The 144,179-nt window shown below is 42.3% G+C and overlaps 2 protein-coding genes and 1 long non-coding RNA gene across 12 annotated transcripts; 1 reads left to right on the top strand and 2 right to left on the bottom strand.

The window, feature by feature from the left end:
- Nucleotides 1-34,020: 34,020 nt before the first annotated feature.
- LOC139080505 (uncharacterized) lies at nt 34,021-52,158 on the bottom strand. The gene is made up of 4 exons (XR_011535062.1): nt 48,872-52,158; nt 47,317-47,418; nt 44,916-46,195; nt 34,021-34,190 (listed from the first exon to the last, which is right to left on the bottom strand). It is a non-coding gene; the product is annotated as an uncharacterized lncRNA (long non-coding RNA).
- A 3,152-nt stretch (nt 52,159-55,310) lies between these two features.
- On the bottom strand, nt 55,311-65,932 carry LOC103550659 (uncharacterized). Its single transcript, XM_070600830.1, has 4 exons — nt 65,891-65,932; nt 65,234-65,700; nt 62,574-63,821; nt 55,311-59,286 (listed from the first exon to the last, which is right to left on the bottom strand). The coding sequence occupies exons 1-3, from the start codon at nt 65,930-65,932 to the stop codon at nt 63,716-63,718; spliced, it is 615 nt and encodes a 204-aa protein (XP_070456931.1). The 3' UTR covers nt 55,311-59,286; nt 62,574-63,715.
- LOC139080504 (uncharacterized) lies at nt 65,693-143,779 on the top strand. 10 transcript variants are annotated; one of them, XR_011535055.1, is made up of 4 exons: nt 65,693-66,900; nt 98,797-98,897; nt 141,210-141,297; nt 141,868-142,197. XR_011535055.1 is itself a non-coding variant. In XM_070601342.1 (2 exons), the coding sequence occupies exons 1-2, from the start codon at nt 66,139-66,141 to the stop codon at nt 98,836-98,838; spliced, it is 804 nt and encodes a 267-aa protein (XP_070457443.1). In that variant the 5' UTR covers nt 65,693-66,138; the 3' UTR covers nt 98,839-98,920. The 10 variants fall into 10 exon arrangements, 2 of the variants coding, with proteins under 2 accessions (XP_070457443.1, XP_070457444.1); XR_011535054.1 differs by having other exon boundaries at nt 141,210-143,779; XR_011535056.1 differs by lacking the exons at nt 141,210-141,297; nt 141,868-142,197 and adding an exon at nt 124,433-125,758.
- Nucleotides 143,780-144,179: the final 400 nt, after the last annotated feature.

Below are 144,179 nucleotides of genomic sequence, written 5' to 3'. Positions count from 1 at the left end.
GCTAGGACATGAATGATGGATGCAGAGTGGGATGGACACATGACTTCACGACAGCTTAGACTTTTCAGAACTTATTAACTTTCAGAGTCAACCTAGACAGGGAAAGAGAATAGAAAGTTCGTATGATCTGCATCACAATCCATTGCTTTGCTGCCCTTGAATGTCTTTACTTTTTCTAGTAAAGAAATTTTTGCATTGCCTTGTTTGGCACTGGAACACTGGTCTTGCTCACAATCCTGCTATGAAGTTCTTAGTTCCAGTGTCTATCTCTGTTCAAATCTTGGTTCTATATTTTGCTTTAGTGTTTTACATTTTCTTATTCAACTTCGGGTCTAAACTGTTGAGTTCACTTTCTGCCTAATACAGTTGTAATACTTTCTACATTAAATGCTGACAGTTTCCAAAATACAAACACCAAACTTATGAATGTCCCTTACACAAAAAAGCCTGCCCCTTCTTGCTTCTGGGTGGCATCATCGGAACCGTTGGAGGGAATTCTCTCATCTCTGTGAAGTTTTGGCAGTGGGAGGAGAGTTCCTCACACCCAGCTGTCTGAGTGGGGACTAATTTCCCATAGAAACCACCACACATGGTGGTCTAGCTCCCAGACCAGCCACAAAAGCCCATTTAATCCATAATGTAGGTGAAAAATACAACTGATAAAAGATGCTGTTGCTAATATGTAATATTTCATTTTCATTAGGGATTAGATTTGCACAGCCACATTTATTACAATGTTTCTATGGGAAAATGTTTGCTCCAGGTTCCAAAAACTGATTTACAAACAAACTCTTGGAAGAAAAATCCAGTCTAAATTTAGAACTTCCTAGATTAGTTCTAGTTTTCAGCACATATTTTTCCTTTTGTTTGCACAAGTCATCTGGGGACGGCTTTACTGAAGCTGCCTCTGCAGGCAGCCCGGAGCCACGAGGCGGGCACCTGTGTGACCTGACGGAAGCCACCCAGGTGTACAGGGGCCAAGGAAAAGGGGCCTCTGGAGACAGAGTAGGGAGTTTTGGTTTCAACTTGGACTGAATTTTCCAGAATACTATTAAAATGCTGTCATCACTCTGTCTGTGTAGAATGAACATCAGATAGATTTTGTAAGTAATTTCTCCCTTTATGCCTTCTCACTCATCCGATTTGTTGTGAATATGAGTCTTCCTTGAAAAAAAGCTAAATAATACAAAACCCAAACTTTCAAATTGGTACATCAGCAAGAGGTTCTTCATGCTAAGAATTAACACACAGTAAGAATTGTAAGAACATGTAATTAACACACATTTGATTTACCCAGAACTCTTGGCTCCTGCAGCCTTCCCTCAGCAGCTGGGTTGACCATAGGAGAACATGGTTTGGGGGCCTTTCTTCTGGTGTGTTCACCTGAAGGACGGAGCTGTTTCCTGAGTCTAATTAACCAAACCTGAAAAGGCTTCCTTGTGAATGTTGCTCTCAGGACACAAGCCTGGCTTCCAGGCCAGGTGCTCTGGGGGCACTTGCTCCCTATGCCAAGTCACTACAATGGTTGAGGAGTGCCTTACACTGACACTGAGGCTCTTTTGTTCACAAGCTTTGTAAGTGGCATTTTATTTAAGCAATAATGACTAGTAGAGAGGGCATTTCCTAATACTTAATGACCAACTAGAGGAATTGTGGGCCTGAGGCAATGCATATAATATGCTATTAAACTCTGAAGCTTAAAAATGTAAAGAAAAAATAATTACCTTCTTATGCACGTTACCATGGATACTGAATGTTGTTTATCGTTTTATTCTTTTCCTAGAGGTTAAAGTCCAGTCGAGCAACAAATGGGAAGGAAGCACTTCAGTCTCGATTTCCACTCACTTTATGATGTTTGACATTACCTAGTTAGTGTACATTTCTTTAAGAAGGTACACGTCACCTCCAAAATAGGATATGTAACATGTGATATGGATTGCCATAATAAGTATTCATATTTTATTGAACAGTTTGGCAATCAGTATTTAAAATCAGCTAACTTTGTAATCACGTTCTGTTTCCCCAGAATGGCAGTCGCTTTCATACTATTCTTTTTCTACCCAAAGAATGAGCCATTTTTCAGTCTTCAAATTGCATGCACATATTTTATGCATTAGTCCCAGAAACATTTTTTCAGTTGGATCTATTATTACAGTGCATAACTCAGAGATTACCATTTAAGAAAAGGAGAAAATATTCAGAGAAGTACCTAATATTCCATAATTTGCATGGTAGCTATTTGTTCTATACTTTTTAAAATCTTGGAACACTTTTTCTTTTCTAACTCTTAGAGAATGATAGTTAAATCAATTTCACAACACTGCAGTAGTGCTGGCCCAAATTAATACAACTAAGTCCTCATTATCTGTTGTAGGGATAAAAGAACTCTCAGGGAAATTTTGAGACTTAATTTCATCTATAACTCCAAAGTTTCTCCCATAAATACTTTTTCCACAGTTGTTAGCAAGATTTATCTGTTTTATTTTTCTTCATTCTATCATCACCAAAGAGTAATATAACAAGTCTTTATCAAATACTTTGATACAGAAATACCATTCATCCATTCATTTATCCATTCATTTATTTATATATCTACTAGGTATTTTTAAAGTGCACTGAGCTCTACCATGAGCCAGACCGTAGAAGCATGCAAAGCTACCCCCCGGAAGAAGTCTGTCTGCTAAGGAGTCAGGCGTGTACATAACTACGGTACTTCGCTGGAGGTGCCGAGCTAGAGGTATGATGAGATGTGTTGGGAGCACGAAGAAACGTGACAGCAACTCTCCCGGGGATTCAGGATGGCTTCCCAGAGGAGGTGACATTGACTTTAGATGTGAACTGTAAAGCACTCTACACAATTATATAGTTATTACAATTATTTTGTTTCCTTAACTCTTCTTCTATAGGAACACAAAGATGGATAAATTCCTGAATATATAAGGCATTTGGGAGTCAAATGAAAAAATTTGATAGTGGTTAGAAAGTCCAGATTGCTCCCCAAATATTCATATCTATAACAGCACCAGTTTACATAGAGAACTATGTCACAACAAGAGGATGCTAGGAGTCCCTGGGAAAAGGAGGTGGACACCTCCCACTGTTGATTTCCACAGTGAATGCAGTCCAGCAAGCACTGTATTTCCTGTCTTTATAAAAACACATGAGGAGAATTCCGACTCCTTTCTCTGAACAATTTTTATCTACGGCGGCCAAATCACACTCAGTGCCAGGGTGATTTATCTGGGTCCTTAGAATCACACTGTATAAGCTAGAAGCATAAATTCTGAGTAGGAGGGAAATAAAGGGATCAGAAGAGAATTCATTAGGGAGGGCTGTCTAGACCCCTTGAGTTTGAGCAAGACCTTTGGGGATGCAATGAATATATATTAACAGAGAAAGGCCAGCACGGACGGAAGAGGCCAGATAGCACCCAGCCCGTCCTTGGGGGCTACAGAAAGCAGATTAGCTTCCCTGTAACAGAAGGGCTGGCTGGCTGGGGAGTAAGGAGAACTTAGATGAGAAAGATAAGGACAGGAACGGAGCAGATGGCAAATGGCGCCGTCATTAGCTTGAGGAGTGTAGATGGATTGGCAAATTCCTACTGGGCTCAGGACTCTGCACAGACGTCATCTCTGCATCACTCTCCCTGAGCTCCGCCCCTCACCTCATAGCAATTAAAAATCTTCTGCTGAATGATTTGTTTACACATCAATCTCTCCACTTTCCCTGCATCCCCACCTCTGACCTCCTGCAATGCAATTACTCTGTCCTAGTGGGTACTCAGAGCCTAGCACAGCACCTGTCGGTGAATGCTGGTTGAACCTGGGGCAGCATTCATTTATTCAGCAAAGGGCAACGGAGGGTTGCCTCCAGACCAGCACTGTCCTAGCAGCCAAGGAAGCAGTGGTGAAAAAGAAAGACCACGTCCCCAGGCATATGGAGCTTACGTGCAGTAGGCATCAGGAGCCGTTCCAGAATCTCCTGCAGAGCATACCTGAAGAAGGTGAGGAAGATTCTTTTGGATCTGAGTATGGCGAGGAGCCTGCAACTCAAGTCAGAGGCTTCAGCTGGAGGCCGCTGCCTTATTCCACATGTGAGCAGAGGAGGAACTGAATCTGGCATGATGAGAGGGAGAAGCCCAAGGCGTAGATGGCCCATCACACCGCTAATCAGAGCTGACAAGAGCCATATCGCCAACCCTGCAAATGTTTACTATTATTTTAAACAGCAGCCTTTTCAATGGAAAAGTCCAGGGGAAAGTGCAAACGTGTTTAAAAGGAAAAGTACTATTGCAAGTATTCTGACATCAAAATGCATATTGCTGAGGCAAACAGGAGGGCTGGGCTCAATGTTCTCGTAGACCAACTCCCCTGGCGCTGGCTAAATCAATTGTGAGGGCAGCCTGAGGGAGCCGACCTAACCTAATTGAGAAGCAGCTCCGACTCGGCTCTCACAGAGCCCTGGCTTCCGCCCTAGGCTGCATCACTCGCCTCACTGCTTTGTTCTCCTCTTCTCGGTGCTGCGTCCACCCTCCACGCCCAGCCTCGCAGGGCAGCCCTCGCTACAGCAGATGCAGGGTGCTCAGGGGGCCAACCTTCAAAGCTGGGGAGAATCAGGGGCGTTGTTCTCACAGTCCTTTTAACCAGAGACTATTAGAGCTGACAGGATCATCCAAACCATGAAGAGCAGAGCTGGGGATGGTAGGAAGGTGGGGAGGAGAAAGGGGAGGTGTGACGCACCTGGGACCGCGCAATGACAACATCACATGAATTCGCCCATTTGCCTCTTCCAGGAAAAGATCTGAGAAGTTTGACATCAAGGGGAAAAGACAGTTCACTTGCCTCAGAAGGATCATATAAAAAGGGAAAAAAGTTCTCAATTCTTTACTCAAGTCAAAAGAGGCAGCGTGCATACCCAACTTCTATTGTATCCTTGGTCAGAAGAGGTTGCCTGGGAACATGCCACTCGGGCTCACTATATGATGAGCACCATGAAACGATTGTGTGTGCATATCTTTATACTTGTCCCCTTAATGATACTCGGTACATCGGCTCTACAGAGGCACGCGCAGTCGAGCGCGGAGACCTCCCTGTCAGTGCAGTAGAGTGCAAGATTGTGCAAACTCGTCGAGGAGGCGCTCTGAACTACATCCTCAGGTCAGTAACTTTCGGTCATGAAAGATCTCAGAGGAAACAGCTTGTTCTTTTCCCAAAGGCTCCCAAGATGGAACTTTCTTGCTGATGAGACAAGCCCTGAACTTGAAGTGGCAAGGAAGAAAAACCCACTTTGCTGATTTGTCCAGGCACTCAGATGGAAGTGGGCACGTGAGCAGACAGATGGCAGCTGGAACACACCGACTCCACTTTCCTGATCTGTCCCGAGCCCCTCCCAAACTGCCACGGAGTTTATACAGCTGCTATGGGGTGGATTTGAAGTCATAATTCAAGACAAGATTCATAAAGTCTGATAAAAATGAGACATGTTTTTAAGTTTCTACAATTGGCCTTGGAATGCAAACCTCAGCATATATCTGAATTATTAAACATCTGCTTTATCAGTATGGTTCAGTTTCAAGAACTGATTGGGCTGGAAAACAAGCTATGCATGCAAAGAAGGCACAAAACCTTAGGATTCTGGAAATGAATATATGAATCCACAAATTCTCCTGAAGTTTCTGACCATGTATCAAAACTCTGAGGAACACTGGCCTCTACTAGCTCTGTGAAAATTCATTCTCTTTTACGAAATGGCTAAAATTCAAATCTAGAATTGAAATCAGGGTTGGGAATCTGGCATCTGAAGTGAGATGTGCCCAGACTGAATGTATTTAGGAATTCTCAAAAAGTGTTCACTTTGCTACATATATTTGATCAAAATCAACTGACAACTAGCAAGAGGCTCATAATTATAGTTTGGTATTAAGAAAATTGACTACTTTTTATAACCAACATTTTTTATTCATAGACCTCACCAGCCTATGAATAAAAATTATCTCATCTGGTAACAACCCAAGTTTTACTGGCTGTTGTAGGCCATGTTCCCAGTGAAGTCGTTCAGTGATCTCATTTATTGGGATCATTACTTGTGAAGGGAGAGGGGAAACGCAGGATTAGACAGAGGGAGAAGCTGGGATATGATGCAGTCATCAGCCACCCCATATGGAGCACTGGAGCAGGGGTAGCCTTTTTAGAGGTGTCCTAAATCAGGGCAAGAGCGTAATTCAGTGCAAGTTGTCCCTGGAAGGAGGTGTGATCTTCAGGGCACCAGGCAGTTTTCTTTAGATAAAGCAAACTCCACAGGCTGAGAGCTGAGGGCCGTCTTCTGTCAGCACTCCCAGCAGCTGGGCAGTAAGACCTTCATTCCTGAATAGGAATCCTCCTGAGTAGGAATCTGGACGATTTAGCAAAGAAGCCACTACAGTCCACCCCTTGCAACACTTGGATCCTCTTCTTCTTATAGTTTCCGAGAAAAGGTCCTCCAAGATACCAGTGAGCCTCTGTTCCTAGTGGGGACTTACGAGAGGAAGGGTAGTGGGGCAAATCGTAAATCCTGAAGCTACAGCTGGTTTCAGGGTGACAACGGATACTCATCTTCTCCCTCCTCTGTTATCCACTGAAGATTTCCCTCACTCTCAACCTGCAGCTCTGCTGATCTCGGTGGGTTTCCTGGTGGTGAGACTAGACCCTCATGCCTGAGAGATCGGAGCCCCTGGCCATTATGTCCCTCTCAGGCTGTAGTCTATTTTTCTTCCAAAGTTGGAGAAGGGAGGACCAACAGGTGCCTAAGTAGACCGTCTAGATTCTACACATATTCCTCCCTTCGCTGTGTAGAATGAGAGCCCTCTCTGTTCCTGACGATCAGGTTGTTATCCCTTTCAAGACAGCAACTCCTCTGCTTGCCTGTTGGCCCCTTGGTGCAAGGAGCTAGAAGTGCCCAAGGATCAGCCATGCTTATAGTTCAGTGGGGGTGTGGCTGTGTCCCCTGTCAGAAGCACTCCCCCTCTAGAAGCTGGGACCTCAAAACCCACAGAACTCAGTGTTGTGAGGATAGGAAGGTAAAATTCTTCAAGTAGGTGACTGGGAGTGATGGGTGGCGGGATCGCTCCTGTTTCTAATTCCTGCTTCCTAGACTTACGTATTCTACTCATTGTGAACACAGCGCCATATAAAAGTGTTTGATTTAAGGTGTACCCTGCCTCCTGGAGAACGGTGGTCCAGCCTCACAAAGTATCACCTTTGAGCTAGTGTATCAGCTAAGCTTTCAACAGGTCCATCTAGGCCATGCTCTGTCTGTCTAGCAGCTTCTGGGTGGTTTAGCATGAGATGGAACCAGTGGAGTCCATGGTCACGTGCACATTCCAACAACTCCTTTGCTGAACAAGTGTATTCCTTGGTCTGACGTGATGTTATATGGGATCCCATGACAGTGCATTTAACACTATGTAAAGCCCTTGGATAATGGTGCTAGCCAAGGCCCTACAGACAAGAAATGAAAGCCAAATCCAGAATATGTGTCCATGCATCTTAAAATGAACTACTGTTTCTTCAAGGTGGAAGATGTCCAATGAAGTCTGTTTGCAGAGTGTCTGGTTGGTCTCCTTGAGGGATGGTGCTATACCGGGGACTCAGTATCACTCTCTCTGCTGGAATGTTAGCGACTTGGCAGTAGCAGCAGCTGGAAAAGCTTTGGTAAGCGGGAGCCCATGCTCGTGGACCCATGCATAGCCTCCATATTCGCCTCCATGGCTCTTCCCTTCATGTGCCTGTAGTCCCAACGCTGCAGTGGCTGATGACAGAGGCTGGTTGCCATCAACTGGTTAGTCATTTTATCTACGTGTATTCTTTGTGCCTCCCTCTTGTGGCTGCTAACATGTGACACAAAGATCTTCACAGTGTGCGCCCTCTCACAGGTCCATGCACGTGTCTACTCCAGAATTTCTTGTTGCCAATCTGCCAGTTTTTTTCCTTCTAGGCCCCTGCCCATTCAGTGAAGCCATTTGATACTGCCTGTGAGTGCAATCTTAGGCCACTTCTCTTTGAACACCAAGTGGATGACCAGGGACACCACCTGAAGCTTTCCCTCACCATTGTTTTTCAAGACCACCCTTGAACAGGGCTGTAATGCAGTCACTGTCCATTTTCAGCTTGCACCCACATGCACACCAGCCCATCCATGAAGCAAGCTTGAGCTCCTTCATGTTCAATCAGCTGGTCACAAGGATCCTCCGTGTGGCCATAGGTGTGAGCTGAGGGGGAGGTGCTGGTGCAGTAACAGCCGGTGATGTGGAGCGCTGGTGCAGCTTGAGTGTGTCCTCTGGTCCTGCTTGTGCTTAATCCCAGAGGTGCTAATCCAGTCCTATGATGCATTGCTCCTTGGCCCATCCCGTGGTGTGATGTGCTGGTTCTGACAGAACCCAGTCATGATGGGCCGCTTTGGTCACACGGTCAGTTGGTGTCCCATGGTTAGGTGCTCTGTCTTCATTAGGTCTCTACAGCACACCAGAGCTATTGTTAAAACATTGTAGATGCAGACGGCATAGCCTCGCCCCGGGATCCTGGCTGTCTGCATTGTGCTTTTCCCATTGGGATTTGCCAAAAACTCTACATGGCATCTTTTCCCACCACCCATACCTCTAATGCCGAACGGCCTCTTGGCTCACACGGGCCAAGTGGTAGGGCTGCTTGCACGGCATCCCAGGCCTGATGCAGAGCCCTGCCTTTTTCCTGGTCCTTTCTCAAAGCTGTTAAACTTAGAATGGTGCTCTGGTTGAAGCAGTATTCCCAGGTAGGGGATATGCTGTTTGCAGAACTCAAATGCCCTCAGCATGTTCTGCGCTTCTGTCTTTGTGATGGGAGGTGCAAGATGCAAAACTTGTCTTTTCCTTTGGATGTGACGCCCCGGCATGCCCCCGACCACTGCACCTGTGAAAACTGTACCAATGTGGCAGGTCCCTAGAAAGCAGCAGACAAGAATCCAGAGGCTTATTAGTGATTAAACGAGTTCAATAAACCGCCTTCTAAAGAAGACAATAAAGTGTTTTCACTGCTATTTTTTAAAGTCATAATTTTTTTTATCATTTAAAAAAGTTTTGTCATGTGGTAAGAGTATTGCGTGTGACTTTGGGACATCTGGGCCCTAAGATTTTTTTGTAAAGGCCTAGTCATACCAATCTTTGCTTATTACACCCCTCAGTCAGATCCATAAATAGAGCAAGATAAAATGAACAAACAAAACCTTGGGAGGAAGTTAAAAATACATATTGGAAAAATTAAACAGAGCCAGGTTAAAGTTAGTAGACAAAAGCACAGGGCCAAAGTTGCTTACCAGTTGCCAAATGTGGATTGCAAACCTCCTTCTGGGTCCTGCTGTGGCTAAAGCAAAGGCAACCATGATTCCTCACCCTAAGGCCCACCATAACCCCATCAACTTTTTCACAAACATAATAACTGGATGGAGACTCACACGGTGAAAAGACAGCTGAGATGAGGGGTGTGGAGATAGCTTAGACATTACAACTCCATTTGGTAAAAAATAATGTCAGAATGACTTGGACTTAGCCTGGGTCTCCCAGATGGCTGATCTTGAGACAAAGGCTTGAGTGCAAACACTTGACTGGGGAGTGTGATCCAGCGAGTGGGAGTAAGGACAAGAAGAATGAAGCAGAGAAGGATGGAAAACCAATAGGTTTCAGAATGAGTTATGAGGTTGGCCACAGCTCCTGGCGAAAGGTTGCTGGCTCCTTCTGGGCTGCCTGAGGAGATGTATGAAAGACAGCTCAGGAGTATCCATCTGGGGGAAGAAAGGAAAGCATTCAACCACGACTGCTTATGCTTCCTTGTGTAACCAAACTCAATCGGTTCGTCTCTTGGTGAATACGGAGCCAAAAAGCACAAGCAAGACTGAAGTGGGTGAAGAAAAGGTTTATTGCTTGCACAAGCAACGGCAAATCCCAAAGCAGTGTCCCCCAAACTTAGCGCCAGTGGAGACTTTATACTCCAGAATGCTGAGGATGTGTCACAAGTGTGTAACAATTGGGCCCAATAAGGGCACATGTGCGGGCCATTACATAACGAGTTGACTGTAACGTGCCTTTATACAACGAGGTCAAGGACCATGTCATTACATAAGGGGTCCATGGTAACTTTTGGACACTTGGAGCTGGAGCAATTTGCAGGGGTCTTGCTGCAACCATGTAAGTTTCACTGTAGGATGGCAACATCTGCAAAAACGGGGACATCAACCTATGAAAAACTGCACATTTAGTTTCTCCTTGTCTGAAAAACATTTGACAGACCACATTAGTTATGGCTCAGATTCTCACAACCCTTTCCTTGCCTGGTTCCCAGTCACAACTCATCAAAGGTTTGCCCCCAAAACTTACTCCCCTGCATTTCAGAGTTAGTTAATGCCCGGGCCCCATGTGGCTTAGAGAAGCCCCAGGGCAGACTCTGGAAGCTCCAGCAGAGGTGTAAGGCATGGGCATGAGGCAAGGCCCTGTCAGGTTGCACCTACAGGATGCTGCTCAGAGCCTGCATCAATGGCTGGAATAATGCACAGGGGATGCCCAAAGGCAAGAAGTGGTACCCAAGAGGTGCCTGATGCATACTCCAGGGCTAAAACTGGATGTTGCTTTTAAAGCATCTTCTTAGAATCTTTTGATCTTTAGCAAGTTGCTGATCCCTAAGTAGCGACCCCCGATGAGAGTTAAGTGATGTCAGGATATTCTGGTGGAGCACCGTCCTGGGCATCCAGATGCCACCCACGAACAGGGCTAACATCTAAAAAGCATGTCCTTTGCTTCCTGTTTCAAACTATGAAGCTTTCACGAATATATCAAAGACTATATCTGAAAACAGATTTACTCCAAACATCTAGTGTAGCAAACTCTGCCCAAGTTCGTGTCCTAAGCAGTAAATAAACAGTCAAAGGAGTAAAACTGTTGATATTATACATATGGGTAAGAAATTATTTCTACTCTCATCTTCAGAGTACCCTGAATTTTGTTTTAGACTGCGTGGTTTAAGTGCAATTTTTAGAATGTGAATTTTCACACTGTTGTCTAACATACAGCCCCTGAAAAATTTTCTTTGAGAATCCAGGATTGACTTTTTTCATGGTCAAATGAAGCTGCAACAAACAAGGCAAGATCCTATTTCCTTTTTCGTGGGTCTCTACTGTTTAAAATAATAATGGTCTTCTGGGTCAGAATCCTACTGCTGAGGAACTTAGCACATGGCTACTAAATCAGTCCTGGAAAATTGTAGGCAAAAGTTTTGAATCTTGACATGCAGCTGCTCCACTCCCCTGTTGGAGAAGAAAGTGTAACGAAATCACAACTTAAATGCAGTTAGAAGAAGAGCTCAACAAATGGAATCCTTCTAGCTGGAAAAGCAGGGATGAAGGCACAGAAAGCCGCACTTGAGCTCAGAGGGGAGAGGCAGAGAAAATATGTCCTCGGGCCACAGCCCTCTGTGACCCTGATCCTCCACTAGTACGAGACGACTTAGCTAAATTAACCTGTCAGAGCTTGGATATTTAATTTTTAATTAATCAATTATTAGCATTTAAATAAAATTTATACCCGTCATGAGAATTCCAAACACATACTAGAGCTTTTAAAATCTTACCACCACCATAAGTTAGATACTATTATCTCTATTCACAAATAAAGGCTCAGAGAGGCTGAGGGCTGCCCCCAAAAGCACACAGCTAAGAAGGTACAATGAAGAAGGAGCAGGAGGTCAAGGGGGTTGGGGGAATCCTTGCAGCTGCATGGGCGAAGGCCATTCTCCTGGCCAGCCTCTACCGGCCCTCCCACTCAGCTTAGACATCCTTCGCTCCCTGGAGGCTGGGTTTAGGGGCCCTCCATTGTTGTCAATAGGCTTTTCCACCCAGAGCCCTGGTTGGCTGTCTCCGTGTCCCCAGCACCCCTCACAGAGCCACTACATCCTGAGAGCCAGGAGTCTGGTTTCCTCACATCCTGGTCCATTGCCCGGTATCTGGCACAGGGGCACTCAATAAAATGTTAGTGAGAGGAAGAAAGGGAGGCAGGGAGGGAAGAAGGAAAAGAAGGAACAGAGTGACTAATACCTGGCTGTATGCACAGATCATTTCCCCACAACGTCTTGTTCTTTGACATACAAAAGAGAGAAGAGTGACTCTCAGTGCTCACAAGCACCCCCACGCGCACGTTAGAGACTCCCCACATTCGTGTTAGGTGGCAGAGAGACAAGGCTGAACAAGATGCAGTGTCTGCGTTCACGGAGCTTAGGGTCTAGAAATGCAAATCTTGATCCAGCCCTGAGGGCCTAGCAGTTAAAGCTGCGGGGCGCTCCAGGGGCAGCCGGCTGGGTTCAGGCTGCGGGACTAACCCTCCTCGCTCAGTAGCCATGCTGTGGCCGCGCTCACAGAGAACTTACAACTATACACAGCTCTGTACTGGGGCTTTGGGGGGAAAAAGGAAGAAAAAAAGGAGGAAGATTGGAAACAGATGTTAGGGCGAATCTTCCCCTGCAAAAAAAAAAAAAAATGATTTTTTTAGAAAGAAATGCAAATCTTTCATCCTTTTGCCCAAATATGAAGCAGAAAAGACAAGACGAGTTTTGATGTCAACTCTCCAGGCAGGATTTTGGCCTTGCCCACTGACTAAAAGTGCCACCCCGAGCCCTGCACGCGCAAAGGCAGAGCTGGATTCTTCACTCTAGTTGCCATCAACTTTCTTTCCCATTCCCTTGCGATTCCCCGTAAGGGTTCGAGAGCCAAAACTCCGTCTGCCCGAGGAGAGGGGCCGGGGGCGGCAGCGCCCTGCAGACAGACAGAGCGGGCCGCCTGGCCAGCGCAGCCGTGGACACCGGCGCCCCTCGGCGGTCCCTCCCCTCCCCCCGGCACGACGGCGCCCGGGAGTGACCGGCCACACTGCCACCCCCGCCCGCCTGCCGGACTCAGCTGTCTCCCCGGCACCCGGAGTGGGGGTGGCGGCGCGTCTGCTCGGCCCCCCGCCCCTCCCCTGGAGCCAGAGGGTAGCGTTCAGCAAGGGGCTCGGGTGAAATTAGAACCAGTGTTCTAAATTAAGGGGAGCAGATGTCCCTGTTTTGCTCGGGAGGCCTGGGTGGCCTGCTGTTCAGACAGAAATCGCGGAGGCACTGACCTTCGGGGCGGCTGTCAATCTCCGCGTGCAGATGGCCGGCCCGAAGCCCTGCCGGCCTCTCTGCATTGGAAATGCGGCAGCAGGGGGATCGGGCAGCTTGAGAGAAAAGTCTGCGGGGTGGGAGGGGTGGGCAGGCCCGGGGGAGACAGAGGGCAGGAGAAAAAGGCCTGCTCCGCGCACAATGGAGCCCCCGCGGCGGCCCCTCGGAGGACAATGCAGTCCCCCGGGACCCGCGGTGGGCTGCTCCGGGCGGGCCGCCCGCGCTCCAGCTGCCTCTTCAGAACAAGGCCGTGCAAATGTGCCCACTTGATTCTAAATCCTCTTAGGCGCTCTCCATGTGAACGAGGAGAGGGGTGGCCTCACAATCCTTTACAATCGGAGGCCTGGGAACCCCGGTACCCGGCAAAATGTCTGCACCACGCATGCAAATAGAGTTGATCACTTGGAGAACCAGGCGGGAGGTCTTTCTGCCGGAGTCGGTGGGCGGAACCCACCACCTGCGTGCGTCGGCACTCCTGTCTGGCTTTTCGATGCCATGCGGGATCCTGAACGTTTTTGAGGGTGTTTCTCTTGGAAGAGGCTTCCCATTAAATGTTCAGAAAAGCCAGCTGAGCCGCACGAAGTCATTAGTCACCCAGGTATTTATACTGTTTTTCCTATTTCCTTTCTCTGTTGGCCTCTGTGGTCAGCAGTATAAAATTCCTAGGCGCTCCCCCTAAACACCAGCTTCCTGTTTATGCTCTCAGTGGCTTTAATGTTTAGCTGTTAAAAGCAGTTGACCAAGCCTCTATTTGAAACAATCAGCAGAGGTTTGCAGGTGACTAGGGAAAAAAACCCCCAAAAACCCCACCCCAAACGGGTAGGTCAAAGGTCCAGGTTCATTTTTAATCGCTTATGTCAAAATCACAGGGGAAAAGTTAAAATTAAAGTGTAACTTAATGCCTAAGATCTTGGTTCAGTTTCATGTGGCCCCTGTGTCTACGTGAACCTATAAAATCCGATAGGCTGGTCTCAGGTATGAACATTTTCATTTCCAGCAGTTAAAGGCCTTCTTTTCAATGTGGCATGACATTCTTTTTTTATAGAAGGTTCAGGTTCACACGTAAGCACAACCTGTGTGCTCCTGTGTGTGCCTGACACCTCACTGTGGCTGTTCTTCCTCAAGCAAAACCTTCCATCTGTGTAGCTGCCTGAATTGCAGCCTCCCTGAGCTGGAAAAGGACTCTGGGGGGCACCTCATTCAGCCCTTTCTCATCCAGAATTCCCTGTACAACTCCCAGGGAGTGGATAGCTATTCTCTGATAGAAGCCCTTTAGAATTCCCCACCTCAGAAGATAGCATCTTTCCTCGACAATCTTATTGTTTAATAAAAGTTTTCTATATATAAAACTGGAATCTGTCTCCACTTGTGGAGCCATGCACAACAGATCTAATTTCTCTTCCACATGATGCCACCCTTCAAATATGTGGAGACAGCTCGCACATCCCCTGGAGTCTTCTCCCAGCTACACATCTGCAGATCCTTCAGCGGTTTCTCCCACTGGTCTGAGTCTCCCACACCAGCTGGAGTTGCCTAGAGATGCTCCAGCTATTCGAAGTCTCTTTGAAACTGAAGATGGTGCTTCAGTTCATGCTGAAATGCAGCTTAGGAGGCAGCACCAGAGGAGATGGCTTACAACCAACAGGGGGAATCTGGCCGACCATGTCCGAGTGGTTCAGACAAAAAGAAACTTTGATTTTCCATTTTACTCGTTGTCTACTCTGGGTCAGCAATACCAGACTCAGTCGTGAAGCGGAGGAAGGGAGGAAAAAGCCATATTGTGTGCTAGCCCACCCGAGGTCACACAGCCAATAAGGAGGAGAGTGAGGTCTCTAACCTGTGACTTGCTCTTCACATTGTATAAAGCTGCTGCCATGGGGTCCCTTCGTTAAAACTGAGGTCCTGGATTTATTCTCCAGCATATTCTGTGACATCCAGCTTTAATTCCGGGCCAGTTTGTATACATCATATTTCTACAGCTACAAAAACTTTTGAAACAAAAGTTAAGAACATTGAGGGGGGGGCGGCGGGAGTTCTTTCTGGAAGCAAATGAAACAGAAATTCCAAGTTAAAGCCAAAAGTCATCCCAAGCATGCTTTTATCCAATGGCATTACTCACAGCGAAGTGTTCCATGACCCTGAATTTCCTGCCTGGGCTGAGGGCGGGCCAGGCCCTTGATGCTATTTAAATTGTTCTGTGTATTTCGGCTGTATCACAAGCAATGCCATTGCCGCTTTACTCACGCCTGCTCTCCAATGTCAGTTAGTCAAGAAAGAGGGAAGAATGTTCCCCGTGCACACACTGTCATTTTTTTCCAGTGTTGCTCAGCCTGCCAGAACGAAAATAAAACCACAGAGAGAAGATTTAGATCAGGCTCTTGCTCGCCCTGCTGCTATTTTACGGTTTTAGGAGGGGCTGGACGTCACACACTTGAAACTGTCATCTGCACGTTCCTTCTTAGAATAAAGCAGCATTGGCATGTGCCCCTGCTAAATTATTTTCTACCCCAAGATGTTGGAACCTCTCTCTCTCCAGGAAAATACTCTACAGAAGGCACGCTGGATTAACGGAGTTAGTTCTGGGAAAGGCTTTTACAGCCTACAGTGAACTCTCACGTGCTGACATCCGGCCAGGTGGACGTGTGTGTTAGCGGGGATGTTGCTTAGATGTTCAGACTTTCCTCATTTGTTTGCTATTATAAATAGTGCTTGAGGGACCTTTTTCTTACTGCCCTATCTAAAGTCCCCCCAGAAATGACGATCACATTAATCCATTTATTTTCTTTGTAGTGTGTACCCAACCTAATGCTCTGCTGCTTACGTGTTTTTTACTGTCAGGTCTGCCTTCTTCAGATCGCGACTAGTGTATAAGACAAGTAACCTGGTCTGTCTTGTTTGCAACCCAGCACAGCGTAGGTCCTCAGGAAATATTTTTTGAATGAGTACATGCTTTGTGCATGTACATTGTTGCTCTTGTACAATTCTTCCCTTAAAATAAATTCTTTGAGTAGTCAAACTCCTAGAGAAAGAAAACAGAACAGAGTTGCCAGGAGCCCTGGGGGTGGGCGGGGGAGGGGAATTGGGAGTCAGTGTTTAACAGGTGCAGAGTTCCGACTGGGGAAGACTAGAAAGTTCTGCAGATGGCTGGGGGTGATGGTTGCACGACAGTGGGAATGTACTTAATGCCCCTGAACTGTACACTTAAAAATAAAAATAGGTAAATTCTTTGAATTGGAATTCTTGGGCTAAGTGTTAAGCGTGTGTAATTTAAATTAGGGTATATATTACCGAACTTCCCTCCAGAAGACATGCCAATTTTCATTCCAACTACCAGGGCGTGAGAATACCCACTTCCGAACACACTGCCAGCACTGTTTTCTCAGTCTCTTTATTCTTTGTATTTGATAGGCAAACACGCACACTTTAATTATTGTTTTATTTGTGTAACTGTACTTATTATTAAAGATCGAGTTTATTTTCAAGTATTTTGTATTTCTTCTTTTGTGAACAGCTGTGTGTATCCTTTCCCATTTTTATTGGGCTATTTATTTCCTTTTGCCGATGCGTAGGAGCTCTGTGTATAGTAAAGATAATAACTCCTGGTCTGTTATATAGTTTGCAAATAATATTTTCCCAGTTTCTTTCTCTTTTAAATGTTATTTGTGATTTTTTGCTATATGAAATTTAAAATTATATGCTCTATCCATATAATCTTGGGGTGAAAAAACTCTTCCCCCTTCCAAGATTATAAAGATATTCTTCTATGCTTTTATCCACTACATTTGTGGCTTTGTTTTTCATGTTTAAATATTTCTGTATGTTGATAGTAAGGGATAAGGTGAAGCTCCAGCTGAATTTTCTTTTACCTAATCAGTTATTTTATCATCACTTATTGTATAATCCATGATTTTGCTCAGTGATTTGAAATGGTATCTTTTTGCTGTAGTGAATAAGCATATTCTTAGGTCTATTTCATTGGTCTGTCTATTCCAGCATCTAGACCATGCTACGTTTTTTTCCTTTTTCTCCCCAAAGCCCCCCAGTACACAGTTGTATATTTTTAGCTGTGGTCCTTCCGGTTGTGCCATGTGGGACACCATCCCAGCATGGCCCGATGAGCGGTGCCATGTCCATGCCCAGGATCCGAAGTGGCGAAACCCTGGGCCGCCAAAGCGGAGCGCATGGACTTAACCACTCGGCCACGGGGCTGGCCCCTAGACCATGCTATTTTATACAGTAAGTTACCAATGTATTTAATTGTGCCTGTTGCCATAAATCCTAGGCTAGTGACTAACCTCTATGTTTGGGAATTAATTGGTTATTGGGAAAATTTTAAATTATGTGTAATTGTAAATTGGGAAGGTATAGCCAGATAGAGAATCTCCTCTCCGAGGAATCAGCAAGGAAGGGAGAGCGTGCTGGCCACAGACTCCTAGAAGGACCCGTGATGGGAGGAGACGGTTGGGCTGGGCTGCCTGGCATGGTGTCAGGGTCTGCCCTCACCACCAACTCCTGTTCCCCAGCTGGATTAACTTCATTCCCCTCGTGGTGGACAGAAAGCTGCTGGGCTTTGCCCTTGATGTCAAATCCTGTCTCTGCCACTTGTTAGGTTGGTGGTCATGGGTAAGTCACTTAAGCAATCTGCTCATTCCAAGGCTGATAACAGTTACCTGACATGATTGTTATAAAAATTAAACTGTACATTTAAACACACTCTGGAAACGGTAACATCCAAATGTTTATTATCATTGTTATTATCATCATTGCTCCTACTGCTGTAGAGGGGGATGGTTTCCTTCCCGTGTCTTCATGCTTCTGCCTGTGCGCCTGCATCTGGCCTTGTTTCTTCCTTGGGAGACGTCCTTCTCCTCCAAGTAAGAGCTGCTAACGCAGTGGGGAGACGCGGAGGCCGCCACCATTGCCGATGCGTGATCGCCAGTATGATGCGGTGTGCACTGGGGCAGTCTCCCTCCTGCTGGCCTTGGCGGTCAGCTGAGGGCGTGCTCTCAGAGCTTTGTCTCCCTGCAGACATTGCTAGTCCTCTCATTTTAATTCTTTTTTGGCGGGGGAGGGTCTTCATGGTGGATCAGTAGTTCTGTCTGGCCTTAAATCTAAACCTCAGGCTCCCATCCGGTTCAGCCAGTGAGCACGGTGTTGGGGGCAATTGAGAAATAACAATAAAGTGGTATTTTTGGTTGTCGTCCTGCCATAGTTCCTGTGTGCCATCACACACTTTCCCCATGTGTTACTACCACAGTCAAACCTCATGGGGGGAGGACCAGCTGACAGAGAACTGGGGCCTTCCTAGTTCTCCAGCAATCATAGCATCCTGGCCATCATGCCCTCACATCTCTGACCTCTAACCTCTGACAATGACCAGCCCCTAGTGCCAGTCAACTATTCCCATGAGAAGGATACTCTGCTCAGTACATATAGTAGGAGTTCCATCAATCTTAGTTATTATTACTGTTAGCTCTGACCCCACATCAGGCAGATAGGTGGTGCCTTCTGTGAAGTGGCATACCACATTGCCTGGATCTCCCTCTCTGTAACTTTGGCCTTTTGCTGATTCCTTGCACTCTTCATTGCTTTCCCTTCAGCTGTGCTGTGCTGCCAGGCCTGGGAATGCAGACCGGGCTATCTCTGGACCATCTGTTCTCTGGATCTAGCCCACCCTTCCACCCAGCCCTGCCTCTCCTTCTCGGGTTTGCCTGTGCTTCATTTCTCAGGGTGATGTTTCAGCAGGCAGCTTGCCAGAGTAGATTAAAGAAACCCTAATGAGTGTTCGAGGCGTCCCGGGCCAGAGCAGGAGAGGACGGGAGAGCTGCAAGGCTAGCAGGGAGCTCTGTGCAGGACAGGCATGCTGCAGACCGAGGCCGAGAGGCACTCACAATCCTGCGGCCTGCTCTTCTTACAGGAAGCTGGGGCAGGATTGTCATGCTGTCTCCGTTCATTCGTGTTTGTTGATCGCCTGTGCCACACACTGAGAATCAGAGGTGGTCGAGACCGTCATGATTCCTAGCCACGCAGAACTTACAGTCCAACTGGGGAGACAGACCAACACCATTAAAGAGCGAAAAAAACAACCCAGTATGGCAAGTGCTGTCCAGGCACAGCAGGTGCTAGGGCAGGACTAAGGGCTGGCCTGGCGGCCACTTCAGATCAGGAGGCAGGAAGCCCTCTCAGAATCCAATTCAACTTTCAACGTGAACTTCTTTCTCATCCCATGACTATTTGGAAAGCTTCCCACCAGCTCTCCCTACATTCGCGTGTTTTCTAGTGACAGAAGGAAAAAACAATCACAAGGTGAGGAGCTAGAGAAACCTGAAAACCTAGCATGGTTCCCAGTCATATTTCCCTCCTTGTTTGCCCTTTGACACCTTTTACGTGATTGCTTTTAGGCCTGGATTAGTTTTTTTCTGGCCCCAGGCCCATGCTAATTTGCATGGCTTTCTATATACCCACGGGTCAGATCCACGAAGACAGCAGGCCAGCCTGAATTCACAAACACAGTCACATCCATCAAGTGGCCCAGAGCTCGGTCTCCTCCCTGTAGAAGAATGGAGGATAATGAGAAATCCTACCGCGACCCGAAATCGTGACTCACCAGGGTTGCCCTGTGGTCAAGCTTATGGGTAAACCACTCCATCATCCTTATGTTCTACTTGTCAAACACTTGTGGGATTCCATTTTGGGCTTTAGACATGTAATTATGGTCCCCATTGTTTCCAAAGCCAGAATTAAGCCTCAGATTATATAATTAATTGTGAGTTAGGAGTGCCTTCTTTCATTTTACACTCCATCTATGATGTTAATACAAATCCTTGTTTCGCTCAGTAACACCAAATATTTCGAGCCACACTAGTCGATAAAACACGCATTCCTTGTCCTATTTGGCTGTTGTTATGAATGGGTAACTGGAGGGCCGACTTACAAATGTAGTTAAAGTCCATTATGGAAAACTCTGTTCTTTCCCTGTATTCGTTGACTTAGTCAAGAATTCTTTCAGGGACCAGAAGTGTTTGCTCATTTGTTTACGTATTCATTCATTCAACCAGTCAACAAATATTACTTTGGACCTGCTATGTGAGAGGAACTATGCTAAGAGTGAGGTGAAAAGACTTGGTCTCTGGCCTCAAAATCGCCCAGCCGAGATGGTGCCCACCTTGGGTTGGGGAGTCCCCACAGGTGGTCGTATCCAAGTCATGGGGACGGCAGTCTAAAGTCACAGATGCCCGCCCGCCGCCCACTGCTGCCCCGGCCCCAAACTCAACTGAGATTCTGATTCGGCAGGTTCTGAGGGAGGCCCTGGCATGTGGATTTTGAAAAAACTCCTAGGGCAATTCTAATTACACCCTTAGGTTATGAGCCACTGGTCTAGTGAACTTCCCAGAACTCTGTAGAACTCAGCTCCTTTTTTGTGGGGCAGCATGGCCATGAGCCCCTTTTTACCCAAGCCAGAGACTCACCCAAAGGCTGACAGGGCCTGATGTGGGCCAGCAGTAACACTGGGCTTATGGCCACAGGAACCTACCCGTCCCTAAGGAGCTGTTCCCAGTTGTGGGGTCAGGCCTGCGCTGGCCACCTATTCCCATGCCAGCTCTGCACAGGTGCGTCTCTGCCATACCTCAGAAAGGGCACGGCCCCGCCTGCCACCACCTCTCCAGCTTGCTCTCCAAACAAGCCACTGCCCAGCTGTCTTCCTCCGCCTGCTCCCCCATCCAGGAGTAAGGGTGCCTAAGCTCTGGCAATCTATACAAAGGAACATCGCTGAAATATCATTGTTGAGTGATTGGCAATAAAGTTTGTCTCATGAAAAGGCCATTGCCAGTTTGTGAATTCCGGTTCTTTTTAAAAAAATTTCTATTGTCTGATTATTTTGGATATGATAGTCTGCTTGAAGATAGCCAATATTGGTGACAAGTCAGAGAAGATATATTCAATGTTTTACCGTTGTGTTTTAATTTTGCACATATAATGTCTGGCCCAACCAATCCAGGTTTTGGTGCTTTAAGTCTCTTGAATTGATAAATAGTCAATTCATAAGGTCTTACTTTAACTAGTAAGCTTTACAAATATATGTAAATCCAGGAACGTGAATTAGCTAGTCTTGTCTTTCTAGTTGTGGCTATTTTCTGGTTCTCGACTTTCAATTATCACGTTTTTGTTGCATGTCATTTGTTCGTTCACTCATTCAGCTTTGACTGAACACCTGTGACCTTCAGTCACCTCATCTCCCACACGTCACTGCCAGGCCCCCCCCCCCCCACCTCACACACCTTCTGTCTGGCACACCTGCAGTATAGACTCAGTGCATGTGGTCCCCGTCCCTCGACTTTCCCCAGTCAGCTGAGGGCCACAGCCCCTGCATCAGTTGTTCCCAGGTGATGAAGGCTATGGTGGCATTTGACCTGTGTCTTGAAGGACACAGAACAGATAAGCAAGGACAGTTCTGACCACAGGTGCCAAGCCCTGGAGACCAGTGAGTGGTGTGGTCAGGGGCAAGCGGGCCTGAGTGACAGGGAGGAGATGGTGGGAGGACCAGCTGGAGAGCAGCTCTCTGCCTAAGCATGGCCCGAGTGCTCTGTGAGGAGCTGTTCCTGAGTGTGACATTCCTGCCACTCTGCCTCGGCAATGTGACCAGATTCCCAGGTCACATGTCCTCAGCCAGCCTCCACGGCTCGCAGCTAAGGTGGAAGAGAAAACTCAAACCTTTGTTCTTGAGAGACGGGGAGGGAGTTGGTTTAGGCTGTTTATTTCTCTTCCTTTTGACGTTAAAGCAAACCACATTTAACTGCTGCCTGGACCCCTGCTCAGGTGTGCAGCAGACTCGGTGGCCCGATGCTGTCATCCCTGGCGTGGCTCAGCCCAAAGGAAATTTAGGTCTGAGCCCTCAGAAAGGTCTGCACACACATCTAAAAACAGGTGAGCAGAGAAGCACAGACTCAGGGAGAAACGCTCTCACGGCCCCAGGAAAGCCAGCTGTATCAAGTTCAGGCCTCCTCCCTGCCAAGCCACAGGGTCGGCAGAGCCTTCCCCTCCTGGCCTCTGGAGCTGGGAACGGGAGGAGGAAGTGGAGCGGCAGGATGTGGTGGCAGGGCTGTGCGCCGCCTGCAGGGCTGGGGCTCAGAGCGAAACCCTCCCCAGGACTCTGAACCGCGCTAACCAGATTGAAAAGACACAACAGCACACACACAAAGCCGAACAACTCTTCGCTCCAGTCCCCTTTGGTGGAAGCTGGGATTTGGGACAGTTCTCCTGGGGAGTGGCCAGCTCACAGTTTTCAGAGGCTTCTGAGTATGTACAACAATCAACAAGACCACAAAAAACACAGTATTTACCCTGATGAAGGCACGCGCACCTCAGGTTTACAGTCATGAATGATGAACAGAAGCCAGAGCAACAACTGATTGGCCGTGCTTTGTAAATAACCTGGCCCAGCCCAGGTGTGGCTGCAGCCTGAGCCCCTTTTCTGACCCTTCCCTGCCGACGGCTTGTCCCCTGCCCTTCCAGCAGTCGAGCCCATCTGCTGCAGATGGGCGCAGTTTGGTTTCAGGGCACGTGGGTCCAAAGAGCTGGAACCATAATAGGTTTCAATCCTGATTCACTCGTTCCAGGACGGAAATGACACTTCCTCTTTGCTTCTGACCTCCTTCCAGAAGCAAAACGCAAAAAAGCCACTTCCCAGAGGATGTAACACATAGTCACCCCTGGAGCCCCAGGCAACCACTTCAGGGGGCTTCCATTAGCCGGTGGACGTGCTGTTTCCAAGTGCTTTGAGCACCTTTCTGGTGAGTCACATGAGGGACATCATGAGTTTTTTAGGCTCCAACAAGAATTGTTATCAAAATACCTAGTGCAGCTACCATCAACACTTTGGGACCCCTATGTCAGAAGTATTGAAAGGGTCTGCTCTTTTACTTTTTATGTACTTATTTTTTAAATTTACCTTAAGCAATGCACCAGTTTTTTTCCCCAGCTTTAATGAGATATAACTGACAAGACTCTATCCTGTTAAAAATCCTCATGCAACTTAGAGGGAAAGGTCTTCTCAAATAGGTTATTTTGTAACTCTTTCCTGACCCTGAGAAGAGTCTTTCTTCAAAATACGTTCTCCGTCATGGCTGTAAGACAGGACTGAACGAAAAGGATGGGAGAGAGAATGAGTATTTCCTGAGTGACTACTGGATTCCAGGTCAACGAACGGCCAGTGAACCAGCATCTAAGCCCAGCAGGGCTCCTCCGTCAGACTGGCAGAGGAAGCCTGGAGACAGGGTGGCACGTGGTTCAGACTGTAGCCTGAAGTGATGCTGCCCAGGTTCATATTCCAGTTCTGTCACCTCCAAGCAGTGTGACTTTGACAAGTTGTTTAATCTCTTTGCAACTCCTTTCTTCTTCTCTAAAATGGAGGAACCGAGCTGCCGGCCATCGGTTTGTACAGACTCAGTGCGCTAACTCTGGCATAGAGTACTGCTCCAACAGCACCAGCTCCTTCTCCTCAGTCGTTGTCATTACAACCCAGAGAGCTGAAAACACCGTATATTAATTAAAGGCTTTGATTCATTTGGAAAGATTGGCCTGGCATTAATTGTAATTACTGTGCAAGGACCATGTCTTGTTTCAATGCATATTTTAGCGGGGAAAGGCACAAAGTGGCCCACATAACAAACTCATAGTTTGCCTTTTGGTAGCGTAGAAGCGTGTTACTAGTCTGTGCTTTCCTAGGGCTTCTGTGCTCATGGAGTTAAAGCCCCCCAAGTAGAAAACCCTCCACTCTCAGAGGGGAGTTAACTCACCGCGTGGATCAGGCTCCCTTTTATTTCAAAGGGTCTTTTTGCCGTTATTCAATCTAGTTCTAAAGACCTGAAGTGTTATGGAATAAATCTGCTTATGGTGATGGATGGGCGTTTTGACAACCCAGGGCTTTGCTTCTAAAGCATTTTTATTACCACTCGATATCACCAAACAGTGAAATACCACAGACACCCATCAGCGAGGTGCTTATTCCTCTTGGGCTGCAGGGAAATCAGGGACCTGTTTAAAACCGCCTCGCAAACTGGTGACAGGCAAATTGCGATGGCATTAGGCCACACTCTCCTACACGAAGGTAGAAGGAAGGGGCCAGTCATCCTCTGTCCATATGTCTTTCATTAGAAACAAAGGAAGTCAGGACTTTCTATCCACTTGAGAAAAACAGTGAAACTTTATTAGCTAAATTGAAAACCCTTGTCACCAAAAGTCTGTGTGATGGAGCTTCTGGAGGGCCAGTGGCAAATGTCTGCGACGTGGCTGTCCAGTTGCAGTGGTTTCAAAGTGTGAGGGTCCCCAGAGACTCAGGGAGCAGCTGGAAGAGGACGAGGGGGTGGCCGGCCTGTCCCAGCCTTCCGGGGGCACTCGGCACAGCCATTGTCTTTTCACTCTCTTCTCCTGAGGAGACAATTATACCGTATCTTTTTTCCAGTCCAGATGCAAAATCAAAACCTTGAGTCCAGTGGAAACGTTCCAAGACCTCAGAAAACGCGCGTTCACCGAAGACCGTTTTCCTGACTTGTAACCTGGTTGGCTACCCCCGGTTTTGGAGAGGCTCCGGGTGGTCCAGTCTCCTCTGGGAACATGGAGGTTTCACGGTTTCAATTTCCGGCATTTTCTGCTTGCCTTGGAGTCCAGGGAAACCGAACTTGCTGAGGAAGCGAGTGAGCAGCTCAGCCGCGGAGGGGAAGAAAGCTGAACCAGGGTTCCTCCCCGTGCTGGTGCCGGAGGCTGTGACATTGTGATCCCCAGTACACCTGCATAACGAAGATGCTCCACTTACAATTTCAAAACATTTATAATCATCTATGCATTTTTCATAAGTGTCGTTAGATGCCCCTCCCCCTCTGGGGTGTGGGAACGGCTAGCCTCACGGCTCTCCCTGTGTAAGGGCCTGGTTGGCTGTGAGCCGGATGGTGAGTCTCTGATTCCCGCACACTTTCAGGCGGTCCTCTAATTTGAAATATGCAAACTAGCTTTTCTCCCTTCAGAACCATCCCATACAATTTAGTTGAGGAGCTGTGCACATTTCACAGCAGGAGGACAGGGGCCATCCAAAAGGGATGGGAATTGCTCAAATGAACAATTTACATTTACTGTCCTCCTGGGGGGAAATAAATGCAAAAACATCTGTTGTGAAAGTTAAAGTATAATCTTCAACTCCTCCAACTTTCTTGGTCCTGGTTTTATACAGCTAAGCACTAACTGAAGACTAGGTGGGTTTTCTTCAGTGCCCACAGAGGGTGTAATACACAACAAATGGTCCAGGGCACCTCTCTGGAGACTGAGCAAGTGAAAGTGAAAAGCGGGCCATTCAGCTTGTAAACCATTCGGAGGAGGGTCCCTCTGACAACAGAACTGCTTGAGGAGTGTCAGCAAGCAGACCTGGGTGGCCCAGGGCTGTCCTCCAACCGCAGGAGGCCATCTCTCCTGCCCTCGGTAATAATAAACATCAGAAAGCACAGCCCAGTTCCCTAAATGAGCAGAAATCTTTTCACGCTTTTCTAGCCCCATCCAATATTTCTCCTTCCAAAGGCGAGAAGATCACGGGTTTCTAGAAGCTAGTCAAACGGAGGACAGTCTGAGATGCCAGGTGGAGCCCACCTCTCTCAGGTTGCTAGCTTCAGTCTTCACTGCTTATTTCGGGGAGCCCACCTGGGTCTCAGATGGGAATTTCTCCCTCACAGCTGCATGACCATTGTGGGGAGATGTGGCAATGCCAGATCCAGAGCTCTGTACCCAGTTAGGGCAGGTATTTTATCAAAGCCACACTACGAGTTGGTTTTCTTCTTCCCTTCAGGGTTGCTTTTTTCTAATTTCATTATGCCTCTAAGCTTGGCGTCAAGACCAATTGGAAGAGCACAAAGCTAATGTCCAGGAGAGTGTGGGGCCACACATGAAAGCTGTCACTTGTAGATCACGGTGGAGCCCACTGGCAGGGGCAACTCTCCTGCATCAAAGCCGCTTGGAGCTTGTCTGTAGGATGCCTCGGCCTTCCAGGTGGCTGATATGGTTGCTTCAGTCTGGTTGGCAAAATTAACCAAAATTTTCAGCTATGACTTTGACTTGTCTCTTCTTTTTATCTCTTCTTGTCTCTCAACCAGGCCACTTCCTGAGCATAGTTTGGTTCCATGGGCCAAAGATGTTAGAAGCAAGGACTTGTCTCAAACCCGTCACTCAGTCTGGCCTCCTTGTTCCTCAGGATGGAGGAATTCTCTGCGAAGATCTTATCTTTGCTGATCTTGGCACATTCCAACATCCTGCATGTGTGGGCCCCAGACGAGCCCCAACTGTGGCCAGCTGGATGGATGTCACCAGGGAGAACTTCTCATCACAGCAGGCCACTTCCTTTCTCAGGCTACAGCCCCAAGAGCTGTGTCAAGTAGGCTAGGGAAAGTGGGCCCCACAGCACTGGCTGGGGAGGGAAGCATGCAGAGTTTATTTGGAGATGTCTGTGATCCACAATGAGATAGAGACCTCATCTCTGTTGAGGGTGATTTTGGAATTATCTCCATTTGTCTTCTATTTCTGAAGGTCATGTACTATGGTCCGAACCATGTAATTCACCCAAATTAACAGAGATGAACTGGATTTTCACATGCAAATTTCTTTTCTAAGAATCAGCCTGTTTCTAGCCTGTGTCTCCAAATATTGCCAAATATGTGTGCCCAGGGTGTGGATATAGTGGGGCCAAACTTGGGTTGCCATCTGCATGAAGAGATGTTCCTCATATGTCCTCCTCTGCCAGTTTGCTGCCTGGAATCCTTAAACAAGAAACTAAATCTTTAATTCTACCATCTGAGCTAAGGACTCTATGCCAATATGACAGAAGAAGACTCTCATTGAAAATTTCCCCCTAAGATTTCAATGACTCATACGGATTCTTGTGTGAGGCTAAGCTTTTAGGCCGTTGGTGGTGGGGATGGAGAAGCGTAGTTGAGAGCAGAAGGTCTTTGGGTCCCTAAAAAAGGAAGAGGGTATCTGGAAGTGCACAAAAAGGGACATGCGGGGAAACTGCAGACAACTCCACCTACTCCACAGCTTGCCTGATTTATCAGTTGATGATTCTCTTATCAACAGAGCAGGACTGTGTGTGAGGCCTTTTCATGGGAGGAAAGCTGCCTTTCTCTCAGACACCAAGGCCAACAGCACACAAAGCTGGGTTTGTGTTCAGTTCGCCCAGAATTGCACTGACTCCCGTAGCAGAGCTGGGAGTAGCTGACTTGGTCTGAGGTCCCGTTCTTGTTCACCTGGTTATGGGCACAGGGACTCAGTGCTGTGGTTTCCAAGCCTTTACTCATGATGCACCTTCAAGGGCAGGCAGGAATCCATAGGCCCATGGCCAACCTGGGTCTCTAATGGGTGAACTGATGTTAAAGCACAGTCTGCTCTTGACCCAACCTCCTGGACTTTTCCATCAGGTCTTCCAAAAAGCCAAGCTAATCTTTAAGGCATTTCAGGAAGAAGAACTTCTTACCAGAAAGAAGGCAGCAAGAAGACTAAACTAACTTCCCCGTCCTTGCCTCCCCATGACTACTCGCTCTCTTGACCTGCCTTAGCCAGGCAAGCTCTCCCACCAGTCTTCTCCTCTCCTCGAGGGCACTGGTGGGAAGGAAGCATCAAGAACTCATGTCTAACTTTTTCTTACAGTTGCTTCTTAACCATTTTGCCAGAAAGTACAGCCAGAGCACATGGTGTGTAGGTGACTATTGGAATGACTGAAGGCGTGCTTGGTCTGACTACCTGGGACCAGGCTAAAGAGAATGGGCAACAACTGGTTGACCCTCCGTCTTGAAAAAGCTAAAAAAGTTGCCAAAAAGTCCTAGAATCACCAGTTGTATTTAAAATATTGTGTGTATTAATATAATGAGCAATATTTGGTTTCACTATCAACATTTGTTTGAGCATAATTAAGGCCACTTAGTTCCTTTAAAAAATTGACAATCTTCTATTCACTTTTAAAATCTGAGTTCAAGAGTGCCTTTTAATTTTTTTACTATTTCATCTTTTAAAAAAATTGTATACTTATGAAAAGAAAATGGAAAGATCACTCACTTGGCTGGAGTCATGTTTGAAACCACTCTGAGTGTATGTGTTAACATTTCCTGATTGATTGCCTGGGAAATAAATAACCCCAAGTGGTAGCATGATATTTATATTTCTAAGTCAGGAATATTTCTCTTATTGCTCTGCTTCTAAAATAAATTCCCAAGAAAGTGCATAAAATATCAAAATAGCATTTTCAATATCTGCCAAATCTTAACATTTGCATCTCAGCAAGAAAGTGTGTAACCAGCGAGTAAACTGCCTCTTTGTCAAACATAAATGTGGCAAATTCTAAGGTGGCTCCTTTTCAACTAAATTGTCTCAGCATGCAGAGCAGCAGGGAGAACGTGAGCTATAGGACGCAGGAAAAAACCAATCTTTATATGATTTTTCCAGGAGGGTATTCTATTAAGTTCCAGAGAGAGATGATGAGATAGTCGCGGTGAAATGGCACATTTTCTTTCAGAAGCTCCTGCTCCATTTGAATGTGCCCGACTCTTCAGAAGGTGTCCATAATGTTCACTGACTCACACACGGCCTCCCAGCTGCCTTGTCTCCCTGCTCTTGCTTCCCAGGCCGACGGGAGGGTAATGAATTCTGCAGCATGACTCCTTGCTCCGGGTTTCCACCAGGCCTGACCTCCTCTAGACTTACCCTGACTCCACATACATGCTTTTCATGAGACACAGTTTTGTCTTGTCTGGAGCGCAATGTAATTAGAAAGCAATTTGGCCCAGGCACTCAGCTTCCGTGGTCACTTGGCACGGCCTCAGCTCGCCTCTGGCAGGGCTGGTTTTGCTCTGTGCTGGCCGTCCTCCGAGATGTCTAGCAGCTCAGGGATCTTGGTCCCTGCTTGTTCGGAGCCCGGGCTCTGCTGGGAGCCAGGGGGCTACACTGGAGCCACACGTCAGCCGTGTCCCACATGGCCTCACGCATGGACAAAGGAGGCTCGGCCACCTGACGCCCGCTGCCTAATCACTCCGCCCTGAGTGCCGAGACCATTTGGTGGCACGCTTGCCCCCAAATCCCCCTCATTATATTGCTCACAAGCTCTCCCTGCGGTCCCCAAGTCCCAGTCCCCTGGCCCCATGGAAGCCGTTTTTAACTCGGCTCCCTCCATTTCTCTCCGCATCCACTAAGTTGCCCTATAAGTTGGACCTTCTCATTTCTGCTTTCAATGCCCTGATTCCAGTGTCTGACCCAAAACACTGTAACAGCCTCCCCGCTGCTATTTCCACACTCGATTCCACTTCCTCCAATTCTAGTATTACCCGGTGTTACTGTAGTATTAGGCCAGATTACTTTTCCAAATACATAGCTTTGGTAATGTTATAATGTCATCCTCCCCCTCACAGATCTCCAATGGCTTCTCCTGGCCCAGAGCTTCCTTAGCTGGGTGTTCTGGCCCTCTGCCTGTTTAAGTAAATAAAGTTTTATTGGAACACAGCCATACCCTTTCATTTACATATTGTTCGTGGCTGCATTTATGCTACGATGGCAGAGCTGAGTCACTGTGACAGAGACCACATGGCTTGCAAAGCCTAAAACACTATTTGTCCCTTTATAGAAAACGCTTGCTGACCTCAGCTCTAACTTTGGTCCCAAATTTCCTTTCCAGTTTCGTTACCTTATAGCCTGGGCTTTCCTTAGCCCACTCTGTTCAGGGACATTCCTCCCTGCAGGCCCATCGAGTGGACCCCACTCATGAGAGCTTCTCCGACCCCGGTTCCACGTGGTGTCTCCCTGTTTTGCAGCCCCATCACACTTTGTTACGGCATTTTGCGCGCTCTGACTTTTATTGTAAATATCCATGTGCGTATCTTGTTGCTTCGCCTCCCACCGCAGTCAAGTCTGCAAGCTCCCTGCAGTGGGGGGCCGTGTCTTCGCTGTCTTTAGCTCTCAGCCTAGCTCCCTGCACAGAGCCATTCAGTAGATACTTGGAGACTTACTTAACTCAAAAACTAGGAGTCTTTTCTTCCAGTGGCTTCCAGAATAAATAATCAACATTCCCTTCTGGGGAAAGACAAGGTAGGAAAATGAGGCAGGAGAAGATACAATTATTCTTCCCTAGGAAGGTAAGAACTTAGAGGAGCAGGTTTTAACAGTTTTTTGTTTTATTGGTGGGGTAAGTGACTGCGGAAGCACACAGCCTCCATAGAAGAGAGTCCCTGGGAAAGGGCTGGAGTCAGGGCAGAGGAAAGCACTAACGGGAGAGAGACTTTGCCCCTCACCCATTAGGGCTCCACTGGAGGCACCACTTCAAGGATGTCATGGCTGCTGGGCTGCCGAGGCACGAGTGGGGGCTCATGACCTCTCACAGGGGGGCTTCAAGTCCCCTGTGGGTAAAAGGAACGTGGTAAATGGGGCAAGAAGAAGTGGGTGGAGGGCCTTAGGAAAGGGGTCTTGCGACCAGAAAAGTGGAACCCGAAGTTATTTGATTGTAGGAAGTTTGGCTGGTTTAGAATGGACTGTGAGTTGGGAGGGTCTGTTAGTTTCCTGTGGTAACAAATTATCATAAACCAGGTGGCTTGAAATAACACACCTTCCTGCTTTCACACTTGGGAAGCCAGAAATCCAGAATCGGTTGCACTGGGCCAACGCTGAGGCGGCAGCAGGGCCGCTCCCGCCAGAGGCCCCGGGAGAGAACCTGTTTGCTCACCTTTCCCAGCTTCTGGTGGCCACTCCAGTTTCTGCCTCTGTGCTCATATTGCCTCCTCCCCTTCTGTCTGTGTCACATCTCCCTCTGCCTCCCTGTTAGAAGAATATTTATGGCCCACTGGGGTAAGCCAGGGTCATCTCCTGTCTCAAGACCCTTAACTTAATCACATAAAGTCCTTTTTTCCATAGAAGATAACACCCACAGTTTCCAGGGATCTGGAACCTCGCGTCTTTGGGGCCCAGCGGCTCCTGAGGAGAGGCAGGCAGCAGGAACCCTGGAGTGATGCTGGGACGTGAAGGGCGGCGGAAGTAGGGTACTGCCCCAGAGGCCGGTTGGGTGAGGAATGGGGGAGTGGGACAGGCGCTGTGCGGCAGGGCAATGTCCTTAGCTCGGGGACCCTGACATGAAGGTGAGTCACTGATGGCAAAACATTATGTATCCAGGCAGATCCAGCTTTGGTGGGGACTGTCTTGAGGACTCCTTTGAGAAAAATAATCCAAAATTACAAATACAAAACTTGAGATGAAGGTGAACTTAGAATGAAAAAAGAAATCACAAATTGAGGGAAGCTGATAAATGCTACAAACATCACATGATCCGGAAAATGACACACTGTTCTTAACTGCCGGAGGCCACTCCGTGACACTCGCCCCCCGCCTTTGTTAGACTTTTCAATACCTCTTTATAAAATTTCGTAGTATTTTTATAGAGAGAAGAGAAAGATAACTCAGTCATTTCTTTTAGCATGCTCCATCAGAGTGTGGTTTTATAATTGGTAGTTTAGAAGAGTTTCTCTCACCTTCTCCACCATTACTGGTAATATCATGTAAATTCGTAGGATTGTTGTTAAACTTGGAAAAACCCCTTTCCAGTCTCTTTCGTATCTGAGCTATTAAAAATGTCCTCCCTCCCTATTTATAGCACCACGATAGTTGCCCTCCAACTACAGGAATTGTGATCATTTCTATTTTGTGAAATTCTCATTAAAAAAGAACAAATTGAATGTGCACTTACAGTTGTATAACTGCATCATCAAGTACAAACCCTGACAGGGATGCCTGCCATGTTGGTTCAGCATTTTACGCGCCTGATGTTTGGAAGGATTTTCCACAGGCCAGTTCATGGCTCTGTGCATTTCAAACCTTATTTCTCCCCCGGGTGGTGTAGGACCCCGTCATGTCTCCTCTGGGTCATCGTGTTGGTGAGTTTCCGCAGTGGGTGGCAGGCGTATTCGCATGCTGGGATGACAGGTAGTGATGTAACCACGCTCAGAAGGAACCACAATCTGCATAAATGTAACCCTCTAAATCAACATTAAATGTGTCCCCAACTCAGCTTGCCCTCAGCCAGCTCCCCAGAATGCCCCCGGGCCCTCTGACGCCACCCAGCACAAGGGCGGGTGTGTAGAATGGAGGTTGGAGTGGAAAGAGGCAGTGATCTTAACTGATTTTGGTTAAAATATCTTCCTTTTGCAAAATTTTTTAAAAATGACCACATGGCAAGGGCCCTTCTCCGGGCCTTGGAAGGAGTCAGTGCCAGTGAGGGGCTCTGAAGCTCAGCTCCGTTAGGTTCACAGTCAATTCTCCTCAAACAAGGAGTCACTCAGCTGTGACGCCCTAATGAGACTGCCCAGGAGAGAGAGCTAGGGACTGGAGACAAGCTCTGTGCTAAGGAAGTCCCAGATCCACCTGGCACCCTGATCACTCGGGCATTCCCATGGCATCACGAGAGCCTTCTTCTACATCTGTCTTTAATCTGGGTTTTAAAAATCTTGCAGGTTCACTATGGAAAACAATTTAACCATTTCTCAAAAAGCTAAAACTAGAATTACTCTATGATCCAGCAATTCCACTCCTAGGTATACACCCCAAGGAATTGAAAGCAGGAACTTGAGCAGATATTTGTACACCCATGTTCACAGCAGCATTATTCACAATAGCCAACAGATGGAAGCCCAACCCAACATCCAAACAAAATGTGGTATGTCCATACAATGGAATAGTATGCAGCCATAAAAAGGAATGAAGCTCTGATACATGCCACAACATGAATGGACCTCAAAAACATTATGCTAAGTAAAATAAGCCAGACATAAGAGGACAAGTATTTTGTGATTCCACTTACATGAAATATCTAGAATAGGAAAATTCATGGAGACAGAAAATAAATTAGAAGTTGCCAGGGACTGAGGGAAGGGAGAATGACAAATTATTGCCTAACTACTAGAGAGCTTCTACTTGGGATGATAAAAAAGTTTTGGAAATAGGTAGTGATGACTATTGTACAACATTGTGAATGTAATTAATGCCACTGAACTGTACACCTAGAAAGTGTTAAAATGGTAAATTTATGTTATGTATATTTTGCCACAATAAAAAATCCCAAAAAAGCAAGGTAATAGCTGAGCATCAGAAATGAATTTGCTCACATCAGATCATTCATGTATAAAAAAGATCTGGCAGAGTATTTTATGTGAAAATATTTGTCTAAAATGATTGCAGTCTCTGGAATAAGAATTCTGTAGAGCTCACTTCACATTAAACACATTTATACTTAAAAGTCTTGCAGGTTAATTACTAAGCCAGTGAAAATTGATACTAACCTGGTACACATTTGCCAGCCTTCCCTCCACTTGTCAGCCATCCACTGTGGGTTAATTCAATGGCAGTGAACACGCAGGTTTTGGGAGATGGTGTGGGCTGTGTTTACCACTGTTGTCTTTTAAAAAGGAAAAACTCCCTTGGTGGTGATTTGCTTGGGCTAATTTTTTTCAGACCCTGAGATCCCCAAGGTCTGCATAATATGCCTCCTTAGCTATTGTATAGGCTCTGACAGCCAGCTGGAGGTGAGGAGCCACCAGGCAACGCCCTGGAGGTTTCATCCAGAGCATAAAAGCATTGATAAGGAAGGGTCATTAAGACAGCAGGAGGGCGTGTGCTCCCTGAGCGCTGTGACTCATCTCTCTAACTGTCTTTGCCATCCCTGCCTGCCTCTGCCCTGGGCTCCCATTACCCTCTCGGTTGATTTCTCCAGGATGCATTCAGAGCCTGCCTCAAGAAGGGTAAGTCATGCCTGATACTGCAACAAACTCCAGAGTGGTTTAGCACAATAAGAGTTTTATTTTTCATTCAAGCAGAATCTGATGTGGCTGTTCCTACCAGGAGGGCGGCTTGCCAGTCTGTGCAGTCATTCAGGGATCAGAGCTCCTTCCATTTCACAGTTCCATCACCTCTCTGGCTCTGGTTGTCTGCTGGATCCTATGCACATGCCTGTAGACAGAGGAGAGGGATAGTAAAGATGGCCCAGGTGGTTTTTACGGGCCAGGCCTGGACGTGATGCTTGTCACTTCTGCCTACATTCCCTTGGCCAGAACTCAGTCACGTGGCCCCACCTAGCTGCAAAGGAGCCTGGGAAATAGGTTTTGGTGATACGTAACAGTGTGTCTGCCACAGGGATTTTATAAGCCACACGATCAAAGGCCTTTTCCCATCGCCTATTTTATTTTGTCTTCACTCCACCATGAGACAAGAAGAATCTTGCCTTCCAAGGGGAGGAAAGGGAAACACAGAAGCCTTGAACACAGGTCCCAGCCTGGACAAAGCAGCCTAGCCTCTTGACTGCACCCGGGAGCCAGCCCTCCCACCTTCCTGGCTTGGGCACGGGCACCTTCTCTCGTGACCTGCTCTGAGCTCCAGGGTGGATGAGGAGAGCCTCTTCTCAGAGGGAGGCAGGCCTGGAACATCTGGGATCCAGATGCTGCCGGCTTCCCTGGCGGCTCCGAGTGCAGTGGAGGCATGGGTCTTAAGCCCTAAAGCCCTGGGAGGCCTGCTTCCTGTCTCTGAGAGAGCTGCTCTCCCCTCTGCCTCTCTTTGAGGGCTGAAATCAGTGGAGCCAGCCTTCTTTGACAGCTGACAGGGTATTCTCAGCGGAGGACAGTTGATTTTGGAACAATTCCTGCTGTCAGTCCTGTAAAGCCCGTCTCCTGACCTCGAGGGCACGAGGACAAACCCATCTGCTTTCTCAGTTAGTCATCGGAGGGGCTCAGTTGTAGAAAGTTTGCCTAAAGTCAAGCTGAGATGGTGCACAGGAAAGGATGCACTTATTCGCCTGGTCACGCCCTCTCTGCCCTCTTCTTGTGACTTTGCTCACAGGCCAGGCAATGCATGTTGCCAGGATATCAAGGCACAGTCAGCAGGAAATGTCTCTTGCCTGCAATCTGCGCAGATCTCCAGCCATTCATCTCTCTTGACGTTTTGTTTCTCACGAAAGCGATCCTAGAGATGAGGTTTGCCTCTGCTATGTGGTCTGTCAGCCCGTAAGATGAACAGCAGTAGGAAGAGTTGAGGAGATTCACAAGCGGTCAACTCATAATGGGTTTTTAGGGGAAACGAAAGTGCATTGTGTGCGACTCTAATTTCCAAGGTTGAGACCAAGAACTCCCACACCTTTGAACTTTCTCCCCAAAGCATCCTTTAGTCACACAGAGCCCTGGGGTGAATGGATTGTGTACTGACCCAGGTGGGACCTCTATGTTCATATATAGCTCTATTACTAAAGATGCTTTACAAATAACTGTAAAAAAAGGTAAATATTTGTTATACTAACACAGTATATAAGAGCAAGACGTCTCAAAAATACGCTTGCTTTAAGATTAGGGAATACAGCCCTCGGGCGTTCAGATGAGAGGGCTAAGAAGACCTGTGTTCTGGCTTTTTGTTTTACTGTTTCTAAACATTTGCTTGTTCAGGTTTGCTTCCTCTGCACCACAATGGAGAAGGAAGGGCTGTGCTTTTGGGGGATGCTTTCAGATGCAAGGAATAGCATACCTGAGCAAAAGTGGGGTTTACTTCCTCACATAGCCACACACCCTGGAGGGAGAGCAGTGCCAAGCTTGGCTAATTCAGTGCACGAAGACATGATATTTCCACTCTGCAGTCCTCAGTCATGCACCCTCATCACCACAAGATGGATGCTGCAGCTCCAGACATTACATCCTCATGCAACTATGGCCAAAGACTGTAATGTCTTTCCTCTTCTTATCAGAGAGAAATACCTTTCTTAGACTCCTCCAACTGACTTTCACTTGTATCTCATTGGCCTAAAGGGAGTCAACTCTCATCCTTAATATAATCACTGGCAAAGGGGAATAGGATTATCATAATTGGTTTAGACCAGCGGTTCTCAAACTTCAGCATGAATTAGAATCTCCTGGGGGCCTTGTTAAAACACAGATTACTGTGTTCCACCACCAGAGTTTCTGATTTAATATTTCGGGGATGAGGCCTAATAATGTGCATTTCTCATCAGTTGCCAGAGCTTTGTACTGCTGTTGGACTGGGACTCGCTTTGAGGACCACTGGTTTAGCTAGCTCTTGACTCACTTTCTGCAGCTGAATAAAGGTCACCTTCCCCGAATGCAGAGTGGGCATGGGAGTCACTGGGGGAAATCTCAGGACACAGTCAGCAGAAGAAAGCTTGTTAGGGGGCACTGGCCCTGTCCACCACATGTCATCCTGTGTTTTCCCCTCTGTTTTCTGAGTACATACCTTGACTCTCCCGGCCTTCTTTTTTTTTAAGGACCATTTCAAATTAGACGGTTTTACTGAAATATTTTTATTAATTTGATGCCTATAGCAGATCTTTTCCCACTGAGACTAACATAAATTCTAGGTGCATCAGTGTGTACTGCTTAAATTATGTAGGGCTTAAATGATTTCTTTCAACATCTATCACCTTTTGCCCTTCGCTGTGAAACGTTATCAGTCCTCGTGTTTGCTCAGGCATGCAGGTTTATTTGATCCATCATAAGTTCCTCACAATCCTCCTTAGCTCTTACCAACCTAAACGCTTGTGTCATCAGCCAGTTTCTCCGCACTGCCGTTCACTTCATCCGCCAGGTCATTAACAGGAATATTGAGCGAAATCACTGGAACCGCCAGTGAGAACGTCAGGCATTAGCAGCATCTGAAACAACTCACCAGGGGTGGGCACAGCCTCAGAGCAGTGCAGCACTTTCTCGTGTTAAGAAAAACATCCAAAACATCCGTATTTGATTCCATTCTTTCCCATGCAGAGTTTGCAGTAGATATAGATAAAATTATATATAAAGAAACTTATCCTTTCAAAACATCGTTGCAAATGGCTCACCGTGGGAAAATTTGGAGACAACAAATTTGGAGATTCGTTTTCAGAGACACTCTTCAATCCCATGCCCAATTTGATACTTGGTATCAAATTCCACCATTAGAAAGTCACTCTTTGGAGTAAATCTCTTTTAAAATAAGTGTCTCCTAAAAGGTGAAGAGAGTTAGCCCTCGTCGTGTGTGTCAACCTGAGTGTGATCCACTGAGCAACCCTCGCTCCTCCCAACTGGGATCTACACACTGAGGGCAGCGAGGACGGAAGCAAGGAATGGATTCACTCGGACATTCAGAGAAGGAAACTCCCTGGGAGGGAATTCCCAGAGGGCCCTGTGTCACTGAGGTGGGGGGGCAGTGGGAAGTGGGTGGGACAATAGCAGGAAAAAGGCCCAGAAGGTAGCAGTGGGAACAGAAGAAGTGGGAACACAGGAGAGAAAAATCACGTCTTGGATCAAATCTCAAAGTTTGGTCCAGGACAGCCCTGTTTAGTAACCTAATGTGCATCTTAACAAAGGTTCTTGAGACTTTCTCATTATTAGCTTTCCTCCAGGGGAGGAGTGTTAATACCCAAACTGTAGAACCTGCCTTTTTTTCCTTACTTTATAGTCACAACATGCTGATGGGAACAATGTCTGTTTTTAAGGCCTCATCCTGGTCCTTATCGCCACCAAGCTCTCAGAAGCTCACAGGGCAGGAGTTCGAGGTGAAGAAACTGAGGTGTCAAGACTTTTAGGTACTCACCAAAAGCCATGTGGTTGATGGCGGAGATATTCTGATAGATATACAATAGTATCTCATTGTAGTTTTTTTGTTATGTTTTTTTCCTTCTTCACCCCAAACCCCCCCAGTCCCTAGCTATGTATTCTTGTTGTGGGTCCTTCCAGTTCTGCGGTGTGGGACGCTGCCTCAGAATATGTGGATCCAGGCCTGCGACACCCTGGGCTGCTGAAGTGGAGCCCCAAAACAACCAGTGGGCCACAGGACGGCCCCTCTTTGTACTTTTAATGTGCTTTCCCTAGTGAATAATGATATTGAGTATCTTTTCATGTGTTTATTTATCTGTATATCATCTTTGGTGAACTGTATGTTCAAATCTTTTGCTCATTTAAGACAAACGGAGTTATTTTCTTGTTACTGAGTTTTGCGAGTTATGAACACATGAAGGGCACCAGTTCTTTATTAGATATGTGATTTGTAAACACTTCCTCCTACTCTGTGGCTTGTCTTTTCAGGTTTTTAACAGTGTCCTTTGCAGAGCAGCTCTTAATTTTGATGGAGTCCAATTCACCAATTTTGTATGTGTGTATGTGTTGTTCTTTTGATGTTGAATGTAAGAAATCTTTGCCTATTCTGAAGCCACAAAGATTTTCTCCTATGTTTTCTTCTAGAAATTTGATAATTTTCGTTTTTACATTTAGATCTCCAATTCATTTTGACTTAATTTTTATACACAGTGCAAGGATTGGACCAGAGTTGATTCTTTTGCATAAGGATATCCAATTGTTCCATGTCCATTAGTTGAAAACATTATACTTTCTTCTCTGAATTATCTTTACATTTGTGTAAAAAATAAATTGACTATATAGGAATGAGTCTATGTCTGGACTCTCCATTTTCTTGTATTGATTTTATTGTCTATCTTGACACCAATATCATACTCTCTTAATTACTCTATTCTGTTCCATTGATCTATTTATCTATCTTGACACCAATACCACAGTATCTTAATTACTACAGTTTTATAATAAATATCGAAGTAAGGTAACTATTTTTGTCCCTATTTTTCAAGTTGTTTTGGTTTCCTAGGTCCTTTACGTCCCCTTTGAATTTTAGAATCAGCTTGTCAATTTCTACAAAAAGGATCTTGATTGGGAATGTATTTTTTTCTACAGACTAATTTGGGGTAAATTTGACATGTTAACTGTATTGAGTTTTCTGACCCATGAAACTGGCAAATCACTCCATTTGTTTAGGTTCTTCATTTCTCTCAGCCATGTTTTGTAGTTTTAAGCACAGATCCTATACATGGTTTGCCAGATTTATCTCTAGGTACTTCGCATTTCCTATGCTATTGTAATGGAATTTTTAAAAATTTCAATAGCCAATTGCTCATTGGTAGAACATAGAAATAACAGATTTTTGTATATTGCTCTTGTATCCTGCAATCTTCCTAAAGCACTTATTAGTCCTCATGGCTTTTTTGTAGATTCTGTAAGATTTTCTACGTGGACAATAATGTCATCAATGCACAGAAAAGGTCTTACTTCTTTTCTGGTCTGGATGCCTTTTCTTTCTTTCTGTTGCCTATTGATCTGGTTAGAACCTCCAGGACGATATAAACAGAAGGGGTGAGTGAGCATACTCGTCTTGTTCCTAATCTTCGGGGTAAAGTATTCCGTCCTTCACCGTAAGTGTGAGGTTAGCCATACAATTTTCATTGATAAGCTTTATCAAGTTGAGGGAATTCCCTCCATCCCTAGTTTGCTGAGCCTGGGAGCTCCAGTTCCCCACATGGGAGGCCACTTGGAGGTGTCCCACTGCTCACAGATGCTGTTTGTTTTCAGTCTTCCTACTCACTGTGTTTCATTTCGTTTAGTACTATTGCTCTGTCTTCAAGTCCACTAATCTTTTCCTCTGCAACATCTAATCTGTTTTAATCCCATCCTGTGTATTTTTCACCTCAGAATTTGTAGTTTTCATAGGATTTCAGTTTTTATCTTATATTTTCCATGTCTCTACTCATTATGCATGCTCTTTCCTCCAATTTGTTGAACATGTTGAATACAGATAGAATAATTGTTTAAATGCTCTTGTCTACTAATTCTATCATCTATGTCATTTGTGTGTCAGTTTCAACTGATTAACTTCTCCCTCTGATTATGGGTCAAAATTCCCTGTTTCTTTGTGTGCCTGGTAACCTAGATTGGACACTGGACATTGTGAGTTTTGCCTTGTTGGTGCTACATATTTGCATATTGCCAGAAGGATTCTTGAACTCTGTTCTGGAGCACAGTTAAACTACTTGGAAGCAGTTCAATCCTTTCAGATTTGCTTTTTAGATTCGTTAAGCAGAGCCGCAGAGAACGCAGTCTAGGTCTGATTTGGTTGCACCACCTAGGCAAACACTTCCTGGCGCTCCCCCGGTGCTCCATGAATTATGATTTCATGCTCTGGCCCTGTGTAGCCACTGAAAAGTGTTCACTTCCATCCTCTTGGGTGTTTCTCTCCCCGGCCTCGAGCATTCCCTCACACAGGCATGTGGATAGGTTGCCCGCTGAAGCCTCACGGGAGACCCCGTGCATACTTCTGGAGTTCTTTCTCCGTGCAGCTCCCTCCTCTCCTGCCCGCTCTAGCTGCCTTGGCCTCCCCAGACGCTCTGTTTCCTCCACTCAGGGCGACCACCAGGATCCGCCTGGGTCTCCCTCCTGGCTGCTGCTGGGACACGCTCCTGGAGGGCTGGAGCAATCATGGCGCTCCCTGGTCTGTTTCTCGTCTCCCAGGGGTCACTCTCCTTTCCTGACTGATGCCCAGTGCCTTTACAACCCTTGTTTCACATACGCTGTCTCTGTTTTCAGTGATTTCAGGCAGGAGGACCAATCTGGTCCTTGTGGCTCCATCTCGGCTGCCCTGTTTTTAAAACCTTTGCCTTGAATGGAAACTTGCCAGGTTCAGGTGCTCTCCTTCAGGCCTTCTTCTCTGTCTAATTTAGCAACTAATCTAAGAAAGCAGCCGGAATTTGCTAGGAAGAGCAGCAATGTTGCGCTTACAGAGGCTAAAGTTTGATGTCACTTTGTTCTCACAGTTTGACCCTGAGCAAGTTACTTACTCTCCGAGTCTCAGTTTCTTCATTTATCGCTGGGGGCAAGCATAGCACTGTGAGGGTTAATTTTAAGTGAAAACCTGGCTAGGCTGTGGTGCTCGGTTGTCTGGTCAAACGTTAGTCTAGATGTTGCTGTGAAGATATTTTGTGAAATGAGTAACATTTACAATGAGTTGACTTTAAAGGGAGATGCCCCTTGATAACTGGGTGGGCCTCACCCAATCATTTGAAGCAAAAACTGAGGTTTCTGGAGAAGAAGGAATTCTGCCCAAGACTCTAACGTAGAAATCCTGCCTGAGCTTCTCTCCTGCCAGCCCGCCCTACGGATTTGGGACTCGAGACTGCAACTTCAACTCTTGCCTGTGTTTCCAGCCTGCCAGCCTGCCCGCCTGCCCTGTAAATTTTGAACTTGCCAGTCTCCACAATCACCTGGGTCAATTCCTTAAATAAACCTCTCGAAGCAGGACAATTGTTATGATCAGTTCTTTTGTTCTCTTTCGTCTGTTTCCCGTACTCCCCTACCAGGTACTTATTTTAAAAATCAATGTTGCAAGCAGCTTAGGTGTGCGGGATTTCATTTTGTCACTTACAGAAGGTAGTCTTCCATAGCAGCAGTGTACAAGGCAATCTTTTAAATGAAGCCAATTGTGTCTTGTAGTATATCAACTTACATATTAAACAAATGCGGACCTGCAGGGTCAGCAGTGGAGGCTGCGGGGCAAGTGATAGACATTGTTTTCCCACAACTTCAAGTTTTCACACTTATTTCTGTCTAGGGCTGCCCTGAAATTGTCCTCGCCTCCACCTCCTCCCTTCACAGAAGCTTCCACTGGGGCCAGTGAAAAACCCGGGGCTCAGAGCCAGGGAACTGAAGCGGGGCACCCAAAGCAGTGGCAGGGTGAGGCTGGACAGACAATGAAGGAAAGATCAAAGCCCACATTTTTGTGCTGAAAAATCCAGGGCAATCGATACACATCAGCCTGACTTACACTCAGCAACACGGGGTAAATAGCTCTGACTTTCCATTCTGGGCCCTAGAGAATTAAGAGCGCTAAGAGAGGAATCTTTTAAACTAGGAGAACATCCTTTTGCTAAAAATATTTGAATTTTTCATCTTCTTACAATATTATTTACACGATCACCATGACATTAAAACCTGGTATTTCTGGCAATGTGTCTTCACTATTAAGCATCTATACAGAGATCATGAAGTGAGACTTTATGCAGAAAATCTGTGTGGACCTTTGCTCTATCAGTCTACTTGCTCAAGTAGATGTATGTATTAATTCAGTTATAGAAATAGTGACTTAAATAATGGATGAGGTCTTACCACTTTCTGTAGACAAAGAGATTTATGCAACAGGAGAAAAGACAATTGTTTTCATTCTAGTAAACATGTATAATTTATAGCAAAGGGAAATAAGTGAAGAATAATGATGGGAAAATATTAGATATTTTAATTTATCCAGTATTCTTTTTCTTTTTGCAGTGGGTTTAGGAAATTAAAACGTGTAAGCCAAAGAAGGTGAAGTTTTAAGTCCTATGATATTCTGACGTGACTATTTTAGTCACATAAAAATGTAAATTCCTTGCTTTGGAAAGAGACAGGACAATGGGAATAAGAAAAGAGGCACTCTTTAACCCAAGGATGAATCTTAAAATGATGCTTGATTTACTCATTTAACCTCCATGATTTGATTCATGCTATGAAACTGGCACAAATAAACACTAAATGAGGCATTTTAGAATAAATTTAAGATTGAAAGCTTTGGTGGAGCGGGAACTATACTATATATCATTTGGGAAATCCCATTTCTCTGAAAATTTTGACTTTCTTTATGCTTTTATTGGCTTTTTCTTGCCAGTTTTTAGTCTCCATAGTCGAGTCATTATGACTGTTAAAAAGAAAGCCAGAATTCATGCAAAAACATATGAAAGGAGACTAGATTAATTTTGAAATTATAGACACTCCAGGAAACTATAAAGTTAACACACCTGCTATAAAACATACTTGGACCACTTTCACATTTAATAAAAAATATACTCCGCCGAGTATTAACACTAAACAACATCACCCAGAAATCCATTAATCGTTTTGCAGCTTATTGGAAGACTGGAATCCCACTATTCCCACCATAGCAGAGCGCTATATGAAAACGCCTTCACAGCCCCACAAGGAGCCCTGAAGTCATGCCAGATTACATTTTCCCCCCAATCAGCGGAATCTACCGTTAAACGAAAATAGAAAAATTTCAAGCATATCCACAGAGACATTACAAACTACTTAGACATTAAATTATCTAATCTAAGATGGGTCTATGACCAGAATGGGAAGATTCTCGAAAGAGGATGAAATATTTATTTAAAGGGCCAATGCATCATGGGACGCATAGTGGGTTTGTAACACGTTCAGTAAATCACTATGTTCTCACTTCAGGGAGTCCGAACTGCAATTTCCTCTTAACTGAATTTTGGTTGTTCAATAAAACCAGATATTACACTATACTAAGAAATAACCTAATAAATAGTGATACAGACTTTGGTTGTTTCCCCTCCTTCCTGCGAAACTTCTCTGGAATTTCCTGCTTCTCTTTCATGTAAGACATTTCTGTTTTCCATCGTTTTTCTAAGGCTGATTAGTTTGTATCATTTCTGAAAATGTATTTTTCTTTAAAAATATCAGATTAAAAAATTCTCGGCCTTACATCGTCTCATAAAGATTATGCTCTGATTAAAACCAGACCCAGATTGTAGGCCTGCTTTCATTTTTTTCCAAAACACAAACAAGAGAAATTTCAATAAAAACATTCCAGTTCCCACCAGAGACGCTGGTGATGGTAATCCAGGTCTTACCCTATCTGCAAATATGCATCCTGCACGCAGGGCCTGCGTGGAAGTATTTTAAAAGCTTAACCTAAGATTTTCATATTAAGAATGGAATGTAGTATCTTTTGATTCCTTAAAACCCTAATTTTGAAGAAAGGCACCCTTTAAAACAACTTGGGTAATGACCTGGGACTGCTAACAGGTATCCTGTTAAATAATGGGTTCACCTGCTGCTTTTTCTCAGTCCTTTTTAAAAGTGGGGAGACAGCACGCAAAGACACATGAGAAAGAATGTGCGTTGTTGATTGCATTGTTGATTGCAAACAACTATACCGTTTATAACGGCCAACGATTGCACGCAGCCTGCCTGCCCATCCTGACGGACTGATATGTAAGTCGAAGTGTGGGAGGCGTGCTGGAGGAGGGGTTTAGAGCAGAAGCTCCGGAGACGAGCTGCCTGGTTACAGATTCTGGTGCCACTACTCACTAGTCATGTGACCTTGAGCAATTTACTGAAACCTTAGTTTTCTCATCTGTAAAATAGGGATAATAAGGGGCCGTCCTAGTGGCATAGTGGTTAAGTTTGAGCCCTCCGCTTCCATGGCCCAGGGTTTGTTGTTTTGGATCCTGGGGACGGACCTACACACCACTCACCAAACCATTCTGTGGTGGCCTCCCACATACAAAATAGGGGAAGGTTGGCACAGATGTTAGCTCAAGGCCAATCTTCCTCACCAAAAAAATAAATAAATAAATAGGGACAATAATAATGGCTAATGCTTAAAGTTGAAGTGAAGTGTGAGATAACAGTTGCTGGTATCCCTAGTCCCTGGCACACAAGAGGCGCTCCATACACAAGTGTGGAATGAACATAAAGCGGTGGCAAGGGGGCCCAGCAGATAGCTGGCGTTCAGACTGTAGCTATTATTGTGGTACCTCCACACCATGGAATAGTAGGCGGTAATTTAAAAACTTTATGTATCAATATGTAAAAATAAATAAAAATTTCAAAATAGAATATAAATTTTAAAGTATAAGGTGCTACAATTTTTGCAAGAAAAATGTCCCAAATGTACAGAAAAGTACACACATATTTTTATATATTTACATTCACACCCACCAGACCATCTCTGGAAGCATCCACAGACACCCACAGGCTTACTTTCCTTTGCAGCCTCTTTTGCACTGTTTGACGTTTGGCCACTTACCTACATGGCAGGTTGATTTTCTGGAAGCAGCTTCTGCGCAGAGCCGGTGTGAGGGGCGATTATGAAGGAGTTCTCTTGGAGAGGAAGGGGAGGGAAGCAGGACTGGGCGGAAGGAGCAGTTGATCTGTGATGGATTCCCAGCAAAGCCTCAGTCCGCCCTGTGGGGAGCTCTGAAGCTGCGACGGCCCCTCGGAGTGGTCCCAAGATGGGGCAAGGGTCTTCATACCCCCAACTGATCAGTCCCTGGATGCTGGCTGTCCCTGGAAGCAGGCGACCTTGGGTGAGGTGGTTTTCTTCTGCCGAGGCAATCTCCAGAGAGGGTCAATGGTAAGGGCCTTCTTCCAGCACATTCCCAGCAGCTGGGAGATAAGCCCCCCTTCTTGAAGGATACAAGACAGTATCCACTACATTACCTGTTCTTTCAATAAATGAATGCCATAGCTATCAAGGATTTAATTTCCAGTCTCAGTAGTGAAAACAGAGGGGCAGCCCAATCATGGGGATTAGGCAGCCTTTCTGATGCCAGAAGGGGTGCCACCGGGCTATCCTGCCCCCAGCCCCCAGGTTTTGTCCTACACCACCTGACAAAATTTAACAATTTGTTGAGGAATGGTTTAAGCAGTGTTTCCTGGAGAAACTTATTTGTGTATACAACTGCCTTAATAGATGACTCAATAATTGTGTATTACCTATCAATAATTCACGTGAAACGGCCAGTAGTGAACAAGACATCGAAACTGTCCAGTTTTCCTACTTTAGACCTTATTAATGTTAGTGAGAGTTTAGATTAAATTCTCCGGACAAGCAGAGGAGCATGAATGTAGTACAGAGCAGTGTTTCACAAACGGCATGCTGCACTCTGGGCTATGAAAGACCTCCACTGGCCCTCTCTTTAGAGCAAAGACACTTGCTATGGAAAGGAAATTTGAGAATTTTTACATATACATATTTTTGCCTTTAAAAAAGGAGAAACAAGGAAGAAAGAAAGTTTCCCTAATGTTTGCTAAACATAAGGAGGTTGGCTCCTCATTCAGTCCACGAGATTGAAATGAAATGGCCTCATTTCAAGTGCAGCAGAAGAGTGAGCCCTGATTCCACAACACTGAGGAGAGTGACAAAGACATCTTTGCTTTTAGCCTCTTGTAACATTTTTCAGTTAACTCGTTCTTGGTGAACTGGAGTGCCAAATTTTATTTAGTTTTAACTAAACAAACTTCACAAAATTATTATGTGGCATTGACTATTGACTATTTTGGTAACATGGTATCCCGGATTTGATCCTGGAACAGAAAAAAAAACAACAGTGGAAGAACTGGAGAAATTCAAATGAAGTCTGTAGTTAGTAAGACTTTACTAATGTTAATGTTAGTTTCTTGTTTTTGATAAGTATGCTCTGGTTATACGAGATGTTAACCTTAAGGGAAGCTGCATGAAGGGAGTATGGGAATTCTTTGATCTATCTTAGCAATCCTCCCATAAACCTAAAATTCTCTCAAATTAAAAAGTTCTCGGGGGCCAGCCCCGTGGCCTAGTGGTTAAGCTCAGGACACTCTGCTTCAGTGGCCTGGATTCAGTCCTGGGCACAGACCTACACCACTTGTCTCTTAGCAGACATGCTGTGACGGTGACCCACATACAAAATAGAGGAAGATTGGCAACAGATGTTAGCTCAGGGACAATCTTCCTCACCCAAAAAAAAGAAATCTATTTGAAATATAGATTTTTACATCCATTATTGCCAGCACTGAACACTGACCTGAGTGTATAGTGTTCCTCTGCAATATAAGAGGATGATAGAACAGAATTACCATGATTAGCAAGCTACAGGAAATGAAGAATTCAGAATAAAAAAAGCAAGCCTCTGGTTCTGTTTGAAGCCTAAAGTTGCATGATTCTCAATCTAGGATTTTAAAACAATTTACTAAATTTTTTTACATAGTTAGAAACCACTTTTGAGATTTCTCATCTAATAGCAAATACACCATCGGAAAAACTGCAGTAGACAAATAACTTACATAGGCAACGGCAAAAAGTTAAAATGCTGTCTTTAGTTAGAAAACCCTTTAGAAGACACAAAGCACAAAGTGTAGTAAAAGTTACAAACTATGGGATGATCGCTAAATGAATTTGTCTGAATGAATGAAAGTTGAGATGCTTCTAACGTGACTCCATAGTTGAGATTCGATTTCAATAATGAAATACATGAGGAAACGCTTTGATATGGCCTGCCAAAGAAAAGATGTTTCAGAAAAAGATGCATACTCAAAGAGAAGGGACTCTTTATGAAAAAATGGAGATGGGCTGGTATTCCATCTCCAAGAGTATAACCACTCTTGGAGTGGTGGCTTGGACAGAATTAAAGAAGAAAAGACACCGAGGAAAACGTCCAGACCTGTCCTACCTGTGACATTCACTGACTGCATCAGTCACAAGGTCGTCGTTGAAACAAAAAATCTGAACCAGAAATCCACGAAATGTTACAGGATGTCACCAATGTGATGACCTGAAAGAAAAATAGAAATAGAATCTTCATGACCGAGAAAATCTTTTGTGCCCTTAGAGGGTTTTAAGTTGTCTCATGGCAAAGCACGTAAAAGCATTATTAAATTTGAGATCGTCATTATTCTTGTACAAATACAAATGTTCCTAACATGCTGACTTTTTTGTGGTGACGAATGGCTGCCGTACAATCCAGCAGATATTTTCAAAAACAAAATATGCTTCATCTGTCCCTTTGAGATAAAGGTGAGGAGAAACTGATATTAAAATGAGAAGGTAACAACTTTTGAAAGAAATCCATGCTATGGAAACAGCATTCTGAAAATGGACGTTCAGAAATGTTTCTAATTTATGTGGTTTCTGTTGCTAGAAACAAATGTAAAAACTCCTATTTGCCCACGTAGAAATCCTAGAAGCAGAATTTTGTAACCTGCCCCCAGTTTTTCCAAATGAAGGATTTTATCACGTTTTGAATATGTTTGCTAAAAATATAAAAAATGCCACACCTTCTGATTAATTTGCAACAACAATTTGACATTCAGAAAAATGGAAACTTACTAGCCCATAAGAAACTTGGGATAATTAGTGGATGGAATTAAAAAATCAGCATCAATTTAGTAAGTGCCCTAAAAAAAGGCACTTCTTCCACTTGATTCTATATATCTTTGTGAAGCATATTTTCACTTATTGTAAGTAACAAAATATAATGAACTCAAAACCAGCATCACAAATTGTTTTTGATCTTGCTGTATCGCAAAGCATTAAACCAAGATTTTCACCAAATTTTAAAAATATTATTTCAACTTCTTTCCCTTAAAAAGCATCTATTTTTAATGTTTCTAATTGTTCATAATATGTTAATATTAAAGCACAATACAGTATATAAATAAACACAGATATTCAAATTAAATATTTTAAAAGTGCATGTATTGAAGGCACACGCTCAGAAGGTTTCTTGATAGGGACACGTGATATACAGTCTTATATGGAGGACAGCTAATCTGAAACAGCAAACAAAATGTGTTGGTTTAGTTCTCTACAAAATCTATCAGAGAAAAACAATGTTCCCCACAATACACATAGCATACCAATCCTCTCGTCCATTGATCCCCCTGTGCCAAGCAAACAGAATGGAAAGCTGATTACATGAGCATTTTCATAATTGTTCAGCAATGTCATTCATTTGCCTTTGGATGTCACATTCGTGGAGCACAGCCCCAGAGGTTCTCATTCAGCAGGAAAACTAGGGTAGGCCCAAGAATCTGGACCATTAACAAGTACCATAAACTCTTAAGAAGTAATTCCTCATTTGGAAGATAAAGAGAGTAAGTTCTAGAGAACTGAAGTGACTTGGCCAATGGTACATGGTAACTCTCTAACCAGGGGCAGAACTAGGACCTCCCTCGACCCATCCTTTCCCTATCCAGGGGGACTCTTTGGGTCTGTCTTGCTCCTACCGTGAAAATCTGGTGCCTGACCAGTTTGATATTAGCAGATTGGAGGAAAGCAATTGATTCAAAGCTTCAGCTCGAAATCACTCTTCACTTGCAAAATATCCTTTGAATTTTCTGGTGAGACCAACGGTCACATTGCTTTATACAGCTAAAAACAAAAGATTATTGTTGGGCTTGTTAGTGTCGCCATGTTGCTAGGAGAGCCTCGCAATGGAATTTACCAGGCAACACTAGCTTCGTTTCTCCACTTCAGCCCTGCCGTGTGCCAAGGACGCTGCGTATGTGCAAGGGGAGAGAGAGGATGCATCCCAAGGCCAAAGCCAGAACACCAAGTGACGGGCGAGTTTTCCTCCCGGACTTTGTGGGAGAAGAATCGAAGACAAGCATGAAAGTCCCAAAATCACAATAGGGCTCTTACGATTTTAAGAATAAGCACATATGAAAATTTCAAATATTATTCTGTTTTTGCCTTTGTGGTACCCAAACCTGCTCATTTCTCCTTGACAACAGTTACAGCAAATAGCAGTAAAATGGGCCTGAAATCTACATGCACATATTTTGTTGGAAGTAGGCAATGACCTGGCCCCAAGTTTGATTTGCTGGCCTTGGGAACTCTCCACGCATAGTGATGCAAGGCTGGGACATTGGCCCCAACCCCTTGTTGACCACATCAGTAAATACAGATGAAAAGGGTGGCACAGGCTGCAGAGGAATGGACCAGTGCTCCGCAGGTGAGGTAAGTCACAAGGTGCTCAACTGGGTGCTGGCAGGAAGAACACAGATGCATCCCTCCTCAGCACCAGGATTCCAAACTCCACCCGCTTTCTTTCCTCTGTTATTTACATCCCAGAAAATATGCCTCCAAGTGTAATGTGTGCATATATATACACATGTATTTTCAGAGTGAGAGAAAACAGAGAGAATAAAAGGAGATGCAACTCACCAGCTAACATTTTTGAAATGTTTGACAACTGCCGTTGGGAAAGCAATATAGCTCTTGCTTAGAAAATATAACATATTTTAATTTAAAAATATCCCTGCTTTTTTGGGGGGAGGGGGAGGACTTGTTTTATAAACCCCCCAAAGCTGAGCATGGTTGTCATTTCTGGATCTTCCTGCCGAGCGCTAACATGAGGCCACTTCCCTGTGACCACAGGCTGGGGGCACAGCCATGTGCTCTGAATTCTGAGCACAAGGCCAGTCGAGGGGAAGGGCGTAGTGTTTGCAAGGCAGACCCTACCTTTGGGTAGAAATGGGGAAACAAAAAGCAGCCAGGAAGGATTCTGGGAGAGTCAGAATTATGGGGAAATCTTCCACTTCAGATGCTTGGTGGGCCCTCAGGACTCAGGCCCGCCCAGCGCCAGTGGTGAAGCACATCCCACAGCCCTGTGCCTGCTGGCCACCCCTCCTATAGATAGTGATGCTCTGGCTAACAAGCCGAGGGGGTGGAGGATGTCCCTGGCAGAACTTGGGCCCTACCTCTTCAGAATCTACTCATTGGGAGCATCTCCTGTCATTTACATTATTTTCACTCCATAGCTGTTATTGAGAATGGTAATATTTGCATGGTCGCTGGGACCACAGCTTGAGGCTGGAGGGGATGAGACAGATGGGGAGGGAGGCTCCAGCCCCCAGCCGGCTGCCCCAGGGCTGAGGGCATCAGTTTCTCAGTCCACCTCTTAACCCAATTGGCCCAGAGGTTGGGAAGCTCTGGTGCACGCCATAGGCCTCTCTCTATGTGGCGAATGAAAGCCTTTGTCCCGCAGTAACAGATTCGGAGGGATATGAGCACCTTCTGAGTGGCCCTGGAGTCCTGGTGCCAGGCTGTGTCCTGTGAAGGCAGCCCGTCATGGTTTCCTGTTGTGGGAAACCAAAGGCAGTGCTCGAACAGAAGAAGAATGGAGCCCTGTGGGGGCTCAGAAATCCCTGGCAGGTGCCCCAGGTGGAAGAGGGCCCCCCAAGTGCCTGTCTTGTGCCAGGGAGGAGGAAAGGGAAGTGCCCAGAGGCCCCAGCTGCTGAAGCAAGCATCTTTCCTCCTCTGCAAGGGGAGAGGGCCACAGGGGACGCCCTGTGCTGCCGCACCTGGATCTCAGAACTCAGGCTCAAGATGGAGTGGGTTGGAAGCTTCTGGAGTAGCTCCTGTGCCCAGGCCTCCCCGTGCCTCTCCTGAGGCCCTGCAGCGGCCTCCCGCTGGGAATCATGCCTCCAAGGAATCATGCACGAGGGAGGACGGCTGGCAGGCACGCACGCGACTGGATTTGGATCCGATAAGGCGACAGTGAAGAATATTGGCGGGCAATCTACAGAGGGAGGACCCACCAAAGACGCGGTGGGGAAGGTGGGCTCTCATTGCCTTGCACGTTGTTGGCAGGGAGGAAGTCATTTCCCTCACACACTGGGAGTAACTGCCCCCTCAACGACGACCGATGCAGTCAAGGGCGGTTCACGTCCCCGCTCAGAGAAGCCGGGAGCATGGTTTCCACTGAGGCTTGTTTTAGTAATTTCAAAGCGAGATGGCCGCCAGACTAAACAACAAAATTCTCTTCTTGTTTCCAGAGTTTTATCAATAGGAATCATGCTTTATTAGGCTATTTTTTTAATCTGTAGTCTTTAGTGACTCTTCAAATTCCATGCAGCTAAGTAGTCGTGACCAGCGTGTCACAGCCGGAGACAGACCACGGAGACTGGAAGACGGCGGTTTTCTGACAGAGTTCCCCAGAAACACCGTCTTTCCAGCTTAGCTCAGATGATTTTTCTCACCCCTAACTCTGTCCCCATCTTTTCTAACAAAAAACTCCAGTTACTTCAAGATTCCAAGACCAATAAAACCACAGCAGGGTCGGGCTGCAACTGAACAGGCATGGCCGCAAAGACCCAGAATCTCAGCACCGGAAACTCGGTCAGCAGATCCTAGAGCCCAGGAGGGGCAGAGAAGTAGGGAGCAGGCAGCGCCCGGGGGACTTGGCATCGCGCAGACTGCAGCCTGGGAAAGCAGGAGCGGAAGCCAGGAAGTGAGAAAGCAGAGCCGCAGAGATGGCAGGCGCAGAGCCAGGAACAAGCAGAGATGCCGGGAAGGCCTGCGGCGCCCGTGGGCGAACGGAGCACGGAGCACGACCCGGAGCCTGTGCTCTCACAGGCCTTCCTCCGTGGCTAACCCAGTCCCCGCCGGGAGGCTGGGCCCAGCCGGAGCACAGCAGCACCAACGCTGTGCAGCCGGGAGGCGGCGGCGGCCAGCGGCAGCCTCACTGCCTCCTTTTGCTTTCAATGCACGGAGTCCTTCCGCGGCTCCCGTTAGCATCCTCGTTCTCCTTTGACTGTAGTGACTGAGGCCTCTATCACAACAGACCCAAAACCCCTAAGAGGCAGGGGATAAAGATGGAGAAGAAGGGATGTAAAATTTAGCTCCTGTGGGTAAGGAAGTATTTCTTCATATGGTGACAGGAAGCTAGCAGTGGGACAGAGTGGTGGACTCTGGGAGAAATGGAAAAAACTATTATATTTAGAGCAGGGAAGTCCGAATGATGATTTTTGTAAGGTGTGCTGGGATAAAGGTGTGCTTGCAGCTGGAGGTAACTGGTGTTTGATGTCAGCCCAGCAGGACTCACCTGGAGGCCCCAGCGCTAAGTAGGGGGCTGAGGGGGGCCAAGATCTCCTCACCCCTTCCAGGGGTGAGGAGCTCAAATTGGGAAAACTAGGAAGAAAGAAAGAGAAACGAAGCATGACATGATTGCGTTTGGATCAATCCACAGAACTCCATCCTACCCCATGCTGGACGCCAAGCTCCATCCCAAATCTGAAGACACCTCTAGGCGTAGGCAGTGGTTCCTGCCCTCACGGAGCTCTGAGTGGTAGAGGGGAAAATGGAGACAGAAAGGTGCTAGTTAGGATGGACAAGCGGGAGCCATGGGGTGCGACGGGAAGCGAGGGTATTCTTGTGTTCAGACTCCCTTTAGTGCATTTGGTGGGGCCGCTCTTTTTCTGTCCTGGGGGAAAACTCAGGAGTCCATGACTTCCCTGGTCACATTTAGATGTTATGTGTGCCGCAGTCATTTAAATCTCAAAACATCATCTCATTTCAGTAACTAATATGTCTAATCAAGTGTAATAATCAAAAGCTTCATGCTTCATTTAACAGTAAAACTTCTGACTCCTCCCCCGTCGCATTGCTCTCAAGCTGATGTCTGCAGGAGCGAGATCGCCCCCGCACCGTGCCCTGCTCCCGGCTGTGGTTCTGACTCCTCCAATGTGGAGAGAGGCGGGAGAGGGGGAGGAGGAGAGACAGGGAGCCAGGAGCTTCTTACTGGACTACCCATAGCGGTGGGTTTGCACTCTTTCGGCTGGCAAGTGTTCCAGCAGCTTCTTTCTTGAACCGTGCAGTCACAGGCTCTACACTCCCTATTCCCAACTCAGTCACAATCCTGGAGATGGTTCCACCCCGACCCCTTGGTGCTCTGAATGCATCTCCTCTGACTGCTCACTTTCTGCGCTTTTCTCAGCTCCTGAGGATCTGAAGTCACACTCTATTCCTCTGCTGGCCCTCTTGTTCCCCCTTTCCACTGCACTGCCCTCATCTAACCCTCTGGAAACACCATGGGTCTTCTGCCTCCCAACTCTGAGTGCAGGCTGATCCCAAGGCAGCTTCTCCTTGCTCTGCCGTCCGAGCAGCTGGCCAGCCAGGCTCTCCCTTGAGACTCCTGCAGCCAGCCTCCAGCCCACTGTGTCCCCCAAGTTTCAGAGGACACAGGCTAACCCCTCAAATTCTTCCTCAAAGCTCCTACATTGGTTTGAGGAAGAGCGAGCGACCCCATTCTTCTAGGTGAGACCCACAGCTTGGCATGCTCTCAAAAAATTATCTACCGTAAACGTCAGTTCTTTCCTTGATCTCTCTCTCATCTTTCATAGTTTGGAGCGGGTGGTTGGCTGAGAGCACAGAACTGGTCTTCATAAGCACTTTTTGCAAATCTTGCAGCTCACTTTGGAATGTTTCATCTATTGCTTTGGGGCCTCAGTTGAAACTGAGACTAAAATAGTTCCAATTCAGCATCCTGTACAGCTAGCATAGTACATCCCTTTTTCCCCAGGGCATAGCACGTGCAGAAATCATATTTGTGTGGTACTCTAGGGTCAGTGGATGTGCTGTTCAAAGCTGGAGGTGACCGGCCAGGAGCTCCAGCTGCTCTGGGCCCAATGTGGACACCTCGAGGTCCAAGGGCACACTCACAACCTATTTTCAACATGCCACGTGCACTTAACATTGGTTGTGAAGCTGTGCACTAGGCTGTGCTCAAGACCTAGAGCGGTGCAGAAGAGTAAATGACTCATTTGAATTGTAGCATTAAGCCACTCAGAGGTGGTGATACCTAAGCTGGGTTTTGAAGGATGAAGAGGAGTTCTCCAGGCAGCCAAGTAGGGCAAGGGCATTCTGGGTAACTCAATAATTTGGTACAGCTGGAGGATGTGTCTGGGCCAGAGGCTGGAGGCTCCATCCTGGGCAGGGCTTTGTCTCAAGACTTCCTCATGGCTGTTCCCTACAGCAATTTCAATTTCACCTCAGACTCATTCCTGACTCCTTTTCTTCTTCTTCTTCTTCTTCATACTTCAATCTAATTAATTAGCAGGTCCTGCTGGTTTTGCCTTTTAACTCTTCTTCACGTCATCCCCTCCCCACCATCCCCACACTCACTGGTCCTTGGTCTTCCTTCTCCTGCTGTGGTAAAGGAGACTCTCCTCCGAACTCCCTTCCCCACTCTCCCCTCTCTCAATGCATTCTCTACACTGCGCCACAGTGATGGTAAAACATCAAGCCCAGCTTAACCCCCAATCATTTCACATCTCACTCAGTCAGACTCTGCTGTCTTGCCGTAGGCCACCCAACACAGGCTCTAGAACCTGCTGTCTGTTGGACCTCACCTTCCACCCCTCCCTGCAGACCCCTCACCCGCTCTGCTCCAGCCACACACCAGCCTCTGGCTTGTTCTTAAACTGGCCAAGCTCACTCCTCCCTCAGGGCCTTTGCCCTCGTTCTTCCCTCTTCTTGGAAAGCTTATTCCTCAAATATTCACAGGTTTCTCTCCTTACTTCTTCAAGTCTTTGCTCAAATGTCACGTGATGGGAGACCAGCTATAAACACTAGCGACCTGCCCCCAGCATCCTACCCACTCACCCTGCTTTATTTTTCTCCAGAGCACTCGCTACCTCTTGACATGTTGCAGGTTCATTTGATCATTGTCTGCCCAGGAGCACGTGAGTCCATGAGGGCAGGACGTGGTCCTCTTTCCTGATGTGTCTCCTGTGCCTGGCTGGTAGGAGGCCCTCTGCGACAGTTGTCCAATAAATGGGCAAACAAAGTGATGTGGGAAGAGACAGGGGACATCTGACTCACTTTATACCCAAGGTTTCTTCATGCTCTGGCAAGTCATCTCCTTTGACAACAAACATTCAATATTTTAAAAATTATTTTATTGAAGTCATATTGATTTATAACTGTAAATTTCAGGTGTACATTATTATCTATCAGTTTATGTATAGACTGCATTGTACTCACCACCAATAGTTTAGTTTTCATCTGTCACCATACATATGTGCCCCTTTACCCCTCTCGCCCTTCCCCCACCCCCTTCTCCTCTGGTAACCACTAATCTGTTCTCCTTGTCCATGTGTTATTTATCTTCCACATATGAGTGAAATCATACAGTGTTGGTCTTTCTCCATTTGACTTATTTCACCTGGCATCACACCCTCAAGGTCCATCCACGTTGTTACAGATGGCACGATTTTGCCTTTTTTATGGCGTAGTAGTATTCCATTGTACATATATACCATATCATCTTTATCCATTCATCAGTTGATGGGCACTTGGGTTGCTTCCACATCTTGGCTATTTGAATAATGCTCTGATGAATGTAGAGGTGCATATATTTTTTTGAATTATGGATTCTATTCTTTGGATAAATACTCAGTAGTGGGATAGCTGGACCATATGGTAGCTCTATTTTTAATTTTTTGAGAAATCTTCATACTGTTTTCCATCACAGCTGCACCTGTTTGCATTCCCCCCAGCAGTGTCATCATTCAGTTATTTATTGAGGATTGACTGTCTGTGTGGCTCTGTGCTGCATATTTTACTCATATTAGCTCAGTCTCCACAATAATCCATGAAGTAGCCCTTCTTTTAATATAATGTGGGTTCTTATAATAAATTAAAACATATAACAATACATTAAAATACACAATAATGTATAATTCGTGTTGCTTTCACTCCTTCAACTTGTTGTTCATCTTTGCTGACCTTTTTCTGTGTGTCCATAAATGCACATACATTAGATGGGAGTTTGTGTGTTTTTTTCCCTGTCTGTTTTGTTTTTCCTTTACAAAAATGAGACCCTACTATATATATTGTTACACAATGTGATTTGTGTCAGAGATGTTTTTCATGAAAGTTACTAAGATATAGTTCATTCTTTTTCTTGGCTTCATGTGTAGGCTATGCCATGATGTGTTTAATCCATTCCCTGTTGATTGACATTCACGTTGGCTTTTTGTTTTGGTTCTACTCAATAAAGTTGTATTAAAAATTAGCTTGTAAAATTAAATTGTATTAAAAATAATTCTGCAACAATATCTGCCTTCCTGTGTTGTTGATCAGGGCCAGGCGTATCAGGAGGGAGATTCCTAGATGTGGACTTCCAAGGTCAGTGAGTACGCACATCTTATTTATTTATTTATTTATTATAATTTGGTCCTCTGGCTATGGTCTCTGTGGCAGATGTGCCTAGTCACCACGTTCCCTCCACCTCCCATCGCCATGCAAGCTGTCCTAACTCTTTGCCTCAGGCTTCCTTCGGCTACCAGAGCTTGCTCTCTCTGCGCCAGAGCCATGGAATGAATGTTCCAGACAAGACTTCAATCAGTGACCCACAGAAGTTAATGGACACCCATCTCAGCTTCCTTTGCCCTTGGTGGGTCAACTCCGAGGTTCGAGTTTAACGCTGGATCACAGAGTTTCCCACTGCCCCCAGTAGTACCTTGATTGACAACACACCCTTGATTGACATCCTTCCTGTTCCTGTGTCCCTCCCTGGATCCCCTTCTCATGTTTCTCAGGTTCACCTCTCAAATGAACCCTCACGCTCAAATCCTTGTCTCAGGGTCTGCTTCTGGAGGGCCAAAACTAAGTCACTCTGATGAATTTCTAAAAAAAAAAAGAGTTCATTCCTTAAATAAACGAACCTGGTTTTTTTAAAGTATAAAACGATAGAAAATGAAAGGTAAACCTTTTTCATCTTCTAACCTCTAGTTTCTCTACCTAAAGGTAATGCCTGTTAACAGTTAAGCCTTTATTTCTTTCCAGAAAAAGATATGATTATACAAACATATACACATAGCCTTTAAAATTTAGATAAATGGATAATTCTAAACACTATGCTTGGCACCTTTATCATTTGATGATATTTCTTGGAGAGCATTTATATTTGCGCATCAGATCTTTACCGTTTAATGGCCTTGCATTCTGTGGCCACACCATTGGTTTCTAACCAGGTTCTTGTATTAAATAACATTTATTGTTCTAATATTATGCAGTTACAACCATGCTATGACAAACATTTTTGTACATCTATCTTAGTGCATTTTTAAAAACAAATAAATACATCAAGGTGTTGGGTCAAGGGGTATGTGCATTTTAATTTATTTTTCTTTTTTAGATGTTGCTGTTTTTCTCTCTTCAAATAGGTTGCACTGATTTACACTTCCACAAACAGTGTATCAATGCCTCTTTCTCATATCTTCCCAACAGTAGGGTTATCACACATTTTAATATTCACTGATCTGTTAGATGGAAAAAGCATCTCATCTTTTTATTGTGCATTTCCCTGACCATCTGTTGATATGTTTATTGGCATTCATGGTTCTTCTATGAGGTAGCTGTTCATATCCTGGACCATTTTGATTGGACTTTTCGTCTTCTTCCTTTTGATTTCTAAGAGCTTTTATGTAAAGTATGACTACTAACCTGTTAGATATGGTACTTAAATTTTCTCCCATTCTATGATTTTCCTTGAACTTTTTATAATGAAATATTTTCTTATACAGGGGTCTTAAATCATTAAATCAAGTCTTTTCACTTTTTTCCATGTTTCTGGACTCCATGCCATGCTTAGGAAGTCTATCCTGACTCAAGTTTATAAAAATATCCATCTATATATCTCCTAGTTCTTTAATAGCTTTAATTTTACATTTACATCATTAATCCATCTGGAGTTTATTTTTGTGAAGGGTGCTTGTTGGAAGAAACTATAGAGAAATGGGAGTGAGCAAAGAAGACAGGCCGAGGACCACAGGCTTGGGTGGTGATATTGGGGAGTTACCATCAGTTGGAACCTGCTGAGGGTCCTTTATGAGGAGGGTGGTCCTAGGTCCTTTTCCAGGACTGTTGCTAGTTGTGGGCTGGAGCTAGCTTACCGGCTCACAAGAGCCAATTTTTTATGTACAGCTATTATTATAAGTTGAATCCTGTAATATTATAATTAAGCAAACTATGTTTATAGAAAGGTAAAAATATTCCAAATTCATCACTTCTTAATTGTTTCACTTTGTTACTATTACCTATGCTCTTGAGGTTATTTACTTCTACTGTATCTGTATGCTGGAAATAACTACATATGGTCATGTCCTGTTTGAATTGGCCACAGTGGGAGTATGCACACCATGAAAATTGGCAAATGCTACAAGTCAGAGTCTTTTTTTCCCTTTGGAATATCAATTGTTAAGCATTGACCAGCACAACCCTGACATTCCCATCACCAGATATTTTTACTTAGAGAAGAGGCTGGCATTATTGGAGAGGAAATCTAAGCTTCAATTAGGGAGTCAGACTGAGGATGTTTAGATGCCTTCCAGTTCTAACATTCTATGATCCTATGATTCTCAAAATTACTCTCTCTGACTATATTGCCAAGGGGACTTCAGATGAGAAAAATCTGCTTTTGGGGATTTCTCCACAGTCTCCACATTCCTAACCTGGATCTCATTTTGGTATAATTCAGTCCTTTGATGGGTTGGGCACAAAATTTTCCCTGTAATGTCTCAGATTTAGATTCCAACATGGTAACTCAGGGCTATAGATAGCATTATTTATCGTCATTCATCTGTTTTCCATTTGATATTGTGTTCTTTAAACATTCGACTGTTTCTCTAAATGCTATCAAAGCATCCACAACGTATTGACATTTTTACTCACACCCTTCCACATGGCAGTTCAGATTTCGTGGAAAGCAGAAGTTGGGGAAAAGAGAGTCTGAAGATGAGTTTGGGATCTCACATCAACTCTTGAAGTAGTGGAAGTCTTATTTGTCCCAGTTGTAAAGAAGGGCCTTTCTTTTGTCTTCATAACTCAGCTTTTCAGAAGAAGCTAAGAACATCTAAAAGATATATAAAAATCACAGAAAATAATGCAATATTCAAGTAGCTGTTATATGATCTTATGAGAACCTTCTCACTCAGAATATGAGAAAGTTACTTTTTTCTGCTTCAATATTTTCTTTTCAAGATTGAGAGATCTTTTAAATATGCTTAGCACACATTTAGAAATCCCTACGGAATCAACTATAATCATAATTTTACACACTGTTCATCCTGAAACAAATCCATCTACCATATTAATAGTGTTTTGTGGTGGGGCGGGGGGCTCTTTTCACCAAGAGTTTTAATTCTCTTTTACAAATATACCTTACAAGTCATTTTTCCCACATTTCACAGATGGTCAGACTGGTCTCCCAAACGTTCCAAGCTAATTTCCAACTTCTCTTCTCTCCCTCTTCCTTCCTGAAATTCTGTCTGTCCTCTTTTCCATACAGTCATCTCAATTCTTCAAGATTCTATGCAGTCTTTCCATAATTACTCCCAAGTCCAGTAATGTATTGTTCTTCAGGACTCATAACCTGTATTTTCTGTATCACTCATTTAACACCTAATTACACCTTCCCACGTGATTTACATGGTTAGTCCATTTCTACTGTGTATAGTTTTATCTCAGCATTTAGGTGAGGTTCTTATCCTGAAATGCGTGGACCCCTTAGGACTTTAGAGAAGCTGAGATGTCATGAAATTATAAGTAAAATTTTATGTGAATGTGCCATGTGCCTTTTAAGGGACAAAATCTTTATTTCGTTGGATTCTCAAAGGGACTTTTGACCAGAGTTATATTACCCACAATATCCTCAATAACTCAGCTGAGTAGTTGGGTGGGCACAGGTATACCTAATGTCTGCACTTACTTGCGATCAACTAATCCCTTATTTTCCAAACTGTAAGAGAGGGACAATATCATTTTCCGTTTCCATCTCACAGCTGAGCATGTATGAAGACAATAGATGTTTAAAAGTTTTGAAAAGTTTGAAACGATATCTTACAGTTATGATAGCTCATCTTGAGACATGTAATAAGGGAATTCTGAATTTTTGGAATTCTGTCATTTTTCTACCTTTTATGAGTCTTCTGGAGAAGCAGAGCTTGGAAAATGTCTTCTCCCTTGACTTGGACTTCAGCTGCATCTATTTCCACCTCTCACCCAACAGCTTGTCAGTGAAAGTTGCTTTATCTCCAGTCATTACTCTCCATTTCTCAATGATGTCTATTTCCTGATTAACTATCATTCTTTTCAATACCATTCCTATTATAATTCTTGGTGGTTTCAATATTTCTGCAGATACTTCTTCTAATATCCTAGGCTATCACTTCCTGGCCTGTCTCCTCCCATGATCTTGTCCTCTACCCTACTTTAGCCACCTGTTCCCTTGGTCATACCTAGACTTTGTCTTTACCAATAACTACACTCCTTCTGTGTAGGCAGGATAATAAGCTACCTCCCCCCCAACACACCAAAAGATGTTTACACTCTAATCCCTAGATTCAGTGAATGTGTTGCATTACGTGGCAAAGGGGAGTCAAGGTTGCTAATGAGCTGACCTTAAATAGAGAGAGTATCCTGGACTAGCCATATGGACCCAATGTAACCCCAAGCATCCTTAAATGTGGAAGAGAGAGGGGAAAGGAAGTTGTTACATAGTATATTAGATACGTATGTACATATACATACATATTATTTTTTTCTCACCCACTAAAATACAAATGGCATTGGGGCAAGGACTCTGTCTTGTTCCTTGCTATACCTCCAGCACCTAGAAAAGTGCCTTATGTATAGTTGAATGTTTGTTGAATGAATGAATGACTTTAAGTAAAATTGAGTGCACGTGTAAATTTATTGTAGATTAATGTGCATCTTTGTTGTTGCTGTCTTGGCACTGGAGTGGGCGAGAGGAGCTCTTCCTAGCTTCACATGTCCCAGCTTTATCTCTTATCCAATATCGGTCAGTTCGCTCTTCAGCATTAGTCTTCCCACCTAATGTCTTTTCACCCGAACAGGCCTCTTCTCTAGGGAAGTCCTGGAACCCTGTGATGTCTCCACTACCTGGATTTCTTCATTGTCTTTTGGCAATTTTCCCTTAAATGCACCCTTCTCAGGAGATGAGAGCGAGGAATAGAAGTTAATTATTGATGTTGATGGTGAATGTTTTTTTTGATTCCTGTGAAAATCATTGCCTTTTTTCACAAGAAGCTTACCAAGGTGAAGAAGCAGTGCGTTTCCCATGAGGGAGGGAACACCTCAGGTCTAGAACGCCATTTGGAAACTGCACTTACCCCCTAATGAGTGGATAATGATCGGATTGACCCAGTGCTATTCCACTAGTTAATTAACATGCAGAAATAGACACTCCTAGAAAACCTGCATCAGGCAAACTTTTCTCTTTCGTTTTTATCTTTTCTTTAAGCCTCAACAACCCACGAGCTTCCAAGGCATTTATTGCTGGGCTGTCATAGGACCTTCAGTTAACTATCCCTCATTTCCATCTTCTCACAAGGAAATGTTACTGATTCCTAGCTACACAGGGCCATGAGCCGAAAGAATTTCTTCCCTTTATTTAAAAGGAAAGGACAAGGTTCTGCAGAAACTTGAGTTTTGAAAATATTGGCCTTAGAGAACACTTGGGGGTGGAAAACTATGGAACTTTGAGCAGACGAAACACTGCACCATTTTCATCAATCACTCCAAATGAAAGAGTAAGTACGGCATACGTAACAGTAGGAGATGGATGTTGGGGCTTGCTGGAGCTTCAGACAATGAGTTTATACAAATTCGGCATATCTTAAACGATGGACAAGTTATGCTTAAAGTTTCTGTAACTCTAAAGCACGTGAATGATGCAACATGACGGCTGACCAACAGTGGTGTGTGTTAAGAATTCCATTCATTGGGCATTAATAGCATCATGAGTATAACTGTCTTACACCCTTGCTTATTTCATAGTCTATTTCTGGACCTGCAGATTTGGCGCTCCACCAGGTCTGCAATCCTGTCAGTGTTGACTTGGATAAGTGAGAGCAAAGCAGGTTAACCAAAGAGATTCAACTGAGCGACAGGCAAGGGGGTGAAAAAAATAAAATGAAGTCTAAGTCCGTTGGAACCCTACACGAAAGCAATTGCTGTAGAGCACAGGGAAGTATTTGGGAGACGCCTGAAGAATTGGAGAATGGGTGAATGGCCTGATACGGGGATTCATGGAGAAGCTTTCGGCAGTGAGTGTTAACTAAAAAAGATATCGCTCATTCACTTATCCATTCCCTCAACAAGCTTTAATTAAGTACCTACCTTGTGCATGGCATGTGGAGGAGAAGAGTGGGGCAAAATTATTTTCTGGGCTAGAGGTTTGAGAAGGCCCACAGAGGTGGTAGGCATGTGGTCAAAAAGACCTGAGTTTGAATCCTGGTTTCATCCTTTAGCTGTCTGACCTTGAATAAGTTGCTTAACCTCTCTGAGTCTGAACAATAGAAATAACTCCCAAGGCAAAAGACTTCTGTGAAGAGAGTGAGACAATTCTCCGAGGAATAAGCGTGACAATCCTTTGAAAGCATCTCACATGGGACATGGCCCATTAAAGGCATTCAACAATGTAGGTTTTTCTCCTTCTCCCAGGAGAGGAAACAGCTCCCAGTCATTACTGAGGAAGGCAGGAAGATACCCTAGGAAGACAGCGTTGGCTCTGAGGAAACGGAGTTCCTGGATTCTTTGTGCGCATCTGTCTGTGGTACATGTGGGAAAACACTCCGTGTGTCCCATGAAGTGCATGAGTCGCTGTTCAGGTTCAGGTCCTGGGACCTCACAGGTCTGTAATGGGACAGGACTCCCTTTTTTTTTTTTTTTTTTTTTGGTGAGGAAGATTTTCCGTGAGCTAACACCCTTGCCAATTTTCCTCTTTGTTTTTTTTTTTTTCCACTTGAGGAAGATTACCCCTGAGATAACATTGGTGCCAATCTTCTTCCATTTTTTTTGTATGTGGGATGCCTCCACAGCATAGCTGATGAGTGGAGTAGGTCTGCACCCGGGATCCAGGCCTGAGAACCTGGGCCACCGAACTGGAGAGTGTGGAACTTTACCCACTCGGCCACGAGGCCGGCCCAGTGGACGCCTTCCTTTTGCTAGAGCTCACAGCTGAAGAGGAAAAGGTTTGGATTGTGACAGAGGAAAATATGCATTGTAAACTTGACCCTTTAAAATCGAGTCACAGTAAAATGAGATGCTGGAGAAGGACGAGCTTTGATGCCTTCTGAAAATCCCCACCCTGGCAGCTTCTCGCGGCGTTTTCTGTTGGCATCGGGAGACTCCCTGTCTCAGCAGGATGTCATTACCAAAGCTGGAGGCTTCCCATCCTCCTATGGCACAGCACAGGCTGTGCTGGGAACAGACACCCTGAGCGATCCCGCCGCCAGCAGCACCGGTAGCAAAGCGTATGTCTACACCGCCCTCTTGCCCAGTCCCGAAAGCAGAAGCTTCTCAGTGGCTTCTGAGGCCGGATCAAGCAGAAGCTCTTCCAAGTTGCTGCCAGAGTGAACCCTCTGCCTTAAAAAAAAAAAAAAAAAAAAAAAAATCAGCCCAAATGGAACCTTGTTTCTGAGCAGAGTATCTATTGAACGGGACCTACTTCCCCCCTTTGACCGAGAGGGTGAAGGGAAGCCTGTCACCGCCATGTCTGCGGGAGAGCGATGAGTGGAGCGGTTTGATCACCAGCTGTGGGCCCCAGCTCGTCCTGTGGCTTGTACCTTGGGCCAGTGACCTCACTCTGTGCCTCAGCCTGTCCACCTGTAAAATGGGGCCCAAATAGTCCACAGTCCACTGACCTGTCAAGGACTAAATGAGTTACTATGGAAAAGTGAGAGAAGCACTGTTGGTACTTCCCAAGGTAACTCTCTCACAGCAGGACATCCGGCCCCGGGCTGCGCAGCTGGCAGGTCTCAGTTCGAGGACAGGCGCCGCTGGGTGGTGAGACAGACGCTCAAGGCCAAAGGGCAGGTCAGGAGCTCCCTAGTGGGTTTGCGTCCTCAGGTTGCCCACTACCGGCTTTGGGACCTAGGGCATGGTGTTTAACCAAATCTCAGCTTTTTTATCTGTAAACAGGGATGATTATCTTACTGAAATCACAGGGTTATTTAAAGGATTAACTTGAAAAAGGTGCTTATAAATCGCTTAGCTTTGTGACTATGTGCGTGCTCAGTGAATGCGGCCATTATCTGTTCCTCATCATCATCTTTCCCGCCTGGGAACCACTCCTTGCGTTAGAATCCTCCTTGGGTAAGACAAGCGATGCGGGGTGAGCGAGGAGGAACGCCCGTCCCTTTCCTATTTCCATTGTACAGTCTGGGGCCTGTATGTACATGGTGGCTCCTGTGGAAGGCTGCGAGAGGACACTGGAGGGAGAGGGGAAGAGCCCTGGGTTTGACTCTCGCTCCTCCACTTGCCAGCGGTGCGCCTCCAACCAGCTCAGCCTCGCTGTGCCTCCCTGCTCTTCCGCGGGGCCGGGAGAGGACGCGTGTCTGACCAGGAGCGCGAAGGCGCCGGGAAGGGCAGGAAGGGTCTGAGCAGTGGTGACAACAAGGCCGGGAGGCGGCAGGTCGAGGAGAGCCCAGCCCGGGCCGCGCGGCCTCGGGGCGGCCGCCTGGAGAGGGAGAGGCCGGCGGACCCGGCCTGGCGCCCGCGCGGCGTCGCTGCGCCCTCCCTGCGCCCTCCCCTCCGCTCCCCTCGGCTCCCCGCCCCGCGCCGCGCCGGAGCCGGGGGAGGAGCAGGGCTTCTTTCCGGCCGCGGTGGGCGCTCGGCCCCGCCGACCGGACAGCAGTGAATCCCCGGGCGGGGCCTCGCGGGCGTCCCCGAAGAGAAAGACAGAAGAGTTGCTCTTCCCTCCTCCCAGGTTAACTCAATGGTCCTAATTATTGACTCATTCACTGACTCCCCGAACAGGGCGATAAAGGCCCCCTTACACCACTTTCTTGAAAGGTTGGGGGGCGGGGGGGGGGGTGGTAAACTCCGCGGTCATTGCCGGAGACCGTTCCCAAGCGCTGCCGCCCCCGAGCAGCTGCTGAAATGCCTCAGCCTCCCACGTCTCGGCCTGGCCGGCTGCCGCCGCAGGCGCATTCCTGGCAGGTCCAGGAGTCAAGAAAAATCCGCCAGAACAAGCCGTGCCTCGCTGCTCTCGGGTTACCAGCAGGTGGAAGGTGGGGCCGCCTCTGATCGAAATGGCTTTGACAGACGGCCGGCCGGAGTTCAAGGATGTTTCCCGCTCGGCAGGCGGGGCTGCGGGGCTTCCCAGGACCCGGGTCCCTCCCGGCGGAGAGGAGCTCTCCTTTCCACAAACCCGGTGCTCCTTCTCCTCTCCGAGCTCTCGCCCAGCCCGCTGCCCTGCACGGCGAAAGAGAGCGTCCTGCCGGTCCCCCTCCTTTCCTCTGCGCTGAAAATAGTTCCAAGGGAAGCCAGAGGTCACGGGGATGGCCCTTCCGGCCTAAAGCTGCCCGAGGCCTTGTGATCGTGTTCGCATCTTCTCAAAAACGTACTGTCGGCCAGGACACCGGTGGGCTTTGCTTTCCATTTTTACCTGGAAACTATGGAATTGAGTGTGAATACTGAATTCCGAGGGCCACTTGCCTCTGGGAACGAGCTGGGGTATGGTCTTCACGCCGCATCCGGTCCCGTGCAGGACAATGCTGTTTAAAGGCTTGATGATACTGACGCTGATTTACAGACTCAATAGCAGGAAGAATGTCACTAAACGACGACGACGGTGATCAGCAGCTTCCCCCTCAGTCTGCTTGACTCAAAGCGCCAGCTCCCCCTGTGTCTTTAGACAGTTTAGGGACTGGGTTCACAGGAGTTCTAAACTGGGCAAGCCATGGCTGGTGCAAAAGCAATTCTTACTCCTCTCGATTTTTTTAAAAAAAATCATCCTTGTGGTTTCTACTGTTCACCTTTCTACTTCCCTGAAACGCATAAGCTCGTGTGGGCACCAAAGGCCTCTGAGCGCCCGCGGCTGCTGTTCACGCCTGCGGTTCCTGCTGGGCCCCTGCGCCTCTCTGTCCGCGGCTGCCTCCTGGGCTCTGCTCGGGAGGGCTGCACACCCCAGCACCCCCGCAAACGCGGCGTGGAAGTGGGGGAGGCTCCCCGGAGGCTTGTTCCACACCGTTTCCCGCGGACCCCGGTAGGATTAGCCCAGCCCGCAGCGGCATCCCGGGTCACGGGCGCACGAGGATTAGCTTGCCTCCCTTCCCTGTTTCATTTCCTGCTAAGATTACTGCCAGGACACGTCACGAGCCTCGAGTCTTCGTCACAGTGGGCTCCCGGGGGGATGCACACTGAGACAGCGAGCCCAGCCGCCGGCAGTCAGGAGAAGCTGAGCGGGGTGGAACCGAGAAGCGCCCCAGAGCCACGAACACCTGCACAGCCTCGCCTGACCCGCGCTCTGCCTCTGGCTCCCGCGTCCCCCTGGCCTCCCTCCCCTCTGCTTCTGGAAGAAGCGTCTCAGCACCATCTTCTTGTGCCTGGGGGTGTGCCTCTCCGACTCTCCCCACTGCCTACCCAAACCAGCCTCCTCACCTTCTCTGGAAGGCCGGCCGCTAGGAGCACCCTTCCTGGAACAGCGGCGCATGTGCAGAAGGTACCAAGAACTTAGTGGTGGCTCCTGCTTGTCTGGGTCCACTTGACTTCTCCAACTCAACTGTAGGTTCTGGAGAGCTGGGGACCATGGCAAAGGTTTCTCATTTAGTTTAGTTTGGGTTTTTTTCTTGGTATCCCATGCCTTGCCTAGTACAGTTCTGGCGATATATAGTGGGCACATAATCAGTATATATTCACTCAACATTCAACAAATACGCCTTGTGTCCACCGTCTTCTAGGTTCTGGGGATCTATTTCTCCCAGTTCAAATGCTAGTGTGGGCGACAGGTAATTAACAAAAGTTCATAACTAGTCACATGGTGTGTTAGAAAGTGTCAGCAGATCCACAGGGGGAGATGAGGCTGGGAAGACTGTGGGATTGCCAGGATGGGGGAGCAGGGCGGTTGCCTTTTTAAGCAGTTTCTGGGGAAGGTGCATTGAAGCGGTGACGTCTGAGCAGAGACTTGAAGCAGAGGGAGCAGCTCAACAGACATCTGGGCGAAGACTGTCAGGCAGAACGCACAGCAGGTGCCAAGACCCTGAGATGGGAGCAGGCCTGATTCACTCAAGGGACAGCAGAGAGTGGATGTAGAGTAAGCAGGGGTGACAGTCTTAGGAGGCTGGAGACACAGGGACCGGACCCTGAGGGCCTGTGGCCATTGCAGGGACTTGGGCTTTGGTTTCCAGTGAGATGAGGGCTTGAGAAGGTTTTGCTCCAAGAAGTGACATCATCTGACTCACATTTTAACAGGATCCTTCTGGCTGCTGTGCTGCCTGTAGACTCTAGGTGGACCGGGGGAAACAGGGACAACCTTGAGGAGGGGAATTACACCCTCTTGGTGGGAGATGATGGTGGTGTGTCTGGATGTGTTATGAAGGTAGATCCGATCGGATTTTCTGTTGGATTGGATGGAGGGTGTGTTCACATCGATGTCTCGGTTAATGTGGTGTCCGTCAGGTTTTTCCACTGTAAAGTTATTCCTTTTCCCTTTGTAATCAATAGGTCATTTGTGAGGAGGTATTTCTAGATTATGAAAATATCCCCTGCCTCATGAAACTTTTACTTACCACTTTAAGCATTCATTGATGATTCTTGCTTGAATCAATTATTACTGTCATAGGTGTCAAATCCTGATTTTTCTAGCCCCACCATTCACTCTACATTTATGAGTTGGCACCCTATTGTGAGGAAGAGCTTTTTTTTCCTCCCTAGATTACTTACTTATATGAGTGTGGACTCACACACTCTTATTTTACTCACTGAGTTATAATCTGTGAATATCATTATATATTTTGATGCTCAAAATGTCCCAGATTTGGCCAGTGGGAGCCCTTGCAGGTTGGCCCCCAGGTCATTCTGACATATCTCCACCATTCTTTGAGCACTTCCTTACTGTCTGTCACAGTAAGATGTTCCAGGTTCATGGTGCGCTTCCCTGCTCTATACCTGGAATCAACTATTTCTCCCAGGAGCCCTGGTTCCTTTTAGTGGAGAATGATATTTGGAGGCCAAGATCCTGGCATTCACCTTTAGAGGTTTTCTAGTCCTCCTTGCTACTGCTAAAATAAGAATTCTCATATCTTCATTTTAACTGTTAAACTTTACCCAAGTCCACAGAGAACAGAAAGAAACATGAAATATTAGAACCTGTCAAGCTTAAGGTGTTCTTCATCTTGAGATACAAAGTGACGACAATCATAAAATCCTAAGTTAAGTGTCTCTCCAAACCTGAACACGCTTTGTTGTACTTAGCGGAACACGGCGGAGTTAACATTCTGTAATCATCCTAGAAACGGTCACTATCTAGACACAATAGAACAAGTTTAAACATTTTTCCATGGAGGAGATCTAAATGTTCTTGGTTTTATTTTCTCCCTGAAAATGTTGCCTTAACAAACCTTTTATATTTCGACTAGCTGTGCAAAAATGTATAATATTTTACATTTTATAAATGTAAACTATAGAATATTTTACATCTCCCCTTGGGAGAAGGGAGCCTAGATGAGGCTGTGTATGTTCAGTGATGTCCTTCTTCACTATGGTGACCATTTGGCCACGTTGGTTTCCTCTGAACCCGTGTCTCACTCTCTCTAGGTCCTAAGGTGTGGTGTAATAATTATACGCATAGCATTATCCAGTTCACAAGTTACTTTCAATATGCTCCCTCAGCCGACCTCACCGGAACCTGTTCCACTAGGCAAGGTCAGGGCCTGATCTGCACTTTACAGATGGGGAAAGTAACAGAGAGACACCAAATGACTTTCCTATGCACATAAATGGCAAATATGGACCCAAGCACTCTTTCTGACTAATATCTAGCTTGCGTCCCTCAGTGTTTTCAACCCTGACTATATCTTAGAATAAAAAAATGGACCCAGAGGATCTGCCTCCACGTGTAGGGTGGCAGGCCAGCCTTGGTGTTTTCACAAGCTCCCCAGCCGTTCTGGTGAGCAGCCAGGTTGAGAGCCGCTGTGCCGTACCGTGTGCACGTGGTTCTCCAGCAGGTCAGGGGACCGGCGAGTTCAGGCCTCACACGTGTGATCCACTGAACAAGGGAGTGACCGTGAGGGGCCCAAGCTCAATGAGGCTGGGGAAGAGGCTCTGAGGACTTTGCCTGATCCATGTGCCGAGTCAGCTGCTTCACTCTCTCTCTCAGATGGTGCCCAGGTGTTTGGTTAGAGCATTGGCGGTGGGGGTGGGGGAGTGGGGTGCAGGGGGCATTACACCCCAGCTCTGGTGCCCCCAGAAAAAGGAGAGATGTCCTGTCCATATGGAGGATATCTGACCTTGACTAGAGCAGCACTAAGTATGAAGAAATTCTAAATATAAAGATAAAAGGAGCACGGGAATTGTTGCTTCTATTTCTCTCTGCTTTCTCCATCTTTTGTTACTATTCCTGCAAGCCACAAGCAAAGGATCTGTCCCTCCTTTGTTCTTCTTATTGCTCCAAACGCCTTTTCTTGCCTTTAGCATCTTTGCAGGTCTCAGTTCTGTCTGAAACTTTGCCCTTCCTCTGACTTACATAGGTTTATGCCACTCTTTCTGTTACATTCCTTTTTGGTCAAGTCCCCCCACTTCCACATTTTTGTACAGCCTCTGAAAACATGAACTCATAGATGGGTTACTTCTATAACCACTTGGATTCTTTAGCTGTCTTCTCCCTTTTTCCCTCTTAGGTTCATTTGTGGTTATATTGCAAATATTTTCTTTCTACTTCACCTTTAGAACGTCTGGTCTTAGGGTCTGTATCTTTGTCTTGAGTCTGTAGACTTTCTTTTCCTAATTCTTGGGCCCCCTGGAGACTAGGAGTTGTGAACTGGGGCCCACAGGCTGAGTCTGGTCCTAGCTTAAACACAAGCTGGGATTTGGCCGATGTGTTATTTAAAGAACTTTGAGTTTGAGCTCACCGTTTGCCCCCATGTCTTCCAGTCATCTTACTGTCTGACTGCCTCCTGCGTTCTCCTCGTTACCTGCCCGGGCTCTGTGGACACTGGAGCTGGTGAGCCTGCCTTAGGCTGTGCCTGGTGTTCTTTCCTCTGCAATGATTCGCCTGATTTCCTGCCCCTACGGCTGGCTGGTTTCAGCAGCCGACATCCCTCCCCGAAGCCCCCAGCCCTGTGGGGAGGCGTCCAGGCAGCAGCACAGCGGAGCTCTGCAGCACGGTCTCTGGGCCCTGGATGACCCTGCTCCTCCAGCTGTCGGCCGGGCCCTGACTCCCAGCCCACTTCCTGGAGTGGCTTGCATACCACATCCTGTTCTTGGCCATTATAAAATCTAAAATGACTGATCACCCTTCTCCAAGCTTCCCAAAATTTCTCCCTCATCAAATAGTTATTTCTTACTGGTCATCACTAAGTTCTCAGTGATCACTCACCTCACTGCGTCCGCTGGCTCCACAGCTCCACTCATGTGCATGAGGAGCTGTTTTGACAACAGGCTCCTCAAATGTGTCCTGATTTCCTCATGGAATGGTTGCATGGGTTTTGGCCCAATTTTGCTATGTCTGGAACTCTAATACTTTGAAAATTGGTTTGAATGATTGTGCCAAACTTCTTTTCCAGAACCCTCAATTAACTAAACCATTCTATCAACCATTCCTTAAGCATCGCTCGTTGGCAAATTCCTGTGTTATTATCTTTAGCAAATAGTTTACAAATAAGAATATCCCAAAAGAAAAGCTCTGGCATCTTTTCCCGAATGGAAGGTGAAGCTAACATCTGGAGCAGCATCACAAGCCGACAGAACTTCACAAGCCTTAGTTGACGGCACTAGTAAACCGAAAGGGAAAGTCCGGGTGAGCTCCGGCCCCTGCGTACCAGCGGCAGGGACCGCTCCGCTGTCAGAGAATCTTTCTGGAGCCACGACTTCGAGTTTACATTGCAGAGAGAACCAGCGCTCCGTGCCAAAAGCAGTAAAATTGACAGAGTCAAAATGTTCCATCCTTTAAGGCAAACCAGTTCTAACTGGAGACCCAGGCCTCCTGGCTGCCGGTTGCTACAGGAAATTTTATTCACAGTGGAAGACGACAATACCTAAAAGACTAATAAAAAGAAGAACGAAAGTGGAGAGTTTCTCGGCACCTTTAATCACAGATATTTTCATTTTCTTCTTCGTGATTATGGCCTTGCGGTAAATCTGCTTAGTGCTAAGCCCTTGAAATGACACAGCTTGTTTGAGAGCCTCTGGGTGACAGCGCCTGAGAATGATGGAACATCGAGACGGCTGCGGTCCGGATCAGGCCCTTACGCGGCCTGTGCGGCTCCTGCGCAGGCCCGGGGGCCGAGCTCCTGCCCCAGGCTTGGCTGCCCCAGCCTGGCAGGTGGCACGTGCTGAGCCCGCAGAGCCCCGCCCTCCGGGCCTGGCGGGTGCATCAGACTGATCAGGCTGGGAGTGCACAGGGAGAAGGCTCAGGCAATTAGCGCTTCAGAAACTGTTACAGGGAATCAGGCCCAACGCCAAACTGATAGTGTCATCTGAACCTTTTCCTCCAGGCCGTCATTCCCTCCTCCTCTGGGGCCAGCTTGCCAGGCCCAGAGTTCTTTCAGTGCCTAGATGAAAGGAGGGGGGAAAAGTCATTGATACATCCTTTTGGAGAGTGAAGAAGAGTAGAGTGGGGGGTCAGGATTCAGGGCCCTTTCCTGTCCTCAGAGACAGAGTGGTCCACAGGCAGCATCCTCCAGCCATGCCATCACTTGCCCTCCCAAAGGACTCCTACACGTGCCAAAGCTCCCTGTCTTCAAAGTTCACGCAGGCTGAGTGCAACCGCGGTGGACAATCAGGGGAGTGTAAAGTGGCTTCCCCCACTGGACCGAAGGTGGGAGCGGGGGTCCTTCCTGCCTTAAGATGACACACTGCACAGCCCTGACCTCGTTTGCTTCACCTCCTCCTTTGTAAGGGGAAGATCATGACAGCCGCCTCTATGGATGTTGTGAAGGTAAAAAGAGTGAATGCTTGCGAACAGAGGTGAGTGCTCAGTCCATGGTGACTGTTAGTAGTAGCTGTAGTCCTGTGCGGTTCTCGCGCACGAGAAAGCCAGTCATTCCTAATCACCTCTGGACTACCGGTGAATTAAGTTGAACGTGGAAAATTCCCTGACACCCCAAGCTACTCCAGGAGCAGTACCTTTTATTCTCAAGAGAAGATATTTAGATGGCTAAGCTAAGAAGACATTTCCCCTACAGAATAGCTTTCTGATCATTTACAAACAAAAGATAAAATCTAAGACTCCCAGTCTGCCCGCCCCAGACTTTGTCATTGTTTTCCCTCATTCAAGTGCACATCTGGGTATATACGACAGGGGAGACATCCAAGCCCAGAGAGATCCAACGTTTCGTTTGTGGATGTGCTACAATCAAGATGTTAAATGAGACTTTTCTTTTTTAATTAGAGAATTTTCAGCAGACAAACACTGAAATGGTATTCAGAGTATTAGGTTGAATTTATCTAAGATTATTTGTTTCTTTGAACACTGCCCGTGGAACAGTGCAGAGAACAGGAGCTCATTGTCACACAGCTCATTATTTTCTTGGGTGAGCTAGAATGCAGGGCCTGTGGGTCCCTTGAATTGAGGACCCCACTTAAAGCCAAAGCCTATGGCAGCACATGAGACAATGTGTGTGAGTCCCTCCGACCCCTTGTCACCACCACCTCTATCAAATCAGAAAGGGCCACCAGTTTGCCTGCTTAGAGTCTGTCAGGAAGGTCGGGGTGAGAATCACAGACCCCATTTTATAGGGACAAAACTGAAATAGCTTTGAAAGTTCCCATAAATCAATGGATGGTGGGGGCAAGAATGAGCCCACCCAAAAGTCAGCTCCACAAAAGGAGGGTCTGGATTGTTGTGTTCACAGTGATGTCCCTGGCAGCTGGAGCACAAGGTGAAAGTCCGCTATTTGTTGAATGAATGTGTCACATTTGAGGTGGGAAAAAACTCATTTTTTGTTTATTGAAGATTATACTTAAAAGGAGTGAAAAGACAAACTACATCTAAGAGACTGTATTTGCCAGACAGAACAAATAAAGTTTTCTTATGAAGAATATCTTAAAACTTCTACAAAGCAATAAAAAATAATAATGAAAAGAAATAAATCAATTGACAACTGAGTGAAACATAAGAACAGGCATTTCACAAAGAAATGTAATGGCCAATGAGCATATGAAACAATGCGCAACTTTCAAGAGTCAGAGAAATGCAAATCAAGATCACAAAGGAGATATTGTTTCTACCCACTCAATTGGTAAAAATAATTATGTCTAATAATAACAGATATTGAAGAGTTTGCAGATGAAGGGGATCTCTTACACACTGAGGATTAGAATGGAAATTGGTGCAACCAATTTGAAACGCAACTTGGCATTATTTTGTAAGTTTAATATTTACCCATTTTAGCATTCAGCAATTCGCTCTTAGGTAAGAACTCCCCCAAACTCTTCACATATGTATCCAGAGACAAAAGAATGTACTTAGCAGCACCGTCCAAAATAGCAAAAAATAATTGGAAACAACACTAATGATCATTGACAAGAGAAGAGATCAATAAACTGTAGTGTTTTCAAACAATAGGACATTATACAGCAGTGACAATGAATGATACACACAACAACATGACCAATCTTCAGAACAATGTTGAATGAAGACCAAGTCTGAGAAGGCTACATATCATTTTTATGAAGTTCAACAACAGAAGAAACTAAACAATGTATTGCTCAAACATACAAAGGCATTTGATAAAACTGTAACCTAAAACATGAAGGGAAGGATAAACAAACTTCAGAGCAGTGGTGGTTTTGGGGCATGGGGGAGCAAGAGGGTGAGATGGGAGAGAACACAGGGAGATGTAAGGTGCAAATAATGGATTGGCAGTGAGTTCACAGGTGTCCAGAAGAGTAAAAAAGAAAACATTTTAAAAGAATGCTATTAACAGTAATTATGTCTTGTACATTTCCCATTTAAAGAGAATTATTATGAAATATTTTTTCATGTTTCCTAATCTGATTGCCTTCCAGACTTATAATCATAGAATAACTGTGTAGACACAGATTCATTTCAAAGAAAAAAATGTGAATTCTGGAAAATAACTGTCTGCAATGTATTGTGTTATCATGCTTGACTTATGAATGCTATTATTGATCTCTACATGGAATTTCCAAACCAGTGACCTTTATAAAAATATGCTATACTCTGGAAAGAAGTAAGAAATAAAGAGCAGGAGGGAGGGAAAGAAAAGACAATTCACAGAACAAACTTGAACAATAACCTTAATGGTCTTCTTCCATCCCTATAAATCAGCAAATCATTTTCCCACAGGCCAGACTGTTACAGTAGAATCTGGATTCGTTCTGCTCATTTTGGAGATGGTTACGAGAGCTCGGACTGGTGCCACGTTGTGCATTTGGAAGAATGATTGCATTATAAAACCCATTCCAAGCTTCCCACTGTTCCAACAATGGAAATAGTGAAGAATGTTTGGACTGACGTAAAATGTGAAGATGTAATTCCAACATCATTGAGGCTTTCTACCACTCAAACATTCCCCCAGAAAAGTCTCAGTCACCTGCCTAATTCTGTTCTGATGGTAGGTAAGAAAAAATCATTTTTCTTCTAATAGGACTTGTAGATGGGTTGTGGGATGTAGAACTGTGTTATGATTAATTAGAACACTCCTGAAACTCTAGGCGTGGCACCCAGCAGAAGATAACCAGCCTCTATAGAGCAGGCCGTGGGGCTTCTGTCTCCAGAGGTATGGCTGATAAGACACTGGAATGACCCTTTTAACTACAAACTAAAAGAGTTGATTAAATGTTGAAAAAACATCCCCCATTCGTTTAAATGCATTACTGAGCTGGCACTAAATTAAGGAAGGTGCAGAACCCCAAAGGAAGTGAAGTACGAGTCCTGGGAGGTACCGTCATACTAAATACCACTTATGCCCTGAAGGTGTGTGGCCAAACCCTGGGGATGCTGAGTTTCTGCTTTAATAGCTGCATAGGTTCAGAGCACAGAACATAAAGCATAGGGCGGCCCAAGGGAGAATCTAACAGGAGACCTCTGGCTATCTGGAACCCTCTAGGCTACAGTCCTGAGGTAAGGATGAATGAGAAGGGAACCTTGATATTCAGAAGGGGACAGAAAGGACGCTTGCCTCCACTTTGAACTGGAGGTGGGGAAAGTAAATCTGTCTGCTCCCCTCTGAGAATCTGTAGCCACAGGCCGGCAGTCTAAATCCATACTACCTGGGTGGTCCGGAGGAACTCAGGCTGAAAATCTAATTTAAAACGGTCCAGGGCTGGCCACTCTGAGAGGCAAGGGCAAATCCTCTCCAGAGGAACTTAACTTCAGATCAGACCTTAGAGAATTCCTGCAGGTAACTTTCCAAAACAATCAAGCAAACTTCACAAAATACTCAAGGAGAGGAGACATCCCAGGCAAAATTCACCAGAAACAACAGAAAACAGAAACAAATCCCCAAAGACTTTAGAAATTGACAATATCAGGCACAGAATAACTCATTTAATATGTCTAAAGTGAATATAATAACTGAAGTTGAAAACTCAATGAACTGCCCTTATAGCAGATTAGACACAGCTGCTGAGGAGAAAAAAGTGACTGGGAGAATGAAATTAATAAAATCTGGAGAGAAGAGGGGTGGGAAATGTGAAAGAGAGGGTAAGAGGCAAGAGGGATAAAGTGAGAAGATTTAACAAATGTCTAATTTGAGTTCCAGAGGAAGAAGATAGAGAGAATGTGGAAGGGGCACTGTTCAAAGAAAGAATTTTTCAGAGTTGTTGAAAGACTTCATCTCAGATGCAGCAAGCCCAGTGAATTTCAACCAGGAGGAATTTTGAAAAATCACAGTAAACCCAAAGAAAAATAGAAGATCCTAAAAGCAGCCAGAGAAAAAAGACAGATCACTTACAAAAGAAGAGCGATTAGACTGGCTGTTGATTTCCAAACAGTGACAACTGGAGCCAGGCAGAAGCCCGTCTGACTTTTATCCGTACTTGGACTTCACATAAATGGGGTCACGCAGTGTATAATCTTCTGCTTTTGTTCCTTTCTCTCAACATTATGTCTGTGAGGTTCATCCATGCTGTTACCATTAGCAGCAGTTCTCTTTTGAAGTGCTGTGCAGTATTCCATTTCGTGAATATACTATAATTTATGTATATTCATCATATTGCTGATGGGCGTTTGAACGGTCTCCAGCTTTTCACTATTTTGAATAAAGCTGCCATGATTCTGTTCTTTTTTTAAAAAGAGTATTTCTTGTAATAAGTCTCCTGCAATATTGTGAATTCACTCTATGGAAAACTAATGATGATTAAAATGTTAACAAAACACCAAGTTCTTAACTGTCTTGATTTCCACACCCAGAAAGTTCAAACCCTTAATAAAATACTTCATTGCATGTTTGCTATGGTTTTTATGATTAATGTTTTTAAACTATTATTTCCCTTGAAAAAATTTCCCTTGAAATTTTTTGGCAAAAGCTAAGGTCTTATCCCCATGTGATTCCAGTTAGCTGGATGTGTGTGAAAAATCACGCTTTGTTCACTGGTCTAACAGCATTGTGCCACATTTTAAAAAAAAAGCTATTTCAACTTTAGATCCTTCTCAAAGCAAATTTAAGAGTGTGCAAAATACATGTAAAGAAGGTAGTTGGTACTTGCTGGTTAATAGAAGAAGCAGAAAAAAGAAGTGTGTATCATACTTCTAAGTTTAGGTATTGTCTAAATAGCCACACTTTTGTAAAATCTCTACCATATGTTTTGCTATATTTGCAAACCACTTCTGGTTGCATGGCATTTCCCCCCATCATGCTCTCAAAGTGTAGCTCACTTGTTGATAGGGAGTCATTAAAAGGGTGTCATGAGCACTGCAGCATGAGCCACTCCAGCCTCCGAAAGGCCAAGTATGCTGCACCCCGTGAAGAGAAAGCAAGGGAGCAAAGAGCTGACCCAGTGAAGGGCTTACTCGTCGGGTGCAGCATGCCCGTGATGCTCAGCCCAAGCTCCCACGCCACCATCTGCTACTCTCCTTGTCTTGCACTGGCCTAGATGGATTGGGTGAGATTTGGACTTAAATATAAAAATAACCCCCAAATTACTAAGCCTAATTTTCTCTTCTTTAAGGGTTAGAAATGCTAAATAGCAGAGCTTTGCAACTATAAGGTGGATTGTGCTGGCCTGTTTAAGTAGATAAAGTAAAAAACCAGAGCTTATAAAAAAATTCTGTAGTTGTCAGTTGCTTCATCAGAACTCATGTGTGGGTCTAAACGGTACCTGAGCTCAAAGATCATCCTGAATGTTGATGTGCAAATAAGAACTCCAAGTCTCATACATTTTTTTGCTAAAACTGCCTATTACTAGAGAGAAAGAGGGAAAGGAGAGAGGTGAGGAAGAACGGAAGACGAGAGAAATAGAGGGAGGGAGGGAGGGAGAGAGAGGATCTTTAGGCAGATGTTCCTCAAATGTTCACGCCCTTAAACTTTATCGTGTGTGTGTGTGTGTGTGTGTGTGTGTGTGTGTGTGTGTGTGGTTCCAAGTGGTTTCTAAACAGAGGATGCAAAGACTGCTGCGAAGTCCAGGGCAACTGGCCCTTATAACCTGCAATGAGTAAGTTGGGAAAAGAAGGGAGAAGGGGTGAGGTAATCAGGCTTCGAGCAGCCTGCAAGATAAAGGGGGTGGGGCCCAGCTGGGGGTGGGGTGGCCTGGCCCTCTGTGTCCTTCCTGTGCCTGGAAGCCCTTCCCCACGGGGAGCGGGCCCTAGAGCCACCCTGCTGGGTTTGAGCTCTGGCTCCACCGTTATTAGCTGTAGAACCCGGGGAGACTCCTGTACCTCTCTGTGCCTCGTTTCTCACAAGGAAATTTGGGGAAACCAAAGCACCCACATCATATGGATTTTTGTGGATTAAGAGAGTGAGGGCATGTAAAACAGTCAACCCACTGCCTGGTACATTGTAAGTGCTCATTAAAGGTTAGCTATTCTAACTCTTTTTATACCCATTTTAATAAATGTTTGGGATTGCCTTGGTCTGAATGTTTGTGTCCCTCTCAAATTCATATGTTGAAATCCTAGCCCCTGATCTGACGGTATTGGGAGGTGAGGCCTTTGGGAGGTGACTGGGTCATGAGGGTGGAGCCCCATGAATGAGATGAGTGCCCTTATAAAAGGACCCCAGAGGTCTCCCTTGCCCCTTCCACCACGTGAGGACACGGCGCGAGTTAGCAGTCTGCAGCCTGGAAGAGGCCCTCCCCAGAGCCCGTCTCCAGAGCTGTGAGAAATACATTTCTGTTGTTTACAAGCCGCTCAGTCTGTGGTATTTTGTTCTAACAGCCTGAATAGACTAAGACACCCTTCCAAACCAACTTTATGCATCTTGCCTGCACTTTTCATAGCCTTCAGTGATGGGCCAGTGCTTGATGTGCTTGCCGCGGTGTGTTTCGTGTTGTCTTATCACCGTTCCTCAGTCATTCTCCCACAAGTGCCGGCTCCCTAACTGGTGTGTAAATGCAGCGATTATCCCTCAGGTTCCCTCCCAAGGTACCCGCCAGTTCTCCATTAAAACTACCAGGTCACCAACATGTAATAAGGTAAGACGTAAAGGAAAGTTGATATGAGTCAAACATTTCCAGGCTGCAACATAATCCACGTCATCAAGTGCTCGTGATGAGCGAAAGTCTCAAGGAACGAGTCAAGGTCCAGAAGAGACAGCCTCTACTTCACACACTGTATATGCTAGTAATCTGAAGTCGCAGTCTGAATAACCATCTAATTTAGAAAAGACCCTCAGCTAGGGCACGTTTTAGGGCAAGTTCTTGCCCAGCAGGCAATTTTATGGCTTTTTGAGAAACTCTTGAAAACTGGAGTTTCTGTGTAAGTCTGACACTGTGTTAACTGCACGACACAGAGAATAGCACTAGAAGTAAAAGCAGCCTGGAAAATGTCAGTGCCGTAGTCATGCTATTAAAGATCAGCACATCTCCTTGCTTTTATTTAGGAGGCTAACAATGGAGATTGTTAGCGTTAATAACGGAAGAACAGTAACCATGGGAACACAGCATCTATCAATTTTCACGGTAAAGAAAGCAACTCTTTCCACGGAATGTTTCGAGGAGCTCTGGCAAGTACGGCTGCCTCAAGATCTCTCGCCTATAGGTCTGAACTATTTTAAGCAATGGGACTTCTCTAAAAATAATGGCAACCCATTTAATAATAATGGAAATTTTCATTAAAAGTTAAAATATGCTTACTATAAAGAAATGCAAAAATGTGACGGCAACAGACCAAACCATCCTTAGTAAAGAAGGAGAGTAGCAGAGGGCAAAATCAATGTTCAGGTTGGGAGGGAAGGAAAAACGGACATGTGTTGAAAGTTTCCTCTTTGCAAAGTACTTGTTATCCTTCATTTAATCCTCGCCACCACCCTGTAAGTATATATCTCCAATTGCTAAAGAAATATGTGTTCATGATAGAAAAGTTAGAAAATACTGAAGTACCAGTAGGAAGGTGAGCATCACCATTCTTCCCACACAGAGAACCACTGTTCACAGTTTGGTGTGCTGCTGTCTTTCTCTTTGCGTATTGTTTTACATAATTGAGATAACAGATTCCTGTTTATCTTGAGCATTTTCCTTCATCATTAAATATTCTTAGAACGTAAGCTCAATAAGAGCACGAAGTCGCCTCTGTTGGTTCACGTTGTTCCACCACTGCATGGGGCATAGTAAACAATTAGTGTTTGTTGATTGTATGTATGTGATGTTACATCATATCAACCATCCCTCTCTCATTTTAAACATTTTGAACGTTTTTTGTATTTTAAATATATAAACTTTTGTCAGAATTTCTGATTTTTCCTCAAGACCAATAGACGTGAAATTACTAGGTCAAAAGTTACAGACCTATCTCAGTTCATATACATATTCACACATTTCTTTCTAATAAATTTTAAGCATTATATGAAAGTCCCTATTTCATTCAGCTCTAATGGGCACTGCATAGTTTCTCTATAGACATTCTTCTAAATTTTACAGACAAAATAATTTCTTAATAGATGTTTTTGTTATCAATAAGCATTAACATGTTATTGATATAGTAGAATTATTTTCCTTATTATTACAAATGTTTCTCCACAATTAGTTTGGTGGGGAACCAATTTAGGTTGTGTTTTCCAATAACAAGGCTCTCAATTCTTATGTTGTCAAATATATCAAATATTGCCCTCAAAATTTTTTTCCTTGTTTCCATGCTTGGAAATTCCTTCTCCAAGAAGAAATAAAAAAGCATTAACTTTTGTTTTCTTTTGGTTTTTCATGGTTTCATTGTTACTTTTATTTCATTAATACACCTGGAATTTATTTGGGCGTGTGGTGTGAGGTGAGTATATCTCAATAAATAAAAATTGTTCCAGAATCATTTATTTAAAAATTCCTTCTCTTCTGCTTTAATTTGTCCTTTTTTCTTCATATGCCATATTTTTACATAACCTAGGGTTCTTTCAGTTTATTTACTTATATACTTATTTATTCTCTATTTATTCTCTCTTCTCATACCACTCCAATTATGTTTTTTTATTAAAAACATTTTCTTGTAGTATGGATACACATTTTAAAAAATCAGATTGCAGAGAAGGTGTTAATAATAAAAATTAACACCCCTCCATTCTTCCCTTTACTACAATAGTCCTGTTCATCAGACACAAATGCTTTTAACTATTTCTGTTTTAATTTTTTCTGGTATTAACTCTATGTTGCTAAATAATAAAGTCTTAGTCATTATCTATAGAATTCCATCTATGATAGATGAAGATTTAGCACATTTATACTGTTTTATCTCATTCCCCTCCTCTCGCAATATTTGCCAGTTTTATCACTGTGTTTTCCCTTTTTTGTTAGCTTTGTAAATTAAGTAAGTATCCAAACTTCTATATTCCTGTTCCATCAAATTTCAACAGTGTATCTTGATTCCTCACTTTGCAATACACGCATATTACTGCCTCTACACTTTCCTACAGTTTTGAACTTCTGCATTTGATAGATCTTACTTTACATTGTCAAAGCAGATGTTATGTACGTTTTGCCTTTACTGATAGTTAAATATTTTGAGGTTTGCCAAAGATCAATTCTAATATTGGAAATCAATAAACTGTTTATTATCATAGTTATACAATTATTCTTCATTCCACAGCCAGATTCCTTCTCCCCATTCCAAGATCACAGTGCCATTTGCCTTAAAAGAGAATATGCTAGCATCACGTAAAGTCAAATGGATTTTTTCTTAATTCTACCAGTTGCTCAAAATGATAATAAATGTTTGGTAGAATTCACTTGTAATGCCACATGGACATAGAGTTTTGTTTATGGGAAAGTTTTTAATTTCAGATTTAATATCTTTAGTAATTACAGGACTATTTTGATTTTCTATTTCTTCTCATATGCATTTTGAACAGTTGTATTTCTATAGAAATTTGTCCATTTTATCTCAGTTTTCATTTTTTTGGCATAAGTTTTGTACACAATATTCTGAAATACTAATTTTAATTTCTGAATTATCTGTAGTGATGTCCCCTTTTTCATTATAATAATGACTAGTGTCTATTTTCTTAATCAGTTTTGCTAGGTATTTATCAATTTAATTAACCTTTAAGAAGTAAAATTGTTGGATCCCAGGATATAAATCTATTCTACTTTTATTGATATGCCAAACAGTTTTCCAAAGTGGTTTCTATCAATTTACATACCCATCATCAGTATATGAGATTTCCAGTTGGTCCACATCCTTGCCAAAACCTGATATTGTCCGTCCTTTTCATTTTAGCCATGCAGGTGGATCTGTAAATGTATCCTATGATTAAATTTGCATTTACCTGATAACTAAGAATTTTGAGCACCTCTTCAACTGTTTATTTACCTTTTAGATATCTCCTTATTTTTTTGCAGGGAAAGATTGGCCCTGAGCTAACATCTGTTGCCAATCTTCCTCTTTTCTTTTCCTCCCCAAAGCCCTGGTGCATGGTTGTATATCCTAGTTGTAAGTCTTTCTAGTTCTTCCATGTGAGCTGTCACCACAGCATGGCACCTGGCAGATGTGTGGTGTGATTCCATGACCTGGAAGCGAACCCAGGCTGCCGAAGTGGTGGGAATGCTGAACTTTAACCACTAGGCCATCAGGGCTGGCTTGTAGATATCTTCTTTTATGAAGTACTTGTCTATATGTTTTGCCCATTTCTCTATTGGTTATCTGTCTTTCCTTATATGAGTTCTTTACATATTTTCAAATGTTTTTTGCACATTTACATGTGTCCACTTTAGGTTGTATGTATTGCAGACGTCATCTCCCAACTTCTGGGCTTGCCTTTCACTCTCTTAATGTTGTCTTTAGATCAACAGCTTCTTAATTTTGTGTAGTCCTATTTATCAATTATTATGCATTATTTGTTTTTTATGTCCTATTTATCCATTATGTTTAGTGTGCTTTTTTTTTGAGGAAGATTAGTCCTGAGCTAACATCTACTGCCAATCCTCCTCTTTTTGCTGAGGAAGACTGGCCCTGAGCTCACATCCATAGCCATCTTCCTCCACTTTATATGTGGGATGCCTACCACAGCATGGCTTGCCAAGTGGTGCCATGTCTGCACCCGGGATCCGGGCCTGTGAACCCCGGGCCGCCAAAGCAGAATGTGAGCACTTAACTGCTGTGCCACTGGGCTGGCCCCTGTTTAGTGCTTTTTAAAAGTCTTTCCCTACACCAACAGCATGAAGATATTTTTCTGTGATTTATTCCAGAAGTTTATTGGTTTTGCCTTCCACAGTTAGACATACAATCCACTTAGAATGGATTTGAGTATAATTTCTTTTTTTCAATATGAATATTCAATAGGTCCAATACCACTAATTGAAAAGACCATCTTTTTCTGATGCACGTCAGTATCATCTTGGTTATAAATCAAATGACTATAGATTTGGGTCTGTTTCTGCACTTCCTATTATGTGTCATTCTCAGTTTGTCTCATCTTGTGCAAATGGCACACGGACTTTATTACTATACTCTCACTATGAGTTTTGACATTTGACAGTGTAAGTTCTTCAAATTAGCTTTTCTTCAAAATTATCTTGGATATTTCTAGACTTTTGTATTTCCATATAAATTTTAGAACCAGCTTGTGGATTTCCACAAAAAAAAAGTTTGCTGAAATTTTGATTGAGATTGCATTTACTCTATAGAGCATCTTGTGAAGACTTGATATCCCAACAGTATTAGTCTTCCAATCTCTAACCAGGGTCTAAATCTCCATTTATTTTAGTATCTTTAATTCATTTCCAAATATACAAAGACACAAAATATCTTAAGTAATTTTCGTGAATAAAAGTCTCGCACATTTTTCATTAGATGCATTCCTAAATATTTGCTATTTCTGATGCTATTATAAATGCTATATTTCATTTTTTTCATTTTATAATTTCTTGTTGTGAGTATATAGAAATAAAATATACTTTTGTATGGATCTTTTATCTAGTGTCCTTATTAAGTTAACTTATAAATGATAGTAGTTTGTAGGTTATTTTTAATGTTCTACATATAATGACAGTTCTGTGCTTTCTTTTCTAATCATTCTACTTTTTTCTTGCCTTATTGCAGTGACTAGGACCTCTATCACAATAAATAAAGATAACAATATTAGGCATCTTTGTCTCATTCCTGATCTAAGGAGGGAAACTTTTTTTTTTTTTTTAATGTTATGATAGATTACAACCTTGTGAGATTTCAGTTGTACATTTTTGTTAGTCATGTTGTGGGTACACCACTTCCCCCTCTGTGCCCTCCCCCCACCCCTCCTTTTCCCTGGTAACCACCGATCAGATCTCCTTATCAATGTACTAACTTCCACCTATGAGTGGAGTCATATAGAGTTCGTCTTTCTCTGACTGGCTTATTTCGCTTAACATAATACCCTCGAGGTCCATCCACATTGTTGTGAATGGGCCAATTTTGTCTTTTTTTATGGCTGAGTAGTATTCCATTGTGTATATATACCACATCTTCTTTATCCAATCATCAGTTTCTGGGCATGTAGGCTGGTTCCACGTCTTGGCTATTGTAAATAATGCTGCGATGAACATAGGGGTGCAACGGACTCTTGAGATTTCTGATATCAGGTTCTTAGGATAGATACCCAGTAATGGGATGGCTGGGTCATAGGGTATTTCTATTTTTAACTTTTTGAGAAATCTCCATACTGTTTTCCATAGTGGCTGTACCAGTTTGCATTCCCACCAACAGTGTATGAGGGTTCCTTTTTCTCCACATCCTCTCCAACATTTGTCGTTCTTGGTTTTGGATGTTTTTGCCAATCTAACGGGGGTAAGGTGATATCTTAGTGTAGTTTTGATTTGCATTTCCCTGATGATTAGCGATGATGAACATCTTTTCATGTGTCTATTGGCCATATTCATATCTTCTTTTGAGAAATGTCTGTTCATGTCCTCTGCCCATTTTTTGATCGGGTTGTTTGTTTTTTTGTTGCTAATCAGTGTGAGTTCTTTGTATATTATGGAGATTAACCCTTTGTCAGATAAGTGGCTTGTAAATATTTTTTCCCAATTAGTGAGCTGTTTTTTTGTTTCGATCCTGTTTTCCCTTGCCTTGAAGAAGCTCTTTAGTCTGATGAAGTCCCATTTGTTTATTCTTTCTATTGTTTCCCTCAACTGAGGAGTTACAGTGTCCAAAAAGATTCTTTTGAAACTGATGTCAAAGAGTGTACTGCCTATATTCTCTTCCAAAAGACTTATTGTCTCAGGCCTAATCTTTAGGTCTTTGATCCATTTTGAGTTTATTTTGGTGTGTGGTGAAAAAGAATGGTCAATTTTCAATCTTTTGCATGTGGCTGTCCAGTTTTCCCAGCACCATTTGTTGAAGAGACTTTCTTTTCTCCATTGTAGGCCCTCTGCTCCTTTGTCGAAGATTAGCTGTCCATAGATGTGTGGTTTTATCTCTGGGCTTTCAATTCTGTTCCATTGATCTGTGGACCTATTTTTGTACCAGTACCATGCTGTTTTGATCACTGTAGCTTTGTAGTATGTTTTGAAATCGGGGATTGTGATTCCGCCGGCTTTGTTTTTGCTCAGGATTGCTTTAGCAATTCGCGGTCTTTTGTTGCCCCATATGAATTTTAGGATTGTTTGTTCAATTTCTGTGAAGAATGTTCTTGGGATTCTGATTGGGATAGCATTGAATCTGTATATTGCTTTAGGTAGTATGGACGTTTTAACTATGTTTATTCTTCCAATCCATGTGCAAGGAATGTCTTTCCATCTCTTTATGTCATCGTCAATTTCTTTCAAGAAAGTCTTGTAGTTTTCATTGTATAGATCCTTCACTTCCTTGGTTAAGTTTATCCCAAGGTATTTTATTCTTTTCATTGCGATTGTGAATGGGATTGAGTTCTTGAGTTCTTTTTCTGTTAGTTCATTGTTAGTGTATAGAAATGCTACTGATTTATGCACGTTAATTTTATACCCTGCTACTTTGCTGTAGTTGTTGATTATTTCTAATAGTTTTTCTGTGGATTCTTTGGGGTTTTCTATATATAAGATCATGTCGTCTGCAAACAACGAGAGTTTTACTTCTTCGTTACCTATTTGGATTCCTTTTATTTCTTTTTCCTGCTGAATTGCTCTGGCCAGCACCTCCAGTACTATGTTGAATAGGAGTGGTGAAAGTGGGCACCCTTGTCTTGTTCCTGTCCTGAGAGGGATGGCTTTCAGTTTTTGTCCATTGAGTATGATGTTGGCTGTGGGTCTATCATATATGGCCTTTATTATGTTGAGGTACTTTCCTTCTATACCCATTTTACTGAGGGTTTTTATCATAAATGGGTGTTGGATCTTGTCGAATGCTTTCTCTGCATCTATTGAGATGATCATGTGGTTTTTGTTTTTCATTTTGTTGATGTAGTGTATCACGTTGATTGACTTGCGGATGTTGAACCATCCCTGTGTCCCTGGTATAAATCCCACTTGATCATGGTGTATAATCTTTTTGATGTATTGCTGTATTCGGTTTGCCAAAATTTTGTTGAGGATTTTTGCATCTATGTTCATCAGTGATATCGGCCTGTAGTTCTCCTTCTTTGTGTTGTCCTTGTCAGGTTTGGGGATCAGAGTGATGTTGGCTTCATAGAATGTGTTAGGGAGTTCTCCATCTTTCTCAATTTTCTGGAACAGTTTGAGGAGAATAGGTATTAAGTCTTCTTTGAATGTTTGGTAGAATTCTCCAGAGAAGCCGTCTGGTCCTGGACTCTTATTTTTGGGGAGGTTTTTGATTACCGTTTCTATTTCCTTACTTGTGATTGGCCTATTCAGATTCTCCATTTCTTCCTGATTCAGTTTGGGGAGATAGTAGGAGTCTAGGAATTTGTCCATTTCTTCCATTTGTTCAATTTGTTGGCATATAGTTTTTCATAGTGTTCTCTTATGATCTCTTGTATTTCATTGGTATCTGTTGTGATTTCTCCTCTGTCATTCCTGATTTTATTAATTTGCTATTTCTCTCTTCTTTTCTTGGTGAGTCTGGCTAGGGGTTTGTCAATTTTGTTAATTCTTTCGAAGAACCAACTCTTTGTTTCATTGATCCTTTCTATTGTCTTTTTTGTTTCAATATCATTTATTTCTGCTCTTATTTTTATTATTTCCCTCCTTCTACTGACTCTGGGCTTTGTTTGTTCTTCTTTTTCTAGTTCTGTTAGGTGTCGTTTGAGGTTGCTTATGTGAGCTTTTTCTTGTTTAGTGAGGTGAGCCTGTATTGCGATGAATTTCCCTCTTAGGACTGCTTTTGCTGCATCCCAAATGATTTGGTATGTCGTGTTCTCATTTTCATTAGTCTCTAAGGAGGGAAACTTTTGATATACCCAGCTTAGGTATGATGCTTGCTCTAAGTTTTTTGTACCTACTTGTTCAGCCAATTAAGGAACTTCCCTTCTGTATCCACTTTGCTAAATCTTTCCTTTCAACCATTTTTGGGGTTTGAGTTTTATCATATGCTGTTTTTGCATCTACTGACATGATAAGCAATTTCTCTCCTTTAGTCAGTTAATATGGTGAATTGCATTTTATTGATTTTTATAATGCTAAATTAAATTTGCATTCCTGGAATAAGTCCAACTTTTTGTGATGTGTTTTTGTTTTCATACATTGCTGGATTCAATTTGCTAATATTTTGCTTAGGATAATGCATTTACATTCTTTAAAAAAACCAGCCTATAACTCTCTTTCTTTGTACTGTTCTTGCCAGGCTTTGATATCAAGATTATGCTGGCCTCATTAAAATAAATTGGGAAGTATTCTTCCTTTTTGTTTCTTGAAAAGACTTTCTGTAAAAGCTGTGCTGTATCTTCTTTGAGGTTTGGAAATGTTCACAAATGAAGTCATCTGGACCTGGAGGTTTCTTGGTGGAAAGGCATTTAATTACGGATTTAAGTTTTAAATAGGTATTCAGATTTTCCATTTTTCTTTTTGTATAATTGTGGTTAATTTTATCTTATGAATTTGTCCATTTCATCAAAGTTTGTCAATTTCTTGCCTAAATATTTTTCTGCCTCATTATCTTTTCAATGTCTGTACAATCTGTAGGGACTTCCCTTTTTATTCTGATTCCTGTTATTGTTTATGTGGGCCTTCTTTATTTCTTTTTCAGTCTTCAAAGAACTAACAGTCTTTCAGGGAACCAAATTTCCCCTTTGTTGATTTTTCTCTATTGCACTTATGGTTTCTATTTTATTAATTTCTGCTCTTTATTATTTCCTTCTACTCACATTCTTGCATTTAATTTGCTGAGAATTTTTTTCCCTGATTTTTGAGATAGATAATGAGATCACTGTTTTTTAAACTTTCTTCTTTTTTAGCATATGGATTTAATGGTGGTAAATTTTTCTTTAAGCACAGCATTAGTAGCATTCCACATATTTTTGTATTACATATTCTTATTTTCATTCAGTGCAAAACATAATTTAGTTCTATTGGGATTTCTTTTTTGACCCAAGATTTATTTTAAAATAAATTGCTTAACTTCCAAATATTTGAAGATTTCCTAGTGGTTACTTTTGTTTTATTTTTAGTTTAATTTCACTGTGTAAGAGAATATGATTTCAATCCTTTGACATTGTTGAGAATTGTTTATGGCCTAGCAAATGATCAATTTCAGTAAAATTTGGCAAATTTGACCTGAAGAAAAGTATATCCTATCATTGTTAGGTACATTGTTAATTAGGTTAATTTTGTTAATCATATTGTTCACATTTCCTAATCCTCTTTTCAGTTGTATATAGTTATAAAATACATCTATTTAAAGCTTCATTTACATCATTATATTTTTCTGGTTTTGAATTTCTATTTGATCATTTTTTTTTTAGCTTTAGTACTCTGGTAAAATTCTCCATCTTGATTTCAATGATATTCTAACATAATAATCTCCTTTTATTTTTAAATTCATGTCTGATAACTCCAATAGCTGAGTTATGTATTGGTTGTATTTTTTGGTATTCCTGGTATTTTATTTAATGATAGGCATTGTGATTTAAAAAATTTATGGCTTTGGATGTTATTATTTTTCTCCAAAGAGGCTCTCCCCTATCCTTTGTGAGACATCTAGAATGGGACCAGATGTGCTCAATCCAATCAGGAGGAATTGAGTTGACTTGAAGTGGAGTTGTAATATTTATAAGGCTTCTTTGACCTACAGGCTTGGGGTAGCCTCCAGGGACCCCATGTGAAAGCCTGGGTGTTTACTAGGGCCCTCCCCTTTTGGCAGATTATGAAATCCAACTTTCGTTTCCCAAGCATCTGTGATTGTCAAAAATTCCACTCTGTGTTTCAGTTATTTCTGCTTAGTTTCCTAGACTTTGTCCTGCACAGTTTAAGATTCATTAAATGCTTTACAGAGAAAACTGATGCCAAATGTTGAGCTTTCCTCAATGTCCCTTTCCTATGGGATATTGGTCTTTCAAGTCCTGGCCACTTCAGTGGGAGCATTAGTCAGCTACAGAAGACAAATTTACTCTATCGTTTGAAAGGAAAACTCAAAACTTTTAGAATGATTTTTCCATTTATTAATGATTTTCCTGTTTCATCACTACAAAGTTCTGAAGACTCAAGGTTCTTTTCATCTAACGTAACAAGTTCTAGAACATAGTTGGTTTAGTGTTTCTTTTAGAAAGCTTATTTAGCAGAGATTTATATCTTAACCACTACGAATCTCACGGACTATCTATTGTCAGGCAAACTGTTAACTTGGATTTAAAATCATTTTACTAAATTGTTATCTTTTTACTGATTATTTATGGCCAATTCACTTCCTATTAATCCCTACTCGGTTACATGGCTTTAGAGGTGCTTGATCTTAAAATTGGAAACAGAAGACTTGGAGTAGCTTTGGATTCTCTCAAAGTAAATTATTGCATGGATCTCACACCATCCAAATTTATTTTGGAACAAATGTCTTTTTAAATTAAGCTTTAATAACCCCAGGGAAAAAATGTTATGTTTTTGGCAATTCCTTCTTGTGAATTAAAAACTCAAATCAAGGGCCAGCGCTGATGGCCTAGTGGTTGAAGTTCAGTGCACTCTGCTTCAGCAGCCCAGTTTGGTTCAGAACCACATGACTCGTCTGTCAGTAGCCATGCAGTGGTGGTGGCTCACGTAGAAGAACTAGAAAGACCTACAACTAGAATATACCAACTACGTGCTGGAGCTCTGGGGAGAGAGAAAAAAAGAGGAAGATTGGTAACAGATGTTAGCTCAGGGAAAATCTTTCCTAGGGAAAAAAGAAAGCTTAAACAAACCTCAGATCAAAGCTTAGAACTGTCCCTCAGAGGCTGTGACTTTCCACTTGAAGAGTTGATAATATTTGTTAAAAATTGGAATACACAGAAGACTCAGGACTGGAAAAAAATCGACACTTTCTGAAATGTAGCCCAGCAGGGAGGGAACACACAAGAATCTGAACTAAGATTTTTTAAACCTTCAAGGTATGAATTTTAAAGTTTATTATACAGCTCCTTTTTTTTTTAAATGTAAAGATTTCATCAACACTCTCTTTTAGTGAATTTCAACATATTATTTATCAACTAATAAGTCATGGACTATTTTGTTCTTCTGTGTCCTATCATATAAAATTGTTTTGGAGAGAAATTTGATAAAAATCAAGTGTGGCTGAGTAACAAATGAATTCATTATATTGAAGGTGAATCCAGGCCCATATTTTAGAATAGGTAATTTAAACCAAACATGACACTATGAATATTAATGTTTGTTTTTCCTCAATGCTGGGACACAGAGTCATATTCTCAGGTCTTATTTTCCAGTTACAATAACATGAATAGATATTGATGTAGCCTATTATCTCAGCAATAACACATATTACAAGTGATTATTTATTAGCAGTAGAATGTTTCTCCAGGGCTTAATTTAGAATGATTGAAATGAGATAACAAATCTCAGTCTTGGAAGTGATCCTCTGTATAGTTATTGTTTAGGGAAATTTTTATTGCTTCACAGCAGTTTAAGATCCTTAATTGGCTTTAAAATGAAGGCATATGGTGCAATACCTAAGGTTTGGAAGGCTGATGTGAACGAGCACCTGCAGCACGAGAAGCCAGGCTTCTTGGCGTGGTTGGCAGGTTTCAGTTCAGAAGCAGAAGTGGTCATTTCTTTCCTGCTCAGTGATGTTCCCTGGACTTCTGGATATCCTGCTGCTCTAGCAGCTCCCACCATGCCCCAGGATTCTACCTGCAGATAGGAATGTTGGGCACGGGTGGGCTAACCCACCCAACTCTGCTCTTTCCTGATTAGAGGGCACTCAAACATCAGGGCTGGGCAGATGGGGCTGTGGTGGGTTATGGTGCAAAACGTGCCTGATCCAACGGGTTAGAGCAGGTTGTCCTGGAAGGTTTCAGCACTGAGTTAAATCCACTTTCGTCTTAACAAGCAACAGAAGAGTCTGATTCCTTCAAGATCTTATGACAGCAAGGCAAGCCCCTAGCCCTGAAAACGCAGAGGCAGGCAGGAGCTCAGGTGCACAAGCATAAGATAAGGATGCAGGTCTGGAACTTCTGTATCACAGGTGTGGCCTGATCAAAAAGCATAAGATAAGAATCCATTTACCAGATTTAGGAGTTCAAGGTCAGAGGGGGCACTAGAGCAAGGCTGACTTGATGCTGAACCCCCAAACTGAGACCTAAAGGCTTCCTCCATTCTCCATGACCAGAAATGGAACTGAACATAGGGCCTGGGGCAGAGCTTAGTCTCCAGGTCGTCATTACGTGGTCCCAGCTGTGGGACAGAAAGGCTTTAAGAGCAGAGAATTGCTTGGTCACTGCATCCTTCTTTACTCTAGGGACTTTGTTCTGTAGACTTCTTTATTCCTTTCCAGGATTCTTAATTTTGGAGATAGATTGAGTTCCAGAGGCCGTTTTTGCCTTGATTACCAGGTACCATTCTTGTGACCCCTAATAGATGCTCAACAGAGTTGAAGCAGGGGCCAGGCATCCTCTTCCTGGCATGGTTGCAATTGGACCAAGGTCTTACAGATGGCCCCGGGGCCCTGGGTTTTTCCCTCTGAGCTTCCTTTGAATCTGCTGACTGAGGACTGAGTAATAGCTGGAAGTGTCTATGACTGAACTAAAATCTTCATGCTTCCAAAACACTAAAATAAATTTCCTTAATGGAACTGCTGGCTAGGGGGAAAATTATCTATAGAATTCTTACTTGTACTTCTATCCAAAGCTTTTTTCTCTGATCCAGGCTCTCAGTAGATTGCTTAATTCTTTGGAAAGGTGCTGAGCCAGCAGGTGGCCTTGATCAGCCCAGATCTACCTGTGCTGCAGCTGAGTGTTGCCTGCGTCTTACACACGCCCACGTCCTAGTAGATCGGCCCCTCAGGGCCACTCCTTCAGCTAAACACATTCTCTCTTGTTCAGCCTCATTAGTCCAGAATATCAGGATGGTGACTTGGCAAGCTGGGAGAGCCTGGGACCTGGAAACTAGGCACATGCAACACAGAAAATCATGTTCTTGTGGACGGGTAAGGATGAACTGAGAGTGAAGAGAAACCCAGCAGAAGAGCAGATTGATACTCAGATTATAGACCCCGAGGGTAGTCAGTCAAGAGGAGCATAATGTAGGGGGGGAAGGATGACCTTCAGGTTTTCACAAACCCTAAACACTTCCACTGACTATCCATTGATTCCTCCACCCCACATTTACTACAGCCTACGACGTGCTCCAGTGATGCACTAGACATGTGCCGAGCTCAAATTCGGTCAGCAGAGCCAGGTTTTCTAAGCGGAAGTCAGAATAGGATGAAATAAGGAAATTGTTATTTGTTATGTATTTACCACATACTAGGCACTTTCATACTGAGAATTTAATTTAATCCCCAAAACAATCCTACAGATAATATTATCCCTAGTCCTGAAGGATGGCAAAAAAAGCACATTTCATGAAAGTAGGATAAAGAGGCATAAAACTTGAGTGAAGAGAATCATCCGTGGGACACACATGAAGTACAACCTCTGAGTCCCTGCTCCCTTACCTGGGATAGTTTTACCTGTCAGGAGGATGGTTATAAGGAAGGGACTGCATTAAATGGCAAATATGAAAGTCCCTACCACAGGGTTTAACACCTGGAAAGTGGTTGTGAAGGGTGTGTCTTCTATTTTCCCATAAGATGTCTCACAAGAGGAGGATGTCCGAGAGTGCAGGATGGGGACTGGCCAGGACAACAGACAACAGTCCATGTGCTGGGAAAGCTGGCGTGTGTCATCCTGGTCACAGGCAACATGCCTCAGAAATCCAGAGCTCAGCCACCAATCCTGCAGGGCCCAGAAAACCAAGGCAGGAGTGAGAGGAAAGCAGGAGATGAGACATTAGCACAAAGCAGAAGCCTAGTCACTGGATCTAAGGCAGGAGCTTAGGGAAGGACTGGTCAGATGACAAGAGCATTGCTGCATTTCAGCAGGGCCTATACCATCAGCCCGTGACAAGAAGGAAGATGTGGTTAAAAGTCATTGCTCCCCTATTCCCATCTCCAGGTGTATGGTCTCAGATCCTCTTTCTGTGACCCACCAACTACTCAGCTGTTTCCTCGTCTCCAGCCTTGTTACTCAGATCCCAGGGGCTGACCCTCTATGTCTCTGATGCTTTCTTTTCCAAGCTGATGCCACCTAGGTTCACAGTAAGCTCCCTTGATGCTGAGTCATCCTAAGTAAAGGGCTCCTTGAACTTCCCAATGAGCACCAGACCTAGGAAGCCTCCTAGTAAGAGAAGTGGCCCCAGATGGGGCAGGAAGTTACTGCAGACACAGAGCACCAGGCACCTCCTTCAGGGATCCCCTACCCTTCACAGAACGTGCTTGGTCTCAGTCTGGGTCTCTGTCTCTGTGTCTCTCTTTCTCTTCCTCTGTCTCGCTCTCTCACGCACACCCACGGCCACGCACATGCACATGCACACCCATGATCTTAACAAGTCACGGATATGGTGTAATGTTTTCCAGGCCATATTGCTTCATAGCAGAAACTCTCCTTGCCCTTGGCTTCTGCATATTATGATTGTTTCCTGAATGAATGAAGATGACTCCAGCCTAGAGCTTAAAACTAGGACTCCCTCTGCCTCCTGTTCACTAATTATACCATAATTGGAGAACAGAGGAGAAAATTCGCTTTGTTTCTACATAATTCATGTAATAGGGCCTGGATTGCATAACAGAATTGTCACGTTTCTCACAGTTCGAACTCCTACCCAGACTCCATCCTGGGAAATTCTCTTCCATGAACACTAAGTTCACATTAATTTGTTGCATGAACCCATGTCCACAAAACATTAGCAGAAAAGTCTTTTAGATATGGAATCAGAAAGCATGTGAAGGCAGAGAAGAGGATGTGTCAATAACAAACTGAGCATGTGAGTGGGTAGATCCGGGGACGTAAACTATTAAAAAGTTACGAAGAATTCCCTTCTTCATTTACAATACCATTCGCTAGATCTCTGAATTCAAATTCTTCCACTCAATCATAGCTTAGCTAAAACTCTTCCCTGGTCATCTCTGTCATTAATAATTTCTTCCTTTCAGACTCCCACAGCCCCACTTCTGTTTCTCTCATATCACACTCATTACTTTGTACTAGGGTAGATCCATGATCTGTGGGTCCTGAAGTTTAAACCATTTGGGCGGAGCCCTTTAGCAAAAATAATTGAAATTAGATGTGGAAATGAATGCTTATTTAGAATAAAGTAATCACACCAAAATAATTTTAATAAGTTAATGAATACAACAAATATTACAAAATCTAGACAAATAACATTTTCATTAAGTACCTGTTGGAGTTACTTAATTATAATATTTTCTATAGAGAAAATGAAAAGATAACTCAGTCATTCTTCTATAATGGTTTGTCACAATTTTTTCATTGTTGATTGGAATGAACAAAACATACAACTTCACACATAGACATATGCCCTCTTTATAGTACTGATATCTCGTTGTGCCCAGATACCAATACATTCTTTTATTTTGTGCAATTACCAACAAAAAGAAAACAAACATGTATGGTGTGTGTATAATTGTATAGCTATTTATGCTGTGTTACTGAGAGTACTCCTGACTTCAGAAAATTCTGTTTTGACTAGGTACTACTGAGAACCAAATCCTCTGTTTACAGTTTACGTGTCTGATTAAAAGAATTTTCCCCAGACTAGCTTCTGGCTCCACACTTCAAACCTTGTGTCTCCTCCAGGACCCACCTACTTCCTGTGCCGAGCACCACAGGGCATGTTCTTGTCATGATAAAGCTTCTGCTACGTACCCTCGTGCCATGGACGCCCAACACGTCAGCATCGGGGTGGTGAGACATTTCTAGAAATCACTCCCACACCAGTGCAGCTAGCAGTCAGTTCATTCTACAATGAAGGATTTGTAAGCTCTATGCGTATATTTCAATAAACTCAACTAAATGTGCCCTCAATACAACTTCTTCTTCGTTGGGTCTCAAAAATGTCCTTGGCCATTCCAACAGTGAGGAAAGCGAGGGGAAAGAGACACTTTAACTAATTGCAGCTTTAAAATAAATCGTATTTTTGTAAATTTTACCAAAATGTATGGCCACATAGGTATGTTCATAGGAGCACTGGGAGGGGCACATGTAAGAGACGGGCGCTGATCCCTTTACTTCAGGCTAAATCTGCCTCTGCTTTAACTTTGTATTATCATCATTTATGTGCTCATCTAATCCTGCCTTCTATGTTTGAGAGCATTTTTACATTTCCAGTTCTTGATACAGTTCTTTTCACATAGAAACAACTCAGTAGACTTTGATGAATTCACTGAGTAATTCACATACATTAATGGGTAAGTTAGAGTAACCTGACCTTCGTTCCGACGTGACTGAGTGTGCAGAGGAATTCCAGGCCGGCCACCTCAAGGCTGTGTCTTCTCCTTGGAGAGAGCACCTGTGAGTAGCTTTGGTCTTGAGTTTCTCTGGACCCCCAGGGTTTCTTCCACTGGTCTCAAGAAGATCAGAAACTTCTTGGTGAGGATTTCTGTAAGAATCATAATTCATTGGTTTAAATAATAAATTGTTATTATGATTTAAAATAACGAATACAGTAAGAGGTTGATTAATTAAATTGTGATAAATCTATAAAATGGAATACTATATTAAAATGCATGAGATAGAACTATAACTTTTGAAATGGAGAAACATCTAGGGTATATCATGAAGTGGGAAAAAATGCTCCACTCCAAAATCATCACCAGTTCACACCCTCCAGGCAGCATTTTCTCTTTCTAGCTTGCCTGCTCAAGAAAGCCCATTACCACTCACTCATCTGCGACCCCAATGGAACTTCCTGTCCATCGACCTCTCCACTTTCTCCTTGTCTTTCCCCATTTCTCTCCTCTCTAGCTTGGATTCCATGACCCATCATTTCAACTGTTCTCTTGCAAATACTCTAAACTCTCTTGGTGCTGGTACCTCTGCTTTTCTGCCCCCATTTTTTTTTATTGTGGTAAAATACACAAAACATAAAATTCACCATCTTAACTGTTCTTAAGTGTGTCATCAATGGCACTAAGTACATTCATGATTTTGCACAACTGTTACCATCATCCATCACCAGAACGCTTTCATCTTGCAGAACTGAATCACTGTCCCCATTAAACACTTGCTCCCTCACCCCTCTCCCTCAGCCCCTGGCAACCACTGTTCTACTTCCTGTCTCTATGATTTTGAGCACACTAAATACTTCATATATGTGGAATCATATAGTACGTGTCTTTTTGAGACTGGCTTATTTCCCTTAGCATAATGTCCCTCAAGGTTCAGCCATATTGTAGCATGTGTCAGAATTTCCTTCCTTTTCAAGACTGAGTAACAGACCATTGTGTGAATATACCACACTTTGCTTCTCCATTTACCTGTCAGTGGACACTTGGATTGCTTCCACGTGTTGGCTAAAATTTCTTTTTTTCTTTTACATTTTATTGATATTCCCATTTTGTTCGTGCATCATTTTCTCGACTTTCTCCTTGCCTTCCTTTAGTTTTTGAGCATCTTTAAGACAGTTGTTTTAAATCTTCATCTAGTAGGTCCACCATCTGCTCTTTGTCTGGGACAGTTTCTGTTGTTTATTTTTTTCTTTTGAATGGGCCATACTTTCCTGTTTCTTTGTATTTCTTGTGATTTAAAAAAAATGTTTAAAACTGGACATTTTCATCTGACAATGTGGTAACTGGGAAATCAGTCTCCTCCTTCCTAAGAGTTTGCTGATTTTCTTGTTTTGCTGCTGCTTCTTATTTTTTATTCTTGTAGGCTGTCTCCTGAGGACCAGCCTCAGGTGTAAACTTAAGGTCTTCTCAGGTTTTTTCTGAGCCTGTACCTTTCCCTGGGTATGCGTGGTGATTTTCTAATTTTCCTTGCATATACAGTTGCTTTTGAATAGCCTAGTCTCTAATGTCCAGCTCCTAAAAGGAGACAAAAAGAAAAATTAAGGGAGTAGGGGAAAGGCACTGGCCCTTTAAATGCTCTGGAAGTCACTTGGGGGGGGGGAGGGGCGGGGGGGCGGTTTCCCGCAGTGGCTGCTTGTCAATTTGTCTGCCCCTCTGTGATCAGAGGAAGCAATTATCAATCAGAGCACAGATCCCCAATATTTGGAGGACCGAGTCCTTATTGCCCACCCTGGTTCCTGAAAGCTATGCAAGCTGCTCCAGGAACACAAGCATGGCTGCTTGCCATGGGGTGGGGGCGGGGGATGAGTGGCTGCTACCATGCTAGGAGCTGAAATGCACTGGATGTAACCACAATTTACTGTCCAGGCCTTTCCCTGGAAGTGGCAAGCCTCCAACAGACTCCAGAGTTCCAAGAGAGTTACACTGGACAGATTCTGCCAATGCAATTGTTGTCTAGGTAGGGAGATAAATACCTGGTGCTTCCTACTTTGCCATCTTTCCAGAATCCTCTGTATCTTTGTTTATCAATTACACTTCCCTACCTGGCAAAATTCCGAGTTTGGACCCACTCAGTTGCTCTTCTACTTGCTTATAATCAGGCAGTTGAATCCCATTAGAGAAAACCATTTTACTGGATAGAATGCTGACTACCATAAAAATTGATGATCACCAAGCACAACTGGAACCTACATAATTCTAACCAGTCTTTCTCAAAAAAGCTGTATCCAATTCATCCTTATCTCTTTTTTTCCTTTTAAAAAATATGAAATATTTTAAACACTCTGCAGAACGTAAGCTCTTATGAGGCTGGAGAGTTTTGCCTACTCTGTCTAGTGCTCTGTCCCTACCTCTTAAAACAGTGTCTGGCACATGCTAGGTCCTCATTTGGAATGAATGGACACAGAAAAGTACACAGATTAAACTAGAAAACACACTTATACCCCCATGCGTTATCAAATTTTGACATAATACCATATTTGCTCCACATTTTTCTCTTAAGAAATTAAATATTACTGATAAAGTGGAAGCCCCGTATGTCCCCTTCCTGGATCCTATTCACCTCTCTCCATCCCCAATGGTAGTTGCTGTCAATAATTTGGTGTTTATCTTTCCTATGTGAGTTTTGGTACTTCACGACATATTTAGCGATCTCCATAATAATATACAGTATTGTTCTGAAGAATTATAAGCTTTATATAAATGGCATCATAATCTACACATCGTTCTACAACTTCTTTTCCTTCTACATTATGTTTTTAAGATTAATCCATGTTGATACCTGTGGCTGCAGTTGACTCATTTTAAGTAGTATAGTGTTTAGTTTTGATTATTTGTCTCACAATTTATCCATTCTCCTATTGATGATCATTCAAGTGATTTCCACATTTTTACCATTTCTAGCACAGCTACAGTGAACATTCCTGGGCAAGTGTGCTTGTGTGACAATCTGCAAGAGTCCCTCAGGAAGGATCTGCGTTTAGAGCCGGAATGCTGAGACACAGGTAAACAGAGTTTCACCTCAGCTAGACACTGTCAAATTATGCTCCAAATATTTTGTACAAATTAACATCCTCAACAGAAACGTGTGAGTTCTCCTTGCGCCACAACCAAGCCGCCATTTGCCATTATCAGGCTTTAAAGATTTTTCTAATCTCATGATGCGAAATGGCAAATTATTTTTTACTTTGCATTTCTCTGATTACTAGTAAAAGTTGAACAATTTTTCATGTTTATTAGTCATTAGGCAATCCTCTTCTATAAACTGCCATCTCATATAACTTTGCCTATTTTTTAAGCAAAGACTGTTTTTTTAAGAGCAGTTTAAGGTTCACAGTAAAATTGAGGGAAACGTACATAACATCTCACATACTCCCCTCCTCCACACACTCGTTATCAGCATCCCCCATCAAAGTGGTGCCTTTCTTACAGCTGATGAACCTACACTGGCACGTCATTATCACCCAGCGTCCATAGTTTATGCTATGGTTCTGTCTTAGTGTTGTATGTTTTATGGGTTTGGACAAATGTATGATGACATATATCCATCGTTATGGTGTCATACAGAGCATTTTCACTGCTCTAAAAATCTCTCTGCTCCGCCTATTCCTCCCTCCCTCTCCCCTAGGGACTTTCTTATTTTTTAGGAAGCTATTTCTCTTTCTCTCTTTAATTTGTAGGCACTCATTAGAAAATCTAGCACCTAATCCTTGTCAGCTACATGCATTGTAAAAATCTTCTTTCAGTCTGTGTTTTATCTTGTAGTATGTTTTTTATAAAGGAATTTTACATTTTAAAGGAGTCAAATTCATAAATTCTCTCTTTAATTGCTTTTGTATACTGTTTGAGAACTTTCTCTCCTCTCTCGTGTCTTAAAAGTATTCCTTTTTGCTATCTTCTAATTGTTTAAAATGCTGCTCAACACACTGAATTTTTAATCCTGCCTGGGAATGAGGTAAAAATTATATTTTATCTTTTTCTATATGGATAACTATTTTTTTCCACCACCATTTTATTACCCCATTGATCAAAAATGCAACTATTGACAAATATTAAATTTCCCTGTATGCCTGGAACTGAGTTCTGTATTATATTCCACTGGGTACCTCATCTATCTCTGTGCCAAAATTACATTGTATTAATTACTGTAATTACACAACAAGGATTGATCTCTTCCCCACCTTGTTCTTTAAAGGTTTTATGGCTATTTTTGTCCTCTTCTCTACATATGAATATTAAGCACATTTGTCAAGTTCTATATAAAACTCTGATAATATTTAAAATGGAAGTGGATTTTAAACTGAATTTATAAATTAATTTGGAAAGAATTACCATCTATATTATAGTGACACATTATTTTTATTTAAGACTACTCCATTTATTTTAGACTTCCATTACTTCAATAATACTTTATTTTCTTTTTAACTATCTAGTACATGCTGGATTCATCCTTAGGTAAATTATAGTTTTTGTTGTCATTGCAAAAGTATGTTTTTTGTATAGCTTTTCTAATAGATTACTAGGAACGTTATTGAGTATGCTGAGCTGTTATCCAGAACCTGGACCAACTTTCAAATCAGTCTTTGCATTTTATATTGGTTCATTATTAGATAAAATATTTTATCTGAGGTTTTATATGTATATAAACAGGCTTCATATCTTTATCTCCAATTCTCGTACCTCCTATGTTCGTATTTGTCTACTGGATTGTCTAGAACCTCTAGCACATTGTTGAATAGAAATGGTGATATGGAATATCTTTATCTTGTCCCTAACTTTAATGAGAATCCTTCTAAAGTCTCATCAATAAGCATGATTACTGTAGGTTTTGAACATCATGTAAAGAAACTTTCCTTCTATTCCTAGTTTGCTAATATTTTTAAATATCATGATGAATGTTGAATTTTTTTATCAAATGCTTTTCTGAGATAATCATAAAGCTTTTCTTAATCTCTTAATGTGGTATATTATAACAAAAGATTTCAGAATCCTTTCTGAAACCATCCTTCCATTCCTGAGATGAACCCAACTTGAACATAAACATTGCTGCATTTGATTTGCTGCTATATTATAATCTTTTGCTGCTGTGCACATAAACGAAATGGGCTTTCTTTTCTTATATTTTCCCTGATCTCAAGATTACACTAGGTTTTAAATGAGCCATGTGGCTTTTCTTCTTTTCCAAATCCTCAAAATAATGTGTATAAGTTGGAGATTATCTGTACCTTGAAGATATAATACTCACCTGTAAAATCATCAGCACTTGGTGTCTGGTGGGGAAGAGAGGTGTGATTACTGATTTAATCTCTTCAATGACTATTAGACTATTCTTGTTTAATTTTTCATTGATGTTTTTATTTTTTAAAAGAAATTATTTTTTTACCTAAGTGTTTAAATTTGGGGCATAAAAATGTCCAATAATTTGTTCATAGTGTCAGGGCATAAAAATTTTCCCTTCTTCCCTTTTAGATTCTTTGGCTGGTCTAATAATCAAATTGACATAAGATAGATTAACAGGAGAAAAAACAAATTTAATTTTGTATGTTTAGGAGCCCCAAAGATATGGGACTCAAGTTCAAGTCAAGCAGTTGAGCCTGATATGCCCTCCTAAGCTAAGGAATGGGATAGGGGCCTGGGGTTACAAAGAGAAGGAGAGTAATTCACAGGACAACAAGAAGAGCAGATGTTTTGTAATTAGATGTTTGTCTTGCCATACAGATCAGTCTTTCAGATAAAAAGTTATCGCTGGTAATAGCTTTCTTTCTGGGCCAGGCCCCCTATCTAAATTTTTTAGGTAGTTAAGGGAGAGGGAAAAGGTTATCTTGAGACTGCTGGGTCTTGTCTTCAGCTCAAAATGATCCAGCTCAAAATGATGCCACAGTGGCACATTTTGGAGTCACATATTCTGCTCCCCAAGTCTTGCCTTTGAAACTTCCCCCAAAAGTTTCACAGTCCAGAAGTTAAGTTGGTAGATTGCTCCATTTTATCGAACCAGTCTCTTGGTCTTGACAATAGCTCAGTTCAGTTAAACAGCTGTCTCATTTCAGGAGGCAGTGATGCATATGGGCTCCCAACGTAGGTCTATGGTGTAAGCACTCAGGTATTTAATAAGAGGCAGTTCTATGGAAACAAAAGAAAAACAATGATTAATGGTTGGGGCAGATTATAATCCCAGTTTCTGAGTTCTGGAGGTGGCTAGTCGAGAAGATTTCGAGATGTCTGGCTCAAAGCATCTTCAGATGGAGTGAGGGCAGGTGGTGGCAATCTGATAGATTTTCCTGGTTTGCAGGAAAGTCTCTGGTAATCTTTCTGAGTGGCTCACGCAGCAACAGGCATGAAGATTGTTCATACGTGAGCTGCTGTAGTGGTTTCTCTCGAGTTTATATCAAGTTGTCCAACTTTAGCTTGCATGGCTTTAGAAAAAGGAAAGTTTTAGTTCTCAGTGATTTTAAGTCAGAAGGATAGGAATTGGAAACGTTAGTTTGCAGAGTTGTAGCCAAATTTTGGAGGAAAGTAGAAGAATTAAGGATCTAGTCCCATTTACAGGTAAAAAATAAAGTCTCAAAAACAATCAACAACACTAGAATGTGATATCCACAATGGTATATTACTGAAATATAATTTTTCTCTCTACAATCACCCCCATTTTTATCAAAAATAATCACAATAAGACCAATTTGTTCACAAATTAAGTCTTTTTTCAATAAACTTGACCTGATTAATTATAAAGGGCAGCAAGAATAGTGATCGACAATATAGAATCTCTTAATCTGCCTTACTGAAACATTTCATGGAATCTGCCTTACTGAAACAATTCAAGGAATCTCAGATTGAACTTTTAAAAGCCTCTTGAGGCTATGAAGTCAAGCCAAGATCTCACCATCAGACTCTGACTGAAATATCTATATATTTGGATGAATTCATCTATTCTTGAGGTCCCCAAAATATCCTGAGTTTCCTGAGCCTGCCAGAAAGTGACCTACCCTATTCACCTGGTAAGGCTGCTGGGAACCCTGTAGGCAAGGTACCAGGTTGATACTTCAAAGGGGCTTTATTAGTTCCATAAATTCAACCTCTTAGTTCTTTAAAGCTGTCTGGTCACATCTGAGCCTATGTACATCTTTCTCAAATAGGACATTCCAGTCAAAGCCCTGTAATACACTCAATGTTTCCAATTGCATCCCATTAAAAGGAAAACAGATCCTTATTGAACTTATGCAAATAACTCTATTGCCATGAAAATAATAATACTCATTAAGAGTTTCCAAAATCTGGAGGTACGAGGCAGGGAGAAAAAGATAAATGTTTCAATTCTGCTTACAAAGGTATAATTTACTAATTGCTGTAAGCCATAGTTAGCTTAAGAGGAAAAGTTCCTTATATCTGGAAAACAAAACATTAAAGAACCAGCAATGTTTCAAACAAAAAGTCATTAAAAAATTATAATTTTTTATTATATATTATTATATATTATATATATAATATATTTTATATTTTTTATATAATATATAAATATATATTTATAATAGATTTATATATTATATATTACATATTTTATTTATATATTATATATATTATATAACTGAGGAGGATTCCTCAGTTCATTCAGTCCCGTGTAATTAGTCTTTGTTCTGCTTGAATCTAGTTTTTCCCTTAGTTCTGGAAATTCTTATCCACTTCAGTTTTATGATCTTAATGTTATCAGCAAAGTCTTTTCCATGAATCTCTCTGAAGAAGAGACACTTTTTCAAGAGTATCAGAGTAAAACAATAACTCTCTGTAAATGACAAAGTCTTAAAATGCCCATTGTTAAAGATCTGATGAGAGTTCATTATAATGGAATTGACAAGGAAATTTGGTTATTTCTATGACACACAACATTTTAAAATAATTAGAATTACATTATTCTAATGTAGAATAATGATAATATTATACCAGGACATACTGGATTTCTAGACATTTCATACAATTTCTGGAACACTTATACTAATAACATATATCCACACAAATATAATCTAAAAAGGCTTAGCATCACTCGTTTGACAATGCTTTCCACGTAATTTAACACATCAAATATGCCTAATTAGTGCAAGAGCTCTCTTGTTATAAAGAGAGAGAACAAATCTTTTGAGATGTTTCAAGGGCCCTCTGAAAAATCCCAAAGTTAGTTTGAGGTTAAAAAAAACCACAACTTCATTTAGAATTTGATTTGGGGAAGTCTGTCAAAAATATCAAAAGGTTTGGACACAACTAAAGTGAGTCACAGGTCATGATGAAACAATACTTAATTATATATTTAACCAAAGTGGAAAAAGATTTTAAAGGAAGATACAAAAGATGATATAGTTGTAAGCAAAAATTAGCTTTTTTAATATTAAGAAGACTCAGTATTGGAGCCTGCACCGTGGCCGAGTTGTTAAGTTTGCGCGCTCTGCTGCAGGTGGCCCAGTGTTTTGTTGGTTCATATCCTGGGCGCAGACATGGCACTGCTCATCAAACCACACTGAGGCAGCGTCCCACATGCCACAACTAGAAGGACCCACAATGAAGAATATACAACTATGTACTGGGGGGCTTTGGGGAGAAAAAGGAAAAAAATAATTTAAAAAATCTTAAAAAAAAAAAAAAAGAAACCCAGTGCTTAAAAAAAAAAAAGAAGACTCAGTATTCCTGGGCTGGCCCCATGGCTGAGTGGTTAGGGTCACGCGCTCCGCTTTTGTGGCGCAGGGTTTCGCTGGTTCAGATCCTGGGTGTGGACAGGGCATGACTTATCAAGCCATGCTGAGGCAGCGTCCCTCATGCCACAACTAGAAGGACCCACAACTAAAAATATACAACTATGTACTGGGGGACTTTGGGAGAAAAAGGAAATATAAAATCTTTTTTTCAAAAAAAGAGGACTCAGTATTCCTAAGTGATCAAAGATCTGATGATAAAGAAAACATGAAGCACAGGGAATTATTTTGATGAAACACAAAATCTTTGCTTTCTAGTCAAATTACTTAAAAAGTAAAGAAAAACCTTTCACAGTCTCAGGAGCAAACCCATAGTCCAATAAAACTTTGTCCTTTTATCAGATGAAAGAAAATCAAGTTTCAGTTTTACATCATTACACTATTAATATTTAAGCTTATTTTTAAAACCTTCATAATAATTCAATTTTTGTCCAATCTGACTACACAAGGTAAGATTCTCTCTCTTTCTCTCCTCCTACTTTTTGTTTAATTTGTCCTTTATTCTCCCCTTTCCCATTTTGAAATAACTAGTTTTACTTTAGGACAAATTTACTTTCTTTTCCCTTAAAAAATGCATCTTCATATCTCATACCTTTTCTTATCCCAAACCACATTGTACTTTCCTTGCATACAGAGTTGTTTTTCTTATTACTTCTCATACTGTTAATCAAATATATTAATTAGAACTCTTAACCCTTAGAAACCTTAGTTTCTAGTGAAAACTAAGAAGTAAACCATTGTGAACTGTGTTTTACTTTAGCATTATGTGGGCTTGGCAAATTTATAAATACTTTTTATGATTTCTAGAAACATATGCTTTCTCAATAGTAAATTTTTCAATGTGGCATGAGCCATGCTTACTAACAGATGAAAATTTATTTGGTTCTTCTATAATAAGTAGCCAAGATTGGACAAATCTATGTTCAGCAATTCATGTTTCAGTATTTTACCTTATTTGGAAATGATCTGGATAGTCAATGAATTTAATTTAACTCATCATTTAATGTAACTTAGCAAAACTTACCAAAATTATTTGGGGAGACTATTGAAAAGGTTCATCTAGAAACTTTTGATCCTACCTACACCTATTTAATTTACTTGTCCTTAAAAATTAGACTACCCAAAAAACTTTATGATTTATTGGACAAAGTCAGCCATCACCCTAAGTGATTTTTCTGGATGACAAATTTTGTAACAGAGATAACAAACTTATTTGATTATTAAACCCAGGTAGAATAAAAGTTATATTTAATGCTGATAACTCTAAAGACATGCCTTAAACTAGCTTTTATTTACTAAATATTAATCTTAGATCGTGTGAACTTGAAAAACACTTGGGCTAGTTTCAATTATATTTCTGAGAGTTTAATATAGGTAAGTGCTTAAAATTTTTAAGCCAATTAAATAGAGCTCTTTTATAAACTAATTTTGGCAATACCACCTGGAGTAAAAATGTATCACACATCTACAACATACATATATAGACACACGTAAACATACAGACACAGACAGACTTTATAGCTACTATTTTTAAAATGGAATTACTTCCCTAAAGTTGACATTTTAAAGAGATCACCTAGATAAGGGTTCCTGGAGGGATCAAGTAGAACATTTATATCTCAAAGGCACAGAGAAAGAATGCAAATTCCTGCAGAAGGATTTTGGTTTCCCAAGGCCAATATTTACAAGTGTTTTGAGATAAATAGGGGAGGTTTTGGAATTGGTAAAAGGAGTAAAGCAGATTTTGGACTGCCTTTAGAGCTGCATTTCTAGTTTTGCAAAGATTTGTAAGATAAGGACAGTTGCTCTCAATTCCTCAAAGAGTTGGGCTGTAGTCTAAATGATATCATAGTTTGATCCAGCCATAAATCCTTTTACAAGGGCTTTAGACGGTTTTTCTTCCTCTCTGGGTTATGGTTTTATTTTACCTTATGGGAGAAGGCCTGAACAAATTTTCTATCATGCTCTGCAGTTTTCAGCAAGGACAAACAGTAAATATTTCTGGAATCATTGAACAACTCCCCTGGGGTGTAAGAGGGGTCCTCAAGGAGGGTGCAGAGGATACCACCCTCCCAAGATCCGGAGGAATGGCTTAGAGGCCTGGAACTTCAAAAGGAAGGAGAATAACTCACAGGACAATAAGAAGAACATGTGTTTGGTAACTAGACGTTTGCTCTGCCGTACAGATAGGTTTTTCAGATAAAAAGTTCTCTCTGGTAATAGCTTTCTTTCTGGGCCAGGCCCCCTATCTAAATTTTTTTAAGTGTCAAAGGAGAGGTAAAAATTTTTCTTGAGTCCACTGGGTCTTGATCGCCTTCAGCTCAAAATGATTCACATGCCAAAGTGGCACATTTTGGAGTCATATATTTTGTTCTCCTCGATAGAAACCACTTAGAGTTTTAAAAATGTCTGTCTGTAGTAAAGCCCCTTATTTGGATGCTAACGTAAATCTGTACCTTTAGTCTTTTTTCTTGATTATTTTCTTTTCTTTAGTTTTTTCAAATAATTAGTTGTTTTGTTTATCTTCTCTACTGTTTATTTTTTATTTGATTAATTTCTATTCTTTATCTGTTTTCTTTTAGATTTATTTTACTATTCTTTTTCCAGCTTCTTAATTTAATCACTAGCTTATCTTTAATATATTTTTCTTAATAAAGTCATTTCGTGGTACAAATTCATCTCTAAGTACCATAACTGTAGGTGCCATGGAGTGCATTCATTGCTGTTCAGTGCTAAATGTAATTTCTAGTGTGATTTCCTCTTTAACCTATGTTATTTAAGTTTCCAAGCATATTTTTCCTATCCTTACATTGTTGATTTCTAACTTGATTTCATTCTGGTTGGAGAATTTTTCCATATGTTCACAATTCCTTGAAATTTATTGTTTGCTTTATTTAGTACATGATCAATGTTTGGAAATATTCTATGGTTCTTGAAAAGAAAATGTATTTTCTATGCAAGGAAGATGTAGCCTTCTATATAAAACTATTAGATCAAGCATATTAATTTTGTATTTTATAAGAGAAAAGTGACTGGTCCACATTGTTTTGAAGCAACGGTAAATTCTACAGCATTGTGGGAGGGAACAAATCACGCAGTAAATATGGAGCAGGTTCTGAAATAAGGCTGCAGAGCAACGCTTACAGGCAACTTTTAGGTTTTATTATTTTATACATTATGTGGTTAGCTATATTTAACAATTTAAACTTTATTTTGAAACTTACGCTATAGCACTAAAACAGAATTCCAATAAACCATCTGAAGAAAGCATGTGGTTTGGAAAGTTTCTGAACCTCAATCAGCCTTGGAAATGTGTCTCTTTGTCTGTAATACACAGTGCAAACCTTTATATAGCTTGAGCGGTAGGCAGCAGGACTCCCCCTAACCCTCCAAAGATGTCCACATGCCAATCCTGGACCCTGTGAATATGTCACCTTACCTACCAAAAGGGACTTGGAGGACACAATTGCGTTAAGGATTTGAGATGGGGAGATGATTCTGATTATCTGAGTGGGCCCAAAGTAATCACAAGGGTCCTTAGAAAAGAAAAGGGCAAGAGGGTCAGAGAGAGATTTGGAAGTGCTATGCAGCTGGCTTTGAAGATGGAGGAAGGTGGCCACGAACCAAGGAATGCAAGTGGCCTCTAGAAGCAGGGAAAGGCAGAGAAGTGGCTTCTTCCTGGGAGCCTCCAGAAGGAACAGAGCCCTGCTGACACCCTGATTTCAGCCAAGCGGAACCCATTTCAATCAGTAATGTTTTTTTCACATCTTATTCTTCTTATGGATTATTACAATTTAATATTTCCCACCATATCTTCTATTTTTCTTACTAATTTTTGTCTGCTTGATCTATTAATTTCTAATAGAGGTTTATTAAAATCTTCCACTGTGATTGTAGATTTGTCAATTTATCCTTGTAATTCTGTCAATTTTTGTGGCTGACGACACATCTTTGATTGGCTTCCTTCTCTTCCCTTTCTCATGTCTCCACTTCCCTATGGGTGTTCCTGGGATCACCTCCCAGATAAACTACCTGCACTTGAATCCTTGCCTCCAGGTCTGCCAACAGGCTTTCCTTTGGTTAATATATTCATAGATGTATCTTTCCCACCCTTTATTATCAATCTCATATGTGTTTTTTAAGCCTCTTCTCTTGTGAGAAGCATATAGCTGGCTCTAAAACAAAGTTCAACCTGAAAATTTTTGTCTGTTAAAAGTTTAATCCAGAGGTTGGTCAACTACTCTCAAAGGCCAGTTCTGTCCTGGAATCTGTTTTTGTATGGCTTGCAAGCTAAGAGTGGTTTTTAGGTTTTTAATGAATTGCAGAAGCTGTATGCGACCTGTGACACCTAAACTATTAATCATCTGGTCCTTTACAGAAAAAGTTTGCCAACTCCTGATTTAATCGACTCATATTTCTTATGATTGCTGATATATTGTATATATTACTAACATTTGTAATCTTAATTTACTATCATTTCCTTTGTGATTTTCTCCTTTTCTGTCTTCTGTTGGATTAATAAAGTTTTTGATCTTTCTGTTTCTCTCTTTACTTGTTTGGAAGCTATAGATTCTCTTCTTTTGGTGATTACCATTAAAATCTTAAAATATATTCCCACCTATACATTTTTTTAAAGCAAAGTCTAAAGTTGTCCAGCATTTTAACTGCCTCCCACTGAATACTTCATATTATTATTTAGAGCTTCAGGGTTTTTTTTAATTTAACAATTTTTTTTTTTTTTGAGGAAGATTAGCCCTGAGCTAACATCTGCTGCCAATCCTCCTCTTTTTGCTGAGGAAGATTGGCCCTAACTAACATCCATGCCCATCTTCCTCTACTGTATATGTGGGACACCTGTCACAGCATGGCTTGACAAACATTGCGTAGGTCCACACCCGGGATCCAAACCAGCGAACCCCAGGCCACAGAAGCAGAACATATGAACTTAACCACTGTGCAACCAGGCCAACCCCCTGGAGCTTCAGTTTTATCTTTTATAACACCATAAGCTTTTCTAATAGTCAGTAGTCACTATCTTTTATTTCTATAAACATCTTGCATTTCACACTTTTCCTCTGGGTTCATTTTTTTAAGTATATTCTATAGTGAAAGTCTATGATTGGTTGATTGTCTAAATCTTTGTAATGATGGAAATGTCTACTTAAGCACTTTTAACAGTTCTTCAGAGGGTAAAATGCTAGACTGAGAGTTAATCTCTCTCAGGCCGTGAAGACATTACTGTCTCCTCACGCCCACTGCAACAGTGACAGGACTGCCGTCACTCTCCTGAGTGCTCCTTTGCTCGGAGTCTCTCTTATCTCCTACAGCTTTTCATAGTTTTCTCTTTATTCTTGATGTTCTTCAATTTCGCTATGTTGTACACTAAATAAGTTGTACAACTATTCATCCTGCTTGCTACTAGTGTGCTTCTAACCTGAGGATTCATGCTATCCTATAATTCTGGAAAATCTCAGCTGCTCTTTCTTCAAATTTTGTTTCTCCATCCCCTTTCCTGTCACTCCTATTAGGCACATACTGGAGGACGTGTGTCGCTCCCTATCAAAATCCCCACTACTGCCCACAGGGCTGTGTGGATAATGCTTCTCCCTCATTCCAAATGGAAACCTAAGAAAAAACATAAATAGCGAAGGGTTTAACTGTTATTTTCTTAAAGCAAAATCCTAATTCAGAAATGCACTGAGTCACATTATTTAAACCAGGGGAATTTAGACTATAAGAATATTACAAAATCCTGTTTATTATACTACAAGGCTAAAAATATAATCACACATTGAACTTAATAAACTAAAAATCAGAAAGATTCTTGAAAACTGAAATTTATGTGACAATAACATTACTACCTAAGTCTATGATTTCAAGCTAGTGTGAATTCTCTAAGTTTTGAATCCTCAAGTCATTCAAAAACTTGTTGATACATGTTTACAATATAATGGCATGCATCTATGCTATTGTGTATGTGTGTATATATATATATTACAATCCTACAATAAAATAATACCCTCCAGCAGTCTTACTTGCTTAAGTTTTCTACATAACAGTTGTTATCTTGTAACAATTTTCTACATAACAATGATCACTGTCTGATATATTATCTATCTGTTTTCTTCCTCTAAAATATAAACTCCATGAAGGTGGACGCTTAGTCTCTGTGGGTCATTACTGTATCGTCTAGAACATTTCCTTGCACATGTAGTTACTTTAATATTTGTTGAGTGAATGGTAAGTTCACATATCTTTATATGTTCCAGATCTTAATTTGAGTTTAAAATTGGTTAAGAGAGACGTGTGGATAAAAATATGTAAGATAGGAGCATTGTAGGTATGCTGTGGTTCCAGATGGATCACAGAGACTGAGGATGGGGAGTGTGACTAAAGAAGGTATAACGAACTGGGCAATGCCACCAGTCAGAGGACAGTGCACTTATTCTGGTCCCAGCCTAGGTTAATTGTGGAAAGACAGGAGAACAAGAAGGCTAGCCAAAAGGTTGAGAGTTTACCAACTTGTCCAGGATTAAGCCTTATGTCTAGCTACAAGCACATAAAGAATCTGGTAGATGCTGCTCGACAGAAACAAAGTGCATAGGGTACATCCTTTGACAGATCCCAATTACATTCAAACTCCTTAATGTGGCAGACAAAGTCCTTCACGTGCCGGTCTCTACAACGATCGTCCTCTGTCATCACTCCACTGTTGTTCTACTCCCTGCGCCATCCCTTGTGAACCAGTCACACTTCTCTGAATGGGCTTTTGCTTGTTGCTTTTCTTCTGCACAAAATACTTTACCTTCTCTCTTTCCCCTTGTTCCCCCTTAAGTCTCCTGCCTATCTCCTACTTTTCTTTTAGTCTTTGCTTAAACATGGGCACTCACGGGAAGTGTTTTCTGCTCCCCAAGATCAGGTATAGCACCTTTCTGATGTGTCCCCAATACATCCACTTATCCCTATGTAGTATTCATCATACAGTTTTGAAATTGCCACTTTTCATGGTTATCTACCTAACCAGGCAGACTGATCCTCAAAGACAGGGACTGGGTTATGTTCACAGGTGTATTCCAGCACCTAGCACAACTGACACACAGAGGGTAGTCGGTGAATGGTTACTGAATAAATTATGAGTAAAGGAGTGACAAATGAATTAACGTGAACAGGTCGAGGAGGTAGTTTAATCATAGGCAGCCTGAGACATGGTTAGACAGTTGGTTAAGTCTCCAACCCACCAAAGAATGGTATGTGTTAAGCTCAGAATCAAGGGAGCCTTAGGGGAGACTGGGAGGCCATGGTATCACAGCTGAGTTGTGTTAAGCAGGTTACATCAAAGGCAGGTAAAGGCTTTAGCAAGGTAAAACCATCAAGGAGCCAGTTGTTGTTACATGCTGTCAAGTTGGCTCCAACTCCTGGCCACCCTGTGAATGAGGGAAGTCCACAATGTCCTTTCCTCAGCAGCCCTGCTCAGCTTCTGTAGACTCAAGCCTATGGCTTCCTTTATGGGCTCATCCATCTCATATTTGCTCTTCCTCTTTTCCTGCTGCATCTGCTTTTCCCAGCATCACTGTCATTTCCAAAGACTCCTACCTTCTCATGATGTGCCCAAAGTAGGACAGCCTCAGTTTTATCATTTTTGCTTCCTCCAATTGTTCAGGCTTAATTTGCTCTAGGACCCACTTGTTCCTCTTTCTGGCAGTCTAGGGTATCCATAGAGCTCTCCTCCAATACCATTTTTCAAATGAGTCCATTTTTTTTCCTGCCAGCCTTCTTCACTGTCCAGCTTTCACACCTGTACATAGTAATTGGGAATATGAGCATGTGGGTAATCTTGGCCTTAGTCTCTAATGACACTTCCTTATACTTGATGATCTTTCCTAATTCTTCCATTGCTGCTTTCCAAGTCTCTGTCTTCTCTTGGTTTCTTGGCTGAAGTCTCCATAGCCAGAGTTGGTCTATGGAAATTCCAGCCTTTCCTTTCTGTTGCTTTCCCCAACTCTTGCCATGGCTATCCCTTATTTAAGATGACCCCAGACAGCAAATTCCCTCCTACTTTTTCTCTTTTCTACAACACCAGCTCTCTAGACATCTTATCTGTGAAATCTTAGGCACTGACTGGTGAGGAAGGAGTCATGGATATTTTAACTACAGGATGTTCTCAGAAACTCTGGCATTATGGCCCACAAAAAGCTATCCACTCTGCTACTAGTCAGATGGGTGTGGGTTTCATCCATCACTAAGCAGAGAATCAGAGAGCCTCCCAGGAGGACACAAAATCAGCCAGAGAGAGGCTCTGAGGTGTTGAAGAGGGAAGCGCCTGCTATAATTTCAGTGGGTTGGATCTGCTCTTTAATGACGCAAAAATCATATGTATACATTTTCCATCAATTGGAGTCTATTATTTCTCTTTTGAGCCAGCTGTTCTCTAGGCTTTGTTCCCTACACTGGAAGGGAGCCCTTTAAGTATTGTATATTTTCAATCCTAAGACTTCAGGAATCTATATTGATACTTTAATAAACGGACTTGTTTCTCCTCCAAGAACCCTTCTGTGACAAAGGTATGTTTGTGTATTGCCTAATGCACTCATAATAAATATATACAGCCGTAAAGCAGAGCAAGAGTTCTGGGAGCCTGTTATTTACAATAATTGTAGATTGTGAGTGGACATTTTAAAGAGAAGCTTACAAGTTAGTTGTACTTTCTGGTAGTAATTACCGCCCACAAACATGACTCACTTCGGCAGTTTAAATGCAAGAGTTGGGTGTCCCAAAGTCAACAGTCTTATAAATAAATCTCTGAATCATGAACTGAATGTATAAGTGTTTAAATACTTCTGATCTCAAAGACAGCTTTAGATGTAAGATTCATGCACTAAAATACCTCAAGGAAAAGCTAAAACGAAGATTCAGGAAGTCTCTGTGCGCCGGGGTGAAGCTTTCCACACTGTGGAAGTCACCATCCTCTCGGGAAGACCCAAATTCCAGCAACCAGAGGGGTAAGTGCCTGTTTTCTTCAATCCAGGAAGAGAGGCTGCTGTTTGTCCTAATGCAGCCCATTTGTTTTGTTTCTAATAGCGCTCACGGGGCAGACTTTCATGGTGATACATGGCAACATCAATGCTTTTGGGTGGGACTGCCCAGGAGTCCCAAGGTAATAGAACATATAACTGCAGAAATGTGGCTGTGTCAGCTAGGCGTGCTGAAGAAAGAACAATCCATGCCAGAGGAGACACTCACTTTTTTGGAATGCTCACTCAAAGATGTTGTGTAGCTCAATGAGCTTTGACTTTCTAATCAGGGAAACATTTTTTTTTAACATTAAAAAAGCACACTTTGAAAGTATTAACAGAAATTTAGGTGCTGACATCACCCACCCACTAGATTCTTTTTTCTTTTTTTTTTTTTTGGTGAAGTCCTGAAGTTTTATTTGTGTCTGGTTAAAAATGGAACTACATTAGAAGTCTCTGTTCTCTTCCCATTATATCCATGTATTCCAGCATGTGATATTAATCATCCACATGGGTCTAAGAGTAAAATTTATAGTCAGAGTTCTATCTTCTATGTTTAAAATATTAAATCACACGTCAATATACATACAGCTCTTTTTTTCCTGTTCAACATTGCCATGTGGAAGCCAACCTATCACTGAATCCTGTAGAATTTTCAATGTCAAAAGAGAACTGCTTCTGCTGAAATGTCTTTTCCAGCATTTTTCTGAATCTGATGTCTGTTTTGTTGCTAGTCATTTTCGTATCTTCAGCTGCTCCTGTTGCATTCCCATCTCTTGGCAGGATCTAGAGAAATACAGGGTTTCTCTGTGGCCAAGGGGAAAGATGCCTGCCAAGAAGGCTGAACTTCTAGTGAAGTCCACTAAATACTACAAAATGGACTAAGCACAGTAAATAATAATGTTGGTGCACACAAATGAATAGCCAATGGCGATGGCATTCTTTGGAGAAATCCGATATCATATAATAACACAAGTACATCTAGACATGGAAGAGCACAGGAAAAGACCTCCAAAGGGCATGCAGTAATTCCGTGGTTAGACAAGGACCAACTCAAAGCTCAGAGCATCCCAGAATAATCATGACAAAGAACTGGTATGGGTTGCATGCATTAGGTCACCTGTGTATAGTTCAGCATCAGAAGCCAGAAACTTTCCACCTGGCTCTAACTAAAAGTTCTTTGAACAAGAGTGGAAAACCAGGCCCACACAGTCTACTCTCTTGAATGCAAAATGATAACCTTTGACTCTCAGACTCATAGCATGTCCAAAGATGAGGCAAATTCCCTCTATAGATCCACTAGAGATGCTTACAGTGCCTAGGATATTATTTCTGGTCCCAGGAGAGTTTAAGTTTTTTTTTTTGGGGGGGGGGGGGTGTAGCCTGCAGGACAGCCATTACATGCCCATCCTCAAACCACTTTCTTTTTTTTGAGGAAGATTAGCCCTGAGCTAACTACTGCCAATCCTCCTCTTTTTGCTGAGGAAGACTGGCCCTGAGCTAACATCCATACCCACCTTCCTCTACTTTATACGTGGGATGCCTACTACAGCATGGCTTTTGCCACGCGGGGCCATGTCCACACCCAGGACCCGAAGCAGCGAACCCTGGGCCACAGAGAAGCGGAAGGTGTGCACTTAACCAGTGCACCACTGGGCCGGGCCCACAAACCACTTTTTTTTAACAAGAGTAACTGACTGCTAAGGATGGAGTTCTGAAGGACCTTAATAAGCATCTGGGGTGAAGACAAGTTGCCTTAAGGCAGATCAGAAGTGACTGGGGCGAGGGCAGAGGATGCTAACTGACCCTCAATCCTAGGCTCCTCTTCCAGGGAACAAGCGAGGTCTTTTCCCCAAAGGTAGTAGCAAATCTGCTGACTTTAAAAATAATCCTTGGGGCCGGCTCCGTGGCCGAGTGGTTAAGTTTGCGTGCTCCGCTGCGGCGGCCCAGGGTTCGGATCCTGGGCGCGGACAGGCACCACTTGTCAGGCTCTGTTGAGGCGGCTTCCTGCATTCCACAACTAGAAGGACCTGCAACTAAGATATACAACTATGTACAGGGGGGTTTGGGAAGATAAAGCAGAAAAAAAAAAAAAGAAGATTGGCAACAGTTGTTAGCTCAGGTGCCAATCTTTAAAAAAAAATAATAATAATCCTTAATTTCTGCATTTTCTCTTTAACTAAGGTAGGCTACCTCACAAGGACTTGTGGTCACATCAGGAGGCAGCATTTCTTCATTGAGAGTTCCCCTTTCCTCCCTTTATAATACAGTTTTTTGTTAACTTAATCTTAATGGAGACAAATCAAAGGGAACACGCCTTTAGGAATAAATGGGATAACTCTCTTCTGGAAATGTTACTGCTATGTTCCAGAATGGGAAAACCAGGTAATATTAGATGTTCTTATCCCAAATTTACATTCTCTCAAGATCTCTTCAGATGCTCGTAGCCTCATCTACGTGGTTCTGGTCCCAGCTTCACCGACTCTCCTGTGTTGGCTTTGTCTGGGCTCCGTCCAGGGCTTCTGTCTGATACCTGGGCATGACACTCCTTGGGACGCGCTGGGCGGCACTGGGTTATGCTCACGCCTGAAGTGTGTGGAATGGATTCCCAGTGGGGTGAAACTTGAACGGATGAGATATAAGGGTTAGTGGGCAGAAACATTCCCCTCATCCCCTTGGATTGGCTGGCTTGAGATGCTGTTCATACGTACGTCTCAGAGGGCAGTACCATGCCACTGATGCATCAGGAGTGCAGAGCAGCAGGGAACTAGGAGCCACGGTCTTGTACTGGCTCTCTGTCCCTCCTTGCCTCACCTCTGTCCCTCACAGTGCCCCTTGGGGTTGCATTCCCTAATAAGCTTAAGTCCTTTGTCTTGGCTTCTACTTTCTGGAGAAGCCAGGCTAAGACACACTTTTACAGGAAAAATATTACTCTCTAGTTCACTTGGGAGAATAAATCATCACAAACAGTTTAATTCTTTTATTAAACATAAAACACGACAGAGGACTAGCCCAGTCAAATATTAACACATATTATAAAACTGCAATGGTTAAATCAGTGTGCTGTTTATGCAAAAAGAAGTAGGCAGAAAATGCTATTAAACAGAGAGACTCAGAATTAGATGCCTCCTATGTGTCTGGCCCAATACTATGCACTCTACATGAATCCTCTCACTTAATCCTCACAACAGCCCTGCCTGGTAGGTACCATTTCTGTTAACATTTTCTAAGTTAAAACAGACAAACCGGAGGCCTAGAACCTTTTCCAAATTCACCCAACTAGTATGTTGCAGAGATAGGATTTGAACTTTTTAATGATAAAAAAAAATAGTGATATTTAGTGAAAAATAAATATACAAAATTATACATATAATCCATGGATGATAAAATGTTAAAATGCATAGATTAAAAAGATTAGAAGAAAATAAATCAAGAGTCCTATTATTTTTGTTTCCAGATTGGGACCAAGGAGAACTTTTCTGTTTTTTGTAACTTTTTGGACTGTGGCAGACGCAGTGCTGTATGTTCACTAACCACTTCACTCTCGTTCTGGGCACACAAGAAGACCACGTTCCAGGCCTCCCTCTCGGGCCGGTCATGTGACCCGTCCTGGCCATTGGAATATGGGCAGCAGCGTGCGTGCCACTTGTAAGCCTGGCCCTGGCTGGCTGCAGGGGATCTAGCAGATGATTCCAAGATCCCAAAGGACTCCATGGTCTCAGAAAACAGTGGAGCTGTGAGAGGAAAGAGGCTAGAACCACAGCTGCTGCTAGAGGAGCAACCCAACCAGCAGGATTGTGACGTAAATGAGAAATAAATCTTTTACTGTTTGTTTGTCAGTTAAGCTACAGAGATTTGGGGTTGTTTGAATAATAGTCATTTTAATGATCTTAACAAATACATGTACTTGCCATTTTTTAAAAAAAATAAAACAATTCAAACAAAACAAAGCAATGTTAATTTTTTGGCTCAAGAATTCCAAATTTAGTCAGTGATTTTTTTTTTCTTAGCTCTCTTGAAATTCTATGAACCCCACTCAAGGCACTAATACCTACAGCAGCAGTTGCAATAACAATCATAACTCACTCACTTTAGGTGTAGAGCTTCCGGCATTTTGGTAATCGTACACAGTCATGTAACCACAATCCAGGTCTACAACATGTTCATCACCCTCCAGTTTCCTGTGCCCTTTTGCGGGGATCGCCACCCCAGGACCCGACCTCAGCAACCACCAGCCTGCCACGCCGTGTTCTGCCTCTCCCAGAGTTTCACACGGATGGAATCACGCAGCGCCTAACCTTTTGTGTTGACTTCTTTTGCTTTACCTAATTTTTTGAGATTCATCCACGTTGTTGCATATATTAATATTTTGACCCCCTTAATTGCTGAGTCCCCCTTCTTGTCAGTATTGGTGTTCCCTAAGTTCTAGTTGGGTGCCCACTGCCCAGTTAGAGACTACATTCCTCAGGTGTGGCTGCAAAACTCAATTCACTCCAATGAGGAGTGGGCATTGCCAGGTCACCTCCTTAACGGCAAGTTGCTTGCCCTGAATTTCTCCTTCCTGTTGGCTGGAAAATTTGAAGACTGGAGCAATCTCGGAAGACACATGTTTAGGGTGGCAGAACTCAACCCCCTGGAAACACTCACCTGTGGACTGTAAAGGGGAAATAGATATATTTCCAGCTTGTTTAAGCCACTGTATTTTGGCTCTCTTTGTTACATCAGCTAAGTAATTAGCCTCACAAAGGTACTCCCATGAAGCAGGCGCTATACTTGACTCCTTTTTGTAACCTCACCATGACTTAGCTCAGTGGTTTATATTGAATAAACTTTCAATAGCTATTTATTGGGATGAATATTGAATAAATTACTGAATGCATTCCTTATAAGTTAGCCCTGAAAGAAATATTTTAAAACTTAAAATCCCACATAACTTTTAGTTTTTAAATGACATCAAATGAGATTATGTCCTGCCAGGTTTGGCCTCAACACATACCTAAAATTAAAGTTGGTAATGTGAAACGTGCACAAAATGAAATGACTCTTAAACACGGTACATATGTAATAAAGCTTTATTTTTTTCAGTTTTTAAAATATCATAAAATTGTAAAATAATACCAAGATAAATTACAGATATATTATGGAGGATAAATTATGGATTAATCATTTAAACTGATTTTACATCCAAATTTATACATTTTTCTTTCCAAGAAAAGTTATCAACTTCCAAATCAGCTAAAACACTGCCATGACAATTAACCGGAAATATGTGTTTCACAAAAGGTAAACAATATGAATTGATTGAAACAAAGAGCTTGATCGCCCACTGAAACAAACCTGATTCCTTGCTGACAAAATCTGGTCAAAACGATTTGTACATCCATCCGGCATTCCTTGGAAAAATTAGCTGTGTGAAAAAACATAATTACTTTAAAAATGTTATTTAACTCATCTATAGTCACTGTAATTAACTTAAAGACCTAGGTCAACTTTTTTACAGCAGAAGAATCAACAGAATTTCATGTTCTTTCACAAATATGATTTTTAAAAGGTGGTGTCACTGCTCATGACGAAATTACTTCTACTTTGATGTCATTCCTTCTGATATTAAAGCTTCAGTGAAAAGCCTGTTTTTTAAACGCAAAACCAAAGAAATACAAAGTCTACCTGTCAATACGCACACACTGCTTCAGGGCTTACACTGCTGTGAAGTGTCCATGTCTTGTTTATGCCAGAGGAGCAGAGCAAGCGCCAGTCTGTCTGTTAGGAAATCCTACAAAGACCTCGCTCCACTCAGCTCTGGGGCGCAGTTATTTCTTAAGGTCAAACTAATCCTTAGCAACTATAATTGTGTGTTCTTACCACCAATTTACTTATTAAAGTTAAGTACTTCTTAGAGTTAATTCTAACTCTAAAAAATAATTTATCTGAGCAAATCAATCTCCTTCCCCAATGGATGCTGTTTTAAATGTAATGATTGATTAGCATCCTTTGAGTTTAATAAACTATAAATGACATGCCTGCATTGCACTCACATTGATATCTCAAACTGCCTACCATCTTTCATTTAGGATAATGAAAAGTCACTTAAGGGCATTTACATGGTTGGCATGTAAATTTAAAGTAGCTATCCATCACGAAAATACATGAAATTATTAAAATGGCATTTCATTGTACTTAAAATAGTTCTTCTAATGTGAATTTTAAGTAGAAAGTGAGTTAAATACATTCTCCAAATAATTTCTCCTTAAAAGCCTTAACAAACTGTTATTTGCAGAAGAATTTCAACAAATAATGATTATTTGCCCTGCAATTAAAACTAGAATGGCTGTTTGACATTTAGAATTCAAAATGGAAAGTTCTTTTTCTCCCCTGACTACCTTTGGGATTGCATTTTTCTTAATATTATATTTTCCTGTGAAGGACTCAGCTAGTTTTCTGACTTTAGGTCACAGAGCCTTGGGAAACAATTGTTTAATTTAATAAATTACAGTAAAAAGGGTTTGCTTGAGGATCTCCACTTGCCTTTGATTCCACTTGCCCCTCAGGTGGGGAGGAGGAAGAGGAGTATCGGTTGGAAGGGTGGGAATAATGAAGATATGCCAACAAGGTCAAGGTGAAAACATCCATCTTCTGTGTCGTCTAAGGCAATGGTCCTTTTGAGCTGGCTGAGAGGGACAAATTGTCCCAGGGGTAGTACACACCACCTGGAACTGACAAAAGGGATTAAGAATGATGATGGGTGGCTGTTGACTCTCACACTGTCATCTGTGTATCTTTGTAGAACCAGATGCTTTCTTTGATTGACCAGATTAATTCCAGGCTCAAAGAGCAAAAGAACCATAGAAGAGAGCCATAGGACATGAGAAGTGAAAGGAACTGCGGATGTTACTGTCCTAATGTGCAGAAGCCCAGACATTTCACACGGCTTGCCTAGATCTCACAGAGAGCAAGTGGCTGAGCTGGAAATCCAAGTGCCATGACCCCCAGTCCATATCCTTGTATGCTACACAATGTTCATAATGTGGTCCCAATCCTCAGGCTCTGTCTTCCTTCTGCATTCACGCCAAGAGCAGCAGGGCCAGTGGAGAGATGAGAACTAGACATAATCACTGCATGCTTTGCTCCCTGGCTCAGGCCTTCTGACAATGGTTGTTCTGGACTTTCACACACTCACCTCTCCTTCCCCAAATCTCCTACTTCCTTTCTTCTTTACTGTCCCACTTCTAGGCACCCAAGTATCCTTGGTTGGGTGCAGAAATCTTGGGGTCCATGAAAAGATTATGTGTAAAGATTACTGCCACTAAGTGGCTTTAGAAATATTCACCTATGCATGTTATAATGACTTTGAGAATAAAATAAATCAATCTGCAGGCATTTCAGCCAAAAATTTCCTCCAGTTAGGAGGGTCAGTTCTCAACCACTGCTATGACAGGTCTTTATGAATATGGCACTCCAGGAGCCCATTCCGCCCCGCCCCCCCAATTCCCACTGCAGTAGGGTTGCCTTGTTGAGACTTGCACTGGGCTTTCCACCAACAGGTGTGCCCACCTTTATCAGTGTGTAAATCATACGAAATAAACATCTTTTCTTATTAATAAATATACATGGTAATCAGTCATATTAAAAATGAGATTGCCTGAAAAAACGAGATTGTTTAATACCAGTGTTCCAATGACCACTCTACTTGGGTTATCTATAGTACTCCTCTCCCCATACTGGACTTTTAGAAGTAATTTTGTTTATAGAATCCTTCCTCTATGTGAGCATTATTTAAAATATTTTTCATATAAAACTCATACTTTGCAATAACTTCATGGCATAGGTTTGATATTCTCCCACTTTACAGATGAGGAAACTGAATCGCAGAGCTTAGGTCCAATCATTTGCGTACTGCCACACACCTAGTAACTAACAGAGACAGGATCTGAACAGGGGGAGCCTGGCTCTATGCCTGTTTCCTCCTAACCATGATATACCACCTCTCCAAAGGTCAGCTAGTCTGCAACAGTGCTGTGTGTGTGCATAGTGCACACGCATTATGATATAGTAAAAAGAGCATAAATTTTAAAGTCAACACAAGACTAGCTCAGCTCCTCTTCTATAAGCTATGTAGCGTTGGACAAGTTCTAAATTACTTAGCTTCGTCACCTATAAAGTGAGAACAGAAATGACTACCTCACTAAGTTGAGGAATTCAGTGACAAATGTATGGAAGGGTCCAGATGTGCACGACTCCTAGAAGGCACCCAATCTAAGTTAGCACTTTCTCTTCCCTCTGGTTCTGACCCAACTATTTAATGTGGCTGACCCGGTCAGCCCATGCTTGGTAACCTTGAGATGAGAGGACTTAGAACACAGTGGGGAAATGATGTACTTCCTTTCAGCCTGATTCGTTAGCTTCCAGACTCTTAGGTGTTTCATTAGTGTCAAAAACGTGAAAGCAGCCTGAGGAACTGGCTTCTCAAGGAGAAAAGTATGAGGTAGGTAAGGAAACAGATTGACTAGTATTTAAAATTTTGTTGTATATTTTTGTTTCCTGTATTTTCATAGTCTCAATATCTTAAATTGTTTGTCCTGGGCATTTTCTTTTCTAGGACATATGCTCAAAATCACAAGAATAACACAGCCCATCCCCTCCTTCAGTGTTTGTACTTTTTTCCATTTGTTAAAAATCTTAAGAGGTTTTGAATGGTGAGAAAGGCAATGATCTTTTTCAGCTCAAGCTAATTTACATTATCTCTAGTTCAAAGGCTGTTTAATGCAACGGACCTGTCCAAAAGTATGTCCAAGTTTATAAAAAAAAACCACTTCCAGTTCCAAAATTAGAGGTGAAACCTACTGTAGCCAGCTCTGCTGAGCATTCCACACTCCTCGGCACAGGATGGAGCTGGGGGGCAGGGCGACGTGCGAGGATCTGGAAGGTATTCAGCACTCATAGCTTTTGGCCACAATAGGAGGATATGTCAGGAGAGCTTCAAGGGACTGAACTCTAAGGGACTGACCGGGAAAATGTATTTACTGCCTGTACAATCACAATTGGAAACTTTTCTTCTTGGAAAGTGTCACAAAGAATGCGGATGGCCAATCAGTTCACTTCTTCTGGAGAGGACACCATGTCTTCCTTGTTTTTACACATGCTGCATGCATCAGCGAGCAATGCTCTCAATGCACCACCAACTGGAAATCATCACAGCCTTAGGTGAGACAAACCCTAGCCTTTCCACGACGTCACAGAATAGCATATGTGGAACATGCATTGCTCCAGTCCCTCCTCCACACAGCGAGTGTTTAACGTATTTGGGGCAGAGTGTTGTCTCTGGGGTCCTTGAACGTCTTCAAGGAAGTCCACAGTCTCTAGTGTTTGGTGATTCAACACTGACCTTGCGCACCATTGTTTTAGAATGGGAGAGCAAGTTGTACCCAGGGGTAGAAAAAAGGATACGGAAGGAAAGACAGGAAGACCTTCAGTGGGAGGGCAGCAGCAGAGAAAGAGCACAGACTTCAGAGCCAGACAAGGCGGTTCCAGTTCTGCCACTTGCTAGCTCAGTCACCTGTACAAGTACTTTTCCTCTCTGAGCCTCGCTTCCTCACCTGTAAAATGGGGACAGTACTAGTCCTACACAAATTGGATCACAAATAATGATAAAAACAGGTAACTATCATTTATCGGGCACTTTTTTACATACAGTGTTTGGTCCAAGCACTCCATGTGTTCTTCCTCACTTAATACTCACAGCAGGACTAAGGGGTGGACTCTCCTGTGATCCGGGTCTGATGCACAGCAGCTGTGATGGCAGCCTTTACTACTTAGAGCCACCATGCCGACACTCTTGGGATTTAAAAGCATTAACATCTAACAATAAAAGGAAGTAAAACCAGTAAGAATTGCTTTACTTTAAAAAAATATTGTAAAAGCAAGATTTCTATAGGAAAACCCTGAGTAGGAGTAAGATAAATCATTCTTTAGATTTACACTTGATCTCGGCCCCTTTGCCTTTTCCTCCAAAATGATAGGTGGCCATGAAAACCATTTGCCATAAATGAGGCTTATGGTCTAAACAGCTCTATAAAGATGGGATTAGAAAGTGAAATTGTGGGGCCGGCCCCGTGGCCCAGTGATTAAGTTCGCACGCTCTGCTTCGGCGGCCCAGGGTTTCACCGGTTCAGATCCTGGGAGCGGACATGGCACCACTCAACAGGCCACGCTGAGGCGGCATCCCACATGCCACAGCTAGAACCCACAATTAAAACTATGCAACTATGTACTGGGGGTATTTGGGGAGAAAAAGCAGAAAAAAAAAATTGGCAACAGTTAGCTCAGGTGCCAATCTTTAAAAAAAAAAAAAAAAGAAAAAAGTGAAGTTGTTTACAAGTCCTAGAGAGAACAGAGAAAATACATGGGGGAAAGTAAAAACAAATAATTCCCCTAAAATGCCCAAAAATGAAAAGATAAAAATTTCCACATTGAAAGGGGCTAGCGCAATGAACTAGACCCACACCAAGTCACATGATAAGTGAAATTCATAACATCAGAAAGAAGTGAAGATTCTAAAATCTTCCCCAAAAGGACAAACAAGCAAAGAAAATTTGCTTGCAACTGTCAGGTGTCAAATAGCATCAGATTTCCCCACAACCGCACAGAAAACCAGACAACGGTGGAGAATTGTCTTCAAAAGTTTGAGGCAAAATTATTTCCAACATAAAACATTACACCCAAATTATCAATTATTTTTGATATTTTATGATATTCACAGGCTCAAAAATTTTACCTCCTATGTGTACTCTTTCTCAGGAAACTACTGGAGAATCTGCTCCTCAAAAAAGCGGAAGTAAAAGAAGAAAAAGGAAGACTTGAGATACAGGAAATAGAGGATTTAGGAGACTAAGGAAATTCCCAGGAGTTAACGAAAGGATGTTCCAGAAGGACAGCTGTGCGGCAGCCCTGGACAGCAAGCCCACATTTGAACAAGAAGATTGAAAGCCATGGGAGAGAAATCTCCAGAGAGCGGAAAATGGCACTGATTGATTTGCTGTGTTTAGCTTTCGGGAAAAGTTATTTTTCAGTTGTTTGACAGATATGTTACAATATTGGAAAAAAATATATAGCGATAGATACACAGGAACTAAGCAAATAAAAATATAAACAAGGCAATTATTAGTTCTAGGAAGAATAAAAACTTGTATGAAAAAGGAAACAAAGTGTACTACCTGGACGAGCAGTAGAAAAGATTTATGTCATCCTACTAACGTAAACAATGACTGCTGATAGAGCCAAAAATGGAAATTTCACTCTACTGGGAAGACGGGAGAGACCGAGTGGAGAGGGAGGGGTAAGACAACTACAGCCGCACCTACCATCGTATCAAGTTGACACTGTCTAGAATTCATAAACCAAGGAACTGTAGCCTAAGTATATTGATTACAATGTGGAAAAGCACATAAAAGAAGTGAACTCCGCTGCCTCTGGTTGTCGGTTTGGGAGGTAAAGAGAAACAGTAAGGGGAGTGTTGTTTTTCAACAAGACTTACAGGGTTGTTTGTTGTTGCTGAGAAGTAACTGACATATAACATTATATTAGTTCCAGATGTATTGGCTTTAAGGTTTTTTAATCTCAAAATATGTAAATATGTTCATGTACTACCTTGCAAATGAAAAAATAAAAATAACAAACACATTTAAAAAGGGCTCATCTCGAGAAGGCAACTTCATCAGAGATGTCACTAACTTTAAGCAGCTGCTTTGAGAACCATGTTGAGTGATTCCAATCTGAGGGTTAAAGATCACAATTTTGCTCTTTAAAAAAAAATCCTGAATTTAGGAAGCTAATTCTAATGCCCCAAAACTGAGAGAGAAGAAGCAAAAGAATTAAGGATGAGAGAGATTCAATAAGAGGAAGAGAAGTGAGGAGGGGAAAGTGAAAGAGCAAATAAGTTAGAAAAAAGAAGTTGAAAAGGAAGTAAGCCTTGAAAGCTGAGGAGCTGTGGGAAGGCTCACGTGTTCAGTAGAAACTGGGAAAGCAGACAGACTTCCAGGGACCTGCGCTGGTCATGCACACGTACAAACAGGAAGCACTTGGAAGGGAAGATTTAACGCAGGCAAATAAAGCATTTTTTAAAAACTTACTGGTAATTGATTTGAAACTAGTTGCTAAAAATATTTTTTTTCCTTTGAGCCTTAGAAAGGAGATCCATGAAACTATTTACCTAAAAGAGAGAATAGAACTGATACATTTTTTTTTTTTTTTTTTTTAAAGATTTTATTTTTTCCTTTTTCTCCCCAAAGCCCCCCCGGTACATAGTTGTGTATTCTTCGTTGTGGGTTCTTCTAGTTGTGGCATGTGGGACGCTGCCTCAGCGTGGTCTGATGAGCAGTGCCATGTCCGCGCCCAGGATTCGAACCAACGAAACACTGGGCTGCCTGCAGCGGAGTGCGCGAACTTAACCACTCGGCCACGGGGCCAGCCCCTAGAACTGATACATTTTGAGAGAGAAAAAGAACATTTCCAAAGAGGCCGAAGGCTCTTCGCAGAGTGTGAGCAGGACTCCCAGGCGGGAGCACGGTATTCCTGGGGGCAAAGGAAGATCCGGGAAAACGGCTACTTAGAAATATAGGGTTCTTTTTTGTTTTTTCCTTAATAGGAAGCAAGTTTTGACTCTGAATTAATACTCCTTTCCTTCTTCTATACTTTAATAACTATCTGTGCTACATAAATTTCCAAATGTTCTGAGTTTCTGGGTAAAATTATATTTAAGGTCTCATTTCCAATCATCCAACACAGTCTGAAATTTGAAAGCTTGTGCAACACTATGGAAACTACTGGTCACAGGCAGATCATTCTAAAGCAGAAGTTGCGATTTTGGTGCCACCATTATTTATGGCACCAGAAATTCGAAGCCCTTTAAACCATGTGAAAAGAAGAAAAATGCATTAGCTTTTCTATGAGGCAAGTGTAGACACTGATTATTCCACCATTTATATAGTGATTTATTTTCTAATCATTTCTAATTGTATTTATAAGAATTCTAGGAACATAAGTAGCCCTGGTCTGGAGTACTCTTTCTTGCCCTGAAGTTCTGGGCCTGTGCCACAGTTCCTGTCCTGTGAAAGGAAGAGCAGGACTAGACTCTTTCCTAGAGTTCTCTTTGCTCCTGGCTCCCTACACCCAGCTTTTGCCTCACCATTGTTCTTTGCCTGCTGGCCAGCTGGCTCAGAGAGGTTGTTTCGGCCAACACCCTGGTAGGGGCTAATTATTGCAAAATGTACCACATAAACTAATTGATTTTAGTTTAATGATTGAAAATAAACATGAATATAGAAAACATATAAAAATGTATTTCCTTTAGATACACACCCATACAGAGACACACTCTGTGGAATACGTTTCTACTTTAGAAAATCTCTGGTTACAAATTGAGAAGTTTGGATTAAATTTTGTAAACTTGGTTAGCAAGTAATCTACACAGTTGAGTTATGACTGAAACCCAGGCCACATTCGTGCTGGGAATTGGTTCTCATTAAAATAGCCAATGGTCCTCCTATGTCATAGCGGATGTTCAGGCAAGTCAGTCAGTTTTATTTTTCCACCGTGGGAAGATCTCTCTAATAAAGTGATAGAAAAAGTACATTCATTCCACAAACATTTGAGCGCCATGTGCTAGGTGGGTGCTGAGGATTCAGTAGTAGGCCAGAAGACATGGGAAGCCCTACCCTCATGAAACCCCCCTTGGGGAGGAAGAAGCAAGAGAAGGAAGGTCAAGGCAAAGATTTCTTTTTACAGAAAAATACTTCTTAGTCCATTCTGTAAGATGTTTTTCATAAAATATGAGAAGTTTATATAGATATTTGCTGTGTAAAATATTTCTGGATTTGGAAAACTTCAGGTTGGAGATTAGTTGGAGATTAATTTATGTGGTTAAAATTTCACTAAAGTATAATGAAATTAAGTTATTTAACAACTCAACGATACCATAGATTTGACTATGGAGCAAACACACGGAGTGCTTAGATTTCACTTCCTACACATGCAGAGCCTACACACAGTGTTATCTTATACCCTGCTCCTTATCATAACATGGTTCTACTTAAATGCAGCAAGATCTCCACTTCTGGAACATGTGTTGATATAATTTCAGTGCTAACGTCTGAGGTTAATCAACTACCACCACCTTAGGAAATGTCACATCCATTACATGAGCTTTCTCCACTCACTCCCACATAGCAGCAGCAGCAATAAGAACAAAAAGGACAATAAACCCACAGTCGTGACAATTATTCAGATTTTAAAAAGTGAGTAGAGGGGTGGGAAGAAATGGGCAAAGAATCACCCAATTAATTCAGTTGGCTTACATACAGAATTACTCCTCTATTTCCCCTTGCTAGGCAAATGACAACATGAAGGAGAAGAAAATGAAAGGGTGGACAGCCAAGGAGTCATAGTCAGCATGGGAGAGTTCCTGGCACGGTCACTTTGGGAATCGATGTTCCTTCTCAGTTCCTCATCAGCTGAGGATTAAGACAGCTAGTGGAACATGGTTAGGCTAGTTTTTGTTTTGCTTTTAACCAAAGTGGAGAATAGAGGGAATTACTCATGGCACAGCACTAAAATAAAAGACCAGTGAGGCAGCAGTTCTCCACCTTGAGTGTGCATCAGAATTTCCAGCAGGGCCCATTAAAACACAGACTGCTGGGCCCCCAGCATCTCTGATACAGTAGGTCTGGAATGGGACCTGAGAACATGCATTGCTAACATGTGCTAAGTGACACCGATACTAACAGTCCAGGGATCACATTTTGACAACCTTTTGGGTGAGATATACAGAAAAGATACAGAAAAGGGCAGGGGAATATGGTAGGCAGAATTCTAAAATGGCCTGTGTTATCTTCGTTCGTGCCCCTCCCCTGAATACAGGTGGAATCTGTAAATGATGGGATATCACTACCACGACTAAGTTACTAATAAGTCGACTTTGAGTAACCAAAAGAGAGATTGTCCTGGTGGGTCTTACCTAATCAGGTGAGCCTTTAAAGAAAAGTGAAGAGTCAGAAAAATATGCTCCAGCTGGCCTAGAAGAAAGCAACATCCATATTGTGAACTGCCTTTGAGGGCCATGTGTCACCTATATTTAATTGGACAAATATTTATTAACTGACTAGTATTTGTAAGACTCTAGTGGGCCCTACTATAGATTTAAAAGAAAAGTCACAGCTCTATTCCTCAAAGGGCTGATTGTCTAATAAGAGTAACAATACAAGAACACAAACAATTTTTCTTCAAGGAAGATCATAATAAAAGTCCTGAGAGAGACATAAGCAAAGTGTTATAACAGTTTAAAGGAAGAACAGGTCACATCTGGCTGGGAATAGAAAAAATATTTAATAGAGAAAGAGGCATGGGAGAGAGTACTAAAAAATATGTAAGGTTACCACAGACAGAAAGAGTGGAAACAGAAGAGCACAGGGGCTGGGAAAAATGGGAGGGTACATTCCAGGGAGACAGACCCAATAAGCAGCGGCTGAGAGGTATGCAACACACAGGGCGTATCTGCAGAACTGCAAGCAGTCTGTGCAGCCAGAGTGTACATCCCCACAGGGCAGCGGGGAGGACGAGGCCAGAAGAGTAAGCTGTAAAGGCTTCTAAATGTTCAGGAAGGATCAGTAACTGGGAGAAGCAGTGGGAAGCGGTGATGGGGGCTGTCTGCAGAAGCCAGTGGGCTAGAACTGACTGGCTGGATGTTAAGTTGATGACTTACCAGCCTCAAATTCCTCCTTTTCTGCTAACAAGTCCAGAGCCTTATATTACCCTGAGTTTAAACATAAAGACATGTTTGGGGATATTAAGAATAGGAACGATATGAGGCACAGGATTCTATTACACTTAGAAAGATAACCTTCATAGCAAATGGGAAACCTCTCATGTAGTTCTCTAGCTGTTTGCATGTACTAAAAACAGCTCATCCTAACCTTCATTACTCATTCTTAACTCTAGCTTGGTGTCTATATCCCAGTAGCTTATCCTTCAGAGCCAATATGGTCTTCATTTAGAGGCATTTTATCTCCTTGGCTTTTCCTTTCTAAGGACAGAAAATTCTCACTCTGCTGTTCTGATACTGGTCATTAGAAATGCGGCTGTCTCTGTGAGTCAGCAGAATTCCATGTCTTTCTGATAATGTCAGATGTTTCTCTGTCCCTAATCCTAGGAGGTATCGCATGGAAGAAAAGAAATAACACAGTTTCTGTATGTTGTAGCACCTCCTTTCTGCAACATACAGAGCTTTTCTTATGTTATTTGTAATTTCAAAAACATATTTTGAAAGGCCTTGTTTAGATTACTAACATTAAAAAGATAATATTTCCTTTAAGTCAGAATTACTTACAGACTCCTTCCAAATTACATATAACTTATTGGACGTAAAGTGCTTAATATTTAAGTAATAGTGTTACTTGACCTCACTCAACAACACATAGAAAACTTGGATCCTTCAAAACATGGTTTAATGTGAAAAAATCAACCTCCATTTTAGGATATGAGGGAGTACTTTAGAGCACACCAGTGCTCTCACTGAGAAAAAAACAGAGAATGAGATGCACAAAACATCTATTTAATGCATCAAGGACCTAGTGAGGCAACCAGGAAGAAGTGAGGCCAAGTTTCTGAAGATTCTGGAGAAGAGACAACCATGGGAAGAAGAGCTGAGAATCTGAAGCTGCTTTTTCTCTAGAAAAATTGGCCAATGCTGCATCCTAGAATCTGGGAACGTGTGGACAGAGGGCTACTGGGGAGAAACTCCAGCAGAGTTTTGGGTCGTCTTGCAGCATTAGAGATAACAAAATTAGAGATCTGCAGGCTGGTACTCGACTGAGAGGGACTGCTGAGAGTTTGGCTTAGCTACTCCATGGCAGTGCTGCCTCAGCACACCTTTTGTTTGGCCACGTGGCCCACAGGGACCTTAAACTGACACTAGCCCCCCAAGCAAGCACATACCCTAGATAATGGCCCCTGGAGTCACAAGCAACTGTGAGTTCCTGATACGACTTCCCCAACAGCCCTGTGATCAGCAGTCTCCCCTTTCCCCTAGGGCCTTCTTCCTTGTGCACCTTTTAGAGCTTATCAAAACCCTGCTCTTTTTGGTTTGAACTGACCGATCTGGCCTTAGCCTGGGAACCCCAAAGCACTCTGCCCACAGACACTAATAAACGCACGTACCCAGGTCCTGCCTCTCTCTCTGCTTGCACCTTTACTTGACCTCTCCTCTCCGTGTGGCTCCTCGAGGTATGCCATGTACTTCCTCCAGGTCCTGTGAGTAATAAACTTCTCTATTCCAATTTCTCTTACGGTCCTTTGTTGAACTGTGGCTCACCATCCAGCACCCCGTGCTTCTCTTAGCAAACGTTAATTTAACGAAGTCATAACGGGAAGACACAGCACTAGAGCTGGCACATGTAGGTTCTCCCCAGGATCGCTCTTGAATTCTGAATGAGAAGGGAAACTAAGAACCCAAGACAAAAAGACCAGAAAAAGAAGATCTGAGTTTTTGAGTGAGGAAAGAAAAAAAATAATAAAGTGGAGGACTAGACAGAAGGAGAGGCTCCAGTGAACACAGCAGGCCCCCATCTGAAAGCCCAGGAGAGCTATGCACTGGAGAGGTAATTGAAGCCTTACCCCCTGTGAACAAAGCTTAGTCCTTGACTGGATTTAGGGTGATCAGTCTTCTCTCTACCCGCCCAGCAGAGAAAAAGGTGAATCCTCTCTGAAGAAAGATTACATGATCTGGAGCCTCTGTAATTTTTTAATACATAACGTCTAGAATTAATCAAAAATTACTTAGCAGCCAAGAAAACAATTATAAAACCAAAACTCAAGAGATAAAAAAAACTTCTATATGATTTGGTGATTGGACTTCGCAGAAAAGAACTTCGAAATAATTATGATTAACATGCTCAATGAAACAGAAGAAAAGGACAAATATACTAAAATATTGAAAAAGCAATAACTGAAATGAAAAACTCAACATATGGATTTAACAACAGATTATATACAAGAGACTAAAGGAAGAGTTAGCTCAAAGCAGGTCAATGTGAAACATCAATACTAAAGAACAGAGTGAAAAATGAGGGGGAGATATGAATATGAAATACATGTGACGCACAGTGAAAAGGTCCAAAAAACATGTAATTGGAGTCCCAGGAGGAGCAGGAAGAGAGACTAAAACTGAAGCAATATTCAAAGAGATAAAGATGACTATTCCAAAAGATGAAAGACATCAAAATACAAATCAATAAGCTCTGTAAACCCCAAAAAGGAAAAATACAAAAAAGGATAAATATAAATATTCCTAGCACACCAGAATAAAACTGCTAAAAAAAAAGAAAGAAAGGAAGAAAGGAAAGAAAAGAAAAAACCCTTCAAAGCAGCCAGAGAAAATTTTTACCTTAAGAGGATCGAAGATTGCTTGATAACTTCTGAAGAGAAATAACGGAAACGACAAAACAATAGTATGGCTTAACTAAGAGTGCCGCAAGATCCTAACTGCCAAACTAGAACTGCACTCCCTCAAAGTCCTTCAGAAGTGGTGGTGATATAAAGGCTGTTTAGAAAACGAAAAACTGACATTGAGATAATTTGTTTCCAGTAGACCAAGAGAAGGAAAATAATCACAGATGAAAACACCAAATATCAGTAAGTCATGAAGAGTTTGAGAAAGGGTCAACATTTTAAGTAAATATAATTAAACGCTGACTGTGCAAAATGATGATAGTGATGATTACGATGATGATGATAATGTCTTACAGAGTTTAAACTATATGAAGAACTAAAATGCATATAAGAACAAGTAAAAACGCAGGAGAAGGAGAAATAGAATTAAAAAGTTACTAGCATTACCTGGGAAGTTTTAAAAGTAATAATTCATATTAGCTTGGAATAAATCAAGGATATAAACTGCAATCTCTAGGATAGTCACTAAAGAAGAGCTAAAGAATGACTAACAAGTTAACATACAGAAACAAAATAATAAAACACTGACTAATACAACAGTAGGCAAGAAAGGGAGAGAAAGAACATCATAAATAAGGTAAGTCAAATAGAAAAAAATAGGAAGAGGATAGATTTAAACCCAACAACGTCAGTAGTTACAATAAATGTAAATGGACTAAGTATTCTAAGTAAAAGCCTAAGATTGTCAGAGCAGGTAAAAACAAAGACAATTCAACTCTATTCCAATTATGAGAGATACATTTTATATATAAGGACACAGGTTAAACGTGGATGCAAAACTCCTAAACCACATAATAGCAAGTCAAATTCAGCTATATGTAAAAATTATAATACATTCTAAGTGGAGTTTATTACAGGAATGCAAGGGTAGTACTTAAAAATCAGTTCATGTAATTTACCTCACTACAGAGGAAAAAGGAGAACAAAATGATATTGTAATTTCAATAGATTCAGAAAAAGCATCTGATAATGTTGAACAGGAAGATCCAGCTACAAATCCCCAGTAAAGATTCCCACTGAGTGGAGGACAGGAAAGATCCTAACAGTGCCAATCACCAGAGGTAGGAGCCCACAGACTCTGGCCCACTGCACCATCTACAGGTTGGGAGTCACTGAGGACTTGACACATCAGGCGCTGCTTGGAATAATGCTTTACTCACAGAAAGGAGACTATACTCAGCAAGATCAGTGTCTGTAGTTTGTGCTGACCTCCCATGGCCAGTATGTCCATCCTAATAGCCAACACAGGGCTATCAACTGCACGCACCCCTCTTTGCGTAGGTGAAGACCTCGTTTCCTTCCCAGGGAGGGGTCGGAGATATTGGTGGGGTTATCCAGGTGCCATATGACACACAAGGAAGTTCACTGTGTACCCAGAACAGTGGAAAGGTTTCTTTAATAAAAAAGAAGAATCTAGGTCCAAGCGACAGCTTGGAATCCAGCTTCCAGATAGGGGAATGTTCCAGGCCTAGAGCGCTGATTGGGCAATCCAGGAGGGGCAGCAGGTCCAGTGACGGCTGCTTCCCCAACAGATAAAATTCAATACTCACTCATGATATAAACTCTTGGCAACAAGGAATAAAAGGGAATTTCACTAAATTGATGAATGAGTATTTACCAAAAAACCCCAAAATTTACAGCAACTGTAATGGCGAACTATTGAAAGCTCTCTCCCTGATACTGAAAATGAGACAAGGATGTCCAATACTATCATTTCTATTCAACACTGTATTGGAGATTCTAGTTAGTTCAATAAGGCAAGAAAAATTAAAGATATTTGTAATACTATACCTGACTAATAAATAGAATATAACAAGAACTGGGAATCACAATTAAAAGACAACTGATATAAACTTAAACAATAATTTTTAGAGGAATATACATAAAGGAAAAGAAGTAGCAGGCTTCAGGCAGCGCTTGATCCAGTGGCTCAAGAATGTTACCAAGCATTCAGTTTCTTTCAGTCTCTCCACTCTACCTTCTACAGTGTCAACTTCATCCAAAGGCTGGCTCTCATTGTGCTCAAAAGATGGTTGTCAACAGCTTCAGTGGCTACCTGCTTTCTCAGCTAGGGACAGAGAAATAGAGGGAGATTGAGATTGAAATTGTTCAGGTATTCCAAGCAAGAGACCTGAGATTTATCCTGATTAGGCTGATTTGGGAAACATGTTCACTTCTTAACAAGGCCCAGAGTGTAGATTGCATTGATTAATTTAGCTTGATCATGTACTCCATGCCTTGAATTTGGGGGAGAATTCAATATCTCAGATCCACGTGGATCCCCAAAGAGAGATAAGAATTGTTGAGAAGTACGTAATGCAGAGGTGCTCAAACTTCCTCTCTTCACCTGCCCTTAGGGCTTCAAGAATTTCACGGTGGCTCCAGGTCAAAAGAAATATTCAACAGGTCCTTTTTACTCCTTTAATTAAGCAGTCAGGTCCAAACAACTTAATGTACTATCCAACAAATGTTACAGTGTCTCTCTCGAAAATTTAAAATATCTCACATGCCCTCTGTGAGATCTCTCTGGTGCCCCAGGGCACATCAGTACAGTGTGGGAACTCTGGTAATAATGGTTGCTGGGGAGGCAACCACACATAGCCACTGAGTTCCTAACTTAACTATCATGAAAAAGCACAATTATTTTGGAACAAAGGATAGAAACTTTCAAAAAGGAGAAACTAAGGAGGCATAGTTGCAGACACTATTTACCAACATCACATTTTGAATATCCATTGCCTTTAACAAGACCACAGAATATTGAGGAGGGACCGAGCTTAGGGAAGGGGCAGAAAAGAAATGACAAAACTTCAACCCTTCCTACTCCCCACTGAGCTAAGAGCTTTGAAAGATGATACTTCCTGTGCTTGCATTTGAAACTCCAAGATCTGGTAGAGTATCCTTGGCTCTCTTCTACACTGGCTCCTATGCAGATCTGAGCTCTGAACCAAGATAATTAAACAACTTTGTAGATTTGTGATCAAATCAAAGAACTGGATTAATGGCAAATAAGGTAGCAAAAATACAGAGACAAAAATAAGAGAGTATTTAATAGCTCTTATTTTAAAGGTTATGGTTTTTAATACTAAAATAAAAATTTACCTATAGCTAACTAAGGTAATTCAGATTTCAGTGGATCTTTCTGCCACTTGCTAGTACGATATGCTAGGTCTCTACAAACCTGCCCCAGGTGTTTCTGCGAGTCCCTAAGGCTGTCTCATGTGAGCTCACTAACAAATCTAGTCAATTTTCACCAAGAAGGGGGAGTAAATGAGGAGAACTTATCATCATTCATGGTTTTAATCCTTTCTTTGCTCTAAGTACCCCCTCCACTACTTATCACCACATCCCCTGGGCACTGCTGTGCCCACTGGGAATAGCCAGGCCTGCCAGCCTATCAGGCACCACCACATTTTATGTGCATGACTGAAAAGTGTTGTCAACTCCTTCAGATACCATCTTGTCTACAGTACACAGCTGCATGGTTTCCTATGAGAAGAGGTAGAGATTTAATCATAAGATTACAGAACACTCCCTCCCACCCCCCCATCCCCCCACCTTACCAGCACATCAACAAGGCTCTAGGATAATAACACTGGTTTACAACTGAGAGGGCAGCAAGACACAGAATCTATTTAGGAAGGAGTTCTTAGGGAAACATAAAGACAACTGGGAGGGAAAAAAAACCACCAAAAAACCACACACAAAAACAGAAAACTTCAGAGAAAACTGAAGCCTCTGACACAGCTCCAGCAAACATGAAACATAGCTCAGCTCCTGGCCAGATTAACATAACACCTCACGCTAAAAGCCTGACTGCCTCAGTTCCTATTACCAGGTGTATCATACCTGGCTTTCAGCAAAAAATTACAAGGCAAGTCAAGGTTAAGACAGCCTTCTTACAAATGATACATACCATAGAAAGATCTGCCCTTGTCCAGCTCCTCTTCCCAATGGCAGGGGGAAATCTTATGACCAAACAACACTGTGTGCTCCAAAGGGGGTGAAGACAGAAAAGGTGTGGAACCCTGGGTTTCACAAATTTAGAACCAAGTGAAGCTCCAGCCCTAGTGAAATGGTTAAGGGTAGGGGCTCTGTAGCCATATTATCTGGGTTTGAACATGGGCTCTACTACTTACCAGCTGCTACCTTGCTTATTAGCATTTCTACATTTCCTATTCCCAAGCTGTAAAATGACGCTTACTGTACCATCCACCCAACAGGGCTGTTATGACAGGTAGTAATACAAACTGGACACTTGTAAGTGCACCAAACACATAATAAGCACTCAAATATTAGCTACGATTATCCACAAAGGCTAGAAATCATTCAGGTATTTAGATTTCCACCATGTCTCTTGTCCTCTTACTATTAACAATGTGGTATTATGGCAAAGAAAGATCTTATTTTGATGCTTGGTGTAAATAAATAACAAAGAACCAAGGTACTAATTTTCCAGCTGTAAAGAAGAAACTGTATTTGTTCCTTTATAAATTCAACTATTTTTAGAGCACATTAATACACACAGTGTCCACTGCTTCATTTCTAAGAGGCTGTGATGTCTTCAATTCCTGGTGTTAAACTGAGAATCACTATCAGCAGTAGGTACAGACTTAAATGATCAACAATACTCCATTAGGAAAAATCCTCAATTCTTAGAACAGCATGACTCAAGGATGATGGCTTTTCAGAGTAAATGTGGCCTAGTCCTAAGAAGACTTTTTAATTTTAAGGAATCTAACTGAAATATTTTACTTGGCTATTAGTATTATAAATTGGTGCTTTAATTACATTGTATTGCAATTTCTGTTTGTGAAGACTGGTTGTAGTTTTGTTTAAGTTGTTTGTCCATTCTCTACCTGACATTTAAATAGGCCCTAGGGCTGTGGGCTTGGGGCAGCAGCAAATATCTCCCATATGTCTTCCTTTCTACTAAAACCCTACACTACTAACATTTAATATATTCTACCTGCCTTAAAAGACTCATTGATTCCCATTTTGGTGCCTTACTTTTATTCTCGACAAAATTAGTTTTCTTGATATGATGCAGTATCCAATTCTTAATGACTATTCACAAAAGTAAAGTATGGTTCAAGTTACTTTCAATATAAAAAAATATTTTGACTCTTAACCCAGCAATTCCTATACATATAGCCTCTCAAATACCTAAAGATACACACGCACACATACAAGTTTGTTTTAAAATTTTTGTAATCATAAAAAAACTGGAAATAATCTAAATAGCTATTAGTAGGAGAAAGGCTAAATAAATTGTAAAACTTCCCTATCTTGGAATATTATACAATATTATAATTAAGATTAATTATATATAATCATTATTATATATAATTATACATAATTATTATAATATTATAATTAAGATAATATTATTAAAAAGAATGATACAGGCATTATCTAGATTTAAAAGAATGATGTAGATATTTATGCACTGATATGCAAATATGTAAATATGCTGAAACAATACTGATAAAAAAATAAAGTTTCAGAGGAATTGAAGTCAAACTCTGTAAAAAACAAATAAAACATCATACTAGCATACACATTAAGAATGTATGGAATGATACAAAAAGCAATCTGTTCACATGCTTAATCCTGGGAAGTAGAGATGGGGGAAGGAAAGGGTAAAGAGGAATTTGCTTTCCACTCTACAGTCTTGTGAGTTTGAATACATTGTGACATTTACTGTATAAAAATAAATAAATAGAATAACTTCAAACATACATTTTAGGTATAAAAATAAGTCACAAAATAATATATGTTATGATCAGATTTCATTTTTTAAAAACTATATATATTTAACATGTATTGATAAATGCAGGCGCAGACTAGTATCTGGAGCCACAGAACAATATATTAATTTGAAATTTAAAAATTATTTGAGAAAGTGTTTACTTGAAAAAGTACCTCTTAAAATTTTATTTGTTCAACACGCTTGCTAACTCAAAATATCCAGTCATTTTTTTAGGTCAAGAGCATGATTTCCTGAGGTGCTATTTATTAGTTCACATAATGCCTTGCCCAACAACTGTAGGATACTGTAACAGAAATAAATCAATTGACGAAATAGGTAAAAATAGTACCTAATAAGTAACAGTTGCTATACTGCAATGGAGATTTTAAAAAATCGTATAAAAATTATTAAAGTACAACAGTGAAATGTATTTCACTGTTGAAATATATTTATATATTATATATAAATATTAAAGTGAAAATATAAGCTCAACGAATTATCACAAAGTGAACACCTCTATAACCACCACCCAGGCCAAGCAATAGAACATTACTAGTACCCCAAAAACCCCCTCTTGGTCCCTCTCCATTTCTAAGTCCTCCCTCCTCCTGAAAGATAATCAATATTCTGATTTTCATCACTATAGATTAGTTTCACCTACTTTTGAAATTTATATAAATGGGATAACAATGGTTAGTTCATCTTCATTGCTTGAACGGACATTTTACAACGTTTTTTAATGTCTATGCACAATTCTTGCACATGTATTTTGGTGCATGTGCACACATGTATGCATTTCCATCAAGGAGTGGAATTACTGGGTCATAAGGTCTGAATCTGGTCAGTTTTAGGAAATAATACAAAACAGTTTTCTAAATTACCAGTACCAATTTACATTCCTACCAGCAATAAGGACTCCCCACTGCTCCATAAACTCCGTGCGTACTACTGTCAGGCTTCTCTCTCTCAGCCACTCTGCTGAGTTTGAAGTGATATTTCTTTGTGATTTTAATCTCTATTCCCTTGCAGATTAACGATGTTACCTTTTCGTATCTCTATTGGCCATTTAGATATTCTCTTTTGTCAAGAGTCTGTTCCAGTCTCCTGCCCACTTGTCTTTTGGTTATCTTTTTCTTATTGATCTGTGAGAATTCTTCACATATTCTGGATGTGAGCTCTTTTTTGGTAATACAGGTTGCAAATATTGTCTTTTAATCTGTGGCTTTAATTTTTACTTTCTTAATGATCTTTGAGTCATAGAAGTTCCTAATTTTAATATAGTCTATTTAATGTGATGTTTCAATAATCATTTTCTTTTTAGATAGTGATTTTTGTTTTCTGTTTAAGAAATCTTTGCCTATTCTAATGCCCTGAAAATCATCCTGATTTTCTGGAAGGTTTAATGTTTAACATTTCATATTTGTATCTACAGTCTGCTTGTGATGGATTTTTGTGTATGATATGAAGTAAGGGTCTAGTTTCATCTTTTACCATATGGATAGCCAATTGACTCAATACCATTTATTGAAAGAATGCTACCTGTCATAAATCAAGAGTTTGTACACGTATATGAATCAGTTTTAAAATCTCTTACCTGATCTATTGGTCTTTTTCTTAATCCTTTTGCCAATTCACACTCTTAATTACTTTGTTTTACAATAAATCATGATATTTGATAGATGAATACCTCCATACTTCTTTTTCTTAAGACTCTTTCCTATTCTTGGCCCTTTGCATTTCCATATAAATTTTAGAATCAGCTTGTCAGTTTTCATAAAAACCTGCTACAATTTTTATTTGGTTTGTTTGAATATATTCATTACATTAAGTTCATTGACTTTAGGGAGAACTAACATCTTTACAATACCAAGTTTTCCAATGCATACATATTTATTAAGGTCTTCTTTGCTTTTGATAGTGTTTTATGGTTTTCTGTGTAGAGTTGTATTTCTTTTATTAAGTTTATTCCTAGGCATTCGATGCTTTTTAAAACTATTCTATATGGTATTTTGAAGTTTTTTTTCTTTTCCTAAGTCTTACTTGCTGCTGCTATGAAGAAATACAACTGATTTTTGTATACTGATTGTGTACTCAGCCTTCTTGCCAATGCTCTAATTCTAAATATTTACCTGAAGATTCTTTTGGATTTTCTTTGATCCAATTATACCACCTGTGAACAATTAACTTTATTCTTTTACTTTCCAACTCTTATAGGTTTCAAGTCTTTTTCTTGTTTTATTGCACTGGTTAGGACTTTCATTACAACATTGACTGAATATGCTGACACTGGGCACCATTATCTCACCCCGATCTTAGTGAGAAGGTTTTCATCATTTCACCAATAAACACAATGTTTAAGGTTTTTTTTATAGGTACTCTTTATCAGATTAATTTATTTCTATTCCTAGTTTTTCCTAAGAGTTATTTTTAAAACCACAAATGAATGCTGAATTTTATCAAACGCTTTTTCTGCATCTACTGAGATATAATTTTTCTTCTCCAATCTGTTAATATGGTATTATAATGTTGAATAACTCTTGCATTCTCAGATTCATTTAACAGTCATATGTCCTATTACATTTTGGACAAAGGCACCCAATAGGCCCTTTAGCAAAACAACTTGGGCCTTATCCAGTTTCCTTCTGTACCCTTCTCTGTCTCTTTCTCCTTCTCTGTCTCTGTATGTTTCTCTCATTCATCACTGTCCCCCCTCTCCCCCCCAACATGGGGCTTGACACCCAAGGGGTCATAGTAGATACTAGCACTTAATAGACACTAAACAAACACTTATCAACAGCATTTAGATGCTTTCACGTTCATTAGACAGTCTGCATATACATCACAGAACTCTGTTAGATCTTTTTCTTTTTAGTCCCATAACTGTTTATATCAAATTTTAGGAAATAGCCCAGCAAAATGAAGTACACATTTAGAATTCCTTTTAATAAGGGCATTTAAAAATTATACTATGATTTAGGTACGATGTTTCTATGAGAATATTCTGATTAGGATTCTGGAGAGTCTACTAATTACGTAGATTTAGGAATAGGCTTTAGAATCTGAGAGACCGTGGTTCTAACCCATGCTCTAAGGCAAGAACATGCCTGGCACATCCAAGGAACACTGAGGAGGTCGCTATGGTAGAACGAAGAATGGGGACTGTAGGAGGTAAGGTCGGAGAGCTGGATGTGGGCAGATCACACAGACCTTGAAGGCTATTGTAAGGACTCTGAACTTAACTTGAGAGAGGAAGCCACTGGAGGGTTTCAGCAAAGATCAGAACCTAACTGCATCTATGACATGCTCTGACTTGTGTTTTAACAGGATAACTCTGGCTGCTCTATGTGAAGAGGTTGAAGGGCAACAAAGGAAGAAACAGAGAAACTCAGTGAGGGAGATTATAATAGTCCAGGTGAGTGATAGTGGTGGTTGGGCCCAGATGGTGGCGTGGGAACTGATGAAAAGTGGTCAAATTCTGGATGTATTTTGGAAGTAGAACATACGAATTTTCTGAAAAATTGAACAAAGAGTTTAAGGAAAAGGGGAGTCAAGATGAACTCCAAGGTTTTGGCCTGAGCCTTTAGAATGATGGAACTGCTACTGTGTGCAATAAGAGACTGAGATTGCAGGAGCAGGCTGGGGAGAGGGATTGATACCAGAAGCTCAGTTTGGGGCAGTTTAAGTTTGCAATGTCTATTGGCCACCCAAATGGAGACGCCAAATAAGCCCATAGTTTACGGATTAGGTCTTGGCTGGAGACATTTATTTGGGAGCCACTGGCATAGAGATGGGAATGAAAACCAAGAAAACAGATAAGATCACTTAGGAAAGGCATGTAGACAGAGAAGGAAAGACATCCATGGACTGACCCCTGGCATTTAATATTTAGAGATGGGGGACAGGAGGACCAACAAGTAAGACAAACTGAAAAGGAGTAGCTTGAAAAGTATGGGGGAAACCAGGCAAGTATTGTGTCCTACAGGCCAAGTGCAGAGGATTTCACGAAGGACAGAGGATCAGCTGTGAGGACTTGCTATCACAAGGTATATGGGGACTGAGAACCAACCACCGGACCTAACAATATTATCGCACATTGCATTACTGAAGGGGATGCTGATGCAGAATAGAGGAGGTAATTTCAGTCCTTGAGAGGATGAGAGGCTGTGGGATTCAGTATACAAGGAGAGGGGCTCACTTTCCCTTATTGCCAGTTAAGGAGAAAACCAGAAGAAAATCCAAAAATGCAAAAGTAGTAAGTCATCTGAGCAATAAGGAATAATATCCTAATAAATCTGTGAAAATCTGGATGAGGTTATAAGTCTCCTCCTGGGGAGTTATTTCAATCTTTAGATACATGCCATCAATAATATAATGCTTTTCACCTGGGAGTGGGGTAGGGCACGCCTGTTGGATAATGTTAAATTTCATTCCATTATTCAATATGCAATTAAACTTGTTTACCAATTGCTCAGTGGAGTGAGCACACATCCATCCACACACAAATCCCTCTAAGAAGATTTTTGAACAGCAAGGAAAAAAGACTTTAGATTTCAAGGATAGTAAATTTTTTTTATTGTCACTGTTTTATAAAGCAAACTGTGACAGGTCATTCTTCTACAAGCTTAGTTAATGACCAAGTTGGAAAGAGAGACCTGAGGCAAAGCCTACAGCAGTTAATGTTCCAGACACTCATTAATATACAGTAAAAGACTAAAATGACCCAGGGTTTAGCAATTCTACTTCTGTAATGATATGAGTATTGAAACTGGAATATTTCAAAAATTTGAATTCTAAAATTTTGGCTTGATCCATAAATTACATACAAAGTAGTAAAAAACTGTGAAATATTAATTTTTTAAAATATCCAGTTTGAGATCTTTTTCATTCTTAAAGAAATCATGAATTAAGAATTACTGTACAAGAGATAGCTTCATTTTTTAAAAATTCTACAGTTCATATCCTGAGTGTAACATTAAAAATAAGCCAACTAAAATTCTTACTCATAGTTGGTTGCTTCCTTTATTGGAGATTACAACAGTCCTGTTCCTACCCTCTTGAGATGAAAAGGAAGGGTGAGATGAGGTGAACTGAGCTGCTGGCTGGGGCACAGAAACAGCAACATGGAGCAAGAGGAAAGATGCTTAGTCATTAAATGACGAGCACTTACCTAGACAACACAATATCTAGATTTGGTAAGCTCTATTAAATATTTTTCCAGTTTTCATAACAAAACCAAGTCGCTTAAACAATTTAGATGTTTGCTTTTCTAAGAAGAGTGTATTATTCATCTCAGCCCCAAGCACTGTGCCCTCCACCCCCTACCCCTACTAGGTTAGTGACCTTGGTAAAATAACTTCTCTGAGCCTTAGTTTCCAAAGACTCTTCCTGACATTACTGCGTTTTTATGAGGATCAAGTGAAATTTTAAGCAGTAAAGAGCCCAAAGCTCTTTGAACTATTAGTATTGTAGTTTAACAACAGTACATTAGTTTCCTAATTCCTAATGATCTATCAAGGCTTAAGAAAAGGAGGCATAAGTTCCAATATCTATGTGGTCTTGAACTTCAGTGTCACTGATAATATAGTCGAATAAAGAGCTAAGTAAAAGATACATGAAGCCAAAGGTCCCTAGCCTATCTCTAAGTTAGTAAATACCTTTATATTCTTCAGGCCCCTGTGCAAACAGATGAGCTGTACATATTCATTTGCGGTAGTTAAAGAAATTATTCCTCTTTTCCTAAACGTACAAACATAAACAATGACACCATCACTAACACTGACAGAAAGAATGTAAATGTTTTATGACTAAAACTGCACATATGTTCAGTTATTTTGTTTTAAAACAGTAGTGAAATAGTATTTAACAAAATGAAAAACAAAAGTAAGGTAAATAAAGGGAACAGGTGTTAGGGATTCAGTTAATGGGAGATATCACAGATTTTGTTTATTATAGTATTCATAAAAAACTATATATTTTTTATAAGAACTCCACAACTTACTACCGCTATGACACCTGCTTTGAACCAAACAAGAATTAGAGTACTTAATTTACAAACAATCATTTACTGGACACATCCTTCGTGCCTAGCTGCACTGACATCCTCCTCAATATAGTAGTGTGCACTTTTCTGAGAACGTTACAGAGCACTGGAATTTTGTTTTCTAAAAAGAGGAAACCATGATTCCTCTGCACCTCCAATCACTCCTTCCATAGCATTTATTCCTCTTCTAACATATAATTTGCTTATTTACTGTATTTGTTGCTTATTAATTGTCTCTTTCCACTAGAAGATAA

Source organism: Equus przewalskii, chromosome 30 (assembly GCF_037783145.1).
Source record: "Equus przewalskii isolate Varuska chromosome 30, EquPr2, whole genome shotgun sequence".
Taxonomy (NCBI): Eukaryota; Metazoa; Chordata; class Mammalia; order Perissodactyla; family Equidae; genus Equus; species Equus przewalskii.
Note: the sequence above shows the minus strand (reverse complement) of the source record. Positions and strands in the feature narration are given on the sequence as shown.

Coding starts and splice junctions, on each gene's coding strand:
- LOC103550659 (XM_070600830.1), bottom strand. CDS start 65,932: ATGCGGCGTGAAGACCATACCCCAGCTCGTTCCCAGAGGCAA. Junction 65,701..65,890: donor CAGCTCGTTCCCAGAGGCAA/GTGGCCCTCGGA, acceptor AACTATTTTCAG/CGCAGAGGAAAGGAGGGGGA. Junction 63,822..65,233: donor CAACCTTTCAAGAAAGTGGT/GTAAGGGGGCCT, acceptor TTTTTTTTTAAG/GCAGAGGGTTCACTCTGGCA.
- LOC139080504 (XM_070601342.1), top strand. CDS start 66,139: ATGGCTGGTGCAAAAGCAATTCTTACTCCTCTCGATTTTTTTAAAAAA. Junction 66,901..98,796: donor CAGCGGCGCATGTGCAGAAG/GTACCAAGAACT, acceptor TACCATTTCTAG/CACAGCTACAGTGAACATTC.